This window comes from Microtus oregoni, unplaced genomic scaffold, assembly GCF_018167655.1.
Source record: "Microtus oregoni isolate MIOR12 unplaced genomic scaffold, Mior012 000091F_ref0000469, whole genome shotgun sequence".
Lineage (NCBI taxonomy): Eukaryota > Metazoa > Chordata > Mammalia > Rodentia > Cricetidae > Microtus > Microtus oregoni.
In genome coordinates, this window is record NW_024544600.1 from 379,597 (window position 1) to 519,509 (window position 139,913).

Here is a 139,913-nt window from a genome sequence, read left to right on the forward strand (position 1 = left end):
AAGCAAATAACAACAGCAGAAATGAAGCTGGGACCCCTCCCAGGCAATGGTAGGATACACCTGGGCTACATTCACCTGCTCTGCCATTCTAAACAAGAGGTTTGGGGATTCTCAGACTGTGGTACTCACTTGGGTCCCAATGCCTGTGGACATCGAGTGATGGTTGTATTTTGTTTCGTTTCCCCTGTCTGACTGCCAGACTCTTTCAGATGAGATCTGCAAGCCCCAAAGCGTGGCAGTGGGTGGTGACTGCGAACTTGAATTTGGGATGCTTTCTACTGTGGTGAGGCAGGGCACTACAGGACAGGAACCGTATCTATCTAGACCTGATAGAGCCATACTGGACGACTCTCAGAGTGGTTTATTGCCTCCTGTGGCATTTCAATGTAGGATCAAATTCCTAGTCAAATGGAAACTTGAACCACAAAAAAAATCGAGTCAACATTTAAAACCCAAGTGTTATGTTGCTGGCACACATGGAAATGCCTAGCTCACACAGTATGCCCGACACATAGAAGGCATGCCTAGTCAGTGTCCGCGTCGCAATCATCAGTGTAAGAGATCCCCTCTGAGCTGGAAAGGGCTGGGCGGGCATCTTTCGCTTTCCTCTGTGGGTGGGAAGAACGTACAGAACAGGACAGAACTGCCGCGCGTGGCTAGGTGTTGCGGGCTGTGGGGCTGACAGGTGCCCGTTCCTGAACTTGACAGACACTGGCTGTACCACCACATTGTGCTAACATGCCCACCGAGCTGAGAAATTGCTTTGCTCCCCTCTGGGGTGACATAAATTGTGGAATCTTTCTGTTTCAAAGAACAATAGTACCTTTTCTTGGTGAACTTTCATGTCTGGTCATAATTCTGAGAGGTGGAAGAGTGTTCTCATCCTTTGGAGAAGAGCGCTGAGGTATTTACAGATGAAATAGCGTGGTGTCTAAGACGGGTGTCAGTCAGCTTGGTGGCAGCAGGTAGCTGGGCAGAGCTGCGGCAGGAGCAGCCCCTGCTGATAGCTGCTGTCCTTGGGTGTTGGGTGTGTATTCATCCATGGCGCCGGCTCGTGGGGCCTTTGTGAATGTTAGAAAGTTAAATTTTAGAAAGTTAAATTTTTTTTCAAGCACAGAATTTTTTTAAAAAATATTATTATTATTATTGTTTTTTCGAGACAGGCTTTCTTTCTCTGTGTATCTCTGGCTGTCCTGGAACTCACTCTGTAGACTAGGCTGTCCTCAAACTCACAGAGATCTTCCTGCTTCTGCCTCCCTGAGTGTTGGGATTAAAGGCATGCACCACCACTGCCTGGCTCATTTTTATTTTTAGAACAGGACAGAACTGGATTCAAATTCCCACTCTCAGGTCTGGCAGTGTGGTAAACTAGTCTCATGCCCATGACCCCAGCACCACAGAAAAGAAAATGAGGACCAGGAAGGTGGCTTAGTTGGTAAAGTATTCACCTTGCAAGCCTGGGGTCCGGAGTTTGGTTCACCAGAATGCTCATAAAAACCCTCTGTGTTTGTGATTTCAAGGATGGCAAACGGGATGTGAAAACAGCAATCCCAGGAAGCTTGCCGGCTGCCTAGACTAAACTACTTGGCAAAGTTCCAGGCTAGTCAAACAAAGGTGGGAGTTACTGAGGAATGACACCTGAGGGCTGTTTACACACGCACAGACAACGCACACACGCACACATACACGAGGTAGGGATAGAGAGACAAAAGGAAGAGAGACCGAAGGACAAGAGGAATACAAACTCTTCCCGTTACTTTTATCTGGGTGATCTTGTTACATAAGTCTTCTAAACCCAGTTTAAACGGTAATAAGAATAACTCCTGGCTCTCATCTTTGGTACAAGTCGACACAGCGCTGCACAGGCTTGACACACAGTACTCAACCTGTAAGGCTCCTGTGGCTCTGCAGGAGCCTAAACACCCTGGTTATCATGACCTCAGGCTTATCTGTTCTTGTAATTCCCCGCAAATGGCTGCCCTGGGTTTTGGCTGGGTACAGGGCCTGCCATGCCGACGTAGCTGAGGCACAACAGTGGGCCAGCTGGTAAGCCTTGGGCTCCCAGCTAGAACTCCTAGAAAACATTTCTTTTGTTTGCTTGCTTGGCTAGGCTCTTGAGACAGGTTCTCATGTAGCCCAGACTGCCCTCTCACCACCGCAGCTGATGAAGAAGCTGGCCTTGAACTCCTGATACTTCTGCCTCCACTTCTCAATTTCTAAAACGGCAGTCAAGAGCCACCGCGCCCAGCTCTCTTTCATTTCCTTTTGATAGGGATGCAGAGGATATCGAGAGGAGGCAAGGGGCGATGGCAGGGTTGGTGCCTGCACTGGCACTAGGGGGTGGTCTGTGGCCGTTCTTGGGTCTACAGCTTGATTGTCACCGTGAGGGGCTGCAGAGGTGGAGCAGATGCCCAGGAAAGCAGAATCCTGTAGTGAAATCTCTAGCAGGGTCCTGACGGGAGATGCCTTTTTGTGTTCTGTCTGGACATTCTCCCAGAAGCAGGCAGCCGGGGTTCTGAGGCTGTCTCGGGACTCCTGGTTCTGTCTACCTGGGCAGCCTTTCAGGACCCAGCTGGCGAGGCAGCCCTGCCAGTTCATGCAGAGAAGAAAGTGCTAGAATAAGAGAGTGAGCTCACAGTACCTGGATTCTTCTCTCCCCTACCTATCTCCTCCCCCACACCCATCTCAGCATTTCCCCCTCCTAGAGTAGCTGAGGGAATCTGTCACAGGCGGGCCAGAAGCTTGCCTTTTCTGGTAGGTGTTTTTTTCTTTCTTTCTAAAGACACACCGTTCAGCCCCTGCCAGATGGGAACCTGTCGGCTCTCGGCAGGAGACAATTGCCCTTTCAGCTGTGGGCGGCCTTTCCAGGAATGGAACCCCAGGTATTGGCTTCAGCTGCAGCCCCGCCGCCACACCAAGTGGCAAGAGTTCCCTAAATAGGTTGAGAGTGGTGCTAACAGGAGATTAGGCTCCTACCAGTGAAGTGTCGTGGAGCCTCTCCCTAGAAACCAGTGTGACCCAGGCCATCCTTCCTCTGTGGGAACCCTGAGCTCCAGTTGGGAAATAGTGGGAAACGTTGCCTCTGAAAATAATGAACCTGCCGGCCATGGTGGCGCATCCCTTTAATCCCAGCACTCGGGAGGCAGAGGCAGGCGGATCTCAGTGAGTTCGGGGCCAACCTGGTCTATAAAGCAAGTTCCAGGACAGCCAGTACTGTTACACAGAGAAACCCTGTCTTGAAAAAACCACAAAAAAAAAAAAAAAAAAAGGAAAAGGAAAGAAAGAAAAAAATGAACCTTCGCATTCCTAGATGTATTTAAACAATGCTCTCTCTGCCTTCCAGGGATACTGCAGAGGGAAGATCTCTGTTGGTGAAAGGTCGCCACCTATGCTCTCTCTGCCTTCCAAGACTCTACCTTAATGAGTTCTCAGGGGTAAAAGCACAAACCTGAAGCCATCATAGGGCCAGGGTTCAAGTCCCGACTCCCCAGGTTGCTGACTAGATGTCCTTAGGCAAGACTATCTCCTTTAAATCATTATTATCATTTTACTTTTTATTGTTATTGTGTATGTCCACACACACGTTGTGTGTAGGGTGCACATGCGGAGGACAGAGGACAACTTTGTGGAACTAGTTCTCTCCTTCCTCCGTGTCCCAGGCGTCATACTCGGGTGATCAGGCTTGGCAGCAAGTGCCTTTGTCCCTGAGCATCTCATGGCCCTACTGTATCTTATTATTTTTGAAAGACTCTCACAGTCGAGTCCAGTGTGGTCCGGAAATCAAGGTATCTTCCCTGTCTCACCTGCCTGTGGGCTCAGATTCCAGGCGTGCATCACTGTGCCCTGCAATGTCTGTTGTTTTTGTTTGAGACAGGGTCTCCTGTAGTCCACAATGATTCCATATGTAGCTGAGGCTGGCCTTGAACTCCTCATCCTCCTGCTTTGTCTCCTTATTGTTTGAATGACAGGCCTATGCCTTCCTCTCTCTCTGTATGCCACATGCACGTGTGTGCCCACAGAGGTCAGATGTCCTGGAGCTGGACTTGCAGGTTATGACCTGCCCAGTATGGATTCTGTGAATCAAACAGCAAGTTTTCTTAACTGCTAAATCATCTTTCCAACTCCTGGCAATGTTTTTTTTTTTAATTTTTAATTTTTCCAGAAATTGTACAGCATATTCAAGGCCCTTGTTTGACTCTCAGCACTGCCAGTCATAAAGAGTTGGATGCTGGGCAGGCAAGCTGGCTTAGTAGATAAAGGGGCCTGCAGTCAATCCTGAAGACTTGGGTTCAATCCCTGTGACCCACATGAAGAAGATGAGCGCTGGCCCCTGCAAGCTGTCCTTTCACTCCACACATACTAAGGCACGTGTGCACCTATGCACACACCCACAGGCCCACAAAGTAAATAAGCCGGAGAAAAGGCAGGTTGCCAATCCCTACCCTGCCAACTTCAAAAGAGACCTGTGATGGTCAGACGAGACCCCGCAATAAGGAAGTGCTTTGAAAACAATGCCAACAGAAAGCACGATTGTATTTGTGCTGAATACTGCAGCATGCTTGTTTTAGTCCAAGCTGGAGAAGGCCAGCACTGGAGCGAACCGCATCTGAGCATCTGAGCTTGCGAACCGCGACCGCACCTGAGCATGCTCTCCACTCCCACTCGGCTGTCTTTAAGACGTGAGTGTGTGAAGTGTTTTGAGAGCTGTGAAGTGCCACAGAGGAATCCTTTGATTAAGCGTGGGGCGGAGGCAGGCGTGGGGGCACTGCCTTGCCAAACTGATGAGCTCCGAAGAGAGTGTGGAAAACAAGCAGCTGGAGAGAGCCACATAATTAATTGTTAGTTGTCAGTTCCAGCTGTGTGGGTGAAATAAAGACAAGGTGGGAGTGACCATGGGAGGGTCTTCCTTTAGCTGTCAGAGACAAGCAGGAATGGGAGGAATCTTGGGGGACCTGCAGAGATTGCCTGCTTTTTTTTCCTCTTGCAAATTTATTTATTTATTATGTATACAGTGTTTTGCCTGCCTACATGCCTGCAGGCCAGAAGAGGGTACCAGATCTCATCATGGGTGCCGGGAATTGAACTGTGGTCCTCTGAAGAGCAGCCAGGGCTCTTAACATCTGAGCCAGCCCTCCAGCCCCCTCTCCTGCTTCTATTGCTGTGAAGAGACAGCATGACCATGGCAACTCTTTTTTTTTTTTGGGGGGGGGGGTTTTCGAGACAGGGTTTCTCTGTGGTTTTGGAGCCTGTCCTGGAACTAGCTCTTGTAGACCAGGCTGGTCTCGAACTCACAGAGATCCGCCTGCCTCTGCCTCCCAAGTGCTGGGATTAAAGGCGTGCGCCACCACCACCCGGCCATGGCAACTCTTATAAGGAAAACATTTAAGTGGCGGGTGGCTTGCTTACAGTTTCAGAGGTGTGGGGCCCTAAAGCCCCACCAAGGAGAAGGTTGCCCCAAAAGACACAGCACGGTTGATGCAATAGCAAGAGGAATTTTTATTCTGCCATGGCAGAGGTCCCTCAGCCTCGAGAAGAGAAGGACGCCTGCTTTGTCTATTACAAGCTCTTTTAAAGGAAAAAAACCACAAAATCAGGGAGGGGGTAGTACAGAATCAAAGGGAAAGTCCAAAAATCATTTGTCAACTATTTTGACTAGTTCATACAATGGTCAGCTAACTCTACTTGATCAATGTCATGGCGGTTACAAGGAGGAACACCTGCAGGTCGTCTCACCCCAGTTCCAGGGCCCGGGTCTATTGAAGAAAGACTACAGTGGGGATGGAAAGTACTCAAAGCTCCCGTGCACGCATGGTTGGTTCCCAGGGTCCTGGTTCCCAGGAAGGGGGGTGCAGTAGTGCTAAGGTGTCTCCTAATGCTAAAGGCCTGGTTCCCAGGAAGGGGGTGCAGTAGTGCCCTCAAAGTCTTTCAGAGGTTCAGTCCATTTCATCATGGTGGGACGATGATGGCATGCAGGCAGACATGGTGCTGGCTACATCTTGATCAGAAGGCAACAGGAAATCCACTGGGACACTGAGCAAAGCTTAAGTAAAAGAGACCTGGAGGCCCCACCTCCCCAGCGATGTACTTTCTCCAACAAGACCACATCGACTTCAGCAAGGCCACACCTCCCAATAGTGGCACTCTTGTGAGTTTATGGGGGCCGATTACATTCAAACCACCCCAGTAGCCTTTGGGCATCCAGTTCTCAGTAACAGGACAAGAACCCCTACAGATCTCCCCTCCTCTGTGTCCGTATCATAGCAGGTGGCTTTCCCCTGAAACTGGGACCTGGCTAGAAAGAAGGTTCTGGGAAGTGGTTTGTTCACTGCAGTGCCCTGCCGTTCTTGGTTTTGTGCCCGTTCTCTGTGAAGCACACTGCCTATGAGTCATGTATTTGGGGGCTAAGGACTAAGACTCAATTTTCTGATGAAGAACTGGCAGACCCAGGCCTGTGTGACCTTTGTGCGTGGGAAAAGCCTCCAATGGCCAGGGCTCCCTTGTCCTTCTGCTGGGAGCTGCCAGGTCATTGACTTCCTGTGCTCCTGAAGAAGAGAAGACAGGGAAGGGGAGAGGAGGGCCCTAAGTCTGGTTTCTCCATCCACTTGAGAATCAGAGGCTCCTGCAGGCAGGCAGGCCCCAGGCCTTACCTTGCCCCATTCTCAGCCCGAGGCTCCAAACACACTGCAGGCAAGAGAGCAGCGCCTTAGCTCGTAGTGACTCCTCCCATGACCTTGAAATAGTGTGACAGCTTTCCCTTCTGCTTCTTGCCATTATGGGTGGGGGTGGGTGGGGGTGGGTGGGGGTGGGTGGAGATGGGTGGGGGTGGGTGGGGTGGGGTCTGCTCTGACAAGGAGAAGAAATGTCAGCCCATCAGGCCCACATTCCCTTACCTTATCCACCGAAGCGTCTGTCCTGTGCTGAGTGTCACTGAGGCACTGTGTCAGGCTAATATGTTTGTTTGGTTTTGTTTATTTACTGATGCTTGGGATCAAACCCAAGAGTCTCATAGACTAGGGAAGTCTCTGCCACTGAGCGACACCCCAGTCTAAATGGTTTCTTTTCAGGGGGAGGGGGAGTTTGAGACAGACTTTCTCTGTGTAGCCATGGCTGTCCTGGAACTCGCTCTGTAGATCAAGCTGGCCTCCAAATGGCCTTGAACTCAGAGAGCAGCCTCCTTCTGCCTCTTGAGTGTCCAACCTGTTCCTAAAAAGAATTTGTATTGATTAATGTAAATAAAAATTGGAAGGAAAGAGGAAAATAAGCTTAGGACCTTATCTAGTTTACAAAGAGGACATTCTAGGTACTCAGCCCTCTCTCTGCCGCCACCCCCAAAGAGAGAGAGAGAGAGAGAGAGAGAGAGAGAGAGAGAGGAAGAAGAAGGGGGAGGGAAGGAGGGGGGTAGAGGGAGAGGGAGAGAGGAGAGAGAGAGAGAGAGGGAGGAGGGAGGGAAGGAGGGGGAGAGAGAGAGGAGAGAGAGAGAGAGAGAGAGAGGGAGGGAGGGAGGGAGGGAAGAAGGGAGGGGGAGGGAGAGGGAGAGAGAGAGAGGAGAGAGAGAGAGAGAGAGAGAAGAAGAAGGGGGAGGGAAGGAGGGGGGTAGAGGGAGAGGGAGAGAGGAGAGAGAGAGAGAGGGAGGAGGGAGGGAAGGAGGGGGAGAGAGAGAAGAGAGAGAGAGAGAGGGAGGGAGGGAAGAAGGGAGGGGGAGGGAGAGGGAGAGAGAGAGAGAGAGAGAGAGAGAGAGAGAGAGATTCCAGATATAGAAGCTCACTATTGTCTCTGTTGCCTAGGTTAGCCTCAAACTTACCGTCCTCATGCTTCAGCCTTCTAAGTGATTGGATTACGGGTGTGTTGTGTATGTGTGTGTGTGTGTGTGTGTGTGTGTATATATATATATATATATATATGTATATATCAGTGGTGACTAAATGTTCAAATCCGAGAGTCACCTTGAGAGTCACCCGTGCTGGGTGTCTTTCATAACCCTGGATTAGCAGGTGTCTGAGAGAAAGACATAGGCAGTCAGCCAAGCAGAACCCTTCCTTCTGGAAGAAGTAGCCAAAAGCACTAGAAAAATCCCGTCTCCATCCTGGGCTAATGGATGAGTGTGGTCAGCCATTAACGAATAATACAAATGACAGTAAGTGCTTAGTGAGGGTGCATGGCTTCAAACACTGAGGGTGTCGATCTTCCCAGAAGCCTGATGTAGCGGGCGCGGCCATCCCAACATTTCCTAGCAAATGATGCTGACAGCGAGACAGGGATACTGAGGCACCAGAAGTGGGCTCAGGCCCTGTAGTGTCCGAGGCCAAGTGCTCACTGTCCCACCCCCTTGCTCTGGTGCCAGCAGTTACTCTTCCCCACATACTCTGGGGTCCTGGGCAGGTCACTTTGTCAGGGTTCAGTGTCCCTTGTATGAAACAACAAGGCTGAGGGACTGGATAGGAAAGCCATCCAAATAGTTGGAAAATAACAGGCGCCGGTGTCCTGAGAATTCATTCATGGAAGGCCAGAGCCTACTACACGGGGTCACCCAATGGCGAGTAGGCCAGAGCCTAGCCACACGGGGTCACCCAATGGTGAGAAGGCCAGAGCCTAGCCACACGGGGTCACCCAATGGCGAGAAGGCCAAAGCCTAGCCAGACAGGGCCACCCAGTAGTGGGACCTCAAGACTCTTGGAGCTGAGCGGATTTCCTTTCCTGGCTGGGAAGTTAAGCTTCTGTGGAAGAAGGGCCCGCGGAGCCCTTGACTGAGGGAGGGTTGACAGTGAGAGCATGAGAAGACTCACTCTTTACCACCGAGCCAGCTCTTCAGCCTCCAGAGTGAAGTTTATTCGTTTATGTTTAGGAGCTCAGGTGATGTCTGAGGAAGGCAATGAGGTCTTACCTGAGCCCATTTGTATTCAGACCCAAGACTATTGCTCACCTGAAGTGTTTCTATGTCCAGGGGACATTAACTCCATCAGCAGCTTCTCAGTTGGTGAGAAGCGTCAGATCCCAGGGTCAGGTGTTCCCCCCTTTCCTCGGAGCCCCATGATTTCTATATCTTCCTCCCCTTCCTCAGGCGGGGGCTGTTGTCTATAGGCTTCGCCATTGCCCAGAGCTGTTCGTTTTGATCCCTCTGGGGCTGGAGGAGCTGCGAGCAACAGGGGAACTTTTCAGACCCTGGCAGGCTTTGGGGAGGAGACCTGAGGGACAGAGGAAGGGCCAGCAGCTGTGGAGCCCTGGGGAAGAGACAGGTCCTGGGGGAGGCTCTTGGACCTTGCGAAGGGGCTTTCGAATATCCCTGAGAGAATGGAGTTAAGGCAAGGGTGGGGGACAGCAGTCTGTCTCTGTGAGTGAATTCAAAATGGTAACTAGGCCTAGTGATGTATCTCATTGGGAAAAAACACCCCCTGTCCCCCCGCACACACACATCCTGCTCCCAGGACCTCAGAAAAACAGAAATAAAAATAGAATCTACTGGAACAGACCTAGGGCAGGCTGTTGAGGGAAACCAAATCTGTTGTTGGTTTGAAGATTTTTCTGCCTTTTCTCAGCCTAATTGGGCAGAATGACTCTTGCCTCTTCTGGACACTCCATCAAATCGCAGGGTGTTTACAACCATTCAAACCCAAGGACCCAGGGATGACTAATTACACGTATTTATTTAGTGTGTGCCCTCGCTGCAGCGTTTGCGTGGAGAGAGCAATTTGTAAGGATCGGTTTTCTCCTTGCGCCATACGGGTCCCAGGGATCAAACTCAGGTTGTGAGGCTTGGTGGCAAGAGCTTACCTGCACCGAGTCATCTCACAGCCAGGCCTGCTGTCAGAGGCCTCATTTTCGGGGCTTTCAGTTTTGTGGAGAACAGTGGGTATCATCTAGCTGTCCTTTGGGAGCTGATATGAAAAATGTTCTGTGAATATCAGAAAAAGAGAACAGCCCCTACTCTCCAAAGAATTCCTCTTTGGTTTTAACAGCTCAAGCAGAGGCCCTCCTTCCAGAAGCAGAGCAGCAGACTGGAAAGATGGCTTAGTGGTTAGGCGTGCCGTCTATTCCCAGCACCCACATGGCAGCTCACAACTGTCTGTAACTCTTGTGGTCTCAGCAGGCACCAGGCATGCACCTGGTGCACAGACATACATGACGTGCAGGCTTAATACCATACATATAAAGGAAGTCTTAAAGCATTATTGTCATCTTCACTGCCATCGTCATTATTATCTTCATCATCATCTTTGCCATCTTCATCACTGTCGTCATCTTCATCATCGTCATCAACATCATTGTCATCATCATCATCGTCATCATCATCATTGCCATCTTCATCACTGTTGTTATCTTCATCACCATTGTCATCATCATCATTGTCATCATCATTGTCATCATCATCATTATCTTCATCATCATTGTCATTGTCATCATCATCATTGTCATCACCATTTTCATCACTGTCATTGTCGTCTGATCATTATTGTCATTGTCATCATTATCTTCATCATCATTGCCATCTTCATCACTGTCGTTATCTTCATCACCATTGTCATCGTCATCATTGTCATTGTCATCTTCAACATCATCTTCATCATCATTGTCATCTTCAACATTATCATCATCATCATTGTCATCATCATTGTCATCATCATAGTTATTGCCATTATTATTATTATTATTATTATTATTATTTTGGTTTTTTTTTGAGACAGGGTTTCTCTGTGGCTTTGGAGCCTGTCCTGGAACTAGCTCTGTAGACCAGGCTGGTCTCGAACTCACAGAGATCCGCCTGCCTCTGTCTCCCGAGTGCTGGGATTAAAGGCGTGCGCCACCATCGCCCGGCTATTATTATTTTTTTAAATATTTATTTATTTATTTATTATGTATACAATATTCTGTCTGTGTGTATGCCTGCAGGCCGGAAGAGGGCACCAGACCCCATTACAGATGGTTGTGAGCCACCATGTGGTTGCTGGGAATTGAACTCAGGACCTTTGAAAGAGCAGTCAGTGCTCTTAACCTCTGAGCCATCTCTCCAGCCCCCTATTGCCATTATTATTATCGGCGGCGGTGGCAGCAGTCATGGCTTACTCATCCAGGGTGCTTTCTTCCTGTGGTCCTGTTGCCTTAGCAACAGGATGGAGATGAAGATGGAGATGAAGGAGGCAGTAGCAGCAAGGACATCTGCATAACCTTGGGGTTGTGTAAATGAATGGAAGATGCACATAGGGCTTCAGAAGCCAGGAGTGAGGACTGGAAGTCGTGACTGTGCACCTAAGGGAGGGTCTCCGTGGGCCAGGGAGGGGCGTTCTATCAGAATCTAGAATCTGTTTCTCTGTCACACTGTGACCGTGTGGAGCTGTACTGGTGTGAGGTACACAGAGGATAATCTCCAATGGGACTTTGAAGGCCTGGGTTTGGGGCTTGTCTGTGTGAGACCTAGGATGGGTCACTTGGTCCACGACACACATGATGAATAGATAAGTAAGTCATTATCTGAGCCTCAGTTTCTTTGTCTGAGAAATGGGGAAAGCAAAGCCTCTCCCATACGAAGTAACTGCTTCCCATGAATCCCTAAGGCTGCTCAAATGTGTGTTCTGACTCAGTGTGTCTGGAGCAGGCGGGCCTGAGTGCTGTGTTTCCATGCTGCCTCACTCATGTTGTTCACACTGCTGGACCTGTGTGGACCAGCAGGGCTCCTGACTACAGCCCTAACGTCCTTCAGCCGGTGGAGTGGGAGAGTCCTGGAGATAGTATGTCTCCGGTGCCTGAGATCAAAGAACTTCCCAGGAAGCAGGAGGTTCAGGGCTAGAGCCAGGAGAGTCTTGGACCAACTGGAACAATATGGTTATCCTGTCAGGATGATAAACGAGAAAAGGATGCTTTAGTTCAAATTGCTGTGTGAACAGCAAAAAACTAGGTGAGGGCGAGCACTTCGTCCTCTCCTTGGGCCAACTCTACCAGCCCCTCCCACTTCACAGAGGTGGAAACAAGCCCAGAGAAGTTCAGTGATTTGGCCCATGTCACACAGCCCCTCGGGCACTGCTGAGGCCCAGCTCCCACCTTCTGACTCCTTGCAGCTCCTCACCTGCTCCTCAACAGCCTCCACTGCTTTTCCCAGCATGCTCCCCTTCGTTTGGCGAGCAGGGTATGTTTATTTATAAATTGGCTTGTTTGGAGCCTGAAATCTGGCATCAGTGGTTTTGGCTGTAAGGAGTTTGAAGATTTTTCTGTTCGTTTGGTCTGATAACTCATGTTTGTGAGGGGGAAAACAGGAGTGAAAACACGAGGCTGCTGGAGCTGTGCGAACGTGAGGCGTCCAGAAACGCAACGATGTCAGCTCGCTCAGGCTTATTCTTCCCTCCAGATAGTGATTAAAAATGCGTGGAGTTGGCTCTCAAGGACGTGTAAACTCAACAAAAGTCCACCACTGGGGGTTGTTCCTGGATGAGCCTGTCGGTGCAGGGCTCCTGCTGGGCCAGTGTCTGGAGCCTTTTCCTCCATAGTCAGGTTTAGGTAAGAGAGGGGCAAGCATTGGCCCAAGGGGTGTGGACTCTACATCCTTAATATCAAGCTCTGCGTGAAGCCAAGGTTGTAAAAGATGTTTGTTTATTTATTTTGGTTTTTCGAGATAGGGTTTGTCTGTTTCGCTTTGGAGCCTGTCCTGGAACTCACTCTGTAGATCAGGCTGGCCTTGAACTCACAGAGATCTGCCTGTCTCTGCCTCCCTAGTGTTGAGATTAAAGGCTTGCATAAACACCGCCTGGTTCTTTTTATTCTTAATGCCGCGAATTCATACAAGAAAAACAAATACAGTGTTTGTAGGGCAGCCAGAGTCCCCTAAAACCCAGATCCTTCTAGATATATTGAAACTCCAGTAACTTCTCAGAAGAAGACAGACTGTTTTAATCGGTGACGTTGGTTCTTCTGCTGTGGGTTCTCATGACCAGGGAGTCTGGGCACAGCCCCTAAGTGTTACTCCATGCCAGTCCAAGCCTGTCCCCATGACCAGGAAGACTTGGCCCTGCTCAGAACCAGTCTGGGTCAGCTCAAGTTGCGAATACTCTGCTTCTGGAAGTGTGTCTACCTGGCAGCTTTTGCCACCATCCCAATAAACTGTGCTAACTGCTGAGAGTAGCTCTGACCTTGTCCAGCATATTGTTATTGTTATTTGCTTTATTGAGATAGGAATTTATGTAGCCCAGGTTGGCTTCGAACTTGGCATGCAGCCAAGTGACACCTAATCCTGTCACTATCACCGCCCCTCAAGCACTTGTTCAATGTTCTCTGTGAGTTCGAGTCCAGGCCAGAGTGAATCACAGGACAGCCAAGGCCACACTGAGAAACCTTGTTTCAAACCCACCCCCAAAAAATTAAAAACTGTTTCCATAGGTTCACCAAGAACCTTTCTTCTGGTAACCAAAGGACAGTTTTAACCTCAGCTCCAGGTTTGTGGTAGTTTGAATGTATTTGGCCCCATTAGCTCATAGAGAGTGACACTATTGGGGTTGTGTGTCTTTGTTGGGATAGGTATGACTTTGTTGGAGGAAGTGTGTCACTGTGGAGGAGGGCTTTGAGATATTTTTTTAAATATTTATTTATTTATTTATTATGTATACAATATTCTTTCTGCGTTATGCTTGAAGGCCAGAAGAGGGCACCAGACCTCATTACAGATGGTTGTGAGCCACTATGTGGTTGCTGGGAATTGAACTCAGAACTTTTGGAAGAACAGGCAATGCTCTTTACCTCTGAGCCATCTCTCCAGCCGGGCTTTGAGATCTTATATATGCTCAAGACACTCCCAGTATCTCAGACCACTTCCTGTTGCCTGTGGGAGCCAGATGTAGCCCCTTTTCTATTATCATCTCCTTCTCCAGCACCACGTCTGCCTGAGTGCTGTCATGACCCACCCAGATGACAATGGATTAAACCTCAGAAACTGTAGGCCACCCAGTCAAACGTTTTCCTTTATAAAAATTGTCATGGTTGGGGAGGGAGAGGGAAATGGGAGGCGGTCCGGGGAGGAGGCAGAAATCTTTAATAAATAAATAAACAAAAAAAATTGTCATGGTTATGACGTCTCTTCACAGCTACAGAAACCGCAACTAAGACAGGATTGAAAAGTGACCTCCAGAGTCCCAGGGTCTGCTGGGCTAGGTGGGGTTCATGGCTGGAGAGTGATTTCCTGCTAACCGTGGAAAGCCAGTCTGTGGTACCTAGTGGGGGTCTCCTGGGTGTTGGGGCTCATATGCCTTGTGTTCTAGAATCAGAAACCCCAGGAGACGAACCTACAAATCTAGGAGTGGCTGAATGGAGGAGGCAGTGATGCCCTCTTGTACCCAACCCTTGCATTCTCCTCACATTCCCATTTTCTTTGACTATTCCTCCTGTAAAATTGTATTTATTGTTGTATGTGTGCATACACATGTTCGATGGTGCGTGTATAGAGGTCAGAGGACAACTTGTGGGAGTCAGTTCTCTCTTTCCACTCCGCAGGTCCTAGGGATCCAACTCAGGTCTTCAGGTTTGACAGCAAATGCCTTTACCCACTGAGCCATCTTGCTGGCTCTTTGGCTGGTTAAAGGATACAAAATACAGACATCCTAGGACCTGCTGGGCTTTTTGAACAGCAGGGAAATCTCCCCGGTCCAGTTTCACAGATTGAAGCTTCCTACTGTGTGATGGACTTTTGTAGAGCCCCTACCCGCTTTCCCTAGGGTACTCAGAGCCACCGTGTGGAGAAGGCACTGGCAGCCACCTGATGTGTCATGGGGTGGGAAGCCTAGTGCACCATACAGGAGGCACAGCCTAGCCTTGCCGGACTCAGCCAGACGTGGAGGGGAGGCCTAAGACCTGTCTCCATTTGTATACTCACGCTCCCTATCCAACTTGCTCTAACTCTGAGGTCACATTCCCCAGCAGCAGAAATGCTTCTCTGAACAAGGAAGAGGCTCACGCCCTCGAGGACCATAGCTCTGGTGGGGTGTTCGGCTGTTTTGAGGAACGCAAGGCTCTTCAGCTCTTTTTTTTTTTTAATATTTCTTTATTTATTATGTATACAATATTCTGTCTGTGTGTATGTCTGCAGGCCAGAAGAGGGCACCAGACCTCATTACAGATGGTTGTGAGCCACCATATGGTTGCCGGGAATTGAACTCAGGACCTTTGAAAGAGCAGGCAATGCTCTTAACCACTGAGCCATCTCTCCAGCCCTCTTCAGCTCTTTTTGGTGTAAACACACAGGTCTGCCTGTTTTCAAATGTCTCTAAGTCCCTTCAAAAGTAACACCTTGGGGCCAGCCAGGCTGGCTCCGCCCAGGCTAACACATCATGACTTTGTTTCCCCACCTGCAGTGGAGAGAAGCAAGGTGTCCCTACCTCCCTCCTGTTTCCCTGTTTCAGGAACCCAGAATGGTTACCCAGGTTCAAAGTTGAAGAAGTGTGACAGAATTTGGGTGGGGGCAGAGTGTGCTGTGTCCTCCCCCCACACACACACTAAGTTTACATCATGAGTTTTTCCATTAGTCGACCATTCTGGTTGGGTTTTTTTTCAACTTGACACAAGCTATAGTTATTGGGAAAAGAAACCTCAGCTGAGAAAATGCCTCTATCACCTCTTGTAGGCAGGTCTACAGGGCATTTTCCTGATTAACGGTTGATGTGGGAGGGCCCAGCTCACTATGCATGGTGCCCTCTCTGGACTGGTGGTTCTGGGTGGCATAATAAAATAGGCTGGCTGGGCGGTGGCACATGCCCTTAATCCCAGCACTTGGGAGGCAGAGGCAGGCGAATCTCTGTGAGTCTGAGGCCAGACGGGTCTACAGAGCGAGCTCCAGGACAGGCAGGACTATTGCACAGAGAAACCCTGTGGAGATGGGGCAGAGAGCAAGCCACAGGGATTAAGCCATTAAGTAGCACTCCCCATGATTTCTATACCAGTTCCTGACTCCAGGCTTCTGCCCTGATTACCTTTCATAAGGGTCTGTGAGCTTTTCCAAGTTACATTTGGTGATGGTGTTTAATCGCAGCAATAGAAAGCAAAGTACAGCACCATCTCAGACCCAGTGGCCCTTGGTGTTTTGCTGGTTGGTCACTGGCAAAGACAGTGCAGGGCTGGGTGCCCAGGTCACACGTTTGGCTGTCTCCTCATGGATGCAAGGCACTCCACCCTGCTTCACGGTCCCTTTCTCAAGCCCCTCCCACAGCCCCTGTCCCCACAGCCCCTGTCCCCACAGCCCCTGTCCCCACAGCCTTCTCTCCTTTGGTTTATGAAGGAGAGCAGGCACCAACATATTTCTGGTTCTGTTTGTCACCGGTGTCCTCTCATGGGTCAATTGTGGAGTGGCTGGACTTTTCTGGACCGGATGTATCCAGGTATCTGCAGACAACCTTCCCTCCTCCCACTGACCCACCTGGAGCTCAGACTTCTTTTCGGGTGCTTCCTTACATGCACAGGAACTGTGACAGAGTGGAGGAGGCTGTGACATATTTATTGGCTGATGGTAGTTATTTGGAGGGAGGGTGAGCGCTGGATTTTCATCGTCCTTTGGAAGCAGATGTGCCCATCAGAGGGACAGAAGTACCTTAAAACCAGGCTAAGTAGGGAGGCATGAACTCCAAGCCCCCAAAGCTCTTTGCAGAGCTGGAGAGCTGGAGGCTGATTTCCAGGTCAAGGTCCCTCCCTCCCACGCCAGGTTTTTCTATTCCTCACCTTCATGGCAACTGTGCTTCCACAGGCTCCAACTGGAGCTCCCTGCTGAGGCAGGGCTGTCTCAAAGAAACCTCTAGCCCCCTGTTTGTTTTTTAATGGCTACAAACCCTCCCAACCCAGGTCAGTCAAGGAGAAATATGAGCCAGGTGAGTTGCTTCTCCCTTTGAAGGAAACTACTGGCATTGACAACAGGCCAGACCAGCAAATAAAGCGGGCACCAGGCACATGGGGGAGTAAGCACCCCACTCATTACTGGCAGCCATGCAAGACCGGCTTGCAAGGTGAAGGCTGAGGAACAGGGCGGGGTGCAGCCTGGGCTGCAGGCTGCATGTTCTGATGTCGGCCCTGGGTCTCTGCAGAAAGGATGAAGCAAAGGACCAAGGCCAGAAAACAAGAGTTCCCCAAGGTTTTTTTTTTTTTTTCTCGCCCCTCATTTGGTTTGTCTCAAGGGATAAGAGCTCTCTGACGGAGGGCACCCCTTCTTCAGGCTTCCAGAGCCACAGGGTTTGGAGTCAAGGGCACTGACTCCATAGCTAGGAAGACCACCCCTTGAGTCTACTGACCCTAGAATACAGTAGCCCCAGAAGGGCTTCAGTGGCCAGGCTGTCTCCAGTGAGGAGGGGCACTGCTAAAAGCTGCAGCGCAGATCATCGAGAGACCCCAGAAAGGAGGCTTCTTCCACCGGAACAGGGAACTCTGAGGTTAGTGTTCCTTTGCGTTGCTGTACCCCTTTTTTCTGGGGTGTGAGGACCAAACTATAGTTTGGGCACCATAAGTCATCGTCTTCCTGGCCCAAGGCCAGCTCAGAGGAGGCCGGGAAAAATCCCTTCTCTTTGCTGTGACTTGCTTTCACGCCATCCCCAGGTCTCTGGCCTGATGTGCTCAGCACTGCTCGGCCTCCATGAAGCCCTCCTTCTCGTGGCCCGAGGGCTCCACCTCTGTGTAGGTGGAGTGGCTGGGGTGGTTGCGGAACTTCATGGCTGGCCAGTGGTAAGGTCTCCGCTGTAGAGACATGGAAGCAAAGTCAGCGAATACCACCTCTTCATCAGACTCCCCTCCCCTGAGGGCAAGGTTTCCTCTTTTACTTTACTTTCTTTCCTTTTTTTTTTTTTTTTTTTTTTTTTTTTAAATTTTCGAGACAGAGTTTCTCTGTAGTTATTGGTACCTGTCCTGGAACTAGCTCTTGTAGACCAGGCTAGCCTTGAACTCACAGAGATCCACCTGCCTCTGTCTCCTCTGTCTCTCTCTCTCTTTTAAGATTTATTTATTTATTATGTATACAACATTCTGCCCGCACGCCAGAGGAGGAGATCTCAGTACAGATGGTTGTGAGCCACCATGTGGTTGCTGGGAATTGAACTCAGTCAGTGCTCTTAACCTCTGAGCCATCTCTCCAGCCCTGCCTCTGTCTCCTGAGTGCTGGAATGAAAGGTGTGCACCACTACTGCCTGGCAAGGTTTCCTCTTATAAGGGTTTTGAAGGAATGGGGGCTCAGGAATGGGGGCTCAGGAATAGGGACTCACTGTGGAGAGACACCTAGTAGTTGGGGCCACTACTCAGCAAGATTCCTCTCAAGTAAACCCGCAGCCACTAGAAACCCAATATAGTCCTGGCTGGTCCAGAACTCTCTATGTAGACCAGGCTGACCTTGAATTTGCAGCAATCCTCCTGCTTATACCTCCCAAGTGTTGGGATTATAAGTGTGCAACGCCTTGCCCGGCATTTTGAGAAGCAGGTTTGGAAGGAACACATTTTATTCATCATTGTGTGGTTTGCAAAACTGAGCTAGAAGCTTCAACAGCAGACTGGAGACACGAGACTGTAGGAAGGGATGAAGCAGGCTGCAGATGTCCAAATTATCTAGGAGACTCTGAAAATGCCAAGAGGGCCTGCTAGATAGCACAGGTCCTGCATCAGAGTCCATGGGAAACCAAAATGCATATGCCCTACCTTGACCCCACCCTTCCAAGTCCTTGTGGCCTAGGAACCACTGGTTCTTGGTGATACCCAGGTAGGCTATAAATTCAGAACTGGAAAGATGCTGTTTCATTTTAAAAGGCTGAGGGAACCTCTCAGGCCTCTGGGGAATGAGGTCAGTGGGCTTGTGACCCAGGTAGACCCTGGTGTATCAGATGAACCCCTCTGGAACCGTCTCAAATGGTCCTTCTTAATCAGGGTTCTGGGGACATTCACTCTGATATACGACATAAGTGCTGTTGGGTTCACTGAGGGGCACTATCTGCTTGTGACCCCCTAGAGGACAGGGCCAGGTCATCTTCACATCCTCAGACATCATTGTCGGGGGTGTGCATGGGTCTCTGGGAATGTCTTCACCAGTCGGATGGGAGCCAGACATTACTGAGCTCTGGCTTGTTGAGGCTTACTTCCTATGATCTACTTCTGTCCCCGCTGGGTTCTGGACCATCAAACCTGCAGCGTCCCCAGCTAGAGCTGCCTGAGAGTACAGCCCTCATGAGCATTTTGGCTTGTTGGCTATCACCTATGAAGCCCACAGAAGCAGGGAAATATGTTAGCTCCTTCATGACTCTGAATACGTTCAAAATCTCAAATTTGGGTACGAGAAGCTGTAGGTCATTAGGGGACAGCCCCCAGCCACTAATAGGGCACCTATGACATTTCTGACCAGCCTCCTCTAGGGGCTTTCCTAACCTCACAAGTGGGAAAGGAGGGAGACCATGCCCTAGGGAGGGAGAGCACTGATGCCAGGTCCCAGGATGATGGGATGGAGTGGAGGAAAGTTCCTCAGGGAGGCGAGGGATGGCATGGGATGGAACGGGACAGAATGGGTTCCGAATGGTGAGGGAAATCCAGACGTGGAAGCTCGCCCGTAGCAGACGCGGGCAAATTCCACACTAACCTCGATGAAGAAGAGCGCAGCATTGGAGTTAGGGTGGCCGCTGATGTAAATCCCAGCCAGGATGATGGCTGCTACCAGGAGCACAGCCAGCACGATGCCCACAATGGTGCCCAGGTGCACAGGAGGGCCCTTGGTCTTCGGGGACAAGTTGTCTTGAAGTCCTGTGGAGATGACAAAGAGAAGCTGGGCCTCAGAGCCTTGGGTTCTGACAGGGTCCCCGAGATGAACACCCCAAACACCCACACTTTCAAACCCACAGAGAGGTACGGTGAGAGTTGGTGGGATGTACATAACAACATGAACGTCCTGGCACCTTTGATGCGTTTTTTTAGAATCATTTAGAAGCTTCTCTTAAGTTATAGAGAGGCCACATCAGTAAGCACTTCTGAGAAACTCGCAAAGGGCACGTGATAGTTAGGAGAGATTGGGAGCTAACAAGATGGCTCGGTGGGTAAAGGTGCTTGCTGCTGAGCCTTGTAACTTGAGTTTGATCCCTGGGAACCACATGGTGGAAAGGAGAGAGCTGACTCCTGCGAACTGTTCCCTGATCTCCAGAGGGAGGGTAGCATGTGTTCACAGACTTCGCACACGAAATAAATGTAATTTTAAAAAACTGGGATCCTAGCTCTGAGTGTGGTCTCAAAGGCCCGTAATCTCAGAAGTTAGGAGAAGACAAGAGGGTGAAGAATTCAAGATCGCATCCTCACCTACGTGGTGAGTCTGAACTCAGCCTGAGTTTGGTGGCACATGCCTTTAATTCTGGCACTTGGGAGGCAGAGGCAGATGGATCTCTGTGAGTTCAAGGTCTACAGAATGAGTTCCAGGACAGTCAGGATTATACAGTAAGAACCCTATCTAAATAATCATAATAATAATAGTAACAACAACAATAATAATGATTAAAGAGAGATAGGGAATCTAGACTGGCTTCAAACCTATAATCTATCACATTTTAGCTATGTGACTTTGGGTACATTAGCCTCTGTGAGCCTGTTATCACCTTTGTAGGACAAGGACAATAGCTGTCTAGCTGGGGGTTACTGTGCCATGCATAAAATGACAGAACTCATGCGAAGCCCTGAGAACCTCGCCCAGCATCTCGGAAATCCTGAACTAGTATTAATCGCTTTGATAGCAAGCAACCATAGTTATCTTGTTTCTGGCTGTTGCCTGTGGGATGGTAGGATTACTATCTAGCTCTTAAGAACCACGGGGTCCACTGTGAAATGAGGGTCCCATTTTGCCTGAAGTCAGTGGGATGAGCCAAACCCTCCACAGGAACCTACAAACTGCTGTTAGAGAATATCTCAGGCATTTGAAATATATCCAAAGGGTCATCCAAATTCACCCTTTCTTTTATGTCTAAAGTAACAGAAACACAGAGATGTCATGCCATTTGCCTAAGGACACACAGACAGTGTCGGATGCTGGGAAGGCGGGTTCCCTAACATTACCTGAGGTGGGTATTTCTGGCTCCCCTACCTAGTGTGGAGGAATGAGCTAAAAAGACAGAGGTGAATGTCAGCAATGGAAACGCCCAATCCTCCTCACGTGGCTCTCGGGTGGGAAGGGGAACTGGAGCGTGAGGCCTTCGACAGGACATTGACTGCATCAGGATTCTTGCTCACCCCATTTGTCTCTGCCGGGCACTGTGTACACAGAAGAAACCCAGGACAGAGACTATCCGGGCCACTCTAGTGATGCTGTGAAGTGGAAACGTTGAGGGCACACACCCAGGCTAGCCTCTGCTGACTTGGTGGTTCGCCATCGGCCTCTAGCCTGCTGTGATACTCTGATCTGGGTTGTGGTGGATGAGCACGTAGCACAAGCTGGAAGAGTCTGGCCCGGTTCCTTCCCCCTCACACACACCAAGCTTCTCAAACTTAAGGAGGGGAAGAATCGTGTCATCTCCACTGGGAGGTATGCCAGACTGCGCTGTGAAAAAGGAGGCTCTCCCGCTGGACTCCCAAGGACACCCCCAGCCTGGAGCTAGAAAGGCATTCCCACATCCATCCTTGTTGGGCCACAGCAAGAGGGGGGCTTTCCACGACCAGAGAACATTCTCTCTGAGGCTGGTGGTAGCCCCCCTCTGGGACCTCTACAGATGGGCATGGACAACAAACACTTGCATGCTCTTTGCCTGGGAGGGAACCTGAATGTTGAGGAAACTGCTTGCCCCATATAGCTGAGGCCCACAGGGGAGCAGGTCCCCCTGTCACAAGCCCCCTGTCCCCTGCCGAGTGGCACCAGGTCAGCCACTTCCTCAAATTCTTTCCAGGGCAACAGACACAGGAGGCTCCTGGCTGAGACAAGAGGGGTCTAGAGTAGACGTGTTCCATTGACCAGGGGTCTATGGTGGCAGACCTGCCAACCTCCTGTTCAGCCCGAGGCCTGAGACCCTCGTGGTTTGCTCTTCTCCCTCCCCCACCGCTGTGACTCCTCAGGGTGGACCCCCATCCATTCGTCTGGTGAAGAGGGACAGGCAATTCTGTACTCACCGTCTCCTCCTGCGTAGGAATTCAGCTTGGTGTCATCTTCAAAGAGGAGAGAAGGAGCAAGATTAGTGGATCATTCAGACTTTGTCATCCCAGGTTTAGATGGAACATTAAGGAGCTGTCCTTTCCAAACTTTCCGTTTAGACAGGGGAGATGTCCTGCCCAAAACTATATAACAGTGTAAGGGATGATTGGGACAACCCAGCTTTTCCTATCTGTGTTGTTCATTCAACAAAAATGAATGTTTACTATGGGCTGGGCAGCTGCGGATAGCGTTAGGGAGACCACAGATAATGGATGGACATGGTCCCCACCCACATGGGGTAGGAAGCAGAGGGGCAGTTAAACACACACAATACCAGGCTGTAGCTCAGTCACTGAGCACATGCCAAGCATGAGACATGTGGGAAGTTCTGGATTTAGGCTCTAACACGTGCACGCGCGCACACGCACACACACACACACACACACAAATAAACAAACAAAAACCTCCCAAAACTATAAATAAATAAACTTCACATGATGAAGCTATCTCTGCAGGCCTCACCCAGATCATGGGAATCAACAGTTTCCCAGAGGGAGGAAGTGAGTCGTAAACTGGGAAGCAGGGAAGACAGGACAGCCCCCAGTCAAAGAATTTGCCAGCTGTGTATACAGGTGGGCGGAGAGAAGAAAGGGGCCAGGCAGCTGGCTGGGATGCTGTATGGAAATCTTGCCTGGCCTTCTAAGGGGCAGCCGGATGCTGTGGAAGGTTTACAGTGGTCCCCCGGTTTGCTGGCAGACTCCTGGGACTGCAGTAATTTCAGCTCCCTCTCTATTGCTCAAGGTGTACACCAGCGGCTTTCTCAGTCTGTTCCGCGGTCAACCTTCTTCCTGGGGTTTTGCCACAGGAGGCAAAGGGAGCCAGGAGTTCCGTGTCTGAGAGTCCCATAGCACTGCAGGCTGTGGCTCTAACCACTTCAACTTGAAACCGTCTTAACGGCACCACAATTTATAGCTTTTCATCCATCTTCCTGCTGGACCTCCACAGTTCAGGCTGCTGGAGACTCTTAGTGGGTACCGTGTTTGTGCACTGGCATTTGAGGCCCTAGTGGTCTCTTAAATGTCACAGCTACACACTGCAGAGGAAGCTGCTGAAAGTAGCTGGAGAGATGCTCAAGGCCCTTCAGAGCCCTGGTCCTTCCCAGGCTGAGCTGCTGAGCCATTGTCGCTTCTGCCTCCTTGTCTATCATCCCCAAGCCTCCCCCAACTGCCCCCTCCACTGCATCACCACAGAAAACCCTGCAGAGCTGACCTGGGAGTCCCATCCTCTGCCGAAAACTTTGGTATTTGGTACATTGTCGAATTTTTAGATTAATTTTGATCTTTATAAACACCGCATTGAACTATTTATCTCAAATATTACTTTTGGGCGTTTAGGAGCCTCCTTTAACCCTCACCCAAGCCGAATGCCCTGCTGGCCTCTCATTAGTCCAGATACTGCCGCTTCTCAGGGGACAGTTTGTGTGTACTCTGTGCCTCACTGTCCTTGACACCCGCTTGTCTGCAGCACTGGGATCCCCAAGTGCTTCCACATCTACTCTGTCTGCTCTCCTGGGGTTCTGAGGCATCAAAATGTAGATAACGGAAGAAAACCATAAGAAATACATATGCTGGGGCCCGGAGAGACGGCTCAGCAGTAAAGAGTGCTTGCTGTCCTTCCAGAGGACCTGAGTGCCAGGGTTTCTCACCTGGAGAAGAGAGTTCACATCGAAGGAGGTATTGCTGGCCACACATCCTGCCCCGCCCCTTCCCTGACTGCAGGCTTGTGCAGTGGAACCACTCCCACCCTCAGGGAAGGTGTCAGGAGAGACTTCAGGTTCGGCTATGTGAGCCCTGACTCCTCTCTTCAAAGCTCCCATCATGCTGTTGTCTGTCTGTCCATGGCATCAATAGCTCTTCCAATAAACTCCATACCCCCAGCCATCATCTCGGCATCTCTTGGAGACCTTTCACTACAGCCCAGCCCACACCTATCCTGGTGGACACGAGTGTTCCAGTCTGTCCTACAGAGCCATTGACAGTGGAAGGAAGCCATCTTGCCAGGCTCGTGAAGTATGACGTGGCTCTCCAGTCAGAGGAAGGAGGATGCAGCAGCTATTAAGCTGATAAAGCACATATACCACAGTTGTTCTTAGGCACACGATCAAGATGCAGTTGGCCACCTGATGGATGGCTAGGATTGTCCAGTGATTGGAACCATAATCCCAGTTAAACTCTTTCTTGTATAAGTTGCCTTGGTCACAGCGTTTGGTCACAGCAATAGAAAAGTAACTAATATACCCTGTCTCAGTAAAATAAGAAAAAGAGGAGGGCTAGGCATGTACGGTAGTGACGGAGTGTTTGCTTGGTATCGTGGTAAGGCCCTGGGCTTGATCTCAATACCAGAAGAAGGGAAAAAAAATGAAGGTTATAGAAAAATAAAATCAGACAATCGTCCCTCACCACTGATTACATGGACAGAGATGTTGTTCTGTAGTATAAGTAGCCTCGCGGGTTCTGCAAGGTTACTATTAAGATGGGGTGCTCTAATATCCATTTCCCCTCTCTGAGGGGATCTCTATCTCCCCACGGTCAGTCTTCCCAGCGGTCAGAGCTTCTCCTCTATTGGCTCCCACTTCTCACCAGCAAGACAGCTATGCTGTCTGAGCCTCAGTGCGCCGTCAGCGAAAGACCAGGGCAGACCCTGTCCTGTGACACAGTCCCTGTCAGGAGCGGGCAGGCTCTTCCGGGGTGTCTCTGTGCCCCAGGACTTGTGTCTTACCTTCTGTGGTGAGGCTGTCGATGAGGAGGGAGGAAGAGGTGGTGCGGTCCCCATCGAAGGGGCCGAAGGAGCTGTCGGGGGAGGCTGAGTAGTGGCCTTCATCCTCGAAGTCCTCGCATGTCCTGCCCTCTGCCTGCAAGAGACCCAGTGCTGCTTCCGGACACAGCCAGTCCTGAATGCATCCAAACCTGACACTTACACTCAGCTACTTGGGAGGTGGAGCAGGGGGTGGGCTGGGAGCGGGAGTGGGGGTGGGGGGGACTGAGTCCAGGAGTTCAAGGCCAGTCTGGTCATCAGAGGGAGACCCTGTCTCAGAAAATAACTAATATTGAATCTTCCACTTTAATGCGACTTATCTCACAGGGTAATTTATCTGCCAGCGCTTCAAACCATTCTCTGAGGAGGGCTGAGATGCCAATCTTTTTCTCTGTGTCACAGTCCTGGCTGTTCTGGAACTCACTCTGTAGATCAGGCTGGCCTCAAACTCACGGAGACACCTTCCTTTGCCTCCCAAGTGCTGCTATTAAAGGTGTGTGCCACCACCACTTGGCAAGAGGTCAATCTTAAATAAATAGATAAAATCTTAACAGTCCCTGGCTGGGTGCCAACACTCAGAGGCAGAGGCAAGGGGATCTCTGTGAGTTTGGGGGCATCCTGGTCTAAATAGTGAGTTCCAGCACATCCAGGACTACATAGACTTTGTCTCAAAACAAACCAAACCAAAATAAATAAACAAATGATAATATCTTAATAGTAAACTAACAGCCAATATCAGATATGGCTGGCTTCTCCACCCATTTATCAATTTAGTGTATGTTATCTATTTAGAGTATGTGACCGCCACAGGAAGCACACGAAAGTCAAAGAACAAACCGCAGGAGTCTGCTCTTGTCATCTATCATGTGGGTTCCAGGAATTGAACTCAGGTTCTGAGCCTTGGCAGCAGGCACCTTTCCTCACTAACCCATTTTGCTGCCCCAATTATTTTTTTCCTAAGTCAGAGAAAGATGAGAACATGGCAGGGAAGCCTGAGGCCTCGTGTTTAAACATTGAGCCTGGTACTTTGTCGTGGTGAAGATCAGGCCAACTCTTTAAACTTCTCTGTGCCTCAGTTTCCCCTCTTGTCAGTGAGGGCCTTGGTCCCCAGGTTTTTGAGTCATGTTTAATAAGAGCAGTGAAGTGTGCCTGGCTTAGAGCAGGAAGCCGCGTGAGTTCGAGGCTAGCCCAGATCACAAAGGGAGGCCTATCTGAGAGGGCACGGGAGAGGGGTGGTACCCGGATAACATCACCTGTTCGTGCCCACGTGAAGTTTTTCTAGAGTCTAGAGCAGTGGATCTCAACCCGTGGGTCGCGTCCCCTTAACAAACCTCTATCTCCAAAAATATTTACAGTTCATTAATAGTAGGAAAATGACAGCTATGAAGAGCAATGAAATAATTTGATGGCTGGGGTCTCCACAGCACGAGGAACTGTATTAAAGGGTCGCAGCATGAGGAAGGTTGAGAACCACTGGTCTAGAAGGAACCTGGAACCTGGATAGGAATCCAAGTAGGAGGTTCCTGGAACAAGCCCCCTCACTCTCAGAATGACCGCCTCCCTCAAAATCAGAAGGGATAGAGTGACAGTGGCCCCCAGAAGAGTCGGTTGTGGCCAAGGTGAGTCATAACACCCCTTCCTCTGCAGTAAGACCTGCTCACGGACACATCACTAGCTCGACTAGACTGGAGGGCTCAACGAGCCCTGGAAAACCCTCCAAAGTGGCTCAGAGAAGAACAGAAAGCCTATCTGGGGTGAAGGGGAAGATGAGGCCGTCACAAACCAAAGCCAGCTTGAGGAGCGTTATCTGGGGCAGAGTCCTCTGGCAGCATCCCTTCTCCCAGCAGGGACTAGAGCAGATCACTCATGGGTCTCACCTCCTGGGCACAGCCGTAGGCCAACCACTCCTGGCGGTAGCGGTCAAAGCCGCTGGAGCATCTATAGGGGAAGCAAATACGGAGATGTGAGGGGTTCGGAAGGGAATCCCTCCCCTCTCGCTTACCCCTCTACTCATTAACAGTCCTGCAAGGGTAGTAAGGGGAGGGGTTCAGCTCCAGGCTGGCTGGCTAGGCTCCAGAAGGCCACTGCACAGGTGCCCTGGGCAGGAGATGATTATGAGATTTGCATGTCCTCTACTTAGATTTTCATTATGAGATTTTTATATGAGATTTTCATTATGAGATTTGCATGTCCTCTACTTCTTCCTTCTGCCCCAGCTTCCCAGATCAAGGCTTTCTCTGCCCAGCAGTGTCTGTGTGTGCAGGACCCTGGATGCTCTCAGGGTCCTTTCAATTCTGTACTGAGAATCTGGGGTGTCCATGCCTGTGCTTTCCATTGGAGAAAACCTTGTTCAGTCAGGTCTCTCCATCACTACTGAGGCATCAGATTATGTAATGTAGCCAACTCCCTCTGTGTAATCACAAGACAGCAATAAGAACGGTGTCAGAGACTGACATGGGTCTCTGGAGAGGACAGGAGACACCAAGGATTTTCCTAGGGAGAGGGTGGGGCACACGCATGAACCCGAGCTCGTTCTTCGCAGCATCCTGTTTGAATTTCCATTCTTCGTTATTGCTGCCAGAAGAAGCCACTAAGCCTAACACGACCCAAGCATATCGCCATGGAAGAATAACATCCTAAACCACGAGCGCAGAGAAAGAATTCTCAGCGAGTTAATCCAGTCCGAGCAGCTGCCATGTGCCCACACCAAAGTGAGATCAAGGTGATGTTTCCAGAGGGCCATCCAGTGAGGCCTCCAGAGGCTAAGCTGGCCCAGCCACCATCCTCTCCCTTTTTAGGGGATGGAGGACAAAGAGCAGTCTGCAGGCTGGAACTCAGGCTTCTTTGATGATGCTGCAGATTCTTTTAAGACTAAGTTGAGCCAGGTGGTGGCAGTGGTGAACACCTTTAACCCCAGCTCTCTGGAGGCAGATGCAGGAAGACCTCTGAGTTCAAGGCCAGTCTGGTCTACAGAGTGAGTTGCAGGACAGTCAGGGCTACACAGAGAAACCTAGTCTCAGAAAACAAAACAAAACCAAAACCAAAATACAAAAGACTGAATCTTCATGCTGGTTGTGGTAGTGTATGCCAAAGAAGCAGCTCAAGGCCATCCTGGTCTACATAGCAAGTTCCAGACAAGAGGACCCAGGTTCCATCCCCAGTCTGTGCCTCCAGTTCCAGGGGATCCCATGCCCTCTTCTGGCCTCCAAGGGCTCCAGGAATGAACATGGTACACAGACATACGTTCAGGAAAAACACCCATATTCACAAACAAAACAAAACAAAACAAAACAAAAACAACAAAAATCAAAAACTACCCCAACCCTGAGTCTCCCATTTAGGTTTAACGGCACATGTTAAGTCTCAGGCTAGCCAACACTGCCTCGGAGAAGAATGTGAGAACGGGCCATTTACTGAGTGTGTCTTGAATATCTGGTGCAGTCTGCCACTGTACCAGGCTCATCTCAAGGAACCCTCCCAATGACATGGTAAGATGAGAATTACGACCATCATCTCCTGGGCAATTCCAGGGCTAAGGCCACCACAGACTCCACTGTGAGTCAAGGGGACAAGTGGGGATCAGGGTAGGATAAAAGGAAACTACCTGCCGTGGTCCATGAAGGTGTTCTTTACAGAGCATGGGAGCAGGGAGGCCCTGAGTGGCTAAAGAAGGTAGAGTGAGTGGGGGAGAGGGGAGAAGAAGCCCACTGGTGTCCCCAGTGCACTGGCCCTGCCCTCTGGCTTTTCAGGGAAATGGGATCAGCTCTCATTTGGAGCTGAGGCTCCAGAGAGCTGGCTGCTGGAAGTTTTTGCTGGAGGGAGTCCAGCGCCGTGGGTGTCTGGCTGGGATGGGTGGTTTCAGCTCCCTTGTACCCTCTACTGAGGCATTCCTGTTTTGTCACAGAGATAGAGCCCACCACCGAAGCCCCTACATTTCCCAACCTGGCCAGCATCTTTACATTCGGGGGCTCCAGCTCCTATTCCACCATCTCGTCGCTAGGTTTGGGTGTGGCCACTCACTGGGGGTGGTGAAGGGAGGGTTTGCTTCGTCTGACCCATTTTCCTAGGGCTCAGCACGAGCTGGATACTGAGTCATGCCTGGCAGCAGCCCCCAGATCCCAGGGATCATGTGAGGTCATCTCAAGTATCACCCCAAGGCTCAGAAAATGCTGCTCAGCTTTGAAAATGCATGAGATGAATTAAAAAATCAGGCTCCTGGGATCTTGTTCCCTGGGGATCACTACACAACTGAAGGTAACCTTGAACTCCTGCTGGTCCTGCCCCAGCCTCTCAAGTTCTGGGATTATAAGCAAGTGCCACCATGCCCAGATAGCTTTTTTTTAAAAATGTATTTTATTTTTATTTTACATATATGGATTTTTTTGCCTGTGTGTCTGTCTGTGTACCACATGTGTGCAGAGCCTGCAGAAGTTGGAAGAGGGCACCAGATCCCTGGAATTGGAATTGCAGACAGTTGTAAGCTATTGAATGCTGAGACTTGAACCCTGGGTCCCTCTGGAAGAGCAGCCAGTGCTCTTAACAGATGAGTCATCTCTCCAGCCCTGGGCTGGCTTTTTAAGTTTTGGTTTGGTTTTGTTTTGAAGCAGGGCCTTAATATGTAGCCTTGGATATCCTGGAACTCACTATGTAGATCAGGGTAGCTTTAAATATAGATATCCACCTGCCTCTGTGTTCTTCTTTTTTTCTTTTTCTTTTCTTTTCTTTCCTCTCTCTTTCTCTTCCTCCCTCCCTTTCTTTTCTTTTCTTTTTTTTTTTTTTGAGACTGGGTTTCACTGTATAACATCCCTAGCTATCCTGGAACTAGCTCCATAGACCAGGCTGGCCTCAAATTCAGAGATCTGCCTGCCTCTGCCTCCCGAGTGCTGGGATTAAAGGTGTACGCCACCACCGCCCGGCTTGCTTCTGTTTTCTAAGTGCTGGGATGAGAAGTCTATACCACCACATCCAGCCCGGTTGCTCTTTTTACCAAGTCTTCTAGGTGGTTCTCACAGTTCACAGGAAGTAAAGCTTTGCTCCCAGAAGACAATTAGGGGGTCTATGCCACCCATTTCCCCTGGGGCTCCGTGCTGCTAAGGGCTCTGGATGCATTTGGTAAAGTGCTATCTAACACCACATGAGCTGCGGTGACAGTGTGTGTGCCCTACCCACGCCTCCCTGAGTCACACACTCTGGACCATTTCATAGGGTAAAGAATTAAGGGAAAGGGAAGGACACACCTCGGGGGCCAAGGTCCCTGGCATCCCATCCCAGCTGCTCTCTGATGGGTGGCTTGGTGTCTCCTGTGACAGGCTGGCAGTCTATAGGATCAAGAGCTTCTATTTCTGCCCTGGGATGCTGGAGAGGAGCAAAGGAAATGCTGACCACTGCACAACCGCTGCTTAGAGGCTTAGAGACTATAATTTTGCAATTTTCAAGATGGCCTTAAAGGCTCTTGGAATTTGTGGGGCTTCCCCCACTCTTAGGAGAGTCAGCGTCCCCAAAGGAGTCCTTTCCCCCATCTCCTGCCACTGTTTATCTTGGCTAGAAGAACTGAGGTTGGATTGATTACAAGCCTAATCGGTGAGGGGATGATTCCAGAACAAGGACTGGAAGATGCGTTGGGTTTAAGAACTGCATCTCATCCAGAATGTCCTGAGCTTCCGATACCTGCAGCATCCATGCTCCTGGTTTTCAGGAAATCTGTGGCAGCCCAAGAGGACAGTGGCGGGGGCCGGGGGCATGGAGCTCACCCAGCAGTGACGAGCTTTACATCATGGCCTGCCACATGCTTATAAATGAGGCTAGAATGCAGGCCTGGGCCTGGCGGTGATGGTACACACCTTCCCAGCACTCGGGAGGCAGAGACAAGTGGACCTCTGTGAGTTTGAGGTCAGCCTGGTCTACAGAGTGAGTTTTAAGACAGCCAGGGCTACAAAGAGAAACCTTGTCTCAAAAACAAAAACAAACAAACAAACAAACAATAACCACAGCAAAAATTCAGACCTGGGGTCTCCCTGGAAATCTTGACACAAGAGCCAGTGATTCTGGAGTGACCACAGCTCTGAAGCCTTGGCCCAGAATGAGCTGGCTTTCCTGGGAGATCTACAGTCTCTGGAGTCTCCAGATGATCTTCCTGAAGCTTGGCCACCCCAGGCCTTACTGTGCCACACAGCCACCTGGAGCAGGTGCAAGCCTTGAGAGAAACTTACTTGTGACATTCTTGTCCTAAAGATCCAGAGCAGCACTGGACAGAGACCCTAATGCCAGCAGACAGTGGGCAGTGTGGCCTGAGACTGTCAGTGGGCCCTGGCCACCCCTCACAGCCCCACCTCACCTCCGTGTGTAACCTGGACACAAACCTCTGTAAGACGTGGCACCAGCTGCAGTTGAAGGTCAGGTTTGAGGACATGCAGGTGTCACAGCTCCGATGTTGGAGGCAGGCTGCAAGAGAGGAAACTGCTGCTGTCAGTATGACGTCACTGCTTCTCCTGAATCCCGTCCTTCCTGGACTGCAGTGCCTCGGACTTGGGTGAGCATGGAAGGTCATTATTGTCTCTCTTGCTTTTGTTGTTATGTTTTGAGACAATGGCTCTCCCTAAGTAGTCCTGGCTGCCCTGGAGTTTGCTATGCAGACCAGCCTGCCCTTAAACTCACAGAAATCCTCCTGCCTCTGCTTCCTGGATGTGCTCATTGGAGAGCCATTCCTCTTTCCCTTTCTTTCTTCTCTCCAGCCCTCCTGGTTATTGGTCCCTGGGATGGCTGGTCCTCATTATCTACTTGACTGGATTGTGGACCCCCTAGAAGAAACACTTCTGAGGGTATCTGAGAGGACCCCACCCAGAGAGGCACAACCAAGGACAAAGATCCACCTTGAATGTGGGTAGAACAGTTGGTGAGTTGAAGCCCAGCGGGTTGGGGACCCAGGAACCCCGACTGCTGACCCTATGTGAGCTGCACTCACCACACCAGTCTCCACTCTGAAGGACTGTACCCTACCCTCCCTTTCTTTCTAAATAATTTATTTTTTTTTTATTTTTAGGTGCATTGGTATTTTGCCTGCATGTTTGTTTTCTGTAACTGGGGTTGCAGACAGTTATGAGCCACCATGTGGGATGTGGGTGCCGGGAACTGAACCAGGGTCCTCTGGAAGAGGAGTTCTTAACCACTGAGCAATCTCTCCAGCCCCTTCCCTTCCTTTCTTAAGCTGCTTTTGTCTGATATTTTGTCACATCAGCAAGAACAATAGCCAATACAGGACACTCATATGTCCTGGGAGTCAGGAATATATAGAAACCGTGGGAGTTTCCTTACCCCATTTCACAGGGGAACCGAGACTTGGCGTCTTGCAGTTAAGAATGGCAGGTCTGGGTTTGAACCAGGGCCTGGCTGAGCCTGGAGTCAGAATGTTCAGTCTGCCCAGCTCCCAGCCTCCCTCCAGTCTCAAGAGACACATTCCCAGGCTGGCTCTGTACTGCTGGGGCAGCTGAGCCTGGAAATTCTTGCTCCTGATTTCTAGGACTTGAGGTTTAATTCCTCCCAAAGACAGAGTCTCCCTATACAGCCCAAGATATCCCTGACCTCAATGCTCTCCTGCCTTAGCATCTCAAAGAGAATTACAGACCAACATCACCATGATCCCAATGTCTACTCTTACAGTGGTCTTTGGGAAACCCCTGTTTCCCAGGCCTTTGGGCTTCTAGCCTCAGTGGAGGATGACTGTGACCTGGGTTGTGTCCTCATCCTCTGACTGCCCTGGGAGAAGACACCTGCCTGAGATCGGGCTGAGATGGGGCCCGGGACTCATGACAAAACTTCCTTTTTCTTTCTCTGCTATCTGTTCCCAGAACTTCCAGGGAAGAGAAAAGTGCTTGGGGTGGGGCAGGGGAGGTTGTAGGAGACACAAGAAATGTCACAGAAGGCTGGTGAACAGCTACAGCCTCAGTTGTCAGCAGGAAGACTCGCGAGACAAGAGAAGGAACAAAATCCTCTAGAAAAATAGGATTCTGGACCCGGGGCAGTAGCACACGCCTGTAGTCTCAGTTCTTGAGAGGCAGAGGCAGGAGGATCACCACAAAGGAGAAACCAGCCTTGGCTACATAGCAAGCTCCATCTCAACCAAGGCTGCCCAGTGAGGTAGTCTCCAGGGACATCTATCTCCTCTAGGGGGAAGAGGGTGAGTAACCAAAGATCTGGAGCCCTGTCCAAGCAGGCTTGGCTCTCTGGGCCTTCAGGTATGTATCCCTAGCAATAGATAGCATTGATTAGACATAAACCTCACCCCAGGCCTGGGTGAGCTGGTCTATGTCAAGGTTGCCACTTCTGTACTCAACTTGGCCTGTGTGGCTCCAACCCTGATTACAGCTTTGCAGGACGGTAAAATTAGGTCCAGAGAAGTTAGGTGACTGTGTCCCCAGGGATCAGAGATAGAGTCTGAGATCAGAAGCCGGCATTTTTTAGTTTAAAGCATGTTCCAAAACAGCAGGTTGCCCGCCCCTCCCTCCTCACTTGGCAATGGGGTGAACTCCACGGCCGACATGTTGGTTATCCTGCTGGAGTCCAGTTCAACGCGGTGGTACTCGAAAATGGTCCGTCTCCGAGACTCTAGAAAAGTAGAGTTTGTCATTCATATCAGGAGCATGTCATTGTCAGAGGTCCCCCAAGCCTGTGCCCAGCACCCCAACTGAGGTTAGTATGCAGCCAGTGAGGAGGAAGTGAACCCGGCAGCCTGGGATGATGGGGCTGAAGCTGCAGGGAGACTGAGTGTGAGGGGCTGACCTTGGGAGGAGAGCCTTCCACTGTGGAAGGCAGGCTGAATCTGGGGCTGACCTTGGGAGGAGAGCCTTCTGTGGAAGGCAGGCTGAACCTGGAGGGAGTCAGGACCTAGGACATCCTCCTCGTGCTTGGGTGGCGTTCACAGCCGCTGCTTATAAGCCCACAGGTTGGTCTAGCCTCTCTTGGTGTCCAGTGCACTCCTGCAGACCTGACTGACTCCTGCAGACCCAGCTGGAGGACTGTTTCCTCAGGACAGAGCACCTAGGCGGCTCTGCTCCACTCAGGTCCAGGGCTTCCCCCACACTACCTTACTAACTTCTAACTGGACAAGTAATGTCCTAACTGTGAACTTGACCCCAGGGAATGCTTGACAAAGGTTCACAGACAGACAGGCTGCCCAGTCTGTCCATGCCCCAGCTCTCCCCTCGTGGTAGAGGCTTAGGCAAGGTTCAGGACCATCGAGAAAGAGAAGCCTTTGCCAGGAGGTGGGCTGTATAGGGAAGTGAGATTGGCCACCTTGCCCAGCCCAGGTGACCTTGGATGAGAGACTTAGGCTCAGTGAGCCACACCAAGAAATTGGTAGAGTTAAACTCTACCAATGGGGATGTTTTGAGACACTGGGGTTTTATTTGTTTTAGTTGTTTTGTGGTTTTTCTTGAGACAGAGTCTCACTAGGTAGCTTTGGCTGGTGGACTGAAACTCAATCTGTTGACCAGACCGATCTTGAACTCACAAAGATCCCTCTGCCTCTGTATCCAGAGAGCTGGGATTAAAGGTGTGCACCCCCACTAGCCCTGGCTTGTTTTGAGGCTTACAGAAGACAAAAACTTGTGAGCTTCTCTTTCCTCTCAGTCCTGACTCATCTGTTTTGTTTTCAGCTGAGATTCTGAGGCCCGTTCCTCAGACCCTTCAAACCCCGCTCTAACCAATGTTTATAAATGAACATGGAGAGGAAGGGTGCCCCACTTGTTCCCTTCTCCCCTCCCTCCCCTCTGATCCCCCGCCCTCCGTCCCCACTCCCCGTTCCCCCATGGCATATTTCATGTCAGAGAACCTCTGCCAACTCCAGCAGTGTCCTCCCACTTTGGCAGTCTCTGTCCTGACCCTTGACTAGCAATCTGAACGTCCTTCCTGCCTTTGCCCTCCAAGCCTCTGCCATCCCCACCGTGCTGACACCCTGCTGGCCCCACCAGAAAGCAAGGCAAGAGGAAACACTGCCGTCCATGTTCAGAGGCAGGCAGTCTTGGGGTCCAGGCAAACACTCTCTCAGGGCAATTCAGAGAACGCTGATCCCAGATCTCCCTCCCCACCCCACTTACCCCAAGCTCACACATCCTACTGGCTCTCTGGGGCTGCTGGGGGACCTTGACCTTCCTTTCCCGCCAGGGAAGATGACCACCCCAGGCCTGGGGCACTTTCCTTCCTTGGGGACTCCTGCTTTGGAGGCAGATGGTTTTTTGTTTTTTTTTTTTTTTTTTGGCAGATGGTTTATAATGAGATCCAGGCTCCTGCTTCTTCCTCCCTTCCCTCCATCCCAGGCTCATCCACAGGCAAACAGTGGCGGGAGGAAGGATCCAGACCTCCAAGGGATTACTGCCCTGTAAGCTCTGACAGAGGTAACATCAGACACCTCAGGCTGAGCTGGAAGGGAGCCAAGACGTACTGTCCCACCATTCATTTCACAAGTGGGGAAACTGAGGTGCAGACACGTTAATCCACGGACAGATAAATTTTTTATAACCACTTTTCCAGCCAAGCCTACCCACAGCCTCAAATAGAAAACACCTTCTGCAGTGGAAAGGGAAAATTGCACAAGAGCCCAGCACCACCGTGAATGCCTTCAATTACTCATCCGGTATGTAGGTGTGGGCACCTGCTAAATCCTGAGCGCCCAGCAATGTGACAGCCACCCCGGGGCCAGTCTAGCCAGCTCATGTCAGAGCTCCCGAATCTGGACGGTCTCATTTGCCGTAGCGCCCTTCTTGAGTTGGTGGGCAGCTGCCACTGCTCACTGCATGTTAGAGGAAGACGTGAGAACAAGGAGATGCTGTGTGCACTATCTAGCTGTATCACATATGTGTCTTCTACATGCTATCATCTATGTATATCATCTGTTCAAAGACAGGTAGCTTTTTTTTTTTTTTAATCCGAGGAGCAGACTTAAAACACAGGATTCAGCTAGGTATCCTGGTACATGCCTGCAATCCCAGCACCCAGGGAGCTACGCCAGGAAGATTGCTATGAGTGGGAGGAACCTAGACCTGCATAGTGAGTACCAGCAAGGGCCACAGAGCAAGACCTTGTCTCAAAAACACACAAACAGCCCCAGGTCCCAGGCCTTGGGAAGCTCCAGAAGGTCCCGGAGTTGTGTGTGAGGTGTATGTGCAGGGGAGTGTTCAGCGGGGGAGAGTATGTGAGTTCTGGCTGATCCCTGAGGTGTAAATGCTCTGGCACCCGCTTTCACCATCCTTACCGGTGTTTCCAAAAGAGATAGAAGGGAACATTTGTGTAACTGTCTTTGAAAGTAAACAATTATACCAGCATCTAAAACTTGGATGATTGTGTTTGTTTTCTAGTGTCTGAGAGTCTCCACTGCTGTGATGAAACACCATGACCAAAAGCATCCTGGGGAGGATGGAGGAGGACAGGAACTGCTTCTTCTCACAGCTTTGTGCCATCCTCCTGTCACTGAGGGAAGGCAGGGAAGGAACTCAAGGCAGAAGCCTGGACGCAGGAGCTGATGAAGAAGCCATGGAGGAGAGCTGCTGACTTGCTTGCTCCCCATGGCTTACTCAACCTGCTTTCTTAGAGAACCCAGGACCACCTGCCCAGGGGTGGCCCAACCCACATCAATCAACAATCAAGAAAATGCAGCCAGGCATAGTGGTACATGGCTTTGGGAAGCAGAGGCAGGCAGATCTCTGTGAGTTTGAGGCCAGCCTGCTCTACACAGTGAGTTCCAGGGCAGCCAGGGCAATGCAGAGAGACCTTGTCTCTAAAAACAAAAACAAACAAAAACAACAAAACCAAACTCTGGGAATGAGGTCTTGCACGTGGGAATAAACCTCTCACTCCTATCAACCCACAGCACTTCCACTTATCACACACACACACACACACACACACACACACACACACACACACACAAATAGCCACCTTCAGCTGGGCAGTGGTGATGCCTGCCTTAAACCCAGCACTCAGTAGGCAGAGGCAGGCGGATCTCTGAGTTCAAGGTCAGCCTGGTCTACAGATCTAGTTCCAGGATAGCTAGGGCTGTTACACAGAGAAATCCTGTCTCAAAACAAAACAAAACTAAACAACAAAACTCAAATAGCCACCTTCATAGACAAATATGTTTGCATATAATAAATACATGCACACAGATTTAATATTGTTTTTTAGTGCAGTGGGCTGAACCTAGGATCTATTCCTACTAGGCAAGCACTCTGCCACTGGGCCACATCCCCACACCCACACAGACTTATGGTTTTTGGGACAGAGCCTCACATTATACCAGGCCGTCCTTGAACTCAGCATCCTGAGTGGTGAGATTATAGGCCTGTGACACCATGCTCAACTTTCCCCATATGGACCTTTTTGACAAAAGACCCCTAGTCATGGGGAAAGAGATGATATGGGTAGCGGGGAGAAGAAGGCAGTTTCCTGTCATTCATGTGTCTGGATGGACACTGAGGCCCAGAACGTGGCCTGAAGGGCCTGGGAACATCTAAATAGAAGATGGAAAATTCTAGTGAGCTTTTGACAGCTCCGTCCCTGTCCACTCTTCCCAGGAGCCATCTCTCCTCGTTCAGCCACCCCTTTGAGGCATGAGGCCTCAAATCTAATGTCAACCTTCCTTCCCTCTTCTGGCTCCACCTGCAGGGTTCAGCTGACTGGATCCCCCCTCAGGCCGAATCACCGATGTCATCTTACCTGTCACACTGGTCCATCGATATCTAGATTCCTGTCTTACCTGCCCCTGCCCCTAGACTTCAAGATCCCTGAGCACAGCATCAGCCTGGCATTGTCTTTGCCAGTTCCCTGTCAGAGGCCACCTACCTAACATGGGTTAGGAAATGACTGTGAATGAACAGATTATAGATGGTCCACAGCCCCTAAGAAGCCCCTTCCTGTCTGCTCACCACAGATCAGGACGGAAAACCTCAGAAGGAGAATCATCAAATGGCCTCAGAAAGTCAGACATCCCAAAAAAGGCACAGAGCTGAATTTGAGGAACTCCCTACCTACAAAGATGGAGGCCAGAGCTCAGACACGGTCAGAAGGAAGGTGACATGGGACCCAGGCAGAGATGGAGACAGGTACTTGTCAAGGAAGCCGAGTCCAAGGACTGAGACGTACAATCCGTGACCAGGGAAGCCAGAATGCTACAGGGTGCCCACTAGATGACGGGGCAGAGGTGGGGCTGAGCCCTGGACCAGAAAGCACCCAGGGGATGCTGGATGTCCTAGGGGAGAAAGCACAGCCACACCGGTGCAGCAGGGCAGGGGAATGGTAGTGTGGAGGGGTGTGTGGGGTGCCGTTCAGAAATCTGCCCTGAATGGAAAAGACTGTCCGGTTCAACTGCCACCTTGTACCCGTCTGAGTGTGTGACTTCGGTACATTTTCATTTTTATAAACAGGATCCTGAATTTCCATACTGGAGTCATTTACCTTTGGGTTATTACACCAACATGTGGGGTTCAGCCAGTGACAACGACATCCATCTGCCTGGCCAGCTTTCTGGAAGCAGGACGGGGGCAGGTCCTCAAGCCACACTTCCGGCAGTTTGAGATATTCTGTTTTGTCTGCTTCAGCTTTCCAAGACACAGAAACCCTGAGGTCCACAGAAAGCCTGCTGCCCCATCCAGATGTGGCAATGGCTCAGAGCAGAGGGTCACCTGTCCCGGTGTGTTCCCACACCCGCCACCAGCAGGCCAGTGTTGCTCTGGTTACAGTCAAGAGCAGTGGTGCACACCTGTAATTCTAGGACTGGGGAGGTAGAGGCGGGAGGGCCCAGAGCTCAGGGTCACCTTCCACTATATAAAATTCAAGTTGGGCCTGGTCTATATTCATTCCTGTCTCAGAAGGAGAAAAAGGAAGCTGAGGGGAAGGAGAGAAGAGAGGGAGAGAGAAAAGGAAAAACGGAGAAGGATGAGGAAGAGAGCCACCACTAGTAGACAATGAAGGGTTCAGCCTTCATTGTCACCCCAGATGTTCTAAGCATTGTTTGGAAATGTGCAGTGGTGGGTCTCTCCATCCATCCGTCCGTACATCTGTCCATCCGTCCATCCATCCATCCTTTGCTCATTTGGTTATTTAGTCAATAATCAGGATTAGAACCCAGGCAGAAAACCCTGAGGAACTTTCAGCTCAGGGCAGGAAGCAGAACAGGTCTTCATCACTGCAAAGAAAGGGCAGAAAATGAAAACACAAGACTCCAAGGGCCAAGTACTGGGAACACAGAATAAAAGTGGAAGAGAGGACTAAAGGCCCTAAAGGGGAGAAACTCTCCAAGGAAGAACACTATGAAATTCTTTAAATTCCAGACAGGCCTGGGACTCACAATACAGCTGAGGATGACCCTAAACTGGTCATCCCCTGCCTCCACCTCCTGAGTGCTGGGACTACAGGAGCACAGCATCATGAGAGGCTCTTGTTTGGTCAGAAGCATCACCTGGCACCCCTTTCTACAAAGAGTCTGGATTGTTTAGTTGGAGGGCTTCATCCCAGCCCCCTGGCTTCCATCACGAAATATTGGGTGGAAAGTCCATTTCAATGCTCCCTCCTCTGGGAGTTGCCTCAAGTCCAAACTCCACCTCCAAGAAAGCCCGCCAAATGGTGACCCCTCTCCAGGGAAGGTCAAGACCACTCCCACAGACTATTTAAACTGCCCCCTAGAGAATGGACGTGTGGTCTCCGTGGTCTTTCGGTTTTCTGTTCCCCTCTCCGTGTTTTCCCGGGAGGCCACCCAGGAGCTCTAGCAGCCAGTAAACATGGGCATCTTTTAATTTGGTCTGATTTGGTCTCATTGGGATTATTGGCGTTGGCGGAGAGGTTTGTCGCTCAAGGAAAAGATACTTAACAGTTCTGTCTATGAAGGATCCTTTATCAGAGAGTAAGAAGTCAAAACGGAGCCGGGCGGTGGTGGCGCATGCCTTTAATCCCAGCACTCGGGAGGCGGAGGCAGGCGGATCTCTGTGAGTTCGAGGCCAGCCTGGTCTACAAGAGCTAGTTCCAGGACAGGAACCAAAAGCTAAGGAGAAACCCTGTCTCGAAAAATCAAAAAAAAAAAAAAAAAAAAAAAAAAAAAAAAAAAAAAGAAGAAGTCAAAACGGGCCAGATATGGTGGCTAACCCTCCTTCCACATCCTCTTTGGCTGGTTCCTCTCCCTTCTACAGCCAGCTCTGGGGCCTCCACCTCCTTCATGACGGCCTGGCACAGAGATATGGCACGTGCTCCCGACACACATCTGGCCTCAAGTCGGCTTTTCTGGGAAAGGAGGACCAGTGTTTTAGGGCCATCTGAGGCCAGTCAGGTGCCATCCAGAGTTCATATTACAGTCTGGAGTCCTGGATAATCTGGCCGTCAGTGACTTCACACTGATTCACAATCTGTCAGCTTTGACAGCTACATGAAATATTCTTTATCCAAGATAGGGTTTCTCTGTGTAGCTCTGACTGTCCTGCAAGAACTCACCCTGTAGATCAGGCTAGTCTTGAAATCAGAAATCAGCCTGCCAAGTGCTGGGATTGAAGGTGTGTGCAACCACCACCCGGCCACTTGTCTTAAGACAAGTGAAGAGGTTCAAGGTCAGCCTGGTCCACAGAGTGAGTTTCAGGACAGACAGAGAAACCTTGTTTCCAAAAACAAAAACAAATGAAAAACAACAACAACGAAAACCAAGTGAAGGGAATTATGTTTTGGCACTATCTCCAGCCAGATGAAGAACATTGAGGCCACCGTGGAGGATTTGAGCGCTTCTGCAAGCAGATGCTGCTGACATACACGGCTTTTCTCTGCATCACACAGCTCTGCGGACTCTGATCACAGTGTAAGCGACAGTTTACATAGGGGGTAATGGTAAGAAATCCAGCAAAGCTCCCCTGGTCCCTCCTAAGACCTCCCCCAGCCTACTCAGTAGGGCTACATGGCGATTCCCCCAGACAGAAGGACTTTGGCTGGCTCACCTTTTGCTGCTGCTGTTTGTTTTGCTTTATTATATTCCATTCTGTGGGGGTGGGGTGGGGAGGTGCACGGGTTTGTGTGTATGTATGAGGGTGGGGGTGGGTGGGGAGGTGCACGGGTTTGTGTGTATGTATGAGTAGGCCAGAGGCCAACGCCAGCATCTTCCTCTATTGCTCTCTACCTCAATTTTTGAGACATAGTTTCTCACTGAACCTGGAGCTCAGGGCAAGACTAGCTGTCCATCAAGGTCAAAGGTGTCTGCCCTCTAAGTGCTACAACTACAGGCATGCGCCTCCATGGGGGAGGGGTGGGAGACTTACATGGATGTTGGGCATCTAAACTCAGGCTCTTGTTTGCATGTTTGTTTTGTTTCCTGAGACAGCATCTCCTGCAACCCAGCCTGGCTTTGAACTCCTTGACCTCCTTCCTGTCACCAGGGTGGTGACATTATAGACACATGTCACTACACCCACATGGCTGGAGATCTTCACTATCAGGAAAACAGAGTTCCATTCTGTCATCCCAGGCAGAAAAGAGCTGACCCTGGGCGCAGCACAGAAGAGGCTCCTCCCATTCTGGGCTTGGACAGTGGGATGTCAAGGGAAACAGCACTCTGCAGACCACAGGGCTCTCCCTGAAGCGGTCAGCCACAGTCATCCAGGCTTCACTGCTACTCAGCTTAATCCAAGTGAATTCCCTGCTTGCCGAGCAGAACAGACATAAAGGATCCTGACATTGTAGCCTCTGAAGTGCCACCTCCTGAAAGCAGGGGCTGTGACATTATTTTTGAGGGGTCCAAAAGAGTTAGCCCAAGGCCTTGCCCATGTTATGTGGCTCATTTTAAAACTCAGTGAAGAGCCAGGTGGTGGCAGCAAACACCCGTAATCCTAACACTTGAGAGGCAGTGGCTGGCGGATCTCTGTGAGGTCGAAGCCAGCCTGGTCTACAGTGTGAGTTTCAGGACAGCCAGAGCTGTTACACAGAGAAACCCTGTCTCAAAACCCCAAACCAAACTAAACCTCAGTGAAGACAGGCAGGACACTGCCTCCGCAGAAAGAATACACCAATGTGCCTCTCAGTATTGCCTTGACAGTGGATGGAACCCGGGGCCTTGCACAGTTATGCAAGGGCTCTACCACTGAACCACGTGCCAGGTCCACCTACAACTGTTCTCAGAACAGACTTACCACAGGGACTTGCACTCACTGGCCACCAGCCCTGAATCTAGTATTTAGGATTAGAATTGGGATTTAAATGACAATGGGATCCGCTTAGAGCCACACAGCGTGAAGCAAAGGGAGCCACAAACTTCACCTTTAGAAAGGTCAAAGAGAACTCCCAACACCTTCAGCCAAGATAGGAAACAGTTCTCCACGAAAAAGATCCTAAAATATTAAAACAAGATAAAGGGGCGGGGCTTGGGGGAAGTGGATGCTTTTGAGCACCCATGGACACTGGGAACTCTTAAGAGTCCTAGGCAGTACTCGGGGGGCAGAGGCAGGCGGATCTCTGTGAGTTTGAGGCCAGCCTGGTCTACAAGAGCTAGTTCCAGGACAGGAACCAAAAAGCTTCAGAGAAACCCTGTCTCAAAAAAAAAAAAAAAAAAAATGTCCTGGATGCTGAGGGCTTGGGGATTTGTCTCCATCTTCAACTTAATTAGATTTAGGATCACCTGGGAGACACATCTTTTCCAGAGAGGTTCAGCAGAGGAAGGGAGAATGGCCTGGGTTACAGGGTGGTGTCAGACATGGGCTAGGGATCAGGACTGAACACCACCAGCCTTTGCCTCTCTCTACGTCCTGACTATGGACTCCAAGTGCCCAGTACCTCACACTCCCACTGCCTCCTCACTGGCCTCACTGCATGGACTGTGTATGTCAGCCAGAACAAACCCACATTCCTCACACTGTCTTCGCTGGGTATTTTGCCACAGGAAAGAGGAAAATAGCTAACATAGAGGTAATGGTATGGGAACTCACCTGGTACATCAGGGGATGAATTGAGAATCATGAAGGCGTCTGACAGGCCTGCCTTTACAGGGTGCTGGGCAGAGCTGATCTCCAGGACAGCCATAGGGATCTGCAGTGGGGAGAAGAGGCACCTGCCACCCCCCTGGAACCATCTGTGGCCTCCAAGTCCCCACTCAGAGCTCCACACCCAGCTGTCCGCTCAATGCTTGAGGACGAGAACACCTGGAACCAGATTCTAGGACTTTCACACTGCCTCCCGCACAGACCCTCCCGCTCCACACAGGCCGGAAGTCGCCCTCAGCCTCCCTCCTTCTTTCCTCTCTGTTCTGGTGGAAGCTTTACCCCAGCCCCTGGCATCTATATACCCAAAGAGTCTGGAATATTCTGGTGGAAGTCCCACCCCAAGCCCCCTCTCCCATCTCTCACCAAACCCTGCCAATCTCAGAAAATCTGCCAAATGATGACTCCTCTTCTGGAGATGCTCAAGACCACTCCCACAAGGTATTTAAACTGCACCCCAGAAAACAGACAGGTGGTTTTCTAGTCTCTCTTTCTTGTCTCCTCTGTGGGGCTGGAAAATCATCCCGGAGTGCTGTATCTGTTAAACCTGGGCCTTTCCTAGTTCAGTTTGATTTGGCCTAGTCTGGATCGCCGCATGGGTGGAGAGACTTATGGAGCTCAGAAACCTCTCACTCTCTTCCTCCCTCTTCTCATTCACCTCCAGACACTGTGAGGTTAGCCCAGGGCTCTTATATCTGTCTGGGGCTACCCCGTCCCTTCCCTAAGAGTGCCACTTTCCTACGCCACCTCCCAGCATTCCCTTGTTCTCCAAGAGTCTGTTCTCCACTCTGGAGCCAGAGTGTCCTTTCCCAAAGGTGCATCTGGTTGTTCCCCTGTCCCGTCCTGTCCCCCTCCTCTCCACTTCTTCTAGTACTTTGTGTAGTAGACCCTGCTCTGTCCTGCCACAGGATCTCTGAGTGGGCCATTCTCTTTCCTGGATGCCCTTGTGGAATTGAAAGAAAGTGGCCCCCAAAGGGAGTGGCACTATTAGGAGGTGTGGTCTTGTTGGAGGAAGTATGTCACTGTGGAGGAGGGCTTTGAGGTCTCATAGATGCTCAAGCCATGCCCAGTGAGATAGACCGCTTCCTGTTGTCTGTGAGTCAAGGTGTAAGAACTCTCAGCTACCTCTCCTGCGCCATGTTTGCCTGCACACCGCCATGCTTCCCACCATGACAATACAGGACTGTAAGTGAGCCATCCCAACGAAATGTTTCCTTTACATGAGTTGCTGTGGCCACGGTGTCTTTTCACAGCAACAGAACCCTGAGACCGCATTTTCCTTTTCTTCCCTCACTCTTGTTCATCCTGGGGTTCTCAACTCTTTTCTCCCGGCCTCTGACAATGTGAAGATCCCCACAGCGAGCTTTTAGCCTTTATGTAGGGGCACTAATCAATATGGCATTTCTAGTCTGTAATCATCTCTCTTGATGAGATTTGTAGCTGCCTAAGCCCCAGGTCCACAGACAAGTCCGGAGCTGTCTTGGCACCAAGCCCTGTGCCTACCACACTGCATATCAGCTATAAAGATTTGCTGGATAAGGGAGAGGCTCACCTCTTTGTAGCCGAAGACAATGCGGCCATCCTGGTGAAGGGCTGCCTGGAATGTGAAGCTGCCCTTGTCCTCCCGGCCCTGGAGGTAAACATGGTCCCACTGAACCACAAAGACCGTCCCTGGGGAGAAGAACAGAGACCTGGCTAGTGCAGGGGGACCCAGCAGACACGGTAATCAGAGATGGGGGCCATTTGTGAGTTTGAGAAGCAGGAACTGGGCAACCACAGCACCAGCCTGGCTTCTGAGCTACAGAGGTCCCTAACTTGCTCATCCCTTACCGTGTGTGTGTACCCCTTCTTTCTTGACTTTCCTGACCTCTGGAGACAAAAGGAAAAGGGGAAATGTCTGTCTCCTCGGTGGGTGGGGGCTGATGAGAGAAGGAGGGGAGGTTCTGGGAAAGCGTTCAACCATGCTGGGCTGGCGACAGTGCTTCTGCCCCTTCCACCCTTACAGGCGAGAGGACAGCAAAGGGCCGAATGGAAAGGCGGCTGTCTGCCTAGGGCTCCCGGGAAGGGGCTAGGCCAGGACACTCTGGGATTGGGTGAAATATACCCTAAGATCAGACCTCACCATTGTCAAAGTAGGCGACTGTGGAGTTGTCAGAGTAACCAGGGTTGAAGTTGGCCATCAGGGGTGCCACGTACTGGGTGGCTGTGAGCATCCGATGGAGCACGTCACCAGTGAAGATGAAGCCTAAGGGAGAGAGGTTTAAAGGTGCCACCAGAAATGGCTCGAGGGGCTGCCTCTAGGGTTTTTGTTTTTGTCTTTGTCTCCCACGGGTGGGAGCTTAAAGTGAGCCTTGCTGCCTCATCCCCTTCCCCACCCAGTGGGCTCTGGACTTGGTGAGATAGAAAAAGGGCTCAGACTAGAGAATGTTTGTCCTTTCTCTCTGGGTAGGAGAAGGAAGGGGAACTGACTCCCATCCTCCCCAGTTTTGGGGAAGTGGGAAACAGAATGAACGTGACAGGAATCAAAGAAACTTCTCATATCAACAGGGACCCTGGTCCTTGCTTCCTCGGGCTCAGACTCAGAAGTAGAGACCCCAGAGCTATGTATACTGACGTGTTTGTCCAGCAGGATGGATGCATGCATACACACATACACGCAGGCACACATACACGCAGGCACACATACACGCAGGCAAGCACACAGGCACACATACACGCAGGCACACATACACGCAGGCAAGCACACAGGCACACACACACAGGCCACCTGATTTGAGTGGGACACTCCCTGACTGCCTCCCCAGCCCACCGATCCTCCTGTCTCCCGTGAGTCCCTCAACAGCCTCTCTGAGTCAGGATGAGACCTCCAAGTCGTCCCCCAGCCTCACTGGTTTTTCCTTACCTCCAGTTGCTATGGTGATCTGCCGCAGAGGATGCCCGTAGAAAGGGAAATCAAAGGACAAGACCACTCTCTGCAGGGACAGGAGAGAATCCCCATAAGTGGAGCTGCCAGCTGAAGGCTGGTCATCCTCCCTGCTCCAGACTTGTCTGAACAATGTGGACACCAGCATATCCAGGGTCAGATCCCCTAGACTACAGCTGGGTGCCCACACTGAGTGTTCTCTGACTGTACCTACAGACCTCAGGCCATAACCATGTCCACTTCTGGGCAGCCACTGCTGGCCTAGCCTCAGTCTGCCAGCCCAGGCTGTCCTGGTAGGCCTAGGCACTCACCGAAGCCTGCCGGTGAGAGCTTGAGAGGATCCTGTGGACCTTCACGTGGCTCCGGTTGGCAGCAGCCATGTCCACCCACAGATCTCGACTGCGACGCTCACTGGGGCCATAGACACGGGACACATAGTAGTTGTGGTTGTCCTCCTGCGGGGGACAGAGACAGAGCCCAGAGGAGGTGTAACAAGCCAGGTGAACTGGTCCCTACCCTCTGCCCCTCCCTACCCAGAGTTCCCCGGATCCTCTGGCCCAGAGCACGGGAGCCACCGCTTTAGGCCCAGGAGCTTCAGAACACCCCTGGAAAGCACGGTCCTCGGTTATTCCTCAACAGATCTGGCCTTAGCCAAATCCACACTTGCTCCATCTGGGTTCAGCTCTGTCCTGCCCAGACAAGCCAGAGGCTTCTCCTGTAACCCTGAGTGTTTCAGAGCGTGAACCAAGGCCAAGTTCAGCATTGGGGACATGATGGGGAACCGCAGATAAAGCCTTTGACTAAAAGAAGCGTGCCCAGACCACAAGGAACGACACATAATCTCTGACCTGCCCCAGGAAAAAAGTGAAAAACAACTACAAAGAGGTCTTAGATGTCCGAGGGAGAAGGCGGCCGCTGGTCTCGGGAGTTGCTGGTCTGACGGAGGAGACAGGACACAGACAACGGAACACTCAGCCGCAGGCATGAGCGGAGCCGAGAGCCGCAATGCTCTCGCTGTGGTCACCAGATGGAGGGAAAGAAGAAAGAAGCCAGGAGTTCCTCAAGGGGTAATTCAGTATCTCCCTATGTGGCTGATGGGGATACCACAGCAGGCTGGGTTCGTTCCACAGTCTCCCTTGGAGGAGCATCTGGGGCCAGGGCTGATAGCAGGCCAGGGAAGTGGCTGGCAGAAAGAATGGGGAAGCTAGTGAGCTGGGCTGCATCTCAGCATGTCTGGAGCTGGCCCAAGAACACCTCACAGCAGGCTTAGCAGCAATAGCAGCGAGGTCAGAGGCTCCAAGGCCACCTCAGGTACAGTGATGCCCTGCACCACGGGTCATTAATCAGGCTGCAGGCACAGCAAAGCGAACCATGTTCTTCCTGTCAAGCTGCCAGCTGCCCAGCCAGCCCTTGGCCTGAGCTCAGTGGGAGCAGGAGCTGGGTCCCCGGCCACTGAGCGCCTACAAGGCAGCAGACTCATGTTGACAAGCAACACCCTCTGAACACATTTTGGAGACTTAGGGTTGGGGTGGGCTTGGAGAGAAGGAACATGGGAGGTTCTGCAGGGACCACCTGCTATGGCAAGCCTGCAGCTTGTCTCTCTGCATCCCCGTTTCAAACGAAATAACAGTTTATTTAATAAAGGTCAGCTTTGGGCTGGCGTGACAGCTAAGAGTGCTTGCTGCTCCTCAGAGGGTCAGCGTTCAGTTCCCAGCACCCACATGGCAGGGCTCCCAGCCGCCTATCACTCCGGCTCCAGGGAATCTGGTCTCTGTGAAAAAAATGAAATCAAGTTTAGATGCTATTAAGTCTGACATTTTGTTGTTTTTAACACAGTGCCTCATGGAGCTCAAGTTGGCCTAGAACTTGCTTTGTAGCCAAGGATGGCATTGAACTCCCAATATTCACCCCGCTTCCACCTTGCAAGTGCTTGAGATTGCAGGCGTGAGCCACTGTGCTGGCTTAATGACTGTGGCAGCTTCAACTCGCTCTCCTAATATGTGAGATCAAGGGAGTCACCTCTGCAGCTGTGGACCAAGGTTTCTCCCTCACTGTTCATCCGTGCTCAAGAAGTGGGCAGGACTCGGGTGTGCTGGAGCATACACGGAGTACCAGGAACCTGGGAGGCTGAGGCAGGAGGGTGACAAGTTCAAGGCCAGCCAGAGGTTCATAGAGTCAGGGTCAGCTCAGGTAACTTATTGAGACTCTGCCTCAAAACAAAAAATAAACACAAACAAAACCAAGTTTGGGACATAGCTCAACGGTAGAGCATGTGCAAGGCTCAGGGTTTGGTCTCCAGGAGGGCGACAAAAGAAATACCAGCAAACCATGTTTGGGGTACAGTGGCCCTCCAATGGCTGAGAGACTAGTGAGGAGTCCGGGTCCACGGTGGGTTGAGAGTTTGGAAATAAACCTGCCTCCCTGAAGGCTAAAGTCCTGGGGACAGTGAAGGGAAGGAATGACAAGCAAGCTCTGAAGTCCCGTCCTTGGGCACAGTGGCGGAAGGTGGCCCAGCCTGCCTAAAGGGGCATTCAAGCCCATTCCCTAGAACCTAGAGGGTGCCCTCCCTGGAAAGCAGTCTCTGCAGGTAAGTAGAGTCAAGGGAACGCCAGGTCACTCTGGATTAGGGAAGCCCTGATCCGAGGGCTGCTGTCTTTGTCATTGGAGAGAGAGGGCCAGGAAGAGAAAACGAGGAGGCACAGGAAGTCATGTGACCATAGAGAGCCTGGACAGATGTTCCTAGGCCAGGAGTCACCAGGAGCTAAGAGGCTGCAAGGACGGGCCCTTCCCAGGGCCTCCTGAGAGAGAGAGGCTTCAGTCTCTAGGCGTGAGGGAGAATAAATGCTTTATATATATATATATATATATATATATATATATATATATATATATATGTATATGTATATATATGTAAAATGAATGAATTCAGGTGCCCACGGCCACATGCTGCTCTGGGTCAGTGGGGACAACCTCACCTCCCAAGGGCCCTACTTCTTCATGGTAGATTAAGTTCCCATTTTCATAATACTTCCTCATGGGGACTGAAATTCAACCCTATTGCCTTTTAGGGACACAGGTAAATTATAACCTCAACCACAGTGACCTCTTGAGCTTCAATTTTCTCCAAGAGCCAGCCACTCCCAGAGAGCAGGGAGAATCTCGGTGAGGATTGTAGGTAGTCCAGACCAGGCTCTGCTCAGGCCCCGGCAACACCAACACAATGGCTTGCCAGAGATTACTACACCAGATGGCACCACACAAAGTCACCCTCAGGCCCCACACAGCCCCTCACTTGCCCCTTCTCCCGGCACAGGTGACTCTCCAAAGTCAGGAGCTACACCTATCCAGCGTCCTGGCCAAGGAATACTAGGTGGTAAGAGGGACCAGATGGAGCTTAGGGGACACTCGGGCATAGCAAAGGACCACGTCAGGGTGAAGCTGGGGAATGGGAGGCAGACAGAGGGGCAGGCTGTATTTGTGGTGGGAGATGGGAGGCAGAAGACGGGCAGGCAATATTCGTGGTGCGGGCACAGAAACCGGCTGGTATTTCACAGGCAGCACTGCCAGCCATCCCAGAGGCCCATATTCTTTCTTCTTTTGCTTTGTTTTTCGAGACAGGGTTTCTCTGTGTAGTCCAAGCTGTCCTGGAATTCACGCTGCAGACCAGGTTGGCCTCGAACTCAGAGATCCACCTGCCTCTGCCTCCTGAGTACTGCGCCACCACACCTGGCCCTCCATTTTCTAAGCAGGGAAATTAAGGCCTCGGATCACTATGATTTGACCCCATGTAGGTATGTGATCTGTGCTCTGTCTACTGTCCCTTGGGTCTTTTGACAGCTGTCTCACTAGAAGGTGACCTGGGATACTTCCCTAATCTCTCGTGTCTCCGGGTGCTGTGGTACACCCTGGGCACCTCAGATCTTCAGGAGGCCGGAGTGGGAGGACCATGTGATGCAAGGCAGCCTTGGCCAACACAGTGAAACCATCTCAAAAAGCTACATCAAATGCCTTTCACGTTGGGGACAGACAGAGTTCAGGGTCAGAACTGTGGCACAGTTGAGCCATCTTAAAGCCCATGGTCCTGAGTCATGATGTAAAAGCACAGTGTGGCTCCAGCAGGTAAGGTCACCTCCCTTCACTCCTGATGGCAGGTGACACAGAAGCCATCAGTGGCTCTGGAAGTCTGAGTCCATGGAGAACGTTCCCTGTGAGGACACCCCAGCCACAGACTGCCACCTTGGTTCCTTAAGCTCTTATCTGAGAAAGTGATGCTTTGGGGGAACGAGGAAGAGCTTGTCAGCCAGTGACTGGGAGTCTAGCAGGGGGCAGGGTCTGGGGAGGACAGACACATCAAGCTCATGGTCGCACACCATGATAACCCCAGTGCTGAAGAGGGCTGCATGTCTCCTTGCTCAAGTTCAGAAAGATGACTTGGCCCCAAGGTCCTTCAGGAAGCTTGGAAGACAGAAGTCAGCGTCAGTCTGCATGGACCATCTGAGGGGCTAGGGCCCGAGGAAGCGGGGAGGGAAGTGAGGAAAGCAGACCAAGGTGTCTTCACAGCACAACTGATAGGGAATTGCCTCAAGGTCAAGATCTTGGGTCTTTCGTCTCTGTTGTCTGTTGTCCTCCTCATAGGTTCTAAGGCTGGGTACCTTGTAAACACAGTATGGCTCACTCGCGTCCTGGCTTGTGGATTACAAGATGCTCTCCTCGACGGTTGAGGGGCTATACATACCTCAGATGGATGGGCCTGGGCAGCCTAAGCCCGCCTTCCTTCCTTCCTTTCTTTCTTTCCTTTTCTTTTTTCTTTCTTTCTTTCTTTCTTTTTTTTTTTGGTTTTTCAAGCCCCTTTTTCCTTGTTCATTTTCTTGAAGCAAGTCTTGCTGTGTATGTGTGGACCACACCCAGCTGCAGGTGTGTTTTAGAGTTCTCAAACCCCATTATTCAAGAACATCTGCCTCATCTCAGGCCACATCTGCCATGTTCTGCAACCTGGTGCTTCCTCAGTCAGACCAATGTGTATTGCGTGCACACACACATACACATCATGTGCACACACACACACACACACACACACACATCATGCATCTGTTGCTTTTGCAGCCTAAGCCAATCTCATCCTTCCAGAGGGAGAGTAAAACTGAATGGGTGAGAAACTAGTGGCTGAAGAGCTGAGTTAAAACTGCCATCTTGCCTTGGCCACAGGAGCCACTGGTCCCCAGACCGGAGAAGGAACAGCCCCCTGCTTCCTGCTCCAACTCATGAAGCATGGAAATGAGACCAGAACTGAGGCTGCCTGGGAAGACAGGCTCAACAGCTCTGATTCCCACAGTTGTCTAGGATCCGCAGGGTCTAGACCTTCCTTGTGACGCTGCTAAGATGACTGCTGGAAACGGAAGGGACCTTACATGGAATAGTCTTCCCTGGGCAACTGTTCCCTGGCCACCATGCTTGTTTGCTTCTTATACAAAGTCAGCCACGGCTGGTTTCTTGACTGAAATGAGCGAAGGGTCCCATAGCTTGGAATGAGACACTTCCCAGTTGCTGCTACCTACCCCAGCGGTCCTGATGAGGATGTCCACTGTGGCAGAGGTGGATAACAGTCTTGCAGTCACCACTGTCTCATCTTACTCCAACAGCAGCTGCTCCACTTTAGCTAAGTGTGGGCCACCCAGTCTGACCGGATCTCCACCAGTCCTCCCACCCACAGGGCTGTATGACCAATGGGAGAGCAGCAGAACTCTGTGCCCTCACCGGGTCCAAACAGGATGCAGATGTGATGGCTAGAATGGAAACCACCATCTTAGATTACAAAAATGGGAGGCATGGTTGCAGATTGCAGAGCAGCCGGACAGAGGGAAACTTCCCATGTCATGTCACGGAGACTCTTTAACAATCCTTGTTTATACTATTCCCTGCAAGGGAAGAGAGTTACTGTGTGTCTTAAGGCCCAGTCACTGCGGCATTTACTACAAGGGCTGAATGTGTGTGCATTCTACTTAATATCAAAGCATGGCGATACATATTTGGATCCCAGTGCTTGGGAGGAAAGGGCAGGAGGATCAGGAGCTCAAGGCTAGCCTTGGCTACATTGCAAGTCTGAGGCCAGCCTCGCTTGTGTGAGACTCTATCTCAAACAAATAAATAAAAACAGAAAGAAAAGGGGCTGGGGTGGGAAAGCAAGCCCTAGTCAGTCTTCCTGTAATGATTTACAGTTAATACATTGTACAATGTATCAATATTGTGTGTGTGTCTTATTCAGAAAGCACAGGCCATCGCTGTATACAACCTGCTGTTTGCTACGCCAGAGGGTGGTCCCCAGGTGCTGGGACTGGGGCAGTGCTGGTTTGACACCTCAAAGAGGGTCAGGAAGTCTAGTGAAGGAGGCAGCATCCATGACACATCACAAAGCCCTGGCTAATAATCTTCCTGTTTCACAGGCAGTGGGGTGAGCTCCAACGTTTTCTTTCTTCCGTGGCAGCTCAGCACCTACATCACATCCCAGTGAAGACACTCCCTACCTTCTGGTGCCTTCTCCAGCACCCTCCATCCCACAGCAACCCATGGGGGCATCTCCAGGAACTCTTAGGGTTCTGTGGGGGCGTCATTTGAAAAACCACTGCTCCACGATCAAGTGTGCGGGCTTTGGTGTCAGCCTGATCCAAGTTCGAAACGCAGACATGACGATGGTTGGTGAAGAAACATCACTCTTCATCCTGGTTGCAGTCCCTTCTCCAATGCCGCAGTCTTGAAAGCATTCCATGGCACAGGACAAACAGAGAGCTCTTGGCTCAGTGCCCACAGCAGGTGTCCCATAAGCGCGAGTTCTTAGATGATTTTGCTGGGCTTTTCCATGAAATGTCGTGACAGCACAGACAGCCTCCTCAAACACCCCCCCACATACACATTGCAGTCCAGGATCTGCATAGCAAGGGCTCCTCTCCCTCACTGCTCACGATGCCCTGAGACCCTGCAGGCTCTTCACTCTGACAGTGGCACCAGATTGACTTTGGCTGAGCTTAAGGATGTTTCTGGAAAGGAACTCCAGCTAAGCTGTCACAAGCATCCTGTCACCTGCCAGCCAACTGGCTGACAGGGATGCTGGGCAAGAAACCAAGGGCACCCGCAGGGCTGGCAGGAGAGCTTGGCTGGCCAGGCTTGTTAGCACAGCACTTAGGCAGCTGGGGCCAACCGGGGAAGTGATGCTGAGAGGCGGGCTCTCAATCACCCCAGTCCACGAGGGTTTACAAACCCACCGGGAACGTGTTCCAGATCCCAGCTACTCAGAATGTTCCTGGGACAGAGACAGCAGACACTTGGGAGCCCATTGGAAAGGCAGCGTTCTGGGCCAGGTGTAGTAGTGCGCCCCTTGAATCCCAAAGCGCAGTGGGTGGAGCTAGGGAGATCTCTGTGAATTCAGGGAAGCCTGGGCTACATATGAAGTCCCATTCCAGCCAGGTGACATAGTGAGACCCTGTCTCAAAATGAAAGAAAAGAAAAAAAAAAGCCAGATGTGGGGTCTCATTGTGTAATTTTAGTACTTGGGAAACTGAGGCAGGGGGATTGCTACCAGTTGAAGGGCAGCCTAAGCTATAGGGTGAGTTACAGGACAGCCAGAGGCCAAAAGGAAAACCTGTAAATAAACAGGAAAAGGCAGGCAGGCCAGCAGGAAGAAGGTAGGAGGGGAGGCAGGAGAGTGAAGTGGCCTTGGTCAGCCCAACCCTGCAGAGTCAGAGCCAGCATCTCCAGAAGATTCTCCGGGCTGCTTATGCAGAGAAAAATATAAAAAAATAAAACTGCAGATTTAAAAAAAAGGTCTTATCCAAACATCATTCATCCTTACGGAGATGGTGGCTAAGAGCTAGATTGTGAAGCAGAACCGACATTCTTGTCTGGGTTCTGCCACTCACTGGAAGTGTGACCCTGGGCAGGTGACTTCAGTTGTTCATTCTGGATCAAGAGAAAACAGAACATCTGAATCACCTGTTTTGAGCTGGAAAGACAGCCAAGTGGGTGAAGGCACTTGCCACTGAGCCTGAGATGGACGTTCTATCTCCAGAACCCACACAGTGGAAGGAGAAAACCCATTCCCAAAATGCATGTTTGTGACCTTCACACATTTGTGACGGCACACATATTACACAAATGTTAAAAAGAAAGAGATGCTTTGGCCGGGCAGTGGTGGCGCACACCTTTAATTCCAGCACTTGGGAGTCAGAGGCAGGCAGATCTCTGTGAGTTCAAGGCCAGCCTGGTCTACGAAGTGAGTTCCAGGACAGCCAGGACAACACAGAAAAACCCTGTCTTGAGAAACAAACGAGACTACAAATCCCACTTCTCTCGTTGTGTCTGTGCCGTGAGTGTGAGGCTGACAGGAAGGAGTCAGGTCTCTTTCTCCTATGTGGGTCCTGGGGATTGAACTCGGGTCATCCTGGGGTTTCTATTGTAAAACACCACAGCCAAAAGCAACTGAGGGTAGAAAGGGTTTACTTCATCTTCCTTGCAGGTAACAGGCCAGCACGAGGGAGTCAGGGCAGGAACCTGGAGGCAGAGACCCTGAGGAGTGCTCCTACTGGCTTGCTCCCCAAGGCTTGCTCTAACTGCTTCCTTACAGAACCCAGCACCAGCCGCCCAAGATTGGCCCTGTGCCCACAGTGAGTCAGCCCCTCCCACACCAGTCATTAATCAAGACAAGAATCTACAGCCTTAGCCGCAGGCCAATCTTATCTGGGCACTTTCTCAGTTAAGATTGACTCTTCCCAGATACGTCTAGGTCTGTGTTGACAAAAAACACCCAGCACGGCCCTTCACCCACTGAGCCGTCTTACCACCTGTTTCCACGTTATAACTCTTGGTGAGGCTTTTGCCAGATGCAGCCCCAAACCTTGGCCTTCCAGAACTGTGAGGTAAATAAACCTTTCTGTTTCTAATTAATTAATTTTTTTTGAGGTCTCAGTTCCGATATCAACATAGTCAGGCATCATGGCATACCCTCAGAATCTCAGCACAGGGAAAGAAGGGACGAGAGAATCCCTGGGGCTCCAGGGCCGGTCAGCCTAGCTTGATGCAATGAGAGTCTCACAAAACAGACAGACAGACAAAGTAGGTTCTGATGGTGAAAGTGGTAGCCCAGTCACCATTCATAAAAGCTTCCTGATGGTCCAAATAGAAGAAAACCACTCTTTGCTTTGTTTTTAAGACAGAGTCACTGTATGTACCCAGGCTGGCCTTCAGCTCCCAGTTATCCTCCTGCCCCTACCTCAGCCTCCTAAGGATCGCAATTCCAAGTGTAAACCACCGCACCCCACCGTCTTCTCTCTCTCTCTCTCTCTCTCTCTCTCTCTCTCTCTCTAATTTTTCCCCCAGTTCTTCCAGACAGGGTTTCTCTGTGTAACAGTCCTGGCTGTCTTGGAACTCGCTCTGTACACCAGGCTGGCCTTGAACTCACAGGGATCTACCTACCTCTGCCTCCTGAGTACTAGAATTAGTAGGCGTGTAACACCACACCCGGCACCCCACCATTTTCTTAACTATTTTCTTTTTACTGGCCATTTGCTGGCTTCTGTGCGTTGTGTTCTCCTAAACACCACTGTGGTGAGCACATTTTCCGTATGTCAGACGCCCCTGCGTGAAAGCCACAGTTAGGACTCCATGCTGCTCAGGTTTGATGGTGCTTCCCGACTCTGGGAATCCGAGTCTGCATTTCAGGGCTGGGATTCCGCCCCACTGCACATGAACACCCAAAGGACAGTGTCTCAGGCTCCCAGGCAGGGCGTTCTCTTTGTCCCTGAGATTCGATTTTTGTAGTTTCAGGTAAAGCCTGGGAGCAATCTTTCTGCTCCCAGCCATTTAACATGTTTGGTTTTTATAACTCTATGAGGCTTTATTTATCCCATTTTACAGATGGAGACACTGATTTAGAGTGATATCTTAGCAAGAATACTCTCTTAGCCTGTTTTGGCTGCAATAACAAAATACCTTAGACTGGGTAATTTGTAAACAAGAAAAAATTATTGCTCACTGTTCTGGAGGTCAGGAAGTCCTAGAAGGAGGTGTGAGTGAATTTAGTCTCCCATGAGAGACTTACAGATAGCATTTTATTGTTGGATTTTTATTTTATAAGGGCATTAATCTGATAGCCTGAGGGCTCCACCTTTACAATCCCAGTATAGCACTTACAAGTGGGGCCGTGGGAATCAATTTTAACACACGAAGTCACAGATAATAGAAGATACACACTACCTCACTTGGTACTAGAATACAGTGACCGACTCTCCTATGTGTCTGGAGCATAGAAACGTCCCAAGATACTGGAAAGTCCGCATTGAGAGTGTCTAGGGGGCTGAAGAGATGGCTCTGAAGTTAAAAGCACCTGCTGCTCTTCCAGAGGACCTGAGTTCAGTTTCCAGCACCCTAGTCAGGTGCTCATGACTGTGTAGAATCCTAGCTCCAGGGATCCAACACCTCTGACCTCTGCAGACACCTGTGCTCGTAGCTAGTAAGCCTTTCTCTTTGTTTTTGGCAAGGGAGTTGTTTTGTTGTTGTTTGTTTGTTTGTTTTGAGACAGGGCTTCTCTAGGTAACTCTGGATGTCCTGGAACTTGCTCTGTAGTGCTTGAATTCACGGGGATCCTCCTTCCTCTCTCTTTCTTCAGAGAGAGGGATTACAGTGCTGGGATTAAAGGCTTGCGCCACCATCCATCACCCTCCAGGCAAGTCTCTTTCTTCAAAAGACCATTACAGGAAAACCAGGATGGCTGGCCACTGTGGACCACAGCCCACTTCACACCCAGCGTGCACCCCTGCAGCCCTGCCAGGGCCAGCCTTCGCGGACCTGACCGGGCATCGTCCCTGAGCCAACAGCATCTGCAGCACAATGAAACCTGGGCGCAAGGCTCAAGGATTTTCCCAAGACAAAGCAGACAACCTGATTAAAAAACAGAAAAGTCGGTAGTAGACTCTTCTCCAAGGAAGATACACAAATAGCCAATCAAAACACAGGAAAACTTTCAGCATCATTAGTCGCTGGGGAAACTGACGTCAAAACAGCATTGTGAGTTGGGAGTCAGCATACCTGTAATCCCAGTATGCAGGAGTCTGATGCAGGAGGACAACATGCTTGACTACAGGCTATAGTAAGCTCCTGTGTTGACTACAGGATGGGATTCTGATCAAGCAAGCAAGCAGACATCCTGCGGGGAGGAAAGCTTGCTATGAAAGCAAGAAGACCTGAGTTCAAATCCCCAGCAACCACATACAAGCAGGGCAGGGCCATGCCCTGGTAATCAGTGCTGAAGAGCGAAGATAGGTGGGTCCTGCTAGCCTAGCCCAATGGGAAGCTTTGGGTTTAGTGAGAGATCTTGTCTCGTAGGTGGGCAATCGGCAGCCCTGGGTGAACGCTGCTTAGGGCAGAAACAGGTGAGAAATAGACACAGACTCCCTAGAGACCCTGGCACCAGGTAAATGGAGCAGAGGTCCTTCGGGGCTACCTGAGTCCACCCGGGATGGGTTCTCCTCTCTAACACCACTGGAGGCCACTAGGGATGGGGAGCCCCTCCTTCCTTTGCTCCCTCAGAGGAGGAGGAGTACCTGCTGTGGGCAGGCAAGGATCACAAGACAGCCTGGCTCTAAGGAGGGAGGAGACAAGCAATACAAAGGGACACAGGTACTGCAGTGCGGGTGCCAAGCAACATGAGGCAAAAATAAGACCATTCCTTCTGGTCCATCTCAGCTCCACAGCTGCCAGAAACAGCCATATCGAGAGCGTTCTCTGAACCCAGAAGCAACCTAAGAGTCTCCCCCCAAGCCTCCGGGGACCAGGACTCAAGTCTCTTCACTGTCCAGTCTCCTGGGCTCCTCTGGGTTCTAGAGGGCCACCAGAAAGGGATGCAAGCCAGAAGACAGCCTGCAAGATCCCCAGAGCCCTGGCTCTGGTTCCCGGCTGTCATGGGTTTCCTTTGGTGCAGCTGCTCTCCCGCCTCCATTCTTGGCAGAGGCCCCCGTGCCTGACTCAGCCCAGCCCACAGCAGGCCCACAGGGCTGGCAGCTGAGCCACTGATTCACTGGAGCCTTGAGCCCCAGGGTTTATATTTGTCCAGGCAGCTGCACCTAGCGTGGGACAGGTCCCACTCCGGCCCACTAAGGATACGCTGACTCCTTCCTGATGTAGCATCTGAAACATATTCAGAGAGATTTCATCCTAAGCCTTCACCTCCCACTTCTTAGACAGAGCAGGGGACAACTCCATAGAGGAGCTTTCTCTCAGATGGCCTTGTTCTTTTTTAAAAATTGATTCATTTGTTCATTTTTTGAGACAGAGTTCTTTGTGTATCTCTGGCTGTCCTAGAACTCAGTCTGTAGACCAAGCTGGCCTCAAACTCAGACATCTGCCTGCTTCTGCCTCCATAGTGCTGGGACAAAAGGCATATGCCAGCCGAGCAGTGGTGGCACATGTCTTTAATCCCAGCACTCAGGAGGCAGAGGCAGGTGGATCTCTGTGAGTTCAAGGCCAGCCTGGTCTACAAGAGCTAGTTCTAGGACAGGCTCAAAAGCTACAGAGAAACCCTGTCTCCAAAAACAGAACAAAAGCAAAAAAAGGGCATGTACCACCATGCCTAACTGCAGTGTGATCTCTTGGTGAGTGGTTGTGAAAGGGGTCATGAAGCCTCCAGACGGTGGAAGTCACGTGCTCAAGTATTTCCACGTGACACATTTTCCTGGCTACCACCCTGGCCACTGTTAGCTATTTCTTTCAGGAAGTTTGAGACAAGATCTCACTTTTTGTTCTAGAATTTACTACGTAGTCCAGACTGTCTTTGAACTAGTAGTAATCCTCCTGCCTCAGCCTTCTGAGTGCTGGGATTACATGTGTGAACTATCACACCTCATTTTTTGTTTTAGTATTAAGTATTCAACTTTGGGTCTCCCATGCCACTGAATAATATACCTAACTCTTTTTTAACCATTTTTATTTTATTTTTTGAGATAGGGTCTCTCTACCCAGCCCTGGTGGCCATGAAACTCAGGCTAGCCTCGAATTCATAGAGATCCTCCTGCCTCTGCCTTCTGAGTGCTAGGATTAAGACATGTACGACCACACCGGTCCAGTTTTGAGACTAAGTTGCCCAGGCTAGTCTTGAAATCACCCTGTACCCCTCTCAGGCCTTGACTCTGTGATCTCCCTATCCCAGCATTCCTCACCATTATAAAGATGGCTGGAGAGACTGCAGAAATGGCTCTGCGGTGAAATGCATATGAATTCCTCCAGACCTGAGTGGGGTTCCCAGCACCCACATTCACTGACTCATAACTACCTGTAATTGCAGCTTCGGGGGATCTGACACCCTGTTCTGGCCTCTGAAGACACCTGCACACTTATGCCATAGACTCTCAGAGACACACACACATATACATAAATATAAAATAAATGAAAAACAAATCTCATTTAAAAACTTCAAAATTGGGGCTGGAGAGATGGCTCAGAGGTTAAGAGCATTGCCTGCTCTTCCAACGGTTCTGAGTTCAATTCCCAGCAACCACATGGTGGCTCACAACCATCTGTAATGGGGTCTGGTGCCCTCTTCTGGCCTGCAGGCATACACACAGACAGAACATTGTATACATAATAAATTAAAAAAAAAAAACAAACTCAAAATCACCTGGACATCTTAGATCCCAGAAGCTCTCATACCCAGACAACCACATGCAGAGTTTTGTTTCTTATCTCCTTTTTCACAGGAGTGATAATGGAACCCAGGGTCTCACACACATGCTGGGCAAATACTCCCCCATTGATCTATGCCCCTACCCCAAGTGCAGGCTTTTAGTTTTTGAAATTATTTCATTTTATTTATGCGTACAGGTATTTTGCCTTCACGTATGTCTGTGTACCACATGTGTGTCTGGTGCCTACGGAGGCCAGAGCAGCGTCAGATCCCTGGAAAATGGAATTACAGACGGTTGTGAGCTGCTTTGTGGACACTTGCGACAGTACCCAGGTCCCCTGGAAGAGCAGCCGGCTCTCTGATGTTCTCTCCAGCCCCTTGTGGGGTACTGAGAGGAATCCCAGGCTTCAGTGATACTGAACTAACCTTCCCGGAGTGGAGCCAAGGAATGTGACTTTGTTTTGAAGCCCTGGTGTTACTGAATCCCCGGGGGCTCACTGAATGCCGCTGCTCCTTCCACACACCCACAGATAATTGCTTCCAGAAGTCTTTGTCTCTTGCTTACTTCCTGTGATGTGCAGACTGGGACTCGGGCCCTCTGACCACCACATCCGGCCCCTGAGCAGGTGTTAGTTATTTAATCCAGAGTCCGAGAAAGCAGCGAGGAATTGGGTAAGCTAATGGGAGTCCCGTCCTTAGGGACATCTCATGGTCTGACTGTCCACTCTACTGCTGTAGGAAGTCTTACAGCCAGAGGTTACCCGCCCCCTGGGCGTGGCCTCTTATACTATGTATGCTGATGTAGAGCATGTGTCCGGCCTCTCTGTTCTGGTTGCGGGATTCGGTTTCTGGTCTCCGTTCAAGCAGAGGATTCTGATTTGTGAGTCTACCCCTAAATAAACAACCATCTATGTCTCAGTTCTGCGCTAGTGTGGGATTCCTTTTAAGCACACTACCATTCTTCCACACCTTCCCTACTCCTCAGTTCTGAGTGTTCCAGAAAGCAAGACAGAATGAGAAGAAGAAGCGGGCTTGGAGAATCCACCTCGGGGCTGGGATGAGGGCCTGTTGAGCGAGCCATTTACTTCAGGCACAGTGATAAGGGAACCAAAAAGTTCAGGAGTTGTTGAGAAGAACATCTTAATATGGAATTTTAAAAATCAACGTTCGAGCCAGGCAGTGGTGGCGCACGCCTTTAATCCCAGCACTTAGGAGGCAGAGGCAGGCGGATCTCTGTGAGTTCAAGGCCAACCTGGTCCACAGAGCAGTTCCAGGACAGTCAGGGCTACACAGAGAAACCCTGTGTTGAAAAACAAAACAAACAAACAAACAAAATCAACATTAGTTAGTGCCAAACGCTGGTGATATTTTGATGAATGAAATTTAAGAATGTTAAATAATGACAGAATCGGTCATGATACCAAAGTATTTCAGAGACTGAGCTAAAAGCAAAGCAGAATCAGAAATGACGCAGGGATACCAACAACAGCAAACCCTCAAAGCTTATGAAATACCTTTAGAGAGAAAAGATGCTTCATCCTTGACGCAAGAACAAGAACGAGGACTTATGTATTTAATATTTATTTAATATATATTTAATAAAAAGGCATTAGAAATTTAAAGCATGGCCAGGTGTGTGTAATAAGACCCAAGACCTTAGCACAACTGACTCCATGATGGAAGTAACATTCAGGCCACGAAACTCAACACATAAATAGTACCACCCGTCAAAACAAAAACAAAGGCCTAATCCATCAACGTCCATAGTTCTGGGAAAGTCTCTAAATGTACTGACCTTGGCTTCTGGCTTCTGTGGTTCTGTTTCTGGCTAACTGCTCTTGTTAACAGAAGTATGTCAACCCAGAGTACGGTTTTCGTGCTTAAAAGCTCACCCTGAGAAAGGCTCGGTGCTACACTGGGATCCCAAGCATCGAGCGTAGTTGCTGGCTGGCTAATGAAGACTTTCTATGGGCTTAAACCCGTTCCTGTCAGTCTTCTCTGGCGGGCACCCCACACAGTGTGGTGGCTCCGGTTGAAGGCTAGCCCGTCCTATATCGCAATCCCAGGCCAACCCAGACAGAACGCGGTAGTGACAGTGACTACTCCAAAAGCCTTCAGAAGTGTATGACCAGGTCAGGGATAAGAGAGACATTAAACCTCAGTTTTCGTTTCTGAGACGGGACTTGCTCTGTAGGCTGGACTGGCCTCACACTCTCAGCAATCCCGCCTCAGCCTAGGATTACAGGTGTGAGACAGGGGTGGATGTGTGCTGAAATGGGGGTCTCATTGGGTCCCCGGGCTGGTCTTGATTTCTTAGTTATCTTCCTGCCTCGGCCTCCCAAGTGCTGGTATTATAGGTGCGAGCAGCCATGCTCTGTGGTTACAGCATATCCCTTCTCAGTGACATTAGAAGAAAATGGTCAGATGCCCTCAAGCTTTGAAAGGGGGGAAAATAATTAATTTATTTATTAGGTTTTTCAAGACAGGGTTTCTCCGTGTGACAGCCCTGGCTGCCCCGGAACTTGCTCTGTAGACCAGGCTGGTCTTGAACTCACAGAGTTCTTCCAATGATTAAAAGACAAAGGAGGAAGTGTAGGGTTGCAACTGTGGAGCAGGTAAGCAGTCTGCTAAGTTGAGGCAAATTCTTATATCTAAGTATTTGTTTACTTTGAAGACAGGGTCTAAGTAGCCTGGGCTTACTATGCGGGTCGAGGATGACCTTGACCTTCTGACCCTTCTACTTCCACCTCTAGCGCACTAGGATCGCAAGCACCTCCACGGCACCCAGTTTATGCAGTTTTGGGGATGGAACCCAGGGCTTAATGAATGCTAAGTGAGCACTCAATCAACTGGGTCACAGCCCAGCTCCCTTGATGACAGCTTTGGCCACACTGAAAATTACATTTGCAGCCAAAGGATGGCATGTAAGAAAGCTTCCGGAGCCGGGTGGCAGCGGCGAGCACCTTTAATCCCAGCACTCGGGAGGCAGAGGCAGGTGGATCTCTGTGAGTTCGAGGCCAGCCTGGTCTGCAGAGTGAGCTCAAGGCCTGTCAAAGCTACAGAGTGAAACCTGTCTCAAAACCAAACAGACACACAAAGCTCGCTCATTAGGGAATTAGGAAGCAGACCAATTGGAAAACAATAGCCTAGAGGCAGCGTGCTGGGGAAGGGGTTGGGGACTGTAGGGTCTTCTGTGTTCATTCCTCTACGCTTCAAGGATGGTTTCTGGCCTGTGTGGCCCAGGCTGGCCCTGAACTCCAAGGCTCTGCAGATTCTCTCACCTCAGCTTTATACTCGGCTGGGCCCAGAGGCACACGCAGCCACTTCCCACTATCAGCTCTGCCTGATGCTTAGAAGTTTCTGGAAGTTCTTCAAGACAGGAAATAAAGATGCTGCAACGTGCATCTTCTTGTTGCTACTTCTCGTTCTGCAGCCTTTCTGTACCCCGAGCCTCCACCCTTCCCTTCCCACCGCACACTCTCTCACACTCCACCCAGACACAAGCCACCCGCAGTGGCAGTCTGCAGGCATGTGAACACAGGATGCAGAATTCCTCAGTCCCGGGTGCAGAGAACCTCCAACTCACACTCACATGTGGATTCAGAGGCCTCCAACTCACACTCACACGTGGGTGCAGAGGTCTCCAACTCACACTCACGTGGGCGCAGAGGCCTCCAACTCACACTCACGTGGGCGCAGAGGCCTCCAACTCACACTCACGTGGGCGCAGAGGCCTCCAACTCACACTCACGTGGGCACAGAGGCCTCCAACTCACACTCACACGTGGGTGCAGAGAACCTCCAACTCACACTCACGTGGGCACAGAGGCCTCCAACTCACACTCACACGTGGGTGCAGAGAACCTCCAACTCACACTCACGTGGGCGCAGAGGCCTCCAACTCACACTCACACGTGGGCGCAGAGGCCTCCAACTCACACTCACACGTGGGTGCAGAGGCCTCCAACTCACACTCACACGTGGATGCAGTGGCCCTTCAGCTTTCAGAGCTGTATTTCCTCCCCAGAGCACTCCCCGCTCCCAGGCCCAGAAACTTCCTCCTCCCTGCCAACCGCCTCTTGCTGTGGCCCCTGTACTTAACCTTCAGGGCCCCGCAGTCTACAGAGGAGGCAGATGCGGTGGAGTGGAGCCTGGACTGGCATCTGTGCCACCTTCAGAGTTGTCCTCCCTAAGTCACGTCATGCAGACTCAGTGCCAGCCTGACCGTGCATCCCGGAGCAGGTTACTTCGTTTCTCAGGGTTCTGGCAGAAGCCAGCAGCCTACAAAACTCAGAGATGCTTTGATCCTATGGCCTAGCCTGGAGTCAGCATGCCTCTTCTTCCCTAGGATCCCCGACCATTCCAATCTCCACATCAGACACTTAGACAGACCCCAGCTCCACTCTCCCGCCGTGTTGGTTGAGCAACTTACCACCACCCTGGTCCTGTTGTCCGGTAGTGTGTCAATGGCCAGGGAGGCCCCACCCAGGTCCTGGCTTAGCTGGGTCCTGCCTGGTTTCAAAACCTGAGTGGGACTCTCTCGGGCTCTCCGACTCCATCCTTGCCTGGTCCTCTTAACAGTCCAGCCAGAGCCTTGGCCTTCTCCACGGCCTGCGAGAAGAGACAGAATGCTGAGTGCTGGCGGTCCTGAGGAAGAATTGAGAAGGGGTCCAGACCGCCTGTCTTGCAGAAGCCTCAACACTACACCATCACTGAGTCTGGAGACACTTGATGACCAGGACAGAAGGTTCACAACACAGATTGAGAGTCGTGTGCCTCATACCATGCCCAGGAACATGCACAAGCAATGCTAAACCCCCTCAACACAGTATGTCTGACAAACAAGAATCTGAAGGTATGTCTGGTAAACACGAATCTGGTTCAGAGGCTAAAGGTGCGGGGGATTGAACTCAGAGCCTCTCACGTGCCAGGCTCTATCATTGATCTATACACCCAACTCTATCCTTCTACCTTCTTTCTCGTCTTCTTCTTTTTTCCCCAAGACTGTTTTTCTGTGTAGCTCTGACTGTCCTGGAACTCACTCTGTAGACCAGGTTGGCTTTGAACTCACAGAGACCCACCTGCCTCTGCCTCCTGAGTACTGGGATGCACCACCACCACCTGGCCTTTTACTTTCTATCTCTTGGTTTTTTGAATACTCCCTATGTCTCATATAAGTGGACTCATACAATACATCTCTTGTGACTGGCTTATTTCACTTAGCACAATAACATCACGGTTCAGCCATGTTCATTTTGAAGACTGAACCGTGTCCCATGCTAAACCACATTTGCTTACCTGGTCATCTGACAGTAGAAACTTGGGTTGTGTTCATGAGTTGGCTGTTGTGAATGATTCTAAGGGGAACAAAGGGCACCAGCATCTCTCTGGGGACCTGTTTTCAATTCTTTGGGTTATGTGCCCAGAAATGGAATTGTTGGCTCCTACGGTAATTCCATTTCTTTCCATACAACAGTACGGAACATTCCATGTGAAATGCCTATGCTAGTTCATTTGTTTGTATATTTTAAAATGTTTTAATTTCATTTTATTTTACATATATGGGTGTTTTATTTGCATATAGTGCCCATGGAGGCCAAAAGAAGACTTTGGATCTCCTGGAATCATAGCTACAGATAGTTGTAAGTAGCTGTGTGGCTGCTGGGAACCAGGTCTGGGTTATCTGGAAGAGCAGCCAGTGCTCTCAGCCACTGAGCCGTCTCTCCAGACTCAGTAGGCCAGTTTTTCTTCTCAATATTGCCAGAGGTTTCCTATTTCTTCACAGCATCGTCGTCAAGTCTTGTTATTTCCCAGGGTCTTGGAGTAGCTATTCTAATCAACGGACAAGAAGTGATATGTACCTGTGGCTTCGATTTGCATTTCTTTAATAATTAATAACGACGAGCATCATTCCATGTGATATTGGCTGTTTGTATACTTTCTTTGGGAAAATGTCTTTGGCCCATTTTTAAGCCTGGTGACTTGCTGGCCAGGATCATAGTTTTGTAAGCTATATAATAACATCTTTTTTCTCTGCCCACTGGACCCTGTTGCACCTCCCTCTCCTCCCTCCTCCACTGGCTTTGACTGCTGAATATATCTGCAGACATTATCAGACAGTCCCGGGAAACAAAGGGTTCTCCCCTGCCCACTTAATTTGGTTGGTTTGTTTTGAAACAGGATCTCAATACTTAGCCCTGGCTGACCTGCAACTTGCTATGTAAATCACGGAGATCTTCCTGTATCTGCCTCTGGGGTGCTAGAGCCAAAGGTGTGTGTTACCACACCTGGCTCCCTTGTCCTACTGAGGAGCAAAGTCTTAGCTCCATCACTACTTTCAAGCTTTGACCTCCAGCAAATCACTTTCCTTGTGTAACAAGGGGGCAGAGAAACCAGCGGGCGTGGCAAAGAGGTTTCATCACAAATACCATCTTTCATTAATAAGTGGCAGCCAGAAGCACTCTACATAGGAATCCCAAGACTTCATTTGTGTTTAGCAGCTGAGAGTGTCATGATCGATTAGTAATGTCTGTCTTGAGCACAGGATTGGCAAGTGGCTGCCCAGATGCAGTTGTTCCAAGACTCCAGCCGTCTTGGGGCTGTTAAACTGATCCAAAATGATACTGAAAAGCATCCCTTTCCACTTCGGAGGGTTAGGTGCCCTCTCTTGGGGAGACTTGTGCTCCCCAGGCCTCTTTCCACTCTCCTCGGAGCGCCTGGCAAAGAGTAAGCGCTCCATCCATCACTGCATAATTGAGGACACTCCACTGGGGGATAACTCTCGGGTAGCAGCAAGGACAGAGGCTGAAAGAGGCTTGGCTGGACCAGGCCTGGGGCCTAGCCAGGATGCTGCTGTGGAGTGCAGATTTGTCGTTAGACATTTTATCCAATTAAGTCATTCTTGGCGGCTGGTGCCTGCTGGACTCTTGCCGGGGCCCCTCTTACGTCTCTGCCCCTAATCATAGCCAGATGCTCATGGAGAATGGGCAGAGGGGCAGTTCTGACCTCTCCCCTGAGACACCTACTGCATGGCTGAGCGCCCTGGGCTAGGTGGCCGCTGAAGACCACTGGGCCCCACGCAAGCTGACTGGCCTCTTCAGCCAAGGCCACGGGTGTTTGTGGCAGGCTGTTTGTGCTAAGTTGGGTGGCCTTCTCCCCAAGTCCTCCTGCAAGTAGCCCCGAGGGGAAGGCAGGAGTCAGAACTAGGAAGGTACACATGCAGGCCAAGTGGAAGGGTTGATGTGTGGACTGGCAGGAAGTACCAAGCCTGGACTGACTATGGAGAGGGATGTCAGATGGAAGACCCACAAAACAGTCCGTTCCAGCCCACCACCCTCAAGCTGGGCCCTGGCAGTTTAACTCTGTAAGCTTCAGCTTCCCTTTGTGACAACCACACCAAATGCAGGTTGCCCTGAGTACTGAATAAAATCAGAGATGAGGTTCCAACCAGCCAGGAGCAGGGGCGCAGGTTCTGTGCAGGATGGTGGGGGAAGGGCAGAGGATGCCACAAAGAGCTTGGACTCCCCAGATGTGTCTTTCCGGCTTCAGCGTGTCTGTATTTCTCGCCCCTCCCAGTTGGATGGGCCAGGATGTCACCTCTTAGCCCATGCCAGGAGCCAGTGTAGGTGGCTGGTCACACAACAGGTGGCATGCCTAGACACCCTAGGACATCCGACACCCTTGCCCCTATTGCTTTCTCTCAGCACCCATTCCATCCTCTGCTTCCAGAAGAGAGGCAGAACTCAGGATTTGAACTCAGGCAGGCTGGCTCCAGTCTGGTTAGAACCACAGAACACAGTGCAATAAAGACAAGCATAGTATCTATCACATACCCCTTAATCCCAGCACTCAGGAGGGAAAGGCAGGCAGAACTCTGTGAGTTCAAGGCCAGCCTGGTCACATAGCAAGTTTTGGGTCAGCCAGAACTGCATAATGGGATCTTATCTCAGAAAAGAAAAAAAAAAAGGCAGTAGGAAGCTGACAGGATGGAAGGATGGAACACCCTGTCCTCCCATCATTCCAGAGGCTGAGGTAGGAGAAACTTTAGTTAAAAATCAGCCTGGGCTACAAAAGTAATGACTAGAAACTCTCAGGCGGTCTCTTAAGGTGCAGGGCAGCCCCAGGGTACCACTGGCCTGAATGTGGGAGCTGTCCTAGGAGACTGGTGACCTGATGTGGTGTGAGTACAAAGGTCCCATCCCACGACCTGGCACAACCCTTCTAAGGCTGAGGGGGAGCCAGGCTACACCACCCGGGGCTTGACCCACCCACAATCCCATTTGTCACTGAAGCTGGTCCTTCCATTCTTCACGCATCCCTCCTGCTGATCTGAAGGCTCTCATGGCCAGGTCCTGCTGTCTCTCACATTCCTTGAGGCCCTCTAGGACCCAGTCCTGCTATCCAGCCACCAGCCACTCACAGTGGCTTCAGTCAGGACCACTCTGCTGCTAAACAGCCCTCTCCATCTGATGAAGAGTGACAAGATGTCATTGCTTCCCACAGTCTCCCTGACACTTCTCTCCCTCTCCCCCAGATGCCCGGGGCACCACCCAAGCCGGCCTCCAGGGCCATCAATCATGCTCTTTACTCCCTGTGCATCTAGAATTCTGGGTACTGCAAGGACCAGTGTTCAGGGGGCACCAGTAAGTGAAGGGGGGACACTGGCAGGGGGAAGGGGAAGCCAGCACCCAGCCTCAGAGGACCGAGGAGAGCCTCCCTCTGGCACAGCCCCGCTGGAGACCCCCCACTATTCTATCACAACAGTGGAAGAGACAGGTTTACCACCAAGCTGGAGGTCCAGCCTTGAACCACAACACCACAGTTTACAACCTCTGGAAGCTTCCATCTCTGACGGATAAGATGGGGTGAGAACAGCTCGACCACTTTCTAGGTGGAAACTTTAACAAAACTGTGTACACAAAGCAGCCAGCAAAGCTGACCTTCCCTGGGTCTGGGGATGCAGCTCAGTTAGAACGCTTCCCTAGCATGCAGGGAGTTCTGGGTTTGATTCTCCAGGGCCACATGAATATGACCAGACGGCACTGTGCCTGGAGTCCCAGGATTGTGGGGCGGAGGCAACAAGATCAAAAGCGGAAAGTTATCCTCGGTGACAAGGTGAATTCAGAGCCAACCTGGGCTACATGACACCAGGTCTCAAAGTCCTGTTCTTTGCTTCACACGAGGTCCCCCCAGGCTTAACAAATCCCACTTCCTACTTATAAAGTCCCTCCTGCAGAGACCTTGCCCCTCACCTCACAGATTAGAAAGGTAGAAACATATACAAGGAAGAGGGACACCAGGTGGCTGTGTGATGGACATGTGCATACACATGCGCGCGCGCGCACACACACACACACACACACACACACACACAGACACACACACGAGAATGACAATGATGACAACACCCAGTGGGGGGACGAACCCTCTGCTTTCTGGTTACTCAGCAAGGGATCAGTCAGAAGCACCTACACACTCCCTGTTCAATGGTTTTGTTTTAAACAGTTTCAAGTAGCAGGCTGGCCTCAGACTCACTAGGCAGCTCAGGATGACCTTGAACTTCCGATCATTCTTCCTCCAAGTGGCCTTGCTCTCAGTGTGGCCCACCATGCCCAGCTTTCCCACACACATTGATTAAGTAGGTTTCCACACAAGCTGTGGTGAGGAGGTGGAGGAGTTCCCAGTGACAGGCAGGCCTGGTCCTGAGCCCAAAACCTTCCAGACCTCTTCCCATAGATCAGCAGCACAGCGAATCAGGTTAGAGAGGGAGGTCTCTCTGAAGAGGGAGTCCTGGAGCTGATGAAAAGCCGCCATTGTGTCACAGTATACTAGGTTATTAGGAGGTCCCTGGTGGGCAAGGAGGAAGCTGGAGTCAGATTATGGCTAGAGAGGTCATGAGACTTCCGTTCGGTCTCGAGACAGGCAGCCTTGACTCAGAGAATAGGACACTTTTGGTGGCCCTGGCAGGTTTGGAAATGGTTGCCTTCTGTGTATGCCCTGGCTGTCTCTGGTTCCCCTGGGACCAGACCTTCAGGGTCCACTCCTCAGATGGCTCTGAGGCCATCTTCCTGTCTGTCATCTGTTTGTCTGTCTTCATGTTTGTCTACTGACTTCTGGTCTCCCTGTCATTAGACTCCTACTTCGGGTCATTGGTGTCTCCTGTTCCCACTCTAAGGATGGATGTGGGGACAAGGCTCTAGGGATAAGGGGACCTTGCTGCTGCCAGGCCTGCCAGCCCTGATGGGGACACCATTGCCTTTGCTGGGGCTGGGCCTCCTTGGAGCCCCTCTATGCTACACTCGCTGACGGGACTGACTTCGGTCCCAGTCTTCCCCACTGGCACACCTCCTCTGATGGCCTCTACGAACCCCACCACCACCCCGAGGCCCAGCTGAAGCCGGAAGAGTCACCAGTCGCCCGGATGGCTTTTTACAGCTTCCTCGGGTCTAACCTCAGTCTTGCTTGCTGCATATATAGTCCATATCTCATCTCCCAGATGAATCTCAATGCAGAAAAAGCAGAGTAGTCTGTACTTACACAGGTGACACATGCCCTGGACCCCTGATGCAGCCTACTCCCCTTCATCAACCCTCGCCATGACCCAAACCTCTCACCAACCCAGCCACGTCTGAGCTCAGAAAACACACCAGGTCGCCATGGCCCAAACCCCTCACCAACCCAGCCATATCTGAGCCTGGAAAACACACCAGGCTAAGGCTGACAAGAACTCAGGAATCCACCCTCCCAGTGCCTTCCTATTTTCCATTTTAAAGCAAATTATCGGTTGCCTGTCCATGTTTGAGAGGGAAGAAAATCATGAAAAGCAGAAAGATCTTTCATTGTCACTTCCAAAAGCCGAAGATTTTGCCAGTAACCTCATTTTATAAATCAAGAAACGGGCCCAGAGAAGGCAAGTAACTTGCCCAAGGTCACATAGTAAGTGAGACAGCAGAACTAGAAGCCAAGTGTCTGGCCACCTTCTGTAGGCTCCACACCAGTCTCTGAACACGTGATTCTCTGCCCTCTGCCCCCACTGTCATCACCAGCAACCCCCCCCCCCGCGCCATACCATTCTCATCCCAACAGAGATTCATTTGAATAACATATTGTGATCATTAAAGTCACACAGTTAGGGCCAATGCTGACACAACAGCCAATAGCTACACCCAACGAACTACCCCTTCCCTGACCCCAAATGAGGGCCACCCAATTCTCTATTCCCAGTCCCAGAGGAAGTCTGTGTGCAGAACCTAAATTATGTATTGAAAAATGGCCTTTCTTGATAACATGAGGGATTCAAGATAGATCTCCGAAAGCATCTCCAAGTGGAAGAAATGGCTTGAGAAACTGGTCTAGGGGAAAGAGGAGTGTGCGGAATGGAAGCTCCTCCCCCATTTCCCCCCTTCCAGCCCCCATCTCCACCCCCGACGCAGACAGGGCAACTGAGAGCCAAGCAGAACCATACAGGAGGAGACCCTTGACGCTGGGAGGTTCGGGAACAGCAAGCTGCTTTTTCCTAGGGCCCCTGCCTCTCCACCCGTGCGCAATAGGTAGGGGAAGCAAGTTAGACGACCACGCTGGTGCCCAGAGAGAAAGACGGGCTAGGGTGTCCCCATCCTCCGGCGGCTCCCACGCTGTCTTCAAGCCCAACTGGAACCCAGTCTAGAGCAGCTGAGGGTGGCAACAGGAAAGAGCATGGAAAGGCAACCGCCTCTCTGGAATGATCGCGGTCCCTATGACTCTTTAGGGGACCCCCCCAGCTGGGTTCCTCCACGTCCTTCCGACAGAAGCACACCCTCTGTGCGCACACAGGGAAAGTAGGGTCCCTGTCTCCCTGTTCCCCCGGCCTCCTGCGGACGATACCCCGCGCCCTGCTGGTGAGTCTGCACCTGCCCTGCCCGCGCGCCCTACCTGCGGGTGTTGCGGGACTAAGAGCGCGCGCGACCCCGCGGAGCAGCAGCAGCTGCAGCAGCCAGAGCTGAGCCCGCATGGTGGGCGCGGACGGCCTCAGGGTCCCCGCGGTGGCGGCTGAAGAGGAAGCGACCCCAGGCTGGGCGAGTGGGAAGCAGGAGCGGAGCTGGCACCGCGAGCAAAGCGCGGCGTTGCGGCCTCGGGGAGCGCGGGCGGGAGGGCCCGGAGGGCGGGGCGCGACGCCGGGGTCCCCGCCTCCCGGAGCTCCGCGCCGCGCCCCGCCGGACCCGGGACCGCGCCGAGACACCTCTGGTCACCAGAACGCGACTGGCCCAGAAGACCGGGGAAAGGCCAAAGTGGAGGACCCCCAGGAAGCGCCCCTACTTGGGCCGTTGGCTCCTGCCGCTCATCCCTAGGGCATGTGACTTTCTGAGCTGGTTCTTAGACTTCTGTGGCTTCCTGGTGTTCTGCCTAAGCGTAGACACCGACCCACGCACCAGGACTCGCCCGCAGCCGAGCCCCCCAGCTTCTGCCCCAGCAGAGGCGCGACTTGCATCCCCCATTTCATTGCTTCACACCTCATCTCCAACACCGGCTCTCCTCCGACCCCCAGCCCGGTAGGACATGCAGGTGCAGGAATCTGGCACATTCCCACTCTGGAGCAGCACGGATGCCCCCCTCCCCAAGGAGATCAGACCCAGTCAAAGTTAGACCCCAGCGCCTGGAAGTGGTGCCCACTGCCACCAACCGTACTCTGGGAATAGGGCACCTTTTTTTTTTTCCTTCCAGGAGAGAATAAAAATACCCGCAATTTAGGAGATTTGATAGACGGCACAGAACCAGGTCAAGGCGCAAAGATGCCTGTGACCTACTTTGTGTGAAGACGAAGAACTGGGGCCTAGAGAGTGGAGAAGACTGAGGGGCCCTGGCTTCCTCCCTGCTGGAGATCTGAAGAGCTCGGAAGGAAAGGGTACAGAGGCTGCTTCATGGGGCACATCCCGAGAAGGAGGGTGCTGGGGAGGGGGGACAGGAAAAGTAGCCTGTGGTCTTGAGTAGGTGGGTAGCCTGACTCGGAGACCGAAGGAAGAACCCGAGGAAGGAAATGAAAACCAAATTCTCTCTCCTCTTTCAGGATACAGTTCCACTCTCTTGCTGTTCCAAGAGTCCAGAGGCTGCCTCTCTCCGACCTCAACCCTTTGTGGAATACTAGGGGCCAAGGCAAGCGCTGCAGCAGAAGTTTTTGGTTGTTACTGCTGTTTTTTTCCAGACAGGGAATCGCATTTTAGACCAGATTGGCCTCGAACTCAGGACCAAGCTTCCTGTTTCTGGTTACTGAGAGGATTACTGGTGTGAGCCCCACCAAGCGGACCACAGCATTCCTAAATCCTAACCTGAAGAATCCTCAAATCCTAACCTGAATTCTCCCTTGACAGCCCGGGGCGGGGGACGGAGAGAACCGAATAGGCTGTCTTTTCCAGCTGCGGCCTCCTACCGCCACCCAGTGGACTTGTGAGGAGCCAGCGGGTTAGCGTTTTGCAGCTCTCCGGTCTCTTTCCGCCGGCGCAGGCGCCATGGAGAGCCTCTAGAGCGTCCCCTGACGGACCTCCAACCTGGGTCTGGTGTCTTCGTGCACCGCCAGGCTTGGTGCCCGCGCTGCAGTTTTATAAGCTCTTTTATTAGGGGTCAGGCAATAGCAGCAACTTGGAAGTATTAGAAGAAGTGTTGTTTACAAGTTTCTAAACGCAAGCCTCTAGAACTTGGGCGTGTGCCTGGAGCTCTCCTCAGAACACACATTTCTAGCCCCAACCCAGGCTACTTCACAGGAATCTTCATTTCTAGCACGGACATAAAGTGTTGCTAGTGATCAAATTCTGAGAGACGCTACCGCCGTCATTGCTTCCCGACTATCTGGAAGTTGGAGAACGAAACGTTACCATAAAAACACCTGGAACGCAAGGAAGCCAGCTAAATAAATGTTGGATGTGTAAAAGTTGAAAAGCATACAGCAGGGGGCACCCGGATTTGAACCGGGGACCTCTTGATCTGCAGTCAAATGCTCTACCACTGAGCTATACCCCCTCTGCCGGTAAGTGCGCGCCAGTAACAACTAAATGTGATTCTCGCGCAGGCGCAATAAAGCATCTCTAAAAGGGCAGAATTGTGTTTGAAGCTCTCAGGAATTATAAGGAACTAACGTGCCGACTGCTTGCTTGAAAACAAAAAGTGTTTCCTGGCGCTCTGAGAGTCCTCCGCCAGTCCGAGAAAACGTAGCCAGAAAGATACAGACGATCCCTGGCGGCCGGGGAGCGCCTCTGGGCGGGGTCCCACTCTGCAGCTTCGCCACTATTTCTCCGCGTGCCCTCTCCTCTCCATCCTACACATTCACGCGACTTCTCCCGACCTTCTGCCTCCAACCTCAGCCCGACCCTAGACACTCAGCTCTCCCTGACGAGGGACAGCCGTCGAGGTCACCGGCACCTGAGTACACCCACCCACTCCACGCGGTTCACGAGCGGCTGCCTCGGGGTAGCAGTCGGCCCACCGCGTCAGCAAAATGCGGGGGACTCGGGGAGTACCCCTCTCTAAAGTTTCAAGTTAGGTCAGCTTAGCAAAAGAAGCTGCACAACTATGCGCTGCGAGGGGGCACCCGGATTTGAACCGGGGACCTCTTGATCTGCAGTCAAATGCTCTACCACTGAGCTATACCCCCAACGTGCTAGGCAAGCTTTATCCGAATGAATTTCTATGGAAAAGATTTTTAGGTCCCTGCTGTGTTTTTAGAACATTTGTTATGTCAAAAATAACCTAATGAAAACATAAAGTATGACCGAAATGTCTAGAATTCACAAGTTTTTCTTTCATAACAACATCTCAGGGAAACTACAAAATTGAAGATACCTAGAGGTCCACTGACTGATTGCAAAAGGGACATGCTATCCTGTTTAGATCCCTGAACGGCAGCAAGGGCCTCCAATCCATCTTTAGCATCACCTCTAAAGGACAGTGGGGCCTTTTCCTCCCTCTGGGGTCCCCTTCTTAGTGGATCATTATCAAGCCTCTCATCACCACTAACTCTAGGGCCAAGAACCCCCATCCCCCACCCCAGTCCTGGTTAGCCGGTACCAATGCCCTTCAACCCGGCCAACCATAGCCAAGTTCTCTAACCAAAAGGAGCGTTGAAGCAGCCGGCTCCCCAACCCCGTTTCCAAGGTGAATCTCATCAAACCTTTAGGCAAAAAACAAAATCCAGTTTTAGGAACGGACGGAAATAAGAGGAGAGACGTTTTCAACGACACTTACTAAATACCTTCACTTTTAAAATTTTAATGCAATGTTTAAAAAAAAATCATGACCCATAGACAAATAAGTAGGTCCTGGAGAAAACCTTGACATTTGAGAGGAGTAAGAACTCACACTGGAAGAACACTGAGAGACTCCACGTGGTGACTTAGACCCCAAAAGCTGGAGTCAGAGTTAGCACCCAAGAGGGAGCAGAAAGGGGAGGGGGATGGGGGCATCGATTCCTGCAGTGTGAAGGATTGCCTCTGTCTGGAAGGTTCCTCCACAGATCCATCTCACCACACCAGGCAAGTTTTGGCCCGGTCCCATTGGCTCCTTTATCGGGATCTCCTTTGTCCAAAGAATATGGCCCAGTGTCAAAAATCTCTTGCTTTCCAGGCAGACAGAAGGTGAAGGCTGGGGGGGGGGGGGGGTCCCCCAACACACCCAGCAGGTTCCCCTTGTCTCCTCACACCTTCAGTGATAGAGTCGGGGACAGTTTCATCTATGGCTCTGCCAGCACCATCTTGAAGTCCTTGATCCAGCTCCTCAGTGACAAATGAGGGGCCAGTGGCAGTCTCTCTGTCCATAGCCAGACACCCCGCTTCCACCAGCAAATGACGGGGTGTGTCACCGGTGCTAACCATGTGGCTTCTGGTAGGCCTCAGGCGGCAACTTCAGTTGGTCGTGTTCTGAGACTGCATCCACTGAAGCCCAGCTGGCAGCCTGCAGGGAGGAAGGGATGGCACGAAGGACCGTCAGCATTTCCCAGATGAGGGCTGGAAAGCTCCAAGCCTCGGCCTGGGACGGACTGAGAGGGTAGCCAAGGTAATATCCAATCACTTAATGGTAGAAGGGAAGTGAGCTGAATTCCAGAGCACAGCAGAACCGCTGTGCTGGGGGCTGGGGCTCCTGGGGAGAAGTCCTACGAGGTTCACAGTCTAGCAGACGGGATGGACATTAAATGAATTCCCAAAAGTAAGGAGTCAGAGGTCTAGGTAACTCCAGAAGTTCCTCTGAGGCAGCTCGGAGACTCACCTTCCTGAGCCCCTGAGCAGTGTCTCTGGGCCAGACTTCTGTGTCCTGTTTTGTCACTAGAGGCAGTAGCAGTGTGACCTCAAAGGCTTGGGAAGAGCCAAGCTCCTCATGAGGTGAAAAACGCCCCAGAGCAGAAGTGGAAACTTGGCCATGTCTGTCATCACCCAGCTTAGCCTGGCCCAGGGAACGGCACGTGGGGCCCAGGGAACGGCACGTGGGGTTCCAGGAAATGGCACGTGGGGTTCCAGGGGACGGCACGTGGGGGCTCAGGGAACGGCACGCGGGGGCCCAGGGAACGGCATGTGGGGCCCAAGGAACGGCACGTGGGGCCCAAGGAACGGCACGTGGGGTACCAGGGAACGGCACGCGGGGTTTCAGGGAACGGCACGTGGGGGGCCCAGGGAACAGCACGTGGGGGCTCAGGGAACTGCACGTGGGGCTCAGGGAAGGGCACGTGGGGCTCAGGGAAGGGCACGTGGGGGCTCAGGGAAGGGCACGTGGGGGCTCAGGGAAGGGCACGTGGGGGCTCAGGGAAGGGCACGTGGGGCTCAGGGAAGGGCACGTGGGGGCTCAGGGAAGGGCACGCGGGGGCCCAGGGAGTACTGTGAATTAGAATGTAGATGGGAGAAGATGAGAGTCCCTAATGGGGTGAGAAACATATTGCCAGAAATCTGTGGTTCCTTGGGTTCACTTATTTAAAGTTTTCTTTTTTTCAAAAAAGTATCTAGACAGGGAGATAAAAGGAAATATCCAAGCCGGGCGGTGGTGGCGCACGCCTTTAATCCCAGCACTCGGGAGGCAGAGGCAGGCGGATCTCTGTGAGTTCGAGACCAGCCTGGTCTACAAGAGCTAGTTCCAGGACAGGCTCCAAAACCACAGAGAAGCCCTTTCTCGAAAAACCAAAAAAAAAAAAAAAAAAAAAAAAAAGGAAATATCCAGGCCTCGTGGACGGCCCTTTTGGAGAAGTCCAGCCCTTCACACTCTGAGGTATTTGATCAAGGGCGTGTGCCCACCTTTCTTTCTGCTCTCCACCTTCCTGTGTCTCACTTGCTTTCTCTGTTTTGATTTTTGTGGTAGGGACTTGGTACTTAGCCCAGTCTAGCCTTGCCCTCACTGGATAGTCGAGGATGACCTTGAACTTCTGATCCTCTGGCCTCTACCGTCCAAGTATTACAAGTCTGCAATAAACAGTTGAGGGCTTCAGGCGAGTGCAGCCACGTCCCAGCCCCAAGGCAGGAAGTTTTGTCTGGTTCATTCATCACTATTTTGTTTTAATTTTTTCTAATTCCTGGAACAGTACTTGGCACAAAGGCATTCAGAAAAGCTTAATGAAGAAATCATGCCAGTCACTCCCTGCAGAACTAGGGGAGAGGGAAGTGTGACCCCCTCCTTTGACTAGTAAGAAACAGTCAGAGAAGCCAGGCGATGGTAACACACGCCTTTAATCCCAGCATTCGGGAGGCAGAGGCAGGCGGATCTCTGTGAGTTTGAGACCAGCCTGTTCTACAAGAGCTAGTTCCAGGACAGGCTCCAAAGCCACAGAGAAACCCTGTCTCGAAAAAACCAAAAAAAAAAAAAAAAAAAAAAGAAAGAAAGAAAGAAAGAAAGAAAAGAAACAGTCAGAGAGTCGGTGACTTCCGCCTTGAAGGCCGGTCCCCCAAATTCTTTCCACAGCTTCTCCCTCTTCACTAGGATTTCAGCTGTCCCCACCACCTAGACAAAATCGATTACCCTGGCCCTTCTGCCACAGTATCCACTTCTCCGAAGAGTTTCTCAGTCCCTACCATCCCTGTTGTTTGGGGGGAGTCTTAGTGCTTACCATTAGAGCAAGCTCTTGGAGCACAGGGACTCTGCAGGCTCCCAGGGCCTTAGTTATGGGCCTGTGTCCAGCTTACTGGGCCTGGAGTCAACTGTGGGCCACATCCTGACTGGAAGGAGACAGGAGAGGGGTTCCTGTAACCTACTGCCCGTTGGCTGGGCCAGGCCAGGGAAAGGCGGGGAACTGACCCTTCTCCGGTGAGGGCGCAGCAGCCCTGGATATGCCACGGGTGCTCCTTGATGGCACTGAGCATGAGGAACTGGGAGATCTCTGCTGGGCTCATGGAGTCTTTCACATCCTGCTTGTTGGCAAAGATCAGAACTAAGGCATCTTGAAGCGCCTGTGGGCAGAAGAGCCCCACCCAGGTCAGCCAGCCAGGCCTCCCTCCCACAGTCTCAAGAGTCCTCTGGGATCCCTGCCCAACTGTCTTAGCAAGAGAGGCCCATGGCCCACCCCGACATTAGCAACCCCATCAGTTCCTGGGATGTTTTACGACTGCTTTCAGGGTGGTTACAAGAACCTCAGACATTGTTTTGTTATTATTGTTGCTTGTTTGTGGCTTACAAAACAAACAGACTCTTACTCTGTAGCCCAGGCTGGCCTGGAACTCTATGTAGAGCCCAGGCTGGCTTCAACCTCATAGCCATCAGCCTCAGCTGTCCAGATTGCATGTAAGAGCCGCCATCCCCATCTAACTTGTAAGAGCCGCCATCCCCATCTAACTTGTAAGAGCCGCCATCCCCATCTAACTTGTAAGAGCCGCCATCCCCATCTAACTTGTAAGAGCCGCCATCCCCATGTAACTTGTAAGAGCCGCCATCCCCATGTAACGGTCCTCCTTATTGGTAGAAGTGAGACAATTTATTAGAAACCAAGCAGCCTGCTCAGAGTCTCACAGGGAGTGGTGGCGAGCTTTGAGCCAGCAACTCTGGCTTCTGGGCTCCGTTGTTCTGAGGGCACCGACCAGCCTGGGAGCACATAGCTAGTCTCACCAGTAGCTTCCCGGTTCAGGGGGATTACCTCATGGGCCAGCATCTTATACAGCTCCTCCCGGGCGGTCGGCAGCCGATTCCGGTCTGTACTGTAGATCACAAGGATGACAAACTGTCCAGCAGGAGCGAGACGTGAGCTACAAGCTTTCTCTTTGGTGAAGATGCTTCCTATCGACGGTTAGGCCTCTGCCCTACCCAAGTCCCAGTCCCACGGAAAAGGAACTCTGCAGCCTGCCACTTGCACCAGGCTGGACCCATTTTAATCAACTTATATTTTATTCTTTGGAAACAAGATCTTGGTATGCAACCCAAGGCAGTCTGGAACCTGTCCCTGTCCCCTAAGTGTTGGGATTCTAGGCATGGACCACCACACTCATTTTAGGATTTGAAAATCTTTCTTATATATATTGACTTTTCAAGACACAATTTCTCTGTGTAGCTTTGGAGCCTATCCTGGAACTCGCTCTGTAGACCGGGCTGGCCTTGACCTCACAGAGATTTGCCTGCCCCTGCCTCCTGAGTGCTGGGATCAAAGGTACATGCTGCCAATGCCCTTCTCTCCTTTATATTTTTATTTATATATTTAAATTTTTATTTTTTTAATGGTTTGCTCTTTAGGATTCAGAAATCTTCACGAATGCTATGCAGTTAAGTATCTCACACATTGTTTATTGTTCCCTTTCAGCCCAGCTTGAGTAGCGGTTAGTCAGTCACATCCCAGGTGATAGAAGCTGAGCTCAGAGAGTATAGTGACTAGCAAGGGGATTAATGCAGTCACCTCTTGGACCTCCCAGACCTGGTTTCCTCCTCACCTCCGTACTGGAGTAGTAAGTGTCCCAGGAGGAGCGCAGAGCCTCCTGGCCCCCTAAGTCCCACATGAGGAAGCGGGTCTTCTGAAGAACAATTTCTTCCACGTTGCTACCAATGGTGGAACATGTGTGAACTACCTCATTGCTCAGGCTAGAGAGGCAAAAGAAGGTTCTGAGGTCTCAGCCCAGCTCTTGGCATCTTACCTCTACTCCCAGAGTGGCTGAGTTCAGTTCAGAACAACTCAGCCCCGGGCGACCAAACTGTCGCTGGTGGACATCCTGTGACTGGTGTCGGAAAAGAAAGGTGTGAGTTGGTCCAAGTGTGGCCTGGCCTGCGACCCCAGACAACAATCTTAGAGGCTTCTGGTCTGTGGACCACACTGGAATTGTGGGATTGTGAAGAACCACGTAAATCCGAGTGAGGACCATCAGACCCTTTACTGGTTTAAAGGCAAAAAAATAAAATAAAAAAAAACAAAATTTTGTTTGTTTTCATTTTGTTTTTCCCCCTGGGGGTTGTTTTTCTTTCTATTTTTTTCTTTCCTTTCCTTTTCTTTTTTAACGGTCGTATCTCTATGACCTCAAATATGAGATGCTCCTGTCTTAACCTCCAGAGGGCCATGATTGTAGGCAAGGAGCACTATGTCCGGTTTACACGTGTTTTCTGAAAGCTTACCAAGAAGATATAAGGAGGAAGATTGGGAGTGAGGACTTCGTATTGTTTGAATTTTTCTTTTCTAATCTAATGATGTCAGGAATCTACAGTCTCCAGAATTCTAGGCAAGCAATCCCCTAAGCGCCTTTGACCAACACCGCCAGACCTTTCTTTTTCTAAATATTAATCAATTTATATATATAAATTATATATCTTTATATAATATAAATATATATTATATATAATAAATATTTAATTTATATATAATATATATTTATATAATAATTTATAATATAATATAGTATATATAATTTTATAATAAATATTTAATATATATAATATATATCTTTGTCAGAGAAGCAAAAATCAGGAGAGAAAGCGCGGGTGGCTGGTTGCGCAGTTTGTCCGATAGACCCGGAGCTGCAGAGCTTCGGGGGAGCTCATGGTCCGCCCAGGGATTTGAAGATCGGGATGCAGTTAACAATTGAGTGATTAAGTGCGAGGTGCAAGGGTGAGAAGGGCCCTGCCGCCAGGGAGCGCCAAGAGCAGCGAGGAGATAGACCTCTTGGCGTTCCAAACCTGCCAGGACTGAGGTGCGTGAGATCAAGACTGATTGCGGGAGGTGGTGGAACTGGGGGTCACCCACAGTTTGCAGAATTCAAATCCAGGCCTACAGCCACTAAGTCCGAAAGGTCACACCAGCGTCCTCCCATCATTCTCGTCTGCCGCTGCCCAGGAACCCAGGGAAGGGCTCTGATGATTGGTCCAAATGACTATCAGTCTGGTGTGAGGCCCAGCCCGCTCTGTTCGCCCTGCCGTTACTTACAACTGGTAGAGAATGGTGGTCTTTCCTGCATTGTCCAGTCCCACGATGATGACTTTGTGCTCTGGAGGCATCCAGGAGAAGGGCAAGGTCAGAGCTAACCCCGACAACAATGGGCTTGGGTGTCCCCAGGAGGCTTCTTCTTCTTCTTCTTTTTTTTTTTTTTTTTTGTTTTTCGAGACAGGGTTTCTCTGTGGTTTTGGAGCCTGTCCTGGAACTAGCTCTTGTAGACCAGGCTGGTCTCGAACTCACAGAGATCCGCCTGCCTCTGCCTCCCGAGTGCTGGGATTAAAAGCGTGCACCACCACCGCCCGGCCCCCAGGAGGCTTCTTGTCCTCACCCTCCTCCCTGCCTGGGTGCCTCCTCTCCCGGCTCCACCCCTCTCCTGGAAATCTCCGAACCTAACCACTTTGACAGTATCTCAGTTTTCTGGGTCGTGTCGATCCGTCGTTCCGTTCCCCGCCCACCATCTCTAGGGTGCGCTGGGAAACGCATCCCCCGCGGACTAGGACTGTACCACTTCACTTGCCCTTGGACCGGACCCCAGAACCTCTCCAGGAATGTGGAAAAGTGAGCTGACTCCATTCCATCTCCCTCTCCACATTTCTAGAAAGCGATTGTCTGAGGGTCCGAAGCACGGGGGCCTCGAAGTCACCATCGGAGGAAATTGGCTTACCCAGGTTGCGCTCAGCACAGCCGGGTGGTGGGGTAGGGGCAGGAAGCTCTCCCACCCCCATGCACTGAGCACACTGAAGGGCAGGGACAGGAAGGGTGCGAGGGGGGAGAGCGGAGAGGAGGCCATGGAGCATATGGGAATTCACAGAATGAACTCTAGAACCCAAAGTTCTAGTCCGTCTTCCCCGACGACCCCCAAATCCCAAGAGCCCCAGAAGACAGCGGACTCAAAAAGGTCACTGGGCTGTCCGATGCGCCTGGCTCCCAAAGATTCGCATCAGTTTGGCTATCAGCTGTCCCATGGCACTCCTGGAACTGGTGGTCTAGGGATGTGGGGGACTCAGTGGCCTCCCCGGCTGGATGTAGCCTCAAGCGTTCAAAGCCCGGCCTGGGGGAGGGCCGGACTTGCTGCTCCTATCAGCTGGGGGAAACCCCAAGCGTCATCCCCCCCCCCCCCCCCCCCCCAGATCTGGGAATCCCTCGGGACGCCAGCAACTCACCGGTGCTAAGGACGTCATCGTGAAGACCAGGAACCTGACCAGGACCTTGAAAGTGCAAGGAAAAACCCAGGGTCCTCTTCACTCTGAGAAAACTGAGGAGTTTGTAGCATCTGCTCCAGAGCGGCGAGTTAGAAGAATTGCTAACTAGCAACGTGCAATGCACACGCTTGCTCTTTCCCCCAACAGCCACCGCCGGGACGAAACCCTCCGAGAGCGGTGCAACTTTCTGACATTGCGACACAGCATTGTCATCTACAAAGTTCCACACTAGAGAGCCCTGCAACTGAGTTACAAAACAAACAACAAAAAACCCTCGTAATTTTAAAAAGATTTTTTTGTCTTGTTTTTTCGAGACAGGGTTCCTCTGTGTAGCCCTGGCTATCCTGGAACTTGCTTTGTGCTTTGCAGACCAGGCTGAGTCCAGTCTCGAACTCAGAGATCCACTTGCCTTTGCTTCCAGAGTGCTCGGTTTAAAGACAGGTGCCACCAAGCCGGGCTCCTTAAGATTTATTTTTTCATTTACATATGTGTGTGTGTGTGTGTGCCACATGTGTGACTACCTGTGTATATGTACCTTCGGAAGCCAGAAGAGGTACTCAGATCCCAACTTGGATACTCGGAACCCAACTCAGGTTCTCTGGAAGAGCAGCGAGTGCTTTTAATTGCTGAAGCATCTCTCCAGCTCCTAATTGCATGTTATTAAGTTTCCCCATTTTGGGTTAGGTGACATTCATAGCTATTCTTGGCTACATGAATTGCATGCAGCCTACAGATCACAGGTTGGACATGCCTAAAATCACAATAATGGCTGAAGAAATGACTTGGTAGTTAGGGCATTGCTGCTTTTTCCAGAGGACCCAAATTCTGTTCCTAGCATTCACGTCAGACAGATCACAACTCTCTGTTGACTCCAGGTCCAGGGGGTTTGGCGCTTCTGGCCTCTATTGACACCTGCACATACCCACATGCGCGCACGCGCGCAAACACACACACATATAATTAAAAATATAAGTAAAAATTTTAGTGACTAGGTGGCTAGGTGTGGGGGCGCACGCCTTTAATCCCAGCGCTCAGGAGGTAGAGGCAGGTGGATCTCTGTGAGTTTAGAGGCCAGTCTGGTCTACAGAGCAAGTTCTAGGACAGCCAGGGTTGCACAGAAAACAAAACAAAAAAATAACATAAATTCATAATAATGTCCAGCAGCTTCACGGGTCACATCCTAGCTTTTGTCAGGGCTCCAGCTGGTTCATTAGTAGGGAGTTTCCTGGGCCCAGACAAAGTGGGCTCCCTTAGGAAAGAACAGGGGTCTCTTCTTCTTGTGGGTACCCCTGGTCAGTTTCTGGAGAAATCAGTTGTTTCTGTGATCCATTGACAAACAAACTTCTCTGGCAGTTGACCAAGATTGGAAGTCTGAAGACAAGATCATCCCGCCGGTGGCCCTACGGAGGGGAGGAGTCAGGGGTCATAGCATAAATTGTAATTCCAGCACTAGGGAGGCTGAGCAGGGAGGATCTGGAGTCAAAGCCCAGCATGGGCTCCTAGTGAGAGTGTCTCAAAAAACACCAACCAACCTCTCTCAGCCGAGGAGAAACGGTCTTTTTATTTGTTGATCTTTTTCGGTTTGTTTTTTTCGAAGACCCTCAATATATGATCCGTCACCTAGGCTGACTTCAGACTCCTGGATTCCAGCAATCCTCCTGCCTCGACCTTTTAAGTGGCTGACCCTCAGGCTCCAGCAGTGGGCAATGGGCAGACCCAACAGAGGGTGACATGGGTCACAAGGGAAACAGCAGGTCCAGGAGGAGGGGAAGGGATGTGTTGTTTGTGAACTTCACAACTTGGGGAAAACCCAGAAAACCCAAAGAGAAGTGGAAAAGGCAAGTTGACCTCATGCTGAGAAACTCAGATTCCCGGACTCCACGGTTTTTCTCTGGCCCTGAGAAAACTGGAGATTTTTGATAGTCTTCTCCCAGACTGTAAATCAAGGCAGACTCCAGGAGAGTGGCTCCAGTCATCTCTCCCACCAACACACCCTGGAAGGGGCCTCCTCCAGCCTCTCCTCCAGCTCTCTACTAAGGCAGCCACCTTTCAGCTGGTCTTTCTGTCTCTACTTCCTCTGCTGTGCTCGGGACCTCCTCCTCCTCATGCCCTGCCAACCTGTCTTAAGGACACACATGGTCACTGACTGCCATTCCATAAGCTTTCAATGACTCTCTGCTGCCCACTGTGGCTCTCAAGGGCTTCCACAAGCAGCCCCTGCCTGCCTTTGCAGCCTGCTCCACCAAGTTCTGCAACTGCTGGTCCTCACTCAGATAGGCCCAGATCTTTTCCAGATCTTCCTAAACGTGCCCGTGCTTTGCTGTCTCTTCTACCTCGAATGCTCCATCTGAAAGCCTTCAGCTGCATTGCTCCATCACCACCGCTTTCTGCCTCTGGCTTGGTTTTGCTGCTACATAGACCTCTCCCTCTTTGGGGTCTGTAGATTGGAAGCCTGTTTCCTTTCCTTGTCTGTGAGTTCTGTGGAGCTTGAATCCTGTTCACTGGCGTATGACCCCCTCCTAGCCTCGTCCAATGCCTGGCATATGATTAAGGAAGAGAAGTCAGTGGGTTGCATTAGAATGAGATAAACTATAGCCTGGGGAATGCCAGCTAGAGTATCAAAAAGTAACATGGGCTGACGGTGAGGGCTCACACCTTTAATCCCAGCACTCAGGAGGTAGAAGTAGGCAAATCTCTGGGAGTTTGAGATCAGCCTCGCCTACAGAGCAAGCTCCAGGACAGCCCCGGGGCTGTTACATAAAAAAAGCCCTGTCTTGAAAAAAAAAAAAGTAACATGGGCACCAGTGTAAGAGACCTAAGGAAAGCTGGGGCATTTGTAGTGAGCAAAGCAAAACAGATGCAAGCTCTGGAAGCTGGGCAGGAACCTCCAGAGGCTCACCCAGGCACATATAACAAACTTCATCCCTTTCTACTTGGTGGCCAGAGTTAAAATGATACCCAACTGACCACCACAGAGCACAGTCCATCTGGGTTGGTTCCATTTCAGCCCTAGGGAGGGAGCTGGTGTTGAGTCTGTGAGACTTGACTGGGGCACAGAGGGTATCTGGAGAATCAGCGATGTTGTGGTCCTGGGGGAGAAAGGCTTCCTGCTTTGTCACCCAATTGCAGAATTGAAAGTGACCTTCTGCAAGCACATTAAGTAAACAGGTAGGAAGAGCTTCCTTGGGGGCTACAGAGATGACTCCGTTTGGGGTCGAGCATGGCTTGCTGCTCTTCTAGAGGAACAGAGTTTGGTTCCTAGCATCCATGTAGGCCAAAGGATCCAGCATCCTCTTCTGGCCTCCACAGTATTTACAGACCCGCCTCTCTGAGGCTTTATTTAGAAGGGAGCCTAGGTAGACTTCACCAAGAAATCCGCTATAGGAGCTAAAACAAGACTTAGGATATTAGACTGGAACCATAGTCCCATCCTAGGTCAAAGCGGCCTCAGCTCAGCCCAGTTTCAGAATAGTGAACGTTAGGGCAAAATGGGATCCATGGCTTTCCCACTGCAGCTCACTGGGGCAGCATCCACCAGAGATGGAGGCAGCTAGTCAGAGAAGCAGCGAAGGAAAGGTCCGGTTAGGAAGGGCCCCCCTGCCTCTGCTTCTGAGTCCTGGGAGTGATGGTGGTAGCAACGCTGACTGACATCATGGCTGTTACAATCCTCACGTGGTGACAACCACCAGCTTGCTGACTGAGCAGCCATACAGGGCTGTGGTTACCTAGAAACAACGCTTTCTCTCCATTTCTATTATCTATGTCGCTAGAAATGGCCACCTCTAAGTTCTGAGCAAATGTAACTGTAGGCAAAAAGTACCCAGAGGACATCAGAGCATGTTGACACCTGCTTCCTCCTCCTCAACCCCCCAGCCCCAACTCTCTCTAAAGCCTGGGCTTCTTGGAACAGAAGAATTAGTTGAACTTAGGGGTCACAAGCACCACAAAATTCAATATCTGTGGGGGCTGGTGAAGTCACACTTGGTGACTCCCAATTTTCTCACCTGTAAGTTCCCTCTAGCCATCAGTACCTCCCACTGTGGCCTGGGTTAAACCTTCCTTTCAACCTGGAGTGTCAGTACTGTCTGCAGGGAAGGCTATGGGCTCCGTACTGTCTGCAGGGAAGGCTATGGGATGCACACCGCACCCGTCTTGCCATAGCCACTTACACTCCTTCAATTTTTTTTAATATTTATTTATTTATTTATTATGTATACAATATTCTGTCTGTGTGTATGTCTGCAGGCCAGAAGAGGGCACCAGGCCTCATTACAGATGGTTGTGAGCCACCATGTGGTTGCCGGGAATTGAACTCAGGACCTTTGGAAGAGCAGGCAATGCTCTTAACCACTGAGCCATCTCTCCAGCCCCTCACTCCTTCAATTTTTGCATTAGCTTCAGAACAAAACTCAGATACCTTAGCAGAACAGAAGGCCTACTGCGACTTGCTCCTGCCAGGCCCCCTCTGGCCACCAGCTGCCACCACACTTTGTTAATCAGGTGCCACTAGCATGTCATGCATGTCCCCTCTTCCTCTGCATTAAGAATTTCCTCCCACTTCTCTGTCTAAGCTAAGCTAACCTGTTCCCAGATTTCAAACCTTCTCTGACCTCCCCAGCTAAGTAAATGGTACTCCTAGAACTAAATGTTCCCCACAGCAAGAAACTCAGGGTGCTGTCTGTGGTTGCCATTTTGATCTGTACCCGCCATGTAGGAGGTCTTTAATAACTGCTGGGTCCATAGCTAAACACAGAAGTGAACAATTAGAAAGGTAATGAGAAGGTGGGGGAGAGGGGAGCGCAAGGTTCTCAGCAACTCTACTACAAATTCCCAAGGGACTCTGGCAGTGGCCTGCCCCGTTCCTGTCCCTGTGATCTGCTGGAACATCAGGGGTCTGCTGTCATTCTGCACACTTGAGCACTCTGGGCAGAAGCACTTAGGTGGAGGACCCAGACATTCAAGTCCTCTAGAGCCATCACCTCAGAGACTGGACCTGGCAGGGTGGGGAAGCTCGCAGGTGCTGTGTGAGGCAGGATATGGGTGACAGCCCACATCCTGCCAGCTGGCAATGGTGGAGGGGCCCGCCACCTGCTGTGTTCTCCTCACATGTCTCAGGGGGCTGGTCACTACCACCTCTTCATAGAAGCAGATAGCCTCAGCTCTGAAACTGGTTCTCAGGACCCACATGGTGGCACTTGTGTAACCCTGTGATCCCAGCATTCAGGAGGCTGAGACAGGAGAGTTACTATGAGTCCCCCCTCAACTACTTGAATTCCTGGTCAGTATGGGTTCCATAGCAAGCTCTGTCACAAAATAAATAAAATATTCTGGCATGGTGGCTTACACACACCTGTGATTCCAGCATTTGGGGAAGCTGAAGTAATTCCAGGCCAACTTGTCCAAGTGAACCTTGTCTACAGTGAGAGACCCTGTCTGAGGGGTGGAGGGTGCGGGGATACAAAACCCAAAAACTGATTGCTGAGGGCATGATGACACATGCCTTTAAACTTGGCACTCAAAAGCAAGGCAGACAAACCTGTTAGTTCCAGTAGGGAAAAAAAAAATCCTAGAGGAGCTGAAGGTCACCCCTTCCTGCGTGAGGTGGATTACTAGGGCACTGGAAGTCAAAGAAGAAAGGAAAAAAAGAAAAGAAAAAGCGCACGTGTCTTTAAGATGTGAACCAGGGGGTCTGGAGCCCACCCACTGAGCCACACACCAATTAGCATCACCCCCCCCCCACCTCTACGGGTAAGACGTAAGCTTGTGGCTGAACAAGGACCCTTGCAGACAATTCAGAACCAGCAAAAGGAATACTAGCTCTCTTCTGGCCCAATCCCGGGCACAGCTTTCTTGCTCCTCCTTCGCGTCCCCTCAGGTCCTCAGCTCCCACTACTGAGAGCCAGTGAGGCTGCAAGGCTGATTACTATGGTGGCAACAAAGAAACAGGCTCAGGAGGTGGCCACAAAGGACAGGACTGCGGTTTTATATGTGGCAAAATATCTCTCCTAGAGGAGTACAGACAAATAGACAGACAGACGGCACAGGACAAGACAGGGAGCGAAAGGTTGGGCAGTGGTATCTTCTAACCTGTAAGTGGAAGCTGCACCCCGCCCCCAGGTGGAGGGGTGGGACGACATTGGCACAGGTGGCGAGACAGGCGTGAGGTGCCCATCCCTGAGGTGGGCAGCTGGGCAGGGCCCAGTCCTCGTTGGCACAATCGGCTCTCTCTGGACCAGCTGTGATGCTGGGGCGGGGTGGGGCTGCTGGACTATAGGGATGCTGAGGCTAAGTGGTACCCCAAGGGAGAGGGGCTACCAGGACCTCTTAGGGAAAGTGGACACTGGGAAAGGACAGGACCACAAGAGGCAAATACAGAGAAGCAGCAGCAACCAAGGCCCCTAGGGAGACCCAAGGTTCTCAGGCAGCTCCTGGAAGATGGTCACCTCTTGGGCACCAACCCACAGAGCCTCTCCCCTGGGGCCTCAGGGTGAAGGAGCAGTTTTTTTGGTTTAGAATGAGGTGGACCAAAATATTCATGGTCGCCACACCCAGGTGGCACGGAGATGTGGGGCTCAGATGCAGAGGGCCCCTCTCTTCCGATGGCAGCAGGCAGGGGATGCTGTAGACAAAGCTCATTCCTGGGGGAGGCAAGGGCTGGGATATGGGGGTGGGAGGGCAGCATCTTGATTTGCTCATTCCTCAAGGTTCTAGGCCCTGGGCTCCTGCCATGACCATGGAGGGCAGAGTGCACGACTATCAGCTTCCACAGGTCCCTGCTCCCCAAGGCAAGCTCCACATGGGTTTCCAAACTGTGTCTCTCACCCACCAGAGGATGCTGCTAGGAAAGCAGGTTATGGGATGGACATGGTGGGGGACCCTGGGTCTGGAGTTTGGGGGAGATTTAGCGGCCTCTCTCTTCAGGAAAAGCACCCAACCTTTCCCAAATACCCCTATGTTGGTAAAAGAAGCCCCACCCCCACCCCTTGTAGGACCTTCACTTACAGCCCCGAGTAGAAAGAGTTAAGGAAGTGCACCTTTTCTCTGGGAGGGAGAGAGCCCCCTAAGATGGGGAAAGGGGGCACTTCGGAAAGTAGGTATTCCCCCATCCACCCACAGCAGTTAGGGAAGGACCTACAGCTGGAGGTTTAGGGCCTCCCAGGAGTTGGGATGATAACCACCAAAGGCATCTGAAAATGAGGGACACAGCGCCCCCTAGAGGCAAGATACATCTCGGGTGGTGCGCCCCTCTTCTCTCCCTTCCCCGGACTCAGAGCCTTTCCTCTCCCAACGCTGCCCCTGCCTCTCAGCGGATGTAGACGCCTTGTCCCCAACCCTCCAGCTCATTCTTATTGCGCCCCAGAACCGGCCCACCACCCTCCGCACAGTAGCGGGCCTTATTCCGGCCCCGGTTCCGGTTGTCGGTCATCTCCTCCTCATAGTCTTCCTCCTCTTCCCAGGAACCCTGCCGGGCTGGTGGTGTGCCTCCCCCTGCAGGGTCTCCGGGGCCTGGGCCCTCTGAGGGGTCCGTCTCCATGTCCACACACGAGTCTCCCGGCTCCGTGTAGGCAGAGTTTCGGCTGCCGGGGGTGTCAGCATCAAACGTGTCTTGGCGGGACAGTGCCCGCAGGGTGCCTGCCCGGCCAGGTGGGTGGTTGCTGGGGTAATGGCCCGGGGGCTGGCCCAGCTCCCCGGGGTACTCGTGCACGCTGGCGTGCTCCCCAGTGGCCCGGTCCAGCGGTTGGTCCCCGGAAGCAAGGTAGGGTCCCTGGTTAGCAGACAGACGGCACGCACCATGCAGAACAGGCAGGGATGAGAAAAACACAACAAAGCAAGGCAGGTTAGTGATGGTGCCAAGACACCAGCCTGGCTCCTGGAGGCGCTGGCTCTAGGGGAGGGGCACCCAGGACCAGGGCAGTTGGCTCTAGAGCTCAGCCTGGGGGCAGGCCACAGAACATTTGCTCAGACCATCTGCTCCTCTAGCAGCCCAAGGGCACCCAACTTCATCTGATCATGAACTCTCCTGGTAACCATGGTTAAGGAGCCCTGAATAATTAGTCACCTGTTCCTCAGAGCATGTTATTAATGCTTTCCTGGGTTAATCATCGTTAACAGCTCATTAGTATTGCCACTCATTAGCAGTTACTTGGGTTAGTCAATCCTCCAATTTTTTAAATACACTGAGATGTCAGCTCCAACGCACTGACCCCAGCTTCCTCTGCCCACACTAGACCTCAGTCACAGGCTTCCAGAACCCCACACTTCTGCCATTCCTCACATAAACGAGTCTCCAAGGTTGATGGGATTCCTCTCCTGCCCCCTACAGCGGACTCAGAGCAGCCTATTAAAAACAGCTAATGATTCCACGTCTCCACCCCCATCTCCCCATCCACAGCCCAATGCCCTGTCACCAGTGGTGACAGCTCCTGCCATCTCAAGCTGTGTGGCTAAGCAAATGATCCCCTCTCTGCAGCTACCGCTTCCTGGGTAGAGCGTGATGGGAAACAGACTGCAGCACCACGTTTCCAAACTGCTTCCTGGAGCTGCTCTATGGCAGAGTGGGGAGAGCAAAGTGCTTCTGAGGTCCCTGAGGCAGGGAAGGGAGGCCAGGCCCACCAGGCCCGCCAGGCCCCCAGCTCGCCAGGAGTAGATCCAGGATGGCTCAGCTTCACTGAACAAGTGGGCTCTGTTGCTGAAAATGCACTTGAGATGCAGCAGTTTGGAATGACTTCATGGTGTTCTGGCTCTAATCCAGACCATACATTTAATGGTGTGGGCAAGAGATGGGCTGTGGCTCCGTGGGAGGAGAGCCTTTCCTGGACTCTGTTCCCTGGGAGACGGGCGGAGGCCCAGCTTTGCACATAGATGCTGCAGGACTGAGGGTGCTGGGGAGGGGCAAGTTCTCTGGACTCTGTTAGATCTAAAGCGCTGGGAGCTGTAGTGCTAGCTTGTAATTCCAGCACCCAGGAGGCTGAAGCAGGAGGATTGCCTCAAGTCTGGAACACTGGGAAATTCAGGCCAGCTACTACCAGAATGAAACTGTTTTCAAAAACCACCACCAACAAAAAAGACAAGAATGTCGAGTCCAGTAAACAAGCCTATTGGTCTTCCTCAGATTTTCTTCCTAGTTCCTGGACTTATAAGGGTTCCCATTAGGTCTCAGATCCAACAGGCAGCAGATGCAGTCCTAAGGGACCAGTTCCAGGGAGGCAGCACCAGCCAGTCTCCAGTCCCACCAAAAATCACAGACACCAGAGGCTGCCGCTCACCATGTTCTTTACAAAATAAAACTCTTCCCTTCCTTCCCCATGTTCCCTGCTCTCCAGGGTGGGAGGGAAGACCGGAGAGACACCGGCTACATGGCGTGCTCCTGCGGCTGGGCCACCACGTCGCCTCCCTGCGGTGAGGCCTCCAGCCCGCCCCAGAAGCTGAGATTTCTCCTGAGCGAGGTGAGCACCTGTACCTGGAGGTTGGAGACGGGGGCAGGGCTGGCAGCCAGAGCTGCGGTAGCCATGGTGCGATTCAGCAGCGGATTGGGTGGCGTGCTGCTGGGCGGGTGTGTGGCCTTCCAGTAGGCTTCCAAGTACTCGGCCAGGTGCTCGCAGGCATCTTCCAATTGGTTCTCGTCCAGTATTATGTCAAACATTTCCTGTGGAGGTGGGGTTAGGGGCGGGGCTGGGATGAGCGGGGGCGTGTCCAAGGGTTGAAGGTGTGGCCTGGGTGCAGTGGGTGGAGTCAAGGGGTTGAAGGACAAGGTTAAAAGGCCTCTGGAGTGGCGCAAGGAAAGGACACTCAGTCCTACAAAGGATGGAACAGCAGATCTCAGCCCAAACTCCCTCGAATTCTAGGAATGAGGAAAACACGGCTTGGCTCCGTACTAAGGAGTGTTTGAGCCATTTGCCCACCAGCCAACCCTCTTTATCCAAGGACCAGTCTAAACCCAAAGACCTATCCCAGGAGCTGTCTTCCATGCAGGCTGAAGGAAAGAGGAGAACCCAAATGCACACCCCATCCCACCCCCCAGTCTGAGCACTCACGGGGGGACACTGGGCCAGCTTCTCCGAGGCTGCTATTTGGACATTGAGGTGTTTGGATTGAGACTTCCCTCGGGATTTGATGAGCCTTTGCAGTACCTGGTTGGGGAAAAGAAAGGGAGCTAGAAGGACACAGGCAATGAACCAAATCTAAAAGGCAGATTCTGGTTGGAGCCAGTGGGAAATTGGAGTCAGATCAGTGGAATGTTCCATGATTCTCTGCCCTGAGCACCTCTGCCAGAATGATCTCACAAGCTCTATGTCCACCACACAAGGCTCAGGCTCAAGGCTACAGGCAAGACACAGAAACACACACACACTCACTCTCTCATACACACACACACACTCACTCGCTCACACATACACATACATGCACACTCATATACACACTCACTTTCATACACACACACTCACATGCACACATACTCTCATACACACACCTTGCCCACAGGTGATACACACACACACACACCTGTCTACAGGTTATACACACACACACACTCACACACATGCACACTCATATACACACTCACATACACACATACTCTCATACACACACACACACCTTGTCTACAGGTTATACACACACACACACCCCTTGTCTACAGGTTATATACACACACACACACACACACACCTGTCTACAGGTTATACACACACACCTGTCTACAGGTTATACACACACACATTCACATGCACACATACTCTCATACACACACACACCTGTCTACAGGTTTCATTCTCACCCTCTAGTATGCCCCTCTTGTCATCCGTCAGGGAGGAACTCCTTGTTGGATATTAGCACTGTTCGGAGTTTCTTTTTGAGGTGAGGGCTTGCAGTGTCACCCAGGCTGACATCCAACAGGTCCTGGGTACCAGGGATTGGCTGCCCCTTGCCTAGTCTCCTGAGTAGCTGGCACATGCTACACTCTACCTGGTTGTTCCTGTGCTTCTTTACATGATCAATTTAGTCCTCCCAATACTAAATCCAGCCACGGAAAAACATCAGATTCAAACTGGGAAATGGTGCACAACATGGTTGGCCTATACTACTGCAAATGTCATTGTCATAAAAATCTAAAGAAAGCAGAAGAACTACTCCACATTAAAAACACGACCTACACCAGGCAGAGGTGGCGCTCGCCTTTAATCCCACCACGTGGGAGGCAGAGGCAGGCGGATCTCTGAGTCTGAGTTCAGCCTGGTCTACAGAGCAAGTTCCAGGACAGCCAGGGCTACACAGAAAAACCCTGTTTAGGAAAAAAAAATGTGACCCTGGTTGGCCTCCTGGTTACAGAAAATGGTATCATAGGACGGAGTATGGGGCAATTAAGAAAGGCATGATGCTGAAGCAAATAGAATAAAGGTATAAGATTTTTTTGTTAAGTGTGTGCTGAGACCTGAATCCAGGGTTCATACATACCAAACTTACAATCTATTAAAAATAAAATTGAAAGGCCAGGGTAGTGGCGAATGCCTTTAGTCCCAGCACTCAAGAGGCAGAGGCAGGGGGATCTCTGTAGTTCAGAGCCAACCTGATCTACATAGTGAGTTCCAGGCCAATCAGGGCTGCATAGTGTGAAACCCCATCTCAAACAAAACAAAAATAAAACAAAATAAAATTGGAGCTGGGCAGAATGGCACAGCCTATCATCCCAGTACTCTGGGATCAAATGCAAGAGGGTCTGGGGATTGCGGCCAGACATGGCTACATAATGAAAATGAGAATAAAGATTAATTGATTGAAATAAAATAGAATTAGACTAGAGGTATAGCCTGCTGGCACAGCTTGCTTTGCACTCACAAGACTCTGGGTTTGATTCCGAGCAGTGAAACAATGAAATGAAGGCAGGAGGTAGAATCAAGTCCAGGAGCAGGCTGGTAGCTCAGCTGGAGTGCTTGCCTCCCAAGTCTCAAGACCTGATTTCCAACCAACCAGCATAAAAGGTTGGGCATAGAGGTGTGGGCTTATAATTCTAGAGCTGGGGGCTGGAGACAAATGGATCCCCAGGGCCAGTCAACCTAGTCTACCAGACCATCTCAAAAAATGACACTGGAGGTTATCCTCTGGCCTACACACACATGCATGCACACACACACACACGTGCGTGCGCACACACACACATGCACACACGCACCAATACACACATGCACACACGCACCAATACACACATGCACACACGCACCAATACACACATGCACACACACACCAATACACACATGCACACACGCACCAATACACACATGCACACACGCACCAATACACACATGCACACACGCACCAATACACACATGCACACACGCACACACACAGCTGCACTTACACAAGAAGTTCAGTGTCATCCTTGGTACACAGTGAGTTCAAGGCTAGCCTGGGAAACAGGAGACACCATCTCAAAACAAACAAACACAACAGCTGGGTGGTGGCACATGCCTTTAATCCCAGCACTCGGGAGGCAGAGACAGGTGGATCTCTGTGAGTTCGAGGCCAGCCTGTTCTACAAGAGTTAGTTCCAGGATAGTCTCCAAAGCTACAGAGAAATCCTATTTCAAAAAGCCAAAAACACAATACAACGAAGCAAAAAGCCAGAGTATGGTGACGCATGCCAGCATATGCTTGAAATCCTAAGCTCTTGGGAAACAGAGAAACAGAGTCAAGCAGATCAGTGAACTGGAGGCCAGAACAGACTACATGAGATCCTGTTTCAAAACTGAAAACAAGACTAACAGAAAGAATATGGTACCTTGGTAGGCAGCAGGCTACCTTTCTTTCTGCAGAATCAATCCATTTACTAAGTTTTTACAATAATCACTGAAGCGTGACTAGGTAGAAGGTGGGGGAACTAGGGCACAGAGATGATGGAAGACTTGTCAGGAGAACACAGTGATGCCAAGTAGGAAGCCCAGGCACTTGGAGTCCACACCCACAACCCCAGTAGAGGAAATGGAATCTCTTTTACATTCTAGGCCACGGAATGTTTTGCATCCATCACCTCATTTGATCTTTCCAAACTCTCTGCCCTCAAGTATGTAAATCCCACCATGCCAGTTATTTCATCAGGGACAGGGGACTCAGAAAGGTCAACACAATGGCACAGGGTTTCTAGCTCCCAGGACACTGCAAAGGTGACAGTCACTACTGCAGCTGCCATCAGTAACTGAATTGTGCAATGGGCCTCAAAATCCCTGAGCTTCAGAGAGCCAGGTGTGGTGACCTACACCTAACCCAGCCCTGGAGAGGCTGAGGCAGGAGGATTGTAAAGTCAAGGCCAGCCTAGGCTACGTGTGACCCTGCCTCAAAATTAATTAATTAAGTTAAAAATTAAGAACAAGGTGGATGGTGGTGGTGCATGCCTTTAATCCCAGAAAGAGACAGGCGGTTCTAAGTTTGAGTTCAGCCTGGTCTACAGAGCAAGTTCCAGGACAGCCAGAGCTGCACAGAGAGACCCTGCCTCAAACAAAACAAAACAAAACAAAAACAAAAACAAAACAAAACCTTCACCTAAATTCCTCTTCCATGTTTCTCATGTCCCCACTAACATCTAGAAGAGGAAGTTCATGGAGCCATTGTGATGTCACATATATGAATCCCAATACCTGGTAATCAAGAGCAGAGGAGGCAAGTTCAAGCTACACAGGGAGACCCTGTCTTGAAAAACAAAAAGACTGGAGAGATGGCTCAGTGGTTAAGAGCAGTACTGCACCAGGTGGTGGCACACATGCCTTTGAGCCCAGTACCACGGAGGCAGGCAGATCTCTGTGAGTTCAAGGCCAGCCTGCTCTACAGAGCTGGTTATAGAACAGCCAGGGCTACTCAGAGTAACTGTCTTGAAAAATAGAAATAAAATAATTTTTAAAAGATTTATTTATTTATTTATTATGTATACAACATTCTGCCTCCATGTATGCCTGCAGGCCAAAAGAGGGCACCAGATCTCATTACAGATGGTTGTGAGCCAGATGTGGTTGCTGGGAATTGAACTCAGGACCTCTGGAAGAGCAGCCAGTGCTCTTAACCACTGAGCCATCTCTCTAGCCCTAAAATAAAAATTTTTAAATTTTTAAAAAGGATGATGCATTGCACTTGCAGAGGACGCAGGTTTCATTGATTCCTGGCATCCAGGTGGGACAAGTCACAGCCACCTGAGACTCCAGTTCCAGAGAGAAGCCTACGCCATGGGCCGCCAGGGCATCTGTACTCACGTGCACACAACCACATACAGATACATGATTAAAAAGAAAAAAAATTAAAGGAGAAAGGAAAGAAGGAGAAAGCTCACAGAGGACAACGTGATGAAAATGAAACCAGCCTCCCTGTCAATATCCTCTGTATCAAAGTTCATATAACCACAGTTACAGCAGAACAGGCCTGACATAACCTTCCCATGACCACATAACTGGGTGGCACTGGAACAAACTACACCACATTCTTTCATTTTTAGATCCAATGATGGATCAAAAGAGTGGAGATGAGACTGGCCTGTGTAACCCTAATAAAATTTATAATACCAAATATACAGAAGGTACAAACACTTTCCATCCATATTAGATTGTGTAGTCCCAACAGCCACATGAATGTCACAGAGACGGGAACTAAGGCTGGGGGTGGGGTGGGGTTGGAGATGGTCAGCCTATCAGAATCAGCAGAGTAAACCACGCAGCCCCACTCCGGAACATTCCTTGTAGACCGTGTCTACCATTAGAACCAGTCTCCTGCACCCACCTTGGGAGATGTGATCTTGATGTAAACAATGATGGGGGCTAGCGAAGTTTTAGAGAGCTGGGCTGGGTGGTTGATGGTGTCCGCGTCCAGGGCAACCAGCTGCAAGGTCCGGGCCAGCTCGAAGATCCTCTCAATCTCACTCTGTACCTCAGCTGGCGCGTGGAGTCAGGGGAGAGACTTGTAAGGCATCCCCAGGAGGCAGGGGGGAGGGGAAGACATCCCACCCACCCTGTCAGGCCGGGAGGGGGAGAGTAGGGGCAGCTCACCCAGACTGGAGCGTGTATTGGAGCGCTCTATGATAATGTGTTTGCTGGGGTTGTTGAGGACTGAGCGCTTGGCCAGGGAGATGTCAGCCGTTACCCGAGTGATGGAAATCCTGAAGGACCAGGCAGGGAGGAGGTCAGGGGTTGGGTGGGCAAGAACACACATACTGTCCACGCACAGGTTGCGGGCCTGATGCTACCCTTGTCTCTAAGTGCCTCCAGGCACCATGTTCATCCCTACGTGGATGGTGGGAATCTCAGGGTCTCACCTGCCATCAAACCGATGCTTCAGGAAGTCAAACAATGCCTTTTGCATCATGTCTGTTACCTGTCATTGTGGGGGTGGGGTGGGGATTGGAGGGGAAGAGAGAAGTCAGGCTCTGAAACCCCAGAGAGGGCATTCACCCTTTCTACCTTCTTTCAAAATTCTTGAGATGTAGGGGCCTTTTTAAGAGAGGTGGGATACTCCCCTGGGGCCTCCAATGCACCCCGAGCCCCACTGGTCTAATACATGGCATCTCTAAGAAGGCTCTTAAGAGCTTCCCTTGGGAGACTGGGCCCTCCTGAGTGGCCTTCCCTAGGGTCAGCCCCCTCTGAGGGTTTTCTCTGACGGGATATGGGCTTTGGGGACACGGGATCTCTGGAGATCTTTCTATGCACTCTGGAGGTCTGGGCCCATCTGAAGGAAGGGAACATGGGATCTCTGGAGATCTTTCTATGCACTCTGGAGGTCTGGGCCCATCTGGTGCACAGTCTTTTAGAGCTCCTACCTCATAGCCCTTGAGCGACGGTCCCACCAGGATGATGGGCCTCATGGAAGGCACCACGTCATAGGGGGGCACATGCTCTGTCTAGAAGGGAAGCAGGGAAGGGAAATCCCAGAGTAGAGATGGCATCAGCCCCTCTCCCTAAGTCTCCAGGCTCCCACATGCAGCTTTTCCTCCCTTTGACCCCAAAACCCAGATGCAGGTGTCATGGGATGGGGAGGAATGGCTGGGAAGGACCAGGAGGGAAGGTAAAGGGAGAAAGATGTGGGGATGGGTGTTAGAAGGTCCCCCAGCTCATCCCGGGGTGGGACAGACACAGAAAGCTGTTATACTCACCGACTTCTGCTTCTGTTTGGCTGGGTCCAGAGATTGCCAGGAGGGGGAAGGGAAGGAGAGAGGGGAAGGCACCAGGCAGGGGTAGAAGGCCAGGACGGAGCCAGGACAGGAAGAGGGAGCAAGAGAGTGGGTAGACGAGGAAAAATAACAGGCATGCGTGTTAGTGACAGACAGAGCCAGAGAGGGGATGGGACCCCGGGGCCAAGGGGAGCCAAAGATGGCCTTGGAGGCTGGAGGCAGGACTGACAACCATCCCGTGGAATGGGGAATAGTGGCTCATGCCTCCTGCCCCCTTTAGCCTAGCTCTGGGAAGAGCTAGAAAAGATGGAAGCCCCTAACTCAAAGCCCACCCTCTGCTTCGTTTGCTATCTTCCCGGATATTTCAAGGTTCCTCTGAGGACTTGCTCTGCATCCATAGACCACCTCATACATCCACTCATAGAGCAGAAAAGGGGCTAATGAAGACCATCCCGTCCTTTGCAATCCTAGGAGTGGGGTTTAATAAAGAGAGGGATGGTCCCATCCTGCCCTGCCCCACCCTCTTTACACCCAGCTAGGCAGAAAGCCTTGACGCCCGAAGTAAAGACTGGACCACATCTGGGCCATTCCAGCCCCCTTCTTTGCCAAGAGTTGGGTCCTGACTCCCCTCACAAGAAATCAGGCAGAATTACCTTCTTAAAGAAGGGGATGCGCTTGCCGTGGGGTGGCGGCGTGGTGACACTGCTCACGCTAGTCTTGGCGGAACCACTCTGCTCCCCTAGCTCTGCCTCCTCATCCTCTAACTCTAGGGGGTCTAGCTCAAAGGCTAAGTTAGTCATTTCGTTACCTGGACCAGTCGGGAAGGAGGTGGAGGGAGGAGTAAGATGAGCATGAAGATACAGTGCAGGACACAAGGATGGGATGGGGGAGAAAGAAAGAAGAGGTGAATGGAATGGGGCTAGGAGAATGAATGGGGGGGATGGAGGGCGGGGGGGAGGCAGAGAAATGGAGCTACCACAGAGAGGGGACAGGAGAGACACAACAGGCTCAGCTTGTAGGATATCCTATCCTTGACGGAGAGGTACCATTGTATGTGTATGGGGGACTCAGAATTGGGGTACCTCCTATTGCTGGGAGGAGGGGCCACCCCTGTGGAGAGACCACCCCACCCAGGAAAAACTCCCTCCCCTGGGTTGTCGGCAGCTCTTACCACTGGCAGGGGGCGTGGGGCGGCGGGTGCCAGTCACCACGTCTCCCAGACTGGAACTGGAATTGTCACCTGACTTGCTGTGTGGGCAGGGAAGCAAAGGAGCTGGTGAGTACGGGTGGGCGTGGGGCTGCAGGACTTTAGTTCTGACGCGGGGCGCATGCCTGGTACTTCTCCAACCCTCCTCTCCCATAAGGCTACGGCAGGCAGCTCCGTGCCCTGCGGACTCCTCTCTGCTGGCCTCTCCCAAGATAGTAATGCCCCACCCCCAGGCAGACACCTGGAGCTGAGGCGGTTCTGGCGCAGGGTCTGTTCCTGTAGTAGGCGAAGGCTGTCCAGTTTGACAGGGCTGGGGATGAAGCCAACCTCACAGCCTTCCTTCACCAGCCGTCCAATCCACCAGTCATTATTGTATTTCTGTGAACAAGAGACCAAGAGGGAGACTAGGTGGGAAGCTCAGCCACCTTCCAGAGGGACCTCCAGGTGGCCAGCTCTGCCAGTAGATGGTTCCCTCAAACCACCCTCACCCTTGACTTCAGCCTCTGATGAAAGTCTCCCAAGTTCCAAGACAATGCCAAGACCAGGGCCCTCCCCGAGCATGGACCACCGTCTGCTAGAGGAGGGAAGAACACTTCCCCATACCGCGGGAGAGTGCAGCAGCAATGAAAGCAGACACCTACACTGTCACTCCAGCTCAGGACCCAACAAACCACTCAACATCTTTGTGACCTAGGCATTGCCATCCATTAACCAATGAAAACTCAGGGGCTCAGCGAGGCAAGGGGATTTGCCTAAAGTTGCACAGCAGACTCAGCCCAGCTCGGCTCTGTTCAGCAGCTTTTCCCCACTAGACTTCCAAACACCCCTGGCATCCCTAGCCCATCCCCACCTCCCTCCAGGTGCCGAGTGTTTGGCCCACCTCCTTGATGTGCAGGAAGTCCTTGGGCTCAAAGGTGATGGCCACTCCCTGCACAGGCACCTCATCCCCCGGAGACGGATTGTAGCCAACATTTGTCCGGACAGCAAAAGCCACTGGTTTGGTCTAGAAAGAGACACATGAGGTGGACGAAAGCAGGCTGTAGCCAAGCCGTGCCTTGCTTGACTGGGATAGTGACTGTGGCTGTTTGCTTGTAAATTATTCATTAAAATGTATGCTGAATGGATGCTGTGGTTTTCTGTAACTTTTTCAATAAAAGGTGGGGGGGGGGACACTGCAGAGATGGCTCATCGGGTAATGATGTTTATTGTACAGCTTAGCAATCTGAGTTTGATCCCCAGAACATAAGTAGGGGTGGAGGAGAGAACAGACTTTACAAATGTGTTCTGCCCTCCACACGTGTGCTGCAGCGTGCACATCCACACACATACAGCATCATGTCCAAATACAAACAAGAGCACACACACTAGCTGAGTAAAAAGAAAAGAAAGAAAAAGTGGGATTCAGGGTTGGAGAGATGCTCAGCAGGTAGCGGTACCTGCCACCAAGTTTGACAGACACCTGAGTTCGATTCCCCAGGACTAATGTGGTGGGTGGAAGGAGAGACCCAACTCCAGCAAGTTGTCTCCTGATCTCCACGTGCAGCACGGGTATAAGGTAATAAGGTATAAGGTAAATTTTAACATCTTTAAAAATGGAATCTAACACTGTTGCGGTGGAGGGGGCCTTGAGGAAATAACAGAACCCCACAGCTGCCACTCCCGTGGCCAGCAGGACCCCACAGCTGCCACTCGCCATGGCCAGGCAGAGCGCAAGCAGTCTCACTGGTCACCTCAATTCTTCACAAAACCCTATGCTCTTGTGGAGAATTGTTAGTATCTCTACTTTGTTTATTTATTTTGAGATGCCAGGGCTCACGGCTGTAATCAAGCACTCAGGAGGCTGAAGCAGGAGGATGCCTCTGAATTTAGATCAGTCTCTTCAGGACAGCCTAGATTACAGGAAAAGACTACACCTCAAAAACAAGTATTCCATAAAACTTAGAACTATTTTTAAAGATGTTTGCTGTTATTATTTTGTTTTGCAGGACTGGGATCAAACCAAGGCTTTGTCCACAAGGCAAGTGCCCGACTGCTGAGCCTATTACACCCTCACCACTATCTGTGTTTATTTCTAGTTTTTGTTTTACTTGTTTATTTGTTTGTTTGTTTTTCAAAACAGGGTTTCTGTGTATAGCTTTGGGGCCTGTCCTGGAACTTTCTCTGTAGACTAGGGTGACTTTGAACTCACAGAGATCCACCTGCCTCTGCCTGGGATTAAAGGTGTGTGCCATCACCACCAGGCTTGGCTTACTTTTGATTTAGTTTAGTTTTTCTAAATTTGTGTGTGTGAGAGAGAGAGAGACAGAGAGGGAGAGAAACAGGGAAAGATGTTTGTGAGCATGAGTGTGCACATGTCATAGCACCTATGTGGTCAGGAATCAATTCTCTCCTTTCACTGTGGGTCCCAGGAATTGGTCAGGCTTGACCACCAAAGCATTTTACTGGCTGAGCAATCTGAGCAGTGCCCCACCCCATTTTTTCTCTCTTTCTTTTTCTTTTTTTTTTCTTTCCTTTCTCTTTCTAGACAAGGTCTCACGTAGTCTAGGCTAGCCCGGGATGATCTTGAACTTCTTCATGGGGCCTCTACCTCCCAAGTGCTGGGATTACAGGCCCGGGCCACCATATCTGCTCTTATTGATCTGGGGATTGGACCTCACATATAATAGGCGAGCACTGTACCAACTAAGCTACAGCCCCAGTCCAGACTGTCATTCATTCTTCTGGAGCTTTGGCCTTCCGACCAAATCCATTTTAACCAGCCTGTGATGTTCATAATATTTCTCAGCTCAGTGGTGATCAGAGATTTCAAACACACTGATAGAAGAACCACCATCACCACCACAGACACAGATGACAGCAGACAGCCCAAGGAGAACGAGGCCTTTAGGAGCTGGAGAGATGGCTCGGCAATGAAAATGATCTGGGTTGTTTCCCAGCACCTACACCAGGTGGCTCACAGTCAACTGTAACTCCAGCTCCAAGGGTCTGCTGCCTTCATCTGGCCTTTGTGAGCATCTGGACTTGCTTGGGATACAGACATATGCATAAGTAAAAATAAATAATTTTTTTGGGGAGGGAGCAGTTTAAGATAGGGTTTCTCTGTTATAGTTTTGGAGCCTGTCCTGGAACTTGCTTTGTAGATCAAATTGGCCTCAAACTCAGAGATCCACCTGCCTCTGCCTCCTGAGTGCTAGGATTAAAGGTGTGCGCCACCACTGCCCGGCTAAAAACAAATAAGTAAATCTTAAAGCTTGATGTGGTGGTGTACTTGGGCAACAGAGACAGAGGGTTCTCTATGAGTTTGAGGCCAGCCTGATCTATATAGTTAGTTTCAGGTCAGCCAAAGCTATATAATAAGATTCTGGTTCAAAACAAATAAATAAAGCAATCTTTTAAAAGAACCTAGAATTTGATATTTAACATTGTTGGTGCTTCCAAGAGCATCAGATACAATGTTTTGTTCACATTATGGTGTCATGGAAAGGTGGCAAAAAGTCATCATCATGGCTGTGAGAGGGCTCAGTGGGTAAGTTACCCTGTGTGTGTGTGGGGGGGGTATATCAGAGACCGGCCCTGAAACTTCCCAGCACTCATGTAAAGGCCAGAAACGTCAGTTCACATCTGGAACCCCAGCACTGTGGTTTCAGGAGCAGAGCAAGTGAATCCCAAGAAGGTTCACTGGCTAGTCTAGTCAAAATGGCAAGCTTCAGGTTCATTGAGGAACAACTGAGAAAGCTATGTGACATTGCCTCTGGCCTCTGCTCCAGCACACATGGGGGAGTGCACCTGTACATACCAGTGTACACACATGCACACACTACAAACACATGTACACCCACACACAGGGCTACCATCAGCCATGTGTGGTGGCTCAGTCTACAATTCCTCCTCTTGGGAGGCTGAGGAAGAAGGGCTGCTATAAATTCTGGGACATCCTGGGCTACGGAACAAGACCCTGTTTCAAACATTAAAGAAGAGCGAGAGCCAGTGAGATGGCTCAGCACGCAAAGGAGCCTGCCACCAAGCCACCTGAACTGGGTTCATTGGTAGAAGCAGATAACTGCCCCCAAGTTGTCCTTTGACTTCCACACGTTCAGTACGGCATGGTTGGATGCCCCCACAAAAAAAATGGTGATTTTAAAACTGCAAAAACCTGCCGGGCGGTGGTGGCGCACGTCTTTAATCCCAGCACTCGGGAGGCAGAGGCAGGCGGATCTCTGTGAGTTCGAGGCCAGCCTGGTCTACAAGAGCTAGTTCCAGGACAGGAACCAAAAGCTACGGAGAAACCCTGTCTCGAAAAATCAAAAAAAAAAAAAAAAAACCTGCAAAAACCCTCCTGAAAAAAGGGCTGGGGATATATCTCAGCGGTAGAGAACTCACCTGGAATGAATAAGGCCTTAGGTTCAATCTCGTGTGTGTGTATAGGTATGAGTGTGTGGATATGTGTGTAGGTAGGTACAAATGTATAGGTGTGTGTGGAGGTAGGTACAAGTGTGCAGATGTGTGTAGGTATGAGTGTGTTGGCAGGGGAATCAGGATTAGGTGTATTCTGAAGCCTGAAACAGAAACACCAGAAGTTCAAGGCAGGTATGGACCATCTAGGGAGACCCGCCTTCCAGAACAAACAACAGCCAGGGCTGGAATTCCAACCCAGTATGTTTGATGCTAGAAAATAGGTTTGTTTTCTAGTGTTGAGGATTGAACCTAGGACCTTGCACGAGCTAAGCAAGCACTCTACCATTGAGCTACATTCCTAGCCCTGACAGAAAGAGTTCCCTCACTCATCAAGCTGTGTGGAATAGCAGCAGACACGCTGAATGCTGTCTGGGGAGAGGGCTATCACAGTCCATACTTTCTTCACAGGGAAAAGACACCGTGAGGTCTGAGAAAGACCTCTGCAAGTAACTGGTCCAAAACTTGACACTGGGTCTGCCCAGGCTCTCTTGGGATGGGGGTAGGGGAGGGGTGAGGACAATGCCCACAAGCTCCCTTCTCTTCATCCATCTCACCTTGGCTTTCTCAAGCTGGGCTAAAGCTTGGCGCTCTGCCTCCTTCCTTAAGGCTTCCCGGTCCTCCTCCAGAGATACATCAGAGTCTGATGGGCGGCTCGTGTAGGACTCTGCTGAGCCCTGAAAGCAGAAGGGGCCGGCTCAGGGCAGGCTCGGGGCAGGCTCAGGGCAGGCTCAGGGCAGGCTCAGGGCAGGCTCAGGGCAGGCTCGGGGCAGGCTCAGGGCAGGCTCGGGGCAGGCTCAGGGCCGGCTCTGGCTCAGGGCAGACGTGGAGCTGCTGCCCATCTTAAAGCCCCGAAGCCCCATCTGTCCAGCACAATGCCACAAGGCCTAGAAAGAGGGATTGTTAGGGAGAGGGGTCCAGGGATCAAGGTTTGCAGGCCTTTGGAATGAGTGTGACCCCAGGAAAGGTGACAAGAGCAAGCTAGGGGGTTAAGGCAGGTCTAATGACAGCTGTTTGGGGCTTGGGAGGGGGTGGGAACCTGATAGGGCACAGCCCAAGGGAGGAGTGCCAGGAGATGAATCTAGCTCCTGGCTCCTCCTTCCTAGCTCTGCCCCCTGAATGGCTGAGTGAGAAAGCACAGCAGAAGCTCAATGCCACCCTTCCCAGGGACTGTAGTCACCTTCTTAGACCCGAATCCTCACTGTTGCCTGTGGGTGGCCTGTTGGAATGACAGGGCCACCAAAAATATTGCTTAAGGATCAGGGGAGCAAGACACATACTTCCCCTACTCCTCCAGCTGGGAATTTCTGAATAGAGCCACTCAGAGACAACCCCAGGCTCTCCTATGATTTTCAGGGCAGTACAGACAGGAGATGCAAGTGAAGGGCATAACATGGAATAGCCTTCGCCCCTAGAATGCCAGGGTAAAGTCAGGCTGAGAAAACTGGGTGTGCCAGGAAGCCAGCTTGGACCACAGTCACCACCCCAGAGTGCAAAGGACTCTAGTAGAGACACGTCTATATGTACGAGACACATGGAACCTGTACAGATGACATGGCACTGGTCATGAATGTGCAGACACGTGTGAGTATATTTGGGAATATAAAAAGTGTGCTTGAAAAGATGTACTCCATAGTATGTACCGGGTGTGGACAATCGAGTCACCAAGGGAAACCCTGAGGTCTATGTCCCCAACAGTGGGAGATAAAGGATGGCAGAGAACAGGTTGCGGGATTTGTTGTGACTTCTAGGGTGGTGGCAAGTCTGGGAGGGAATATGGGGAAGACTGGGATTACAGGGACATGAGGGATCTGAGGGCAGGAAAGAGTCACCCAGCCGGGACTGTCCATTGGTTTGGCATGGAGAGAAGAGGCCAAGACCTACCTTTCCCCAAGCACCCCTGGCCATCAGTTGGTACTGGCATTACCTTTCTAGGGAAAAATCTGAGAATGGGGATTCACTGGAACAGAGTTGGGTGACGGATTTGGAAAGAGACACAAAGCCTGGGGAAGGGAGAAGCAAAAGAACCTCCATTCTCCCGTTACACAGTCACCCAAAACAAGAATACAGATGGCCAGATAGACAGGGGAACAAGCAGAAGTTGACAAGCAGAGAGGCACCCACTGACCCCAATAAACTTGCATATGCACGCACACACACACACACACACAAACACGCACACACATACACACAACCAGAAATGGGAGATAGGAAAGTCAGGAAGCAAGAAGATGGGCTAGAGAAAGGCCCTCCACAGCAATTTGAGGGTTTGTTCCCCCGCCCACCACCTGCCCCATCCCCAGCTCACCACTACCAGGGTCCGGCTGGGCACCTCCATCCCGGCGCCCTCAGTGCCCGGCCCTGCTGGCCTAGGGGTGGCCCACACAGCCCGTTCCCCCAGGAGCTCAGGTTACAAGTAGAGTTGCTACATGTGCAAACTGCTAGGGTATATTTAGCTCAGAGATGTGGCAAGGTCTGCCCCCCACTCCTGCCACCTACCGGGGGTAGGATTTGGGGAGCTAAGAGGAGGAAGAACAGAAGAACGGGAGGCTGTGGGGGTCTGACGCCCTTGGCTGGCAATGGGAAACCGAAGGCTCTTCCTGCCTTGAGTAACAATAAAAACACATCATCGTTCTGTCTAGACCTGGCCTTGGCCGCGTTCGGGAGCAGGGGGCGGAAGGAAGGATTACAGAAGGACTTCTGTCTGTCTGTGTGCTTCAGACACACTCAGGCCACCTCCCTTCAGTCTCTGGAGCTAGGCCTGGGCTCACATGTGCAAATCCTAGAGATAGAAGAATCCAAAAGAAAGTACTCGCTCCAGTCAGAGGTGATTCTGCCTACTACCACCTTCTCTAGCTCTCACAGGGGCCCTAGTGGGGCTCACCTCAGGGGGTCCTCCTATCTGGTGTCCTCTGCCCTCTCATGTTCTGCCTAACACACTGCTTTCCTTGTCTGATCCCAAGACCCTCTTGCCTTTTTTGGGTACCAGGCTTTGTTGAGATGTTCAGTAGTCATAGCAACCACATGCCTCCTCACTGCCTCTCCCCAGTCTAAGATGGCCTGGGGTTGAGGGAAGGGAGGAAAGTGGCAGTTTTCCCAGCTCAGTATGAGGGCCCAGGGAGCTACTGTCAGCACCCACTTCAGCTAGGGCTGCAGACGAGAGCTCTCTAGAGTGAAACACCTCTTCTCCCATACTTTGCTCTCTCTCTGAATATTAAGGAGTCATATTTGGAAGTGGGGAGCACGTGTTTCTGACCCACACATAACCGGGGCTCAGCGGCTCAGCTTATTGCCAAGCACCTGCCTCAGCCCCACCCTGTCACAGATTCTGGGGGAGGACGTGGAAGCAGACAGCCGGCAGGGGGAGTGGGTGACAGCCCGAAGCAAGCCAGGAGGAGGCAGGCCAGGCTGTCCCTGAATGAGATGACGCAGGCAGGCAGGCAGGCAGGCAGCAGGGGCTGGTAGCTGGTGCTGGAGGAGGGGCTGGCGGGGGCGGGGGCTGAGGCAGTGGGTGCAGCTGACAGCACATCCAGGAGAGGTCACGGGGTGTCAGAGTGTTGTGGTGGTTCCGGGCAGGTGACAAACGGTGCCTGGAGAAAGTCACAGGCCAGCCTGTACCAACCAGCTGCATCTCCCTCCCAAGCCACCATCCCGTTACCTGGCGGACGAAGCTGTTGGATGTTGTATCCGAGGATGTACTCCCATCTGATCTTTTGAACCGCCCTTTCCTCTTGCTGTATTTGCCCTGGAGAGGTGGGGAAGAAACAAGAGGGAAATCAGAAAGACCTTTTCCAGTTCATCTCCTCCCAGGGCTGGTGCTACAGCTAACCCCAGCACTCTCTGCTCTGTTCCACCCCTCTCCCAGCTTCTCCTTCTAGAGATGGCCAGCCTGAAAGGAAAGAGGGTCTTCCTTCGCACTGACAGCGCACAGACAACAGCCACCATGAGGAATCTTGCAAGAGCACCCAGGATGCACACACAGGGATCCCCAAATCGAGCCGAAGGCTGGGAAGCAGAGGGCCTGCAGAAAGGCAGGTTCGTTAGGCAGCAAAGGTAATTAGATGCTGGCCAGGCTGCACCAGCCTGGGAGGGGGGGAGGGAGAGGCTGCCTGCAGTGCTGGGGGGCGGAGGAAGAGAGGGGGATATCTTCTCCCCTGCGTTTGGAGCTGAGGCAGCAGAGTATGCTGTGCCCCCCCCCCCCCCCCGGAGAGAGAGAGGAGGGAAAGCAACCCCTGGGCTTGGCTTTTCCCTTGAGCCCACCTTGTGAGCTTTCTGTTTCCAGAGTAGGAAGGGTAAAGCACTCACTCAGCTCTCAAGAACCCAAAGCCTCATTTCTGGGGAAGGAAAAGAGGGAGGAGGCACACAACCGTGTCTGGAAAGTAAACATCCAACCTGTGGCCTGGCACCTTGGGAGTAGCATCTTCCCACTCTCCCCGCAGCTTACCAGGCCCTTCTCTCAGCCGCTGTCCTCATAATCAGGGCTTACATTCCTCCCAAGGTAGAATCCACCCTATCCCACCCATGCCCCTCTGCAGGGTGCTAACCCTGCTCCATCAATCTAAAGGCCCCTTTGGCCCCACCCCAAGCAGAAACTAGGACATGATCCTGCCAGTCCCAGGTAAATGGCTAATCAGTTGATCTTGCTGGACTCTTAACTGGGGTGGGGGTTCAGCCTCATCTCTCAGATGCCAAAGGTACAGGCCAAGGCTTCAATTTCTCTGTTTCCTACAAGAGAGATGCTTCTTTGCTCTCTCTCGTTCTCCCCGCCACCTCTTTTACACACACACACACACACACACACACACACAAACACACACACACTTGGCCTTAGCCCAGTACAGAATGGGCAGAAAGCCCAAGAGCCCCTGCCCCCAGCCTCTATCCCAGACTTCCTTTGACCAAAGAACCTAGAGGAGCCTCAACCACACTACAGGCTCTGGCTCCTGAGACCTACGAACAAGGAGGCTGGATAGCCAGGCATAGTAATCACCACACTTCCAAAGTAGAGGTAGGAGGATCAGGAGTTCAAGGCCAGCCTGAACTACATAAGACCCTAATACACACACACACACACACACACACACACACACACACACAATGTATACACAAATAACAAGAATCTTCCATGATCCTCTTTCCTTCTTCTTTCAGATTGGACATACAGCTAAACTAGCTGGAGGCTCCCTACAAACCTAAGAGGACCCTGCCCAGAACCTCAGACTCTTCACATCACTACCCGGACCAAGCTGAGCAAAGGGAGTGGCCTCCAGAGGGACAGGGGACAGCTGAAAGGAAGGCATCAGTCAGCTGCCTCCCAGGCTCCAAGGGGCCTGGGGTGAGGAGGGAGGTATTTTTAGGCCTGGCCTGACCCCCCCCCACACACACACACCCCATACACACCCATAACCACATCATGGAGCTCACAGTTGCTCCAGGCTGGCCACAGCAATACAAGAGTTAATGCTATCCTTGGAGAAGGACGAGGCCGAGAGAAATCCCCTGGCATGGCCACCACATACCCTGCTGGTATTCTTTGGGAGTTTCTATACCCAGGAATGCCCCTACCTGAGGGTAATGCAAGGGTACAGGAAAAGTGAGAATGCGAGCAGGCAGAGCCCCTCCCCCAGGTAAAACAGCTTCCTCCCCTCCAAAGACAGTGAGCTGGCACCCATCCAACTTTCCAAACTTTGGAGGCTCCCACCCCTTAGGGTGGGGGGAGGGGTAAGTCAATGTGGGTGTTGGGGGGGGGGGGAAACATCCAAGAGAGGGATGGAGACCAGGTGACTAGGGGAGGGCCTCCCAGGGCTGATCCCTTCCCCACCTTCGAAAGCCAGCGGCTGAGCCTTCGAAGGCCTGTTGGCAACGCCCTCTGACCATCGTCTCTGCCGTCTCCCAGTCCTACCCCCACCCCACCCACACCCGCTAGCACCCCCAAACGTGCTCTGCGTCGCCCCCGTCGCCTGATTCGCTCTTCAGCCTCCCTCCAACTCCTCTTCTCAAGGCCTGGATTTCCCCCGCCCCCCATCAGCAACCCCGCTGTCAGCCCGCTGGAGCCTGAATCCCAGCAGCAGGGACCTGAACGCGGGGGAGACCGGGAGGCAAGGCTGACAGGCATCCCGCCCACCCTCTCTCCTCTCCGCAGGACCGCAGCCCAGCTCGGACCAATAGTCCATCGATCATTAAACCTTGAGAATAGGGGGTCGCGCAGACACCCCTCTTTCACCCACGCCGGGCATATAACCCTTTCCTTCCCGGGGCTTCCTGAGCCAACCCCAAGCTCCGCAGGAGCGGTTCCTTTCCCTTGAGCCCGACACCTCCCCTCACCTGTGGGCTAGGGTCGAAGACCTCCATGGGGATCTCCTGGGAGGGTGGGTAAGGGCCCCGGGACATGCCGCCCTTCTGGACCATGGAGAGGATCCTCCCGTCCGGCCGCCCGCCCGGCCCAGCCGGACGCTCTCAGCGCATGGGAGAGGCCGTCCAAGCCGAAAGCAGCGCGGCGTCGCGCAGCCAGCACCGGGTGCAGTCGCCCAGCAGGACCTGGAGCTGCACGCTCGCCGCTTTGCCGCCCTCCCGGCTCGCGCTCTCGTCTCTGCGGCCGTCGCCGCCGCCTCCGCCCCTGAAGGCTCAGCATCCCCCCCCCCCCCCCGCCTCCCCGCCCCTCCCTCGCTCCCGCCCAGCGCCGCGGCCCCGCCCCTGGAGCCCCTCCGCGGGTTGCGCGCAGACAATGGCGGAGCGGCGGAGTCCAGTTGGCCTCCCGATCCCAGAGGGGCTTGACCGCTGTCCTTCGATTAGCCTAGGATGAGGGCAGTCTGCAGGGGACCAAGGGGAAACAGGCCTTGAGGCTGAGGTGGAGGTGGGGGGCGTTTACCAGTGAGTGCCAAGCGCTGAAGCGCAGGTTGGCAGGGCTGGCACTACCTCCCTTTCTGTCCCAAACTATTGTCCCAACGGGTCTCCCTGACCATTCCTGCTTGGGCCACCGGAACTTCCCGGTCCCTGTAATCTTGGGACCTGGCTTTAACTCCTTTCTTTCCAGTGTGGGGCCCAGGCCGCCTTGAAACCAATAGCGTAGACCTCCCTCTCCAGCCTGGCTTTAGGGCTGTTGGCTGAGGATGGCATAACTGTCCAAAGGTACACGCCAATAGGGACTGTAGGAATGCTGTCCAGGGACCCAGGAGTGCGTCTGTCTCATCAGTTACTAAGGTTCCCCCAGGCCCTTTCAAAAGCCCAGCGGTCAGGCTAGGCAAAATCCCTGTTGCTTAGAACAGAAAGAAACAGGAGCAAGTGTGAAGTTGAGAGAAGGAGAAAGACTGTTCAAGATCAGAAGCCATGAATGTTGACCTAGGATTGTCCTTCTTTTATCCTTGACTGGGGAACAAATGTCCCAGGCCTGTGGGGAGGAGTAGGATCCTAGCAACTCAGTGCTAACTAGGCTCTGGTTGTGGGGTGTAGCATGTCTTTAATCCCAGCACTGGGGAGACAAAGGCAGAATTTCTGTGAGTTTGAGGTCAGCCTGGGCTGCATAGCGAGCTCCAGGACAGCAGGGACTACACAGACAGACCCATCTCAAACAAGCCAGTCTCTTTGCTTCAGTTTCCTTTCCTATCAAAGGTGTTGCTGGTTATGGTGCCTTTGTCTACTGGAGTTATTGGCAAGGTGAGAGAACTAGGAAAAGCCTGGAAGCTGGGTGTGATGTGTGCAGCAGTCATTCCAGCACTCAGTATGGGGCAGGATGATCAGGGCTGGAGGCTAGCCTCAACCACCTACTCAGCTACATAGAAAGACCTGGTTACAAAATATCAATGAATAAACAAAAACGCCCCGGCAGTTAAAAAAGATGCTGAGGTTCTGGAGGTGCTTTGAGGAGCAGTGCAGGGTCCTTGGTGGCAGGAGGACCATTTCCTCCCTTCCCCACCCTGTTCTGTGCTCCGCAGACAGTAGAGAGGCCAAATAAAGCCTTGTCGAGGTCAAGTGCTCCTAAAATAAAGCCAGCTTTCTGTGTTCCCCATTACTGGGGACCAGGGTGACATGGATTCCTCCTCACTCTGGATTCTGACAGGTGAATTCTCACGCTCTGGTCACATCATCTTGTGATAAGGATTGAGCAGTAGTGAGAGACTTTGTGTCTTTCCATGAACATCCCCAACTCTGGCAGCGTTCCCGCCAGCACACCAAGGACAACAGAGCCTGGCATGGAGGGAAGCAGGGAAGCATGCGCTTCTCAGCGAGGCATGATGGCGGAGGCCCTCAACCCCAGTACTCAAGAGGCAGAGGCAGGCGGATCTGAGTTCGAGGCTAGACTGGTCTACATAGGAAGTTCAGGCCAGGTAAGGGCTACAGACCCTGTCTCAAACAGCAACAGCAGAAGAGGAGGAAGAGGAAGACATGTGTTCTTGATCTGTTTCTTAAGTTGTAAAGTGAAGCGAATTGTTTCTTTGTCTTTTTGATTGATTGTTTTGAGACATGGCTCATTATGAAGCCGTGTCTGGCCTGGAACTCCCTCTGTAGACCAAGCTGGCCTTGAACTCTCAGATCTGCCTTGCATCTACCTCCCACATGCTGTGATTGAAGGCGTTCATCACCACCAAAATGAAGATTTTTAAAAAGTTGCATTCTTGTGAGGCAGTACATAAATGTTTCCCCACACCCTCTCCCTTTCCTTTTAAACTCTCAGTTCATTTAACTGCCTAGAAAATTCAGATGAAAATGATAGGAACAGCTGAGCAATGGTGATGCACATTTTTAATCCCAGAATTTAGGAGGTAGAGGCAGGTGGATTTCTGTGAGTCTGAGGCTAGCCTGGTCTACAGAGCTAGCTCTAGCACAGCTAGGACTGTTACAAAGAGAAACTCTTGTCTCAAAAAAACAAAACAAAACAAACAAACAAAAACAAAAACCAAGGAGAAAAAAAAGAGACTTTTTTTTTTCCTTCGCGATAGGGTATCTCTGTAACAGTCCTAGTTGTCCTGGAACTAGCTCTTGTAGACCAGGCTGACCTCAAACTCACAGGGATTTGCCTTTCTCTGCCTCCCTAGTGCTGGGATTAAAAGTGTGCGCCACCACTGCCCAGCTCCTGATCTCGGACTTTTTTAAAAGGAGGGTTACTAGGCTGGAGGGATGGCTCAGTGGTTAAGAGGATTACTTGCTCTTCCAAAGGTCCTGAATTCAATTCCCAGCAACCACATGGTGGCTCACAACCATCTGTAATGAGGTTTGGTGCCCTCTTCTGACTGACCTTCAGGCATATACATAGACAGAACATTGTATACATATTTTTTTTTTTAAAAAAAAAAAAAGGAGGGGTTACTTTTGTGTATGAGTTTGCATGCATGCATGCCAGCATGGCTGATTATCTATGGGTGCATGAGGCGGTAGAAGACAGCAACAGATCCCAAGGAACTGGAGTAGCAGGCAGCTGTGAGCCACCAGATACGGGTCCTGGAAAAGCAACTATAGTTGTCTGGGGGAGCAGCAAGTACTCAATCCTCTACCATCTCAGCGCTTTTTTTTTTTTTTTTTTTTAAAGACAGGGTCTCATTCTGCAGCCCAGACTGCCTGGAATCCTTCACCTTGGCTATCTCGCTACCTCGATCTCATCTCCCAACTGCTAGAATTAAGGGAGTCAGCTTCTCTGCTCCAGACCGCCATGTTTTAACTCTTGATCCCCCCCCCCCCCAGAACATTCTCCTTGGATGTCTCAGGGGTATTCAAAGCCGTTGGGTTTTTGTTGTTGTTTAGACAATTCATTTACTCAGTCAACGTAGTTCTTCTATGTGCTTGCTACAGTGAGCCAAAAATTGGTTTCGCTTGCTTGTGCTAATGCCTTCCTTGTAAAAGTAGATGCATATGATTTTCACAAGTGGATGACAGAAATTAGGATTCGGTTCAGTCTACAATGGAGGAGGTATCCGGGGATTAGGGATTTGCAGTGGTACCGAGGTAAAGTTTTTGGTGATTTAGCCTGCATACCGGTTCTTCCTCTAAGAGAGTGAACGCGAGGTTACCTTTTCTCGCTTTCTGCTTTCATTATCCTCTAACGCTTCGTTCGCTAATTTTCTCCCAGCTAGAATAACAGCCTTCACTGATGACAGGGCCTCTGCGAAGACTACGCCATTCGGGCTAAACCCTCCTCACTCCGCCTGCGCGACTTAGTGCGACTTCCGGCCACCCAAGTACCCACGTGATCAAATACCCTCACTGCGCATGTCTGCCGAGAGGTTGGACTGAACCATTATGCCAGACGAAAGGGGTACACCGTCTGTGTTTTAAAGCTTAAAACCGATTCTAGACCTTAAGCATCTATGATGACAATTTTTTAGGAAGGATTTAAATGTGTATAAGAAGGAATAAGATGAGACAGCGGAGTGGAAATACAGATGAGCATGGGGTCGGGCTTGGGCTCTCCCCTTCTCAGATAATGGGAGGAGCCCGCGACCAGCAAGCTCTTTCCTTTCGCTGCTGCGTCCGCAGCCATGAGGTGAGCGCGCGCGGCTCTCGGTTCTCGGGCCGATGGGTCCGGCGGGGTTTGGCGGGGATCAGGGCCACGACCCCGGATGGCAAAGAGGAGAGGGAGGCGGGCGTGGTGCGGCAGCGCGGGGAGCGAGGGGAGGACGCGAGCACGCGCGGCCTGGGCCTGGGGAGGGTGGGGTGCGGGACGCCGGGGCCTGGAGAGAATCTCCCACGAGCGCTGCTTTCCGCTCGGCTTGCAACGCGGGCGACTGCGCGGGTAGAGCGGCGGCATCTGGGCCGCTTGTGGCTCCCTGGCGTGCCTGGCGCTTAGCGAACCTCCGCCATGTGACGTGGGACAAGTCTTGGGCAAGCCCAGGCCTCCGTCTGCCGAGGGTGAGCCGCCAGGGAAGCTTCCAATCGGACGGATGTAACAAACTGGAAGGACGGCTGGACGGCGTTTGTTACTGTGACAAAGAACCCAGCAAGCGCCTGCCCTCCTGGGTAAACAGGCTACGTCACAGCCCTGATCCATTGGTGTCTGTCTGATCCTTAACACCAAATCCTAACTACATCTAAATACCTGAACGGGCTCAAGTCTTTTAGATCCTTAGTTCGAACTTAAGTTTTCTTACATCTGCATGCACCCCCCACAGCCTTAGCAACGATCTTGATTTGGAAATGGTTATGGAACACGAAGGGATGGCAAGAATCATGGGACTAGAAAGTGTATTTGGCCCTAGTAGTAACGATGTGTAGACAATAATGCGTATTTTTTAAACAATATGCGAGACTTTGGAGGGAAGATTTTGCTTGTGTTTGCCGTTGTCCAGAAGTGGCTTCCAGGGACTAATACTGCTTTCTGTGTTCCCCAGTATGCTCAGGCTACAGAAGAGGCTTGCCTCCAGCGTCCTGCGCTGTGGTAAAAAGAAGGTCTGGTTGGACCCCAACGAGACCAATGAAATCGCCAATGCCAACTCCCGTAAGTATAATCCTTCACCCTCACCTCCTACCTGCGTCAGGTAAAGGACATCACATCGCAAATGTGTTGGCTTTTTATGGCCCTTAGAAGGCTCACATTCTACGGGAGCCATAAAATGAGGTAAAAAATGCAGGTCTTTTATTTGCCTGAGACTAGGAGGGAGGTTACTGCAACTATCCAGTGTAGATTTTAAACTGTGTGCAAGATGACTTTTTGTGTGTGTGTGTGTGTGTGTATACAGTGTTCTGTCTGCTTGTGTGCCTTGACACCAGATCTCATTACAGGTGGCTGTGAGCCACCATGTGGTTGCTGGGAATTGAGCTCAGACCCTCTGGAAGAGCAGTCAGTGCTCTTAACCACTGAGCCATCTCTCCAGCCTGCCGAATGGAAGTGTGAAGAGAGATTTGAGGACTAGAAGGGTGTTGGATGAGGCTTCAGGACATAAGCAGAGGCTTTTTAGTATATTGTTTTCCTGACAGGTGACTCCAAGTCATCCTGTGTTGCGTCCACATTTCAGGTACACTAAGTATGCTGTGAAATATTTAAAAACTAGAAATGGCTTTTTCAAAAGAAAAAAAAGTACACCAGGAATTCATCTTTTGAGAATGTTGGGTCAAGGATATAAGCACTGTTTCTATTTGAGTTTGTGGCTAGGCCTTTGCTAACTACATAGGTGAATTAATGCTTTCCCAGGTCAGCAGATACGGAAGCTGATCAAAGATGGGCTGATCATCCGGAAGCCTGTGACTGTGCATTCCCGGGCTCGATGCCGGAAAAACACTTTGGCTCGACGGAAGGGCAGGCATATGGGCATAGGTGAGAACAGTCTTCCCTTTCTCCTGCCTCTTAAATAATGGGTTCAGACAGAGATCTAGTTCAATGGTAGAGCAGTCATCTGGGTTCAATTCCAGTCGTTGTGGAAAGATTGTTGAAGTTGGCACTAATTCTGGTGATCTTTATTTTGCCGCTTTGTATCTTTTGCATGGATACAAGTTGGAATTAGCACTGGGTTGTGTTTATTCTTGGGAGAAAAATGCTAATGTTAAGTCTCTATGCTGGGGTTTATACTGGGTATTTTTAAACTGGGGGGGTGGTGGTGGAGAAATTGGGACTGTTTACTGCTCTTGCAGAGGACAGGAGGTTTGGTTCCCAACACATGTCAGGTGACTCACAGACACCTGGACATAGGTGTGCACGTGCCCCACATAGTTTTGAGAAGCCGCTTTCTAGGGCTGTTTTTAAAGAGATGAGTTAGGGTCACACTGCATCCAAAGCCATGCTGATTTGGGGGCTTTTGGTTCTATGTTTTTGTGGGGTTTTAGGTTTTGGTGATAGCCTTTCTCTGTAGCTTTGGATCCTGTCCTGGAACTCTTGAAGACCAGGCTGGCCTTGAACTCACAGAGATCCGCCTGCCTCCCTAGTGCTGGGATTAAAAGCGGACACCACCACAGCCCAGCTGTCGTTACATTTTGTCCTATTGTGACAGCATGCTTATAGAATAAGAGGACAGTACTTTCCGTGTTTGCACTAAATCAAGCAGTTAGATATCAGTTCCAAGGCCAGCTTTGATGCTTCTCCCCAGAGGAGAAATTGAGTTAAACATTTGGGAGTAATATTGTTTAAAATGAAAGAGGGTTAAGTGAGGTGAACTTGATTGTGTCTAGTAACTGACTTAACAGTGAGCTTAAAGCTATTACCTAGAGTCCAGTCCATAACTTTCAACAGGAAAGCGGAAGGGTACTGCCAATGCCCGAATGCCTGAGAAGGTGACCTGGATGAGAAGAATGCGGATCCTGCGCCGCCTCCTCAGGAGATACCGTGAATCCAAGAAGATTGACCGCCATATGTAAGCCACTTTGTTGGTTTTGTCTTTTCGTAGATCTCTCTCAGTGACTTTGGGTTATCTAATTCTAGTAGGGTTGCTTTCTTGGTTTCCCCTGTACTGTCAGAATAGCCCAAGAACTGGTTTACTAGACAGGTTCCATGTAGGCTGCCCAAGGAGGTTTGGTTTGGGAACGGTAGTCCTGTGGTAATGGGAAACAGAGTCTGAACAGGCTGAGTGACTTGGGGAGAGAAGCAGCCCACAGGTGCCATCTCTGGTCCCATTGCTAACCAGAGCTGTTTCTTGACCATACAGGTATCACAGCCTTTACCTGAAGGTCAAAGGGAATGTCTTCAAAAACAAGCGGATTCTCATGGAGCACATCCACAAGCTGAAGGCAGACAAGGCCCGCAAGAAGCTCCTGGCGTAAGTTTCTTTTAGAGTTGCCTTTGTTGTGGCAGTACTACTGAGGGATCTGGTGTTGCATCTGTTAGGAGCACAGCTGTTGGCTTGCATGTTCCCATGCCACCTGCCCATTGGCAACGGGCTGGCGGGACAGCAGCTGCTGTTCCTTGGGGTGATGGAGCTCTGAGGGTGTAGAGTCTGGGGTGTCTGCCTCCCTAGCTGTTCCTGTCCCCAGACTGATAATCTTTTTCCTTTGTACTAGTGACCAGGCTGAGGCTCGCAGGTCTAAGACCAAGGAAGCAAGAAAGCGCCGGGAGGAGCGCCTCCAGGCCAAGAAGGAGGAGATTATCAAGACTCTGTCCAAGGAGGAAGAGACCAAGAAATAGAGCTTCCCTCGAGTCTGTACATAGTGGGCTGCCTGTGGCCTCAGTTGGATCAGTCATTAAAATAAAACAAGACTTTGTCTGGTGCCCTCTTTTTTTGGCAGTTCTGCCTGCTGCATCTTTAATCATTCGAGGGCCCCAGCTGACCACATGAGCCTGGGAGGATGTCAGCCATTTCAAGTTTTGTAGATTATTGTAGGGTTTTTTTTTTTTTAACCTTGTTTCTGTGGGGTGGTTTTTGTAAAATTAGAAGAGATACAAGGGGTGGCTTCTACCCTTGCCTTCAAAATACTGTATTTCAAAACTGCCCTTTATTGGACCTGATACTTGTGGTTCTAGCTCTTGAAGATGGTTTAGAGAAGTTCAAGGCCAGCCTGGCTTCTAGCTTAGAACGCAATAGAAGCTGTCTGTCAAAGAGGCAGGGTTACGTGGCTTGCAGAGTCATACCTACCCTCTCCAAGGTAGTGCGTGGGGAAATAGGCTGAATATAAAATGAAACCCCAGAAGCTGCCTCACAGCAGCTCAGAAGCAGCACCAGGAATTGAGGTTTTGTCTATTTCTCTAGTGAGTAGGTTTAAGTGATTATGCATCCATTCTCCAGAGGCTGAGATTTGGGGCATATGTCAAGCAGCCTGGTCCTAGTCAGAAAAATACTGGTATGGCTGTGCAGTAGCCCGCTCTAGGGCCGGACGGGCTATTGTGAGCCTATTTAAATGGGTCTGGTAGTTAATTTCTCACTTAGCTGTGGTGGTGGCTGCCAGTAAGGTTTTCGGTGATTCCTGTGAGCCAACTAATCCTCAATATAATGAAGTGGGGCTCACCACCTCCATTTTGCAAATGAGTGTGAACTGACAAAGCTTCACAGCCTGTGCTGAGGTGAGCTGGAGTTTGGTACCATGTGCTATGGGCAGTCAGCCTGATTCCCAGGTCTTGGAGGACTTCCAAACCTCAGTGAGAAGGAACCAGTGGGGTGGGCAGCTGCAAAAAGTAAGGGAGGGGCTGGAGAGATGGCTCAGAGGTTAAGAGCATTGCCTGCTCTTCCAAAGGTCCTGAGTTCAACTCCCAGCAACCACATGATGGCTCACAACTCTCTGTAATGGGGTCTGGTGCCTTCTGGCCTGCAGGCATGCACACAGAATATTGTATACATAATATTTTTAAAAGAAAAAAGTAAGGGAGGGATAAGTGTTGTGGTTTGAAATAGGATGTCCACCGGTGGGCCTGGTGTGAGATGCGGGAAAGAGTGGGAGGAGGCACTGGGACCAGGGGACCAAGCAGTTTTACCTCATTGGTTCTGAGCATGGTAGGAAAGGGGTGGTTACTCGGAAGACCTCTTAGGATCTCCCCCATCCTGCCATGTGCAAGGCTTGGTAAAAGGAACAGTGATTTCTGGATCTGTCCGTGGAAGCAACCTGCGTTTGCTACCTTGAATTCTTGCTTTAATTTCCTAATAGATCTTTCTAAGGCCTAAAAGTGTGTCTCAGCTTAGCACAGACACATCTTTTCCAGCCCAACTCAGAGGGGAAAAGTTTAGGAGACCACCCAATCCCAGCCTCCCCCATTGTAGAGATAGTGATAAAGCATGGGGCCCTCCCTGGATCCTGAGACCACTCTACAGGGACCGATTCCATTCCAGGCCAGAAGGTGGTGCTGTTCGCTCACTGACTGGGGCTTCAATGGGGCTTTTTGTTGGTTGACATTGGGTTGTTTTGAAAAGTTAAAATGACAGGTTTTAATGTCAACCTACCACAAATGAGTAGAGAGCCTCAGCTGAAGAATTCTGATGGCCTTAATAGATGTTAGGAAGGCCCACCTCTTCTAGAAATGACCCAGATAAAAGGGTCACGGCGGATGGAAGGTTAGTTAGTCTCTCTCCGTGCTTGGTCTTCCCTCGGCACCAAATTAATTCACCCTTCACTGATACCAGAACCAGTGTTTTCAGGTCTCCATCACTGATTAAGGATAAGGACTTTCTAAGAATTTTCCAGGTTTTCAGTGCTAAATTGAGACTACTAAGGTGCCAGCCAGTCTGTAAGCAGCATTCTCCCACAGTCTGCTTCCGTTCCTACCTCCAGTTTCCTCCCTGGATAGTGATAGGTTGTAATCTGTATGCTGAATAAACCCGTTCCTCTCCCCACCGCTGTTTTTGGTCACTGTTTATCACAGCCATAGAGATTCAAACTAAGCAAAGGTGGAGGAGTCCACCTCTCGGAAGAGCCCCTTCCTTCACTGACTCATGACCATGGCTCTACTACTGACTGAGCTACACTCACCCCGGGTCATTTCTTTCTGAATGTTACCCCAGGCCTGGAAAGTCCGTCCCTCCTGCCATGAGCTCTGACCTTTACAGGAAATGTATGGAGAGCATCTAATTTTCAGGGAGCTGCAATCATTAAGAACTCCTAAACCATTGAATCCATTCCATGCCCTGGAAATCCAGTCAGTTTAGCACTGAAGATCTAGCTACAGTACAGTATGTACTTAGCCTGGGTTCCATCTCTAGCTTTACTACTCAGCCCCTCCACCCCTAAATATATGCCCTCTCATTCAAGAGTATATGACTTGGGTGGGGTGAGATGCTTGGTAATTTAGAACATTTCCTGCTATTCCAGAAGACGGAAGTTCAGTTCCCAGAACCCATATCAGGCAGCTCACAGCCACCTGTAACTCCAGCTCCAGGGCTACTGATGCCCACATACGTGGGCACCCATATACATGTAACACACACACACATATAGGAACACATAAAAATAAAAAACAAATCTTTAAAAAGTATATGACTAGCCAGGCAAAGTGATACGTGTAATCCCAGCACTCAGGAGCCTTATTGCGCCAAGCTTGAGGCCAGCTGGGGCTACATAGTAAAACAGAACAAAAGCGTAGAACTATTCCCTATAGAACATATATGTCTTTCCAAGGGGCTCGCTCTCCCCCAGGTAAACACCCTGAGCAAACGCAACTCATCTTTCTTTTCTTTCTTTCCTCCTGCTTTAAGTATCTATTTAACTTTATTTTAGGTGTGTTGGTACAAAGGTGTCAGATCCCCTGGAACTAAGTGAATTGTAGACAGTTGTGAGCTGCCAGGTGGTTGCTGGGAATTGAACCCGGGTTCCTCTGAAGAGCAGCCAGTGCTCTTAAATGCTGATCTTTCTTTCTTTCTTTTTTTTTCTGTTGTTTTTGAGACAGTGTTTTTCTGTGTAACTTTGGCTGTCTTAACTGTCCTGGAACTTGCTCTGTAGCCTAGGAAAACGCAGAGATCCACCTGCCTGTCCTGGGATTAAAGGCATGAGCCACCACCACCTGGCTACCGAACTTATTCTTTAAATAAGGCAGCTGAGGTTCAATGACTCCCCAGAACCTCAGCATTGTCTAGTTAGACTCTGCCACACCAGTCTGGCACTGGGTTTCCAGCTGTTGGTTATAGACTCAGAGCAGAGCCACCGATGTCGGCTGGGAGGTGGGGAAGGGCTGGGAAAGTGGGGCTGGCTTTGGCCTCCTCCCTGGTGACATCAGTGAAGCTGAGGCAGGCAAGCTAGGCCATCTTCTATGAAGCACAAGAGACTGAGTCTAGACATGCACAGCTGCCTTCCTTGAGTGTCTCAGCAGGTCCCTAGTTGGTCAGAGTCCTAGGAGACTGGGGGATGCAGAAGGCTGATGGGAAGGGGATATGCTAGCAATATGGCAGGATTACACAGAAAACCTACCTGAATCTTCCCTGTCTCCAGCATCTACCCCCTTTACCCCCTCGTCCCTTTAGGCCTCCCTGTCTCTGGCTCCTAGGTTTTTTTTCTTTTCTCTTCTTCTTCTTCTTCTTCTTCTTCTTCTTCTTCTTCTTCCTCCTCCTCCTCCTCCTCCTCCTCCTCCTCCTCCTTCTTTTTTTTTTGTTCCCCCCAAGACAGGGTTTCTCTGTGTAACAGCTCTGACTGTCCTGTCCTGGACCTCAGTCTGTAGACCAGGCTGACCTCGAACTCACAGAGATCCACCTGTCTCTGCCTCCTGAGTGCTGGAATTAAAGGCGTGTGCCACCACGCCTTTAATTTTTCTTCTTGCATCTTCCTTGAGCCCAGATGGAGTGTACTAGGTAGGCTCAGAAAGAAGGGTGTGTGGAGGTCAGAGATGATACTGGCAGCAGATTTCTGGGGATCCCAGGCGAGTAGGATTGCTGGTTCAGCCAGACCCTCCCCCCAAGAACGGGCACAGAGGAGGGCAGAGGCTATCGTGGAGACACCAGCTGTTCCCAGCCCCCAGGCTGTGAGCCTGCTGTCAGTGGTTCAACCACCTGAAAAAGCTGCTGTACTCAGCAGTGCGGCAAACCAGTGGTGAGAGGGGGGGCTGTTCCAGGCCAGCTGCTGGCTGGTGGCAGACACTGGGGCTGCATCAGGCTGGAATACAACATTCCCACTTGTCTCCAGTGAGGTGGAAGCATCTATTTCTGGAGGCCCTGGCCCAACATCTCAGGCTGCCCTCTCTCCTAGTGGCTTACGGCACTGAGAGCCACAGGGCAGGGCAGTAAGAAAGATGTCTGGGCCACTGATCGCTTGATAATCAGAACAAATCAATAGCGTTCTCTAGGCATTAGTTTTATCCAAGTATGAAAGGGATGGGTTTGGGTTGTATAAACTGTGCGACCTCAGTAAACCACTCCCCATCTCTACGACAGTGTCCTCGTCGGTCAAAGGGTCGGTGAGAGGACCCAATAGCATGAAGTTCCTGGCATGTTCCGTGGGCCGCACCCGGTGTCCCTTTCGAGGCAGGCAGTGCACTGCACACCTGTAATCTCAGCTACTCAGGAGATGGTCTGCCTGAGTTACATAATTCTCTGTGTAGCCTTCAGAGCCAGACATGGCGCCTTATACCTGCAATCCCAGCCCCGGGGAGCCTGAAGCAGGGCGGTGACTGAGTTCAAAACAAGACCCTGTTCCAAAGAAAAGAAAGCCTTCAGTCTTGGGGGTGAAATTCCCTTCCAGTTCCAGGGCGGGAGATTCTAGGAGAGGGCTGCCCTTCTCAATCTATAAGGCTTTTACTGGATGAAGGGGCCCAAAGGATGCTCAAGAAGGAGGCACCACAGTCTGGTCCCACCTCGCCTACCTAGCTCTGAAGATGGAGGCGGGACCCAGACTGGGATGGACGAAGAGTGTACTTGTCAAAAGAGGCAGATTCCCACCTTCTGTGCCCTGTCACCCCCGCAGCAGCCTCGGGCTCGCTTGTTCCCCCCTGCGCCTAAAAATAGCTCGGGACACGCGAGCCGGCGAGTGACGCGGCCGGGCAGGCGCGGGAAGGCGGCCGCTTGGCTGGAGCAGGTGGGCGGCAGAGGGGCGCGCGCGAGTCCCCCTCTCTCTCCGCCAGGCTCCTGATGAAGGACTCTGCTGAGTCATCTCAAGGCCTCAGCGTCCACCACGGTCCCCTCCACCATGTTTGAATCTTGGGCTTGGGGGGCTGCAGGGAGAGGTTGATCCCCAGCGCTACAGCACCCTCCGAAGCAAGCGGTCTGCGTCAACAACTGCGCTGTGGGTCCCCCCCCCCTGCGCGACTAAGGTGCTCGCGTGGAATTCAGAAGTGACCTCAGCCCCACCTCCCCCCCCACCCCGGCCTGACTCTGTTTCCCGCCTTCCTCTGGTCCTTCCCACATCTTTCTGCGGTCCCCAAGGGAGCGCATCCCACTCACTGCGATGCCCTTCCTCGCAGAGATCAATGACTTCTACCTTTCTACCGTCACCCCCACCTCGCTGCCCGGCTTTTTCTATTCCAATCAGACACACAGAGCAGACAAGCTGAGACAAGAAACATTTAATTACGGGCCTGGGGGCTCAGCAACTCCCCCGCAGACCCATCATGCAGCCTCGTGTACAGTGGGCATTGGGCCCGCCCCGGGGATTTTGCTGGGGGGGCCTCATGGCAGCAAACAGGGCAGTGTGGCTTTAGTCCCATCTTAGGGGGAAAAGTGGGGCAAAGTGTGTTGGGTGGGAGATTCTGTGTCCTCTCTGTGCATGACTGTTCCCAGAAATTGGGGTGGCACTGACTGACATGATCAGGGTGCAAAAGGAGGTTCTGAGCTTGGAGGGAGGGGGACTGGCATGGGGGGGGGGGTGAGAGCAGAGAGTTTAGAGAGACTAGAACTCACAACCACAGACTACTCTGGCTGGCTGCTTCTCGCTGCTTCTGGAGTCTTAACAGTGAAATGTTTTGACCAAACAAGGGCCAGTGTCTTGTCCTCAGCTGAGTCTGTGTCCAGGCCGCTCTTGGACACCAATTTTTAGTAGACAAAGGTAGGACGAGGCTGCTCTGTGGGGACTGTCCTTAACAAAACAGTCTCGACATGTCACATCCCCTCTGGCCCTCAGTCCTGCCCCTGCTCTGTCCGGACGCATGGGTTTCAAGTAACGGAAAAGATTCTTGAACTTTCCTGAGAATTGAAGGAGGCAGGAGGTGGATTCAAGGCTCTCCCACAGACCTCAGTCCCCTCTCAGTCGAGAGTGGAGAGCTGAGGAACACTGAAAGGCCCTCTCACAAGGTCCCAGTTGCAAAGGGGTGGGTACACAGACCCAAGCAAAGACTGTGGCAGTCAGGCATGCAGAGGCAGTGTGGGCAGGTAAAGTTTTTGAAGACAGCAGGAGGCTCCCTAGGGTGGGATTCATTGTGGCAACCCGACTAGGTGGTACCTGGGCACTGGGTGGGCCTACCTGGAGCTTCCTCACTTCTTCCCACTTTTGGCTTCCTTCCCCAAGTCCCAGAAGATCACCCCATTCAGAATACCCCACCCAAGAAATAAAACCTTCCTCAGCGCAGAAGGCTCCTAAGTGGGGGTGGGTGATGCTTAGGAGAGAGATGGAGAGGAAGGGCGTGGCCAGGATGCCGGCTTCCTCCTCAGGCCAGAAGCAAGGGCCAGGCATGGGCAGGGGTAGCATCTGAGTTCTCTTGGTTTCTGTCAGATCTCTGCCAGGGAGTCAGCTGGCACCAAGCCCCGCTTCTTGCCACTGCTGACGCGGATAAATCCATCAGCATCCTTGCTTCTGCCCACGCCTACACAGATCTGAGTGGATACATAGAGAGATAGGGCCTGGAATGAGTATTGCTGTTGGCTCTGGAGGACATGCCCAGGGGAAGGTGGGGTTGGTGTATCTGCAGTGGATGGAGCTGATGCAAGCAGATCCTAGGAGGGACCAACAGCCCAGGGTATAGCAAACAGGACATCAGCATCAGGATTGAACCTGGGGATCAGTTAAACCAATGCCCCAACCCCATTTCACAAAGCAGGTGGCAGACGGAAAGGGGCTTGTGTGAGGTTATGCAGAAAGCCAGAGGACACAGTCAGTGCTTAAGCCTAGCCAGGGGCACCCTAAATCCTAGCACTGATAAGGCAGAGGTAGGCAGGTGTCTGTGAGTTCAAGGCCAGTCTGGCCAACACAGTGAGTTCCAGGCCAGCTAGGGCTAGGGCTACATAACAAAACACTGTTTAATTAAAAACAAAAAGAAGCAGGGTGTGGTGGCACACGCCTTTAATCCCAGCACCCAGGAGGCAGAGGCAGGGGAATCTCAGTGAGTTTGAGGCCAGCCTGGTCTCCAGCCAGGGCTGTTACACAAAGAAACCTTGTCTTGAAAAACCAACAAAACAAAACAACCAAACAACAACAAAAAAGCAGGAGCTGGAGAGGTGACTCAGTGGCTAAGAGCACTGGTTGCTCTTCCAGAGGACTTGGTTTCAATTCTCACCACCCACATCGGCTCACAACCATCTGTAACTCCAGTCTCAGTGGATTCAACTACCTCTTCTGGCTTCTGTGGGCACCAAGCATGCACATGGTGCATAGAAATACATGCAGACAAAACACCCATACACATAAAATAAATAAATTAAAAACAAACAAACAGTAAACAGAGGAGCCTCCAGATTCATCATTTAGTGCTCCTGTTTAATTCCGACTGCCTCCGACATCAGCCACCAGCTCAAGTCCTCTGGGAGGACCTTATTAGCCTATCCCTTTGTTTGTTTGTCTTTTTGAAACAGGGTCTCACTATGTAGCCTTGGCACTTGCTATATGGGCTTGAACCCAGGACAATCCTCCTGCCTTAGCCAGGGTACAGATCTACACCATCACATCCGGTTCATGTACTGTTGGGAGTGGAACCCAAAGCAAACACGCTAACTCAGCTACATCTCCAGCTCCAAGGGTTCCAGCTCAACTGTACCAGGCTTTCAGACCCTCCCTTGAGGCACTTGACACCCTTGCTCAACCCCAGCAGGGCCCTGGAACCCACCTGGTTCTCCTTGAGGCTCATGTAGCCCTGTTCCTTGTTCCCAGAGAAGGGCTGACAACAGCGCCAAACGCTCTCGCCTGGCCGCACCCGCTGCACAAAATTGGCTGGGAAGAAGCCAACCCGGTCGCCGATCTTGCCCTGGGGGTGAGGTTGGCAGTGAGCCCAAGCACCAGCTTTACCCCTACTCTTTCTCTAGACCCAGGTCCTGCAGACCTTAGGTCTGGTGGGTGGTGGCTTCCGGCCTTGAAAGGCCACGAGGTGGGCAGAGGCAGCTGATTGACACGGTGACCCAAGTGTTGGCTCTAGGCTTGGCTTGGGAAAGCCATGAGAGGAAGGGAGGTCTCTGGGGCCTAAAGGGAAGGTACCTACCATACCTACCAGAGTCCCACCAGAACCCATCCTGCTAAGTACCTTCCACCAGTCTTCATTAGAGTCATCCACCAGCAGGATCCGGTCTCCAGGCCTGGGAAAGAGAAAGCTGGGGCAGCATGTGGGTACTTAGGTGCCCTGCGTGCCCCTCTCAGCAAGGGAGAGCATTCCCGGAGCACCTTGAGGCCCCTGAGACCAGACATGGAGGGCTCCCTGGAACAGTCCCAAATTAGGGCGGAAGACAGGAAACTGTACCCATCACCCTGAGCAACTCCGACCTCTCTGAACACAGCATATTCAAATGTGCAAGGAAAAAATGCCTGATGGTGCTCATCGCCCCATGTTCCAGTAAGGGTTAGGCAGGACCAGGGAGGCTGGAGCACAGAAGGGACTCACTGCAGAGCCAGGTCGTTGTTCTCCTGGGGTAGGAACTTGTAGAGGGCAACGTAGGAGTACATGGACCCCACATCTTTCCGCAGGGACAGCTTTGGGGGCTGTAGGAAAAGTTCTGGGTCAGTGATGGTGGGTCACAGCTTTGGTTCACCCACAGTCCACTTGCTATGAGCGGACCTGCCCTGGGAGAACAGGAGTGGAGCTAAGACAGTGGAGACCCCTCCCACCTTCCCCTCCCACCTTCCCCTCCCACCTTCCCCTCCCACCTTCCCCTCCCACCTTCCAGGCCTCTTGTCTTGTTGTTGCTTCCCCCAGGGGACTGAGGACACAGGAGGGAGGAAGCAGTGAGTGCCCTATGTACTATGCTCTTTTTTTTTAAAAAAAAGATTTATTTATTATGTATACGATGCTCTGTCTATATGTATGCCTGCAGGCCAGAAGAGGACACCAGATCTCATTATAGATGGCTGTGAGCCACCATGTGGTTGCTGGGAATTGAACTCAGGACCTCTGGAAGAGCAGTCAGTGCTCTTAACCTCTGAGCCATCTCTCCAGCCCTGTACTATGCTCTTATGTACACCCTGATCTATGACAAGAAGTGACACTCCTTCCCATTCTGCCCTTTGGGCTCCTAGCTAACTCCAGGCTCACCTGCTGTCCCGGGCTCTTCTCCTCTGGTCCTGATCCTTCGCTCTCAGCTGGGGCTATGAATACTGGGGACACCAAGGTGAGACCAGAGCACCAAGTTTGAAGAAGTGCTTCCCCCTACCCCACCCCGCTCTTCCTGCCCCTGAGGCTGTCTCCTGTGGCTTACCGCTATCACCAGGCCCCTCTTCTGAGCTGCGGATGCTGCCTTCCCCATCTTCTGTCAGCTCATCACGTTCACTCTGGGGAGAGACAGGAGGAGGATCAGCCCCTGGGCCCACAGTCATGGTCAGATACCCTCCCCCCGAGGGCTCCCCTTCTGTGCCCAGCATACCAGGCTCCGTGTGGGGGACTCAGACGTGCTGCTGAAGCTGGAACGGTTCATCAGTGCCAGGGAGGTGCCATAGCGCAGGGTCTCATAAACTGGGTCCACCTTCCCGATGGTCCCTGCTAAGCAGCCACCTTTAGGGCCTGGCACCTAGCTGCCAACCTGGGTTTACCCCAAAGCTCCACCATGTGGGTCCCAGGGCTGGAACTCAGCTCATCAGATTTGGTGGCAAGTGCCTTTACCTGATACACTAACCTAACCCTAACCAGCTCTATTTGTTATTATTATTGGGTTTATAGGACAGTGTCTCAAGTAGCCCAGGCTGGCACCCACTTGCCAGCCTGAATTCACCCTAGACTCTCTATGTGAAGGCTTTGAACTGCTAACCTCCCTTCCTCTGCCTTCTGAGTGCTGGAACGCCTGGCATGGGACACCACACCCAGCTCAATCCCACCTTCTTTGGTGCTGTCTTTCAGGGTCTGGCACAGTGAATCAAACTAAGTAGGTACTCGAGAAGTGGCCAGTTGAGAGACAAATGAACCAATGAATTAACGGAGGCTACATTCAGGACAGGAGCATCCAGGAAAGGGAATCAGGGAGAACAGGAATAGGTGGTACCTGTGTGACTCAGGCATGGAACTGAGAAATGTGTGGGGTTTCTTACAGGACCTCCGAGATGCAGGCCATGGGGTGTGGGGCCCCTTACCAGTAGGTGGGGACTCTTTGCTTATGGCACAAGCTGGTGGTGGCTCATGCACCAGGAGTGGGGAGCTGAAGTTGCGTCGAAAAGAGGTGGACTGGAGCAAAAGGAGGCAGAGAGAAAACACAGAGACACAATGAACCATGGAGAGACCGGCTCCACCAAAGCGCAGGACCACCCCACAGGAGGAGCCTGCCTCGAGGGGGCAGAGAGAAAACAGAGATACAATGAACCATGGAGAGACGGGCTCTACCCAAGCACGGGACCACCCCACAGAAGGACCGGCCTTGCGGGGTTCGTTTGCTCATGCTGCCACAGGATAGCCCCTACTCACTGTCTTGCCCGGGCATTGCTGGTGGGAGATCTCCTCGGAGCACCAGAGGTGGACGCTGACTTTGCATGTTTTACACCGCAAGCCCTGCTTGGAGTTTCCTAGGAGAGATGGGGGTTCAGTAAGAGAAACTGGCCAAGAAGGGACACACCCATGGACAAGGAACAACACTACAAAAAGCCTGGTGCTGCACGCCTTTAATCCAACACTGTAGTGGTAGAGGTGCGCCCGTCTCTGAGTTCAAAGTCAGCCTGGTCTACAGAGTTCCAAGACAACCAGGACTACACAGAGAGACTATGTTTCGAAAATAAAAATAAGAGCCCGGTGACCACTGCCTGAGTCTTGGGCTGGGCTTCAGGGCCTGGCACCCCCCCCCCCCCCCACCTACGGTGAAGATGTTAAATGGCGCGCCAGAGCCATGTGTGTGAGCTTGGAGCAACAGTGGGGACAACCACCACCCACGGCTCTATTGTTCTTTTGCAGAGTCGGCAATGTAGAATCTAAGGCCTAATGCATGGTAGGTAGGTAAGGACTCAAGCCATGAGTTAAAGCGCTAAAGCCCAGCCCCACCCGACACTCACTTGGTCTCCCCAGGAAAAGAGGCACGGTTGGAAGTGTGACCCTGCATTGCAGAATCCAACACCAGGTAGTTCCATGGCTTATTCCCAGGTGCCCACCAGCTCCTCCTCTGGCCTGCCACAGGGCCCAGGTACCTACCCACAATGAGCTGGTGGCACAGCTCGCAAGGTCCGGCTCTCTTGAAGACGTGTTCCTGGAAGCTGTGCAGCCTCACTGGTTTGAGTGGCGCCAAAGGGCGTGGGACCGGGCATGGGGAAGGTGCTGGGGTGGGTAGACCCCCATCTGTGGATGCAGGTGGCGGAGAAGGAGGCGGCAGCGGGGTTGGCGGCGTCAGCAGCACCTCTGTTGGACACTTCAGCTCAGAGCCTGAGCGGAGGAAGAAGTTCTCCACGCTCTTACTTCGAAGGATGGTTCTGAGGGAGAGGGAGCGCTTGAATCGCTGGAGCTGGGAGAAGAAGGGGCGAGCTGTGAGCGTAAGGCTGCAGGGCTGAGCAACGAAGCCTCCAGTGGAGGCTGCAAGGGAGCTGAAGATCAGCGCCAACAGAAAGAACTACCAGAGATTCCTGCTGCAACCATCCAGCCTCCCAGAACCCACGGAGAACTGGCAGGGAAATCTAAGGGAGTTCTAACTGGGCAGGCACTTAGAAGTGGTGGAGACTATGGAAGCCAAGAGAAGCTGCTGGTCTCCTCCAGCAAGTTAAGGCTGACCCAGTGAAGTCGGCTTCACCAGCACCAACTCCCACACCCTTTTTTCCCAAACAAACAAACAAACAAAATCTAGACTTTTGGCTGGGTGTGGTGGCATACTTCTGTAATTCCAGAACTCAGGAAATGGAGACAGGAGGGTCAGAAGGTTGAGGCCAGCCTGGGCTACACAGCAAGATCTTGTCTCCAACAAACAATAAAAGTAGACTTTTTCAGGGTGTGAAGGTGCAGGACTTTAATACCAGGACTGAGGAAAGGAGACAGTGAAACCCTGTCTCAATGCAAAACAGAAGGTAAAACTAGATTTTTTTTTTTGTCTTCTTGAGATGGTGTCTCATGTATCTCAGACTGGTTTCAAACTCTGCAGCCAAGGGTAATGACCTTGACCTTCTGATCCTTCTACCACTATTTCCTTCAGTGCTGGGATCGTGGGCTTGCAATGCTACCCCTGCTTTACTCAGAGCTGGAGATCAAACTCTCAGGGTTTCACACACGCTAGGCAAACACTCTATCAACTGAGCTATAACCCTAAGAATCCCAAACTAGATTTTTTTTAAAATATTTATTTATTATGTATACAATATTCTGTCTGTGTGTGTGTCTGCAGGCCAGAAGAGGGCACCAGACCCCATTACAGATGGTTGTGAGTCACCTTGTGGTTGCTGGGAATTGAACTCAGGACCTTTGGAAGAGCAGGCAATGCTCTTAACCACTGAGCCATCTCTCCAGCCCCCCAAACTAGATTTATGTGAAATGATATAGAAATGATTTTTAAATATTTTTTAAACTTATTTATTTATTTATTTATTTATTATGTATACAATATTCTTTCTGCGTGTATGCCTGAAGGCCAGAAGAGGGCACCAGACCTCTTTACAGATGGTTGTGAGCCACCATGTGGTTGCTGGGAATTGAACTCAGGACCTTTGGAAGAGCAGGCAACGCTCTTAACCGCTGAGCCATCTCTCCAGCCCGATTTTTAAATATTTTAAAGTAAAATAGTACAATTTATTTTTCTGTTACCAACCCCTTACCTCCCCACCTCTTTAACAGTAACTCCTGGAAATCACCCTATACAAATGTACAATGAGTTCCATCAGTCTTTTTTATGGCACACACGGGCTCATTGAGCTGTTATACTCGTTGGTAGATGTGGCTCCATTGGGAGAGACATTGCCTGGCATGCACACAGCTCTGGGCTCGGTCCCTAGCATTCCATAAAACTGGACCTGCTGGCAAGCATCTGTAATCCCAGCACTCTGAAGGTAGAGGTAGGAGGATCAGAAGTTCAATGTCATCTTTGACTACGTAGTGAGTTCGAGGCCAGACTGGGCTACGCGGGGACCCTACCTTACTGGGGGTGGGGCAGACTCCCAGGACTTAGAAAGCCAGGAAGACTACCCTGGTACGAGGCCAGAGTCTGTCACAAACAGAAACAACAAACAATCTCAGGCCAAACAAAGCATACCCAGGGGTGGCTGGAGAACTGGCTCAGTAGTTAAGATTACCTGCTGTTCTTGAGGAGTACCTGGGTTCGATTCTCAGCACTCACAGGGCAGCTCACAGCTGTCTGTATCACAGCTGTCTGTTGGTTTAGTCCCAAGAGACACGGTGTCCTCTTCTGGCCCCTCTCACACCAGATATGCACATGGTGCATAGTTACACATGAAGACCAACCAACCACTCATATAAAACACACAAAAATAAGAAGGTAGAGGCAGGAATATTAGAAGTTCAAGGTCATGGGTACATGAGTTTGAAGCCAGTCAGAGATACATGAGACACCATGTCAAGAAGAAAAAAAAAATAAGCCAGGAGGTGACGGTGCACAGTTTGAATCCTGGCACTTGAGAGGCAAAGGCAGGTGGCTATCAGTTTGAGGACAGCCTGGTCTACAAAGCAAGTTCCAGGACAGCCAGAGAAACACACACACACACACACACACACACACACACACACACACACACACAAAAAAAAAAAAAAAAAAGAAAGAAAGAAAGAAACCTCTCATGAATCCTCAAGAGATAGCCCAACACACTTATTCCCATGAGGAGAGTCCCTGGCAAGGGGGGTAGAAGCTGTCTGTCCTCACCTGTGTCTTCCTGTAGTGCAGACATCAAGAATCTCAAACTTACTCACACTTTTATGCCTGGGAGCTTTGATATTTACTCCTTTTCTCTGCCTTCCACACTTCCAGAGGCCTTCCCTGTCTGAGAAAAGCCTTTCCCACAGAAGTTAATGTGGTTTGATTTTTCTTTTTTTTAAATATTTATTTATTTATTATGTATACAATATTCTGTTTGTGTGTCTGCAGCCAGAAGAGGGCATCAGATCTCATTTCAGATGGTTGTGAGCCACCATGTGGTTGCTGGGAATTGAACTCAGGACCTTTGGAAGAGCAGGCAACGCTCTTAACCGCTGAGCCATGTCTCCAGCCCTGGTTTGATTTTTCTTTGGGCCACCAGTTCACAAATAATGACATGGAAACTTTTTATTAATTATGAAAGCTCGGTCTCAGCTTGGGCTTGTCCCACTAGCTCTTTTTTCCTTTTTATTTATTTATTATGGATACAGTATTCTGTCTGCAGGCCAGAAGAAGGAACCTGATAGAATTACAGATGGTTGTGAGCCACCATGTGGTTGCTGGGAATTGAACTCAGGACCTCTGGAAGAACAGTCAGTGCTCCTAACCTCTGAGCCATGTCTCCAGCCCTATCTGTCTTATCTCGATGAGTCCAAAGTTTTATACCTAAACAATTTTCTATCATAACTTGTATTATCATCCTAAAAATATCTTTTTGGACCTTAAAACATCTTTTTTTTTTTTTTCGAGTCAGGGTTTCTCTGTGGTTTTGAAGCCTGTCCTGGAACTAGCTCTTGTAGACCAGGCTGGTCTCGAACTCATAGAGATCCACCTGCCTCTGCCTCCCGAGTGCTGGGATTAAAAGCGTGCACCACCACTGCCCGGCTTTAAAACATTTTTTTATATAAACAACTTAAGCTTTTATGTTTCTCAACCTTATAAACTTTACATCTTGCCAGGCAGGCCGTGGTGGCGCACGCCCTTTAATCCCAGCACTTGGGAGGCAGAGGCAGGTGGATCTCTGTGAGTTTGATGCCAAACAGGTCTACAGAGTGAGTTCAAGGACAGGTTCCAAACCTACACAGAGAAACTCTGTCTAGAAAAACCAAAAAATAAAATAAAATAAACTTTACATCTCTTAAGTTAGTTTCTTGCTTTTAATTTGGTAGCAAGTTAAATTATAAGTCTATAGCTATCTAATCTTTGACCCCATCAAAGACCCAAGAAGGATATAATATTACTCGAGTAGACAGGAAATGAGAAGCAAACAATTTTCAAAGCCATAGAAATGAAGAGACAGCTGGCTTCCTGAACAGTCACCCAAGGATCTTCTGCCATACTGGGGCATCTATCTTTAGTCTACAGGACCAGAATATTTGACAGACTACTTTTGTGAAGCAGGAATTTTGAAGGACTCTTCTACCTTGTCTTGGCAATGTTCAGCAGTTGCCTTCTTTTGTGTTCCGCTTGTCCAATTTGGACAGCATACTGTCCTATGTTGAGGCAAGGGTACTTTCTTGCCTGGTGGTTAACTTTGCCACAATAAAAGCAAATCTCATATGGGGGTTCTTCAATGCCCATCATCCATTTTTGAAGTAAATTGGTGATGCCAGGAGCAGATATCTCTCACTGTCATGAAAAGCCTTATGTCATTAAAACATCTTTTTTTTTTTTTAAGCTGAGGACCAAAGCCAGAGCCTTGTGCTTGCTAGGCAAGCGCTCTACCACTGAGTTAAATCCCCAACCCCTACTAAAACATCTTAAATGAGCTTCCTGTTTCCTTTCCCGGTGTACACATGGGGCTTTGCCTCTCTCCTCCTCTCTCTCCCTCCTTCTCTCTCTCTCTCTCTCTCTCTCTTTCCCTCTCCCCCTTTCTTTCTTTCTCTCCTTTCTAATAAATTCTTATATGGCTAAAAAAAAAAAAACATCGTAGATGCAATATTCTGTAGGTCTCTGAAGTGTTTGAAGACCACCTATCTAAAATATATCTATTTTACCTTGAAAACATACCAAATATGACACAAGTTTGATTATTATAGATGACTAACTACTTACCCATATTTCTTTCTCTTTTTCTTTTTCTCTTTCTTTCTTTTCTTTTCTTTTTTTTTTTTTGAAACAGGGTTTCTCTGTGTAATTTTTTTTTTTTTTTTGGATTTTTGAGACAGGGTTTCTCCGTAGCTTTTGGTTCCTGTCCTGGAACTAGCTCTTGTAGTCCAGGCTGGCCTCAAACTCACAGAGATCTGCCTGCCTCTGCCTCCCGAGTGCTGGGATTAAAGGCGTGCTCCACCACCGCCTGGCTCTCTGTGTAACTTTTGGTGCCTGCCCTGGAACTTTCTTTGTAGACCAGGCTGGCCTCAAAGTCATAGAGATCCTCTTGCCTCTGCCTCTCAGGTGCTGGGATTACACCACCACCTAACTAACCTGTATTTCTGAATTATACATTGCATTTTTAAATGCACTGCATAGATACAATACCCTATCTATCTATCTATCTATCTATCTATCTATTTATGTATTTTGGTTTTTCAAGACAGGGTTTCTCTGTGTAAGAGCCCTAACTGTCCTGGAACTATCACTATATACCAGGCTGGCCTTGAACTCCCAGTGATTTACCTGCCTTCCTCCCGAGTGCTGGGATTGAAGGCATGCACCACCACCACCTGGCAGATAGAATACCTTAAACAAGAGTAGAAAAACATACAGTATAACAAAATAACCTTAAATTTGTATCAATATATGAATCCATACCAATGTTAAGGATTTAAAACTAATAGTTATTTTTAGTTTATAAGCAGATCCAATAATCTATTCTTTATCCTGTTATTTCTATATTATATCCCCCTTTTTTTTCTGTCAGAAAGAGATCCCTCAGTCTAATCTCCTCTGTTTAGCTTTTTTGTTTCTGACCACTACCAATAACAACATGTAACCAACCTTCCAAATGTGACAATCATTCATAACACACTGACTGACCAAAACTTCCCTCGTGGGAATATGGCTGTCATGTTCTCTAGACTTCTTCCTGCTCTCTGGGGGCAATGGAATCTTTAGAGGACCCTGAGAAAATTGAGATAATGACCAAATCCTGGAAGAGAACCAGCTGTATCACCTGTTGTCCAGTCTCTGTGCAAATGGGAACGTTCAGGGTTTATCTGAAGTCCTGGCTGGAGTAGTGTGTGAGATTGGACCATTTCAGCTAGCAGCTTTGAGGTTGTTCTGGTATAGAATTTTGAGAAACAGAGGCATTTTAAAGCTGGATCACCTGGGCTACCTGTCCTTAATGGTGTCTGATTCTTTTTTTCTGAAAACACATAAACCCTGTCTTAAAAAAAAAAACAAAAAGACAAAAGACTTTATTATTTTAAACTATTTTGTTTTGTTTTGTTTTTTCGAGACAGGGTTTTTCTGTAGCTTTGTAACCTGTCCTGGAACTAGCTCTTGTAGACCAGGCTGGCCTCGAACTCACAGAGATCTGCCTGCCTCTGCCTCTCCAGTGCTGGGATTAAAGGCGTGCGCCACCACCGCCCGGCCTACTTATCTTTTCTATAACTGTCTATACCCATTTTCTTTTCTTTCTTCAGCAGCTAAGAACATTTTCAAATGTGCTATACCTTTTAGTCAGGCAGTGGTGGTGCACACCTTTAATACCAGCACTTGGGAGGCAAAAGCAGACAGATCTGTGTGAGTTTGAGGCTAGCCTGGTCTATAGAGTGGGTTCCAGGACAGCCAGAACTGTTTCACGGAGAAACCCTGTCTCGATAAACCAACCAACCAACAAACAAAACAGCCAACATACTTTTAGAGGGTTTTTGTGTCTGGACCTGGCTTTACTAAGTGTCTGCCGTGTCCTCTGATCCTGTGAGGGAAAGCCTAAACTAGCATGTCAGTTGCCATGTGTGCCTCGGTGTAGGGCATGGTGCCGGTGCATGGCGCTGGCTGGTTCAAGCCTGCAGGCGGTGTCCAGGAGCTGCGTCTCTGTACACTGAGCGTCAGCCTACCTGAAAGACTGCATGACTAGGAATCCATGTCTGTTCCTTGCCCAGAACTTTCCTTAGCTTTGTTTGGATATTTGAGCCTCCACGCTGGATGCCATATGTAGTCTGATTTTTCTTTGGGCCACTAGCTCACAAATACTGATATGGAGACCTAGTCTGAATTATGAAAGCTCGGTCTTAGCTCAGGCTTGTTTTCAACTAGCTCTTACAACTTAAATTAACCTTTTATTAAGCTATACTTTACCATGCGACTTTTTACTTTTCTTTCCTTCTGTATGTCCAGCTTCCTTCAAGTTTTGTTGATGTCTCCTGCATGCCTAGGTTCTTCCTCCTCTTCCTTTCTCTTCAGAAATCCTGCCTACATCTCCTGCCTAGTTATTGACCGTTCTGTTTTTTATTACACCAATCCCAGCAAATACACATTCACACGGTGTCCAAATATCGCACCAGTCCATCAATGGACCCATTTTTTCCTCTGATGCTTGCTGTGGGATGTCTGTACACTCTGTGAAGATGAGTTGCTGGGATGGGTGTAACAGCTAGGCGGGAGGTATAGGCGGGACTTCCAGGGACAGAGGGGAATCTGGGAAGAAGAAAAGTGGAGATGGCAGGAGATCCAGAGCAAGCAGGATGTGCAGAAGGAGAGGTAATAGCTACAAGCCATGTGGCAGAACATAGAGTAATAGAAATGGATCGATTTGTTATAAGAGCTCGTTAGAAATAAGTCTAAGCTATAGGCTAAGCTCTCATAACTGATAAGAAGTCTCCATGTCATTATTTGGGAGCTGGTGAGACAAAGAAAGGCTTGCTACAGGTACTCTCTGAGCCTGCCCTAGGTCGGAACTGCATCAGCTCAGGTTCTTCTTTTTTTTTTAATATTTATTTCTTTATTATGTATACAATAGTCTGTCTGCAGGCCAGAAGAGGGCACCAGACCTCATTACAGATGGTTGTGAGCCACCATGTGGTTGCTGGGAATTGAACTCAAGACCTTTGGAAGAGCATGCAATGCTCTTAACCACTGAGCCATCTCTCCAGCCCCAGCTCAGGTTCTTCTTGTCAACTTCTTTTTCGTTTTGAAGACAGGGTTGCTCTGGGTGTCCTCAGATGTCCTGGAACTCACTCTGTAGACTAGACTGGCCTGGAGCTCAGAGATCTGCCCCGAGTGCTGGGATTAAAGGTGTGTGCCACCACTGACCCGCTCCTCATGTCACCTTCTAACTCCTCCTGAGACCGAAACAGGGGATCTGTCACTTCCAGTCCTCAAGGTCCCTACCACACAGTAGGTACTCAGTCACTATGCCTCTGCCGAATACATCACTGGCTGTGGAGCAGGGGCTGTTTCTGCTCTGAGGCTGGAGTTCTTCACATCCCTCACTGAGTCTGCCCAGAGCAAGGTATGGTGACCTCCTTAACCAGAGCCTCGCCCCTCTCTTCTGTGGAGAGTTACCTTATTTCTGCCCATCCCTTTCCACCAGCATAGAAAAGGGGGGGGCCTAGGCCAGGCTCCAGGCAGGGAGTCTTGGCCAGGGTTCCCAGCTGGCCTGCCAGGCAGCCTGTGTGCTGTGGCTGTCTGCCTAGCACCTGCGTATGCCAAAGGGAGGGAAGTAGTGGCCCCTCCAGCCTCCCAGAAGCCAGCAGGCGGCAAAATGGAGGGAGAAGCAGAGGGGATGTTTGGGCACAGGGCAGACTTTGTGTGCCAGCTGGGAGGCCAGAGCCCTGGGGTGTCTGGCACACTGAGTTGCTCATTCCTTTCCAAACTCAGCTTCCTGGACAGCACTGTGGGCTCCTTTGTGCATCGATGAGAAGCAAGACCTGGGGCCCCAGATGCGCGTGCGCGGGAGCACAGGTGACAAGCCAAAAAAGACAATGAAGAACTAGACTACGCATACCAGCTCAGGTCAGGCCGCGGCTGCCAGTGCCATATAGGGCGGTAGGACTTTGATGGGGTCCAAGAGGAAAAGGAATACCAATACCCCCGCCACCCTTTCTGACCCCACTTCCAGTGGCCAATGTCCTGCTCAGGGGCCTCAAGGCATAGAACACACAGGAGGTAAAATTTCAGAGATGTCCTGGGGGTAGGGTAAAATTAACCTGTTATTGGAGTATCAATCACTTTACTTCCTTTCTCTGAGCCTCAGTTTCCCCACATCCAAGAAGGAGGCGGCCACCCTGGGCCCAGACAGATCAACCAACCGGAAATTAGGCTCCACACAGGGTTCTCGGCATCAGAACACCAGATCTGGGCTAGCACCTGACACACTGTCTGCCATGGGCTCTAGACACCCACAGGGGAGACTGTCATTGTCCCATAGTTCAGATGAGGGATGGCTGTCAAAGGAGTTAAATCTCTGTCGCTGCGAGTCCTCAGCTGGCAAGGACCAGGGTCAGGGCCTGAATGGTGGCTCAGGCTGCTCAGATCAGATGACCAGGAATGTCTTGCTGCCTTGGCTCCTGCCTTGGTCTCCTCCCTTCCCTCAGCCCCTCCAAGGACTTGCCTATTGTGTCAATCAAGGAATTCAGGGTTAGAAGGGACCAGAAATGCTAGACACCTAAATCAGTCTCCACCCCACCCCACCATTGCTCTGGTTACATTGTTTCTGAATAGATGCCCTCGGTCTCCTCTTGGGATGGGGTGCAAATGCCCTTGTGGGATACTCATTCCATCTTTGGGCAGCTGGAGTTTGCTTCCCTATATAGTGCTGGAACCTGCCTTCCTGTGACTTTTGCCTATCAGCCCCCAATACTCCCTTGTTCTGGCTAGGCCATTTCCTCCTAACCACAGCAGATATTCCAATATGTGAAGGCATCAGTCATGGTCCCCCGCCCAAGGCCATTAATTCCGGAGTGATCCCTGTAAATCTAAGTCCCTCCCCGCAAATCTAGCCGACACCCTTTATTGGTATACCCCCTCTCTGGGATTCATGCCAATGGCCACTTCTGCAAGGGTACCAAAGGTGTCTGGAACACAGTGTTCCTGGGCATCAGGGCAGCCTTCCCTCTGCCTGCGGATTTCCTAACTCAGCTGTGGGCCCTAGATTCCAGGAGGGCAGAAAAGAGGGGAAAAATGGAATTGCCATCTAGGTGACGGGAAGATGACAAGGGCTTTGGCCAGAGGGCCAGAGGGCAGGTAGGACATAGTTGTAAATGGCTTGATGCCTGTGGGAACTCACAGAAATGGATCTGTTCCACCAGAGGTCAGCGTGCTCAGGCCTATTCTGTTCCTTCAGATATATATATATATGGTTTGACTTAAAGTGTGGCTACTAATGAAGTTATTTTGACCTAGGATGTGGTTACTTGGTTTAGGTATTGAGGCAGCCCACAGAAGTGGATCTATTCCACCTTTACCAAAAGTCAGAGAGTTCAGGCACATTCCTGCTCCTTCAAGTAGGTGACAGGAGGTTTGACCCGAGGAGTGGCTGCCTACAGGATACTTGACCTAAAGTGTAGTCACTGTACGTTCTGGCTAAACACACAGAATACTTAACTCAGGGTATGCTTCAGGGATTGAAGAGGTAATTGCTCTGTTTATTCTTTGTATCATCTTAAAGCAGTCTTTTGCCTCCCCTCTTTTTGGATTGGGGCGTACAAGCATTTGGAAAACAAATGTGGGCAAATTCGTGTTCACTGGATTGCCCTCCCTGTTCTATTCTGTGTCTCTGTCTTTTCCTTTTGTGTCTCTGTGTT

The 139,913-nt window shown here is 51.0% G+C and overlaps 5 protein-coding genes and 2 non-coding genes across 9 annotated transcripts in view; 1 reads left to right on the plus strand and 6 right to left on the minus strand.

Moving 5' to 3' along the window:
• Positions 1-16,443: 16,443 nt before the first annotated feature.
• Positions 16,444-71,996, minus strand: LOC121442510 (plexin domain-containing protein 1-like). Its single transcript, XM_041644109.1, has 14 exons — positions 71,376-71,996; positions 63,898-64,076; positions 46,114-46,257; positions 45,782-45,851; positions 45,002-45,124; positions 44,432-44,550; positions 42,829-42,928; positions 33,398-33,493; positions 31,252-31,333; positions 26,770-26,830; positions 24,857-24,989; positions 22,057-22,092; positions 19,559-19,719; positions 16,444-17,682 (listed from the first exon to the last, which is right to left on the minus strand). The coding sequence occupies exons 1-14, from the start codon at positions 71,452-71,454 to the stop codon at positions 17,563-17,565; spliced, it is 1,503 nt and encodes a 500-aa protein (XP_041500043.1). The 5' UTR covers positions 71,455-71,996; the 3' UTR covers positions 16,444-17,562.
• Positions 71,997-73,382: 1,386 nt separating this feature from the next.
• Positions 73,383-73,454, minus strand: Trnac-gca. The gene has a single exon. It is a non-coding gene; the product is annotated as a tRNA-Cys (tRNA).
• Positions 73,455-74,013: 559 nt separating this feature from the next.
• Trnac-gca lies at positions 74,014-74,085 on the minus strand. Its single transcript has one exon. It is a non-coding gene; the product is annotated as a tRNA-Cys (tRNA).
• A 1,246-nt stretch (positions 74,086-75,331) lies between these two features.
• Positions 75,332-81,767, minus strand: LOC121442505 (ADP-ribosylation factor-like protein 5C). Its single transcript, XM_041644102.1, has 6 exons — positions 81,724-81,767; positions 80,794-80,856; positions 79,316-79,463; positions 78,532-78,615; positions 77,700-77,851; positions 75,332-75,380 (listed from the first exon to the last, which is right to left on the minus strand). Exons 1-6 carry the CDS (start codon positions 81,765-81,767, stop codon positions 75,332-75,334), a joined length of 540 nt encoding a protein of 179 aa, XP_041500036.1.
• A 5,972-nt stretch (positions 81,768-87,739) lies between these two features.
• Positions 87,740-110,422, minus strand: LOC121442316 (voltage-dependent L-type calcium channel subunit beta-1). Of its 2 annotated transcripts, none has more exons than XM_041643809.1 (14): positions 110,126-110,422; positions 107,460-107,546; positions 104,359-104,478; positions 100,230-100,352; positions 99,591-99,727; positions 99,314-99,390; positions 98,796-98,950; positions 97,792-97,872; positions 97,291-97,349; positions 97,025-97,134; positions 96,759-96,910; positions 92,039-92,134; positions 91,465-91,650; positions 87,740-89,769 (listed from the first exon to the last, which is right to left on the minus strand). In XM_041643809.1, exons 1-14 carry the CDS (start codon positions 110,207-110,209, stop codon positions 89,308-89,310), a joined length of 1,929 nt encoding a protein of 642 aa, XP_041499743.1. In that variant the 5' UTR covers positions 110,210-110,422; the 3' UTR covers positions 87,740-89,307. The 2 variants fall into 2 exon arrangements, with proteins under 2 accessions (XP_041499743.1, XP_041499742.1); XM_041643808.1 differs by lacking the exon at positions 98,796-98,950 and adding an exon at positions 98,125-98,144 and having other exon boundaries at positions 87,741-89,769.
• A 3,802-nt stretch (positions 110,423-114,224) lies between these two features.
• LOC121442317 (60S ribosomal protein L19) lies at positions 114,225-117,915 on the plus strand. Its single transcript, XM_041643810.1, has 6 exons — positions 114,225-114,275; positions 115,120-115,226; positions 115,920-116,042; positions 116,952-117,072; positions 117,364-117,474; positions 117,716-117,915. The coding sequence occupies exons 1-6, from the start codon at positions 114,271-114,273 to the stop codon at positions 117,837-117,839; spliced, it is 591 nt and encodes a 196-aa protein (XP_041499744.1). The 5' UTR covers positions 114,225-114,270; the 3' UTR covers positions 117,840-117,915.
• A 5,705-nt stretch (positions 117,916-123,620) lies between these two features.
• Positions 123,621-139,913, minus strand: part of LOC121442415 (SH3 and cysteine-rich domain-containing protein 2) — a 20,448-nt gene continuing 4,155 nt past the window's right edge. The window contains exons 2-11 of one of the 2 annotated variants that reach the window (XM_041643969.1): positions 129,576-129,882; positions 128,862-128,959; positions 128,534-128,624; positions 127,834-127,946; positions 127,669-127,741; positions 127,506-127,567; positions 126,858-126,955; positions 126,504-126,555; positions 126,093-126,230; positions 123,621-124,866 (exon numbers count right to left, since the gene is read on the minus strand). In XM_041643969.1, coding sequence (XP_041499903.1) covers positions 124,762-124,866; positions 126,093-126,230; positions 126,504-126,555; positions 126,858-126,955; positions 127,506-127,567; positions 127,669-127,741; positions 127,834-127,946; positions 128,534-128,624; positions 128,862-128,959; positions 129,576-129,882 — 1,137 coding nt within the window. In that variant the 3' untranslated portion in view covers positions 123,621-124,761. Of the gene's footprint in view, positions 124,867-126,092; positions 126,231-126,503; positions 126,556-126,857; positions 126,956-127,505; positions 127,568-127,668; positions 127,742-127,833; positions 127,950-128,533; positions 128,625-128,861; positions 128,960-129,575; positions 129,883-139,913 lie in introns of both variants that reach the window. The other variant, XM_041643968.1, reaches the window with a different exon arrangement.

What these genes read in the sequence shown, in the direction of transcription:
- LOC121442510 (XM_041644109.1), bottom strand. Translation starts at nt 71,454, where the DNA reads ATGCGGGCTCAGCTCTGGCTGCTGCAGCTGCTGCTGCTCCGCGGGGTC. An exon ending in AGTCGCCTACTTTGACAATG is followed by an intron (nt 44,551 to 45,001) that starts GTGAGGTCTGAT and finishes TCTTCTCCCCAG; the next exon opens with GGACGGTCTTTGTGGTTCAG. An exon ending in TGGTGCCACGTCTTACAGAG is followed by an intron (nt 26,831 to 31,251) that starts GTTTGTGTCCAG and finishes CTTCCCCTATAG; the next exon opens with ATGCTCCAGCGGCTTTGACC.
- LOC121442317 (XM_041643810.1), top strand. An exon ending in GGGCAGGCATATGGGCATAG is followed by an intron (nt 116,043 to 116,951) that starts GTGAGAACAGTC and finishes AACTTTCAACAG; the next exon opens with GAAAGCGGAAGGGTACTGCC. An exon ending in AAGAAGATTGACCGCCATAT is followed by an intron (nt 117,073 to 117,363) that starts GTAAGCCACTTT and finishes TTGACCATACAG; the next exon opens with GTATCACAGCCTTTACCTGA.
- LOC121442316 (XM_041643809.1), bottom strand. Translation starts at nt 110,209, where the DNA reads ATGGTCCAGAAGGGCGGCATGTCCCGGGGCCCTTACCCACCCTCCCAG. An exon ending in CCCAGCTTGAGAAAGCCAAG is followed by an intron (nt 100,353 to 104,358) that starts GTGAGATGGATG and finishes GTCTCTTTCTAG; the next exon opens with ACCAAACCAGTGGCTTTTGC. An exon ending in TCAAGATCACATCTCCCAAG is followed by an intron (nt 92,135 to 96,758) that starts GTGGGTGCAGGA and finishes TTCCCCAACCAG; the next exon opens with GTACTGCAAAGGCTCATCAA.
- LOC121442505 (XM_041644102.1), bottom strand. Translation starts at nt 81,767, where the DNA reads ATGGGACAGCTGATAGCCAAACTGATGCGAATCTTTGGGAGCCA. An exon ending in CTTACTACTCCAGTACGGAG is followed by an intron (nt 78,616 to 79,315) that starts GTGAGGAGGAAA and finishes CCTGCTGGACAG; the next exon opens with TTTGTCATCCTTGTGATCTA. An exon ending in ATAAGATGCTGGCCCATGAG is followed by an intron (nt 77,852 to 78,531) that starts GTAATCCCCCTG and finishes TTCTGCCCACAG; the next exon opens with GCGCTTCAAGATGCCTTAGT.